The sequence below is a fragment of the Bombus pascuorum genome, chromosome 2 (genome assembly GCF_905332965.1).
Source record: "Bombus pascuorum chromosome 2, iyBomPasc1.1, whole genome shotgun sequence".
In the NCBI taxonomy this organism is placed as follows: domain Eukaryota; kingdom Metazoa; phylum Arthropoda; class Insecta; order Hymenoptera; family Apidae; genus Bombus; species Bombus pascuorum.
In genome coordinates, this window is record NC_083489.1 from 1 (window position 1) to 140337 (window position 140337).

At 42.7% G+C, this 140337-nt stretch overlaps 4 protein-coding genes and 1 long non-coding RNA gene across 8 annotated transcripts; 2 read left to right on the plus strand and 3 right to left on the minus strand.

The window, feature by feature from the left end:
- Positions 1 to 9563: 9563 nt before the first annotated feature.
- On the minus strand, positions 9564 to 15288 carry LOC132904628 (uncharacterized). The gene is made up of 2 exons (XM_060955280.1): positions 12880 to 15288; positions 9564 to 12824 (listed from the first exon to the last, which is right to left on the minus strand). Exons 1-2 carry the CDS (start codon positions 15286 to 15288, stop codon positions 9564 to 9566), a joined length of 5670 nt encoding a protein of 1889 aa, XP_060811263.1.
- Positions 15289 to 15937: 649 nt separating this feature from the next.
- Positions 15938 to 21716, minus strand: LOC132904659 (uncharacterized). The gene is made up of 2 exons (XM_060955347.1): positions 19254 to 21716; positions 15938 to 19198 (listed from the first exon to the last, which is right to left on the minus strand). Exons 1-2 carry the CDS (start codon positions 21714 to 21716, stop codon positions 15938 to 15940), a joined length of 5724 nt encoding a protein of 1907 aa, XP_060811330.1.
- A 15221-nt stretch (positions 21717 to 36937) lies between these two features.
- LOC132916195 (phospholipase B1, membrane-associated-like) lies at positions 36938 to 51227 on the plus strand. The gene is made up of 10 exons (XM_060975981.1): positions 36938 to 37196; positions 37325 to 37465; positions 39613 to 39942; positions 42873 to 42982; positions 44385 to 44589; positions 45329 to 45505; positions 45958 to 46117; positions 47335 to 47494; positions 48583 to 48734; positions 50745 to 51227. The coding sequence occupies exons 3-10, from the start codon at positions 39841 to 39843 to the stop codon at positions 50921 to 50923; spliced, it is 1245 nt and encodes a 414-aa protein (XP_060831964.1). The 5' UTR covers positions 36938 to 37196; positions 37325 to 37465; positions 39613 to 39840; the 3' UTR covers positions 50924 to 51227.
- LOC132916206 (uncharacterized) lies at positions 46002 to 65794 on the minus strand. Of its 2 annotated transcripts, XR_009660038.1 has the most exons (3): positions 65667 to 65794; positions 52868 to 53055; positions 46002 to 46135 (listed from the first exon to the last, which is right to left on the minus strand). It is a non-coding gene; the product is annotated as an uncharacterized LOC132916206 (long non-coding RNA). The 2 variants fall into 2 exon arrangements; XR_009660039.1 differs by lacking the exon at positions 46002 to 46135 and having other exon boundaries at positions 51705 to 53055.
- A 9768-nt stretch (positions 65795 to 75562) lies between these two features.
- On the plus strand, positions 75563 to 88005 carry LOC132916180 (zinc finger protein 184-like). Of its 3 annotated transcripts, XM_060975952.1 has the most exons (4): positions 75656 to 75843; positions 76092 to 76211; positions 83302 to 84615; positions 84904 to 88005. In XM_060975952.1, exons 2-4 carry the CDS (start codon positions 76137 to 76139, stop codon positions 86377 to 86379), a joined length of 2865 nt encoding a protein of 954 aa, XP_060831935.1. In that variant the 5' UTR covers positions 75656 to 75843; positions 76092 to 76136; the 3' UTR covers positions 86380 to 88005. The 3 variants fall into 3 exon arrangements, with proteins under 3 accessions (XP_060831934.1, XP_060831935.1, XP_060831933.1); XM_060975951.1 differs by having other exon boundaries at positions 75563 to 75706; positions 83302 to 88005; XM_060975950.1 differs by having other exon boundaries at positions 83302 to 88005.
- The last annotated feature ends 52332 nt before the right edge of the window (positions 88006 to 140337 follow it).

Sequence of the window (140337 nt, forward strand, 5' to 3'; positions counted from 1 at the left end):
AACATACCCCAACCTAACCCCAACCTAACCCCAACCTAAACCCCAACCTAACCCCACCCAAACCCAACCTAACCCAACCTAACCCATCCTAACCCAACTAACCCCAACCTAACCCCAACCTAACCCCAACCTAACCCAACCTAACCCAACTAACCCCTAAACCCCTAACCCCAACCTAACCCCAACCTAACCCCAACCAACCCAACCTAACCCCAACCTAACCCCAACCTAACCCCAACCTAACCCCAACCTAACCCCAACCTAACCCCAACCTAACCCCAACCTAACCCCAACCTAACCCAACCTAACCCCAACCTACCCAACCTAACCCCAACCTAACCCCAACCTAACCCCAACCTAACCCCAACCTAACCCCAACCTAACCCCAACCTAACCCCAACCTAACCCCCAACCTAACCCCAACCCTAACCCCAACCTAACCCCAACCTAACCCCAACCTAACCCCAACCTAACCCCAACCTAACCCCCAACCTAACCCAACCTAACCCAACCTAACCCCAACCTAACCCCAACCTAACCCCAACCTAACCCCAACCTAACCCCAACCTAACCCCAACCTAACCCCAACCTAACCCAACCTAACCCCAACCTAACCCCAACCTAACCCCAACCTAACCCCAACCTAACCCCAACCTAACCCCAACCTAACCCCAACCTAACCCCAACCTAACCCCAACCTAACCCCAACCTAACCCCAACCTAACCCCAACCTAACCCAACCTAACCCCAACCTAACCCCAACCTAACCCCAACCTAACCCCAACCTAACCCCAACCTAACCCCAACCTAACCCCAACCTAACCCCAACCTAACCCCAACCTAACCCCAACCTAACCCCAACCTAACCCCAACCTAACCCCAACCTAACCCCAACCTAACCCCAACTACCCAACCTAACCCCAACCTAACCCCAACCTAACCCCAACCTAACCCCAACCTAACCCCAACCTAACCCCAACCTAACCCCAACCTAACCCCAACCTAACCCCAACCTAACCCCAACCTAACCCCAACCTAACCCCAACCTAACCCCAACCTAACCCCAACCTAACCCCAACCTAACCCAACCTAACCCCAACCTAACCCCAACCTAACCCCAACCTAACCCAACCTAACCCCAACCTAACCCCAACCTAACCCCAACCTAACCCCAACCTAACCCCAACCTAACCCCAACCTAACCCCAACCTAACCCCAACCTAACCCCAACCTAACCCCAACCTAACCCCAACCTAACCCCAACCTAACCCCAACCTAACCCCAACCTAACCCCAACCTAACCCCAACCTAACCCCAACCTAACCCCAACCTAACCCCACCCTAACCCCAACCTAACCCCAACCTAACCCCAACCTAACCCCAACCTAACCCCAACCTAACCCCAACCTAACCCCAACCTAACCCAACCTAACCCCAACCTAACCCCAACCTAACCCCAACCTAACCCCAACCTAACCCCAACCTAACCCCAACCTACCCAACCTAACCCCAACCTAACCCCAACCTAACCCCAACCTAACCCCAACCTAACCCCAACCTAACCCCAACCTAACCCCAACCTAACCCCAACCTAACCCCAACCTAACCCCAACCTAACCCAACCTAACCCCAACCTAACCCCAACCTAACCCCAACCTAACCCCAACCTAACCCCAACCTAACCCCAACCTAACCCCAACCTAACCCCAACCTAACCCAACCTAACCCCAACCTAACCCCAACCTAACCCCAACCTAACCCCAACCTAACCCCAACCTAACCCCAACCTAACCCCAACCTAACCCCAACCTAACCCCAACCTAACCCCAACCTAACCCCAACCTAACCCCAACCTAACCCCAACCTAACCCCCAACCCTAACCCCAACCTAACCCCAACCTAACCCCAACCTAACCCCAACCTAACCCCAACCTAACCCCAACCTAACCCCAACCTAACCCCAACCTAACCCCAACCTAACCCCAACCTAACCCCAACCTAACCCCAACCTAACCCAACCTAACCCCAACCTAACCCCAACCTAACCCCAACCTAACCCCAACCTAACCCCAACCTAACCCCAACCTAACCCCAACCTAACCCCAACCTAACCCCAACCTAACCCCAACCTAACCCCAACCTAACCCCAACCTAACCCCAACCTAACCCCAACCTAACCCAACCTAACCCCAACCTAACCCCAACCTAACCCCAACCTAACCCCAACCTAACCCCAACCTAACCCCAACCTAACCCCAACCTAACCCCAACCTAACCCCAACCTAACCCAACCTAACCCCAACCTAACCCCAACCTAACCCACCTAACCCCAACCTACCCCAACCTAACCCCAACCTAACCCCAACCTAACCCCAACCTAACCCAACCTAACCCCAACCTAACCCCAACCTAACCCCAACCTAACCCCAACCTAACCCCAACCTAACCCCAACCTAACCCCAACCTAACCCCAACCTAACCCCAACCTAACCCCAACCTAACCCCAACCTAACCCCAACCTAACCCCAACCTAACCCCAACCTAACCCCAACCTAACCCCAACCTAACCCCAACCTAACCCCAACCTAACCCCAACCTAACCCCAACCTAACCCCAACCTAACCCCAACCTAACCCCAACCTAACCCCAACCTAACCCCAACCTAACCCCAACCTAACCCCAACCTAACCCCAACCTAACCCCAACCTAACCCCAACCTAACCCCAACCTAACCCCAACCTAACCCCAACCTAACCCCAACCTAACCCCAACCTAACCCCAACCTAACCCCAACCTAACCCCAACCTAACCCCAACCTAACCCCAACCTAACCCCAACCTAACCCCAACCTAACCCCAACCTAACCCCAACCTAACCCCAACCTAACCCCAACCTAACCCCAACCTAACCCCAACCTAACCCCAACCTAACCCCACCCTAACCCAACCTAACCCCAACCTAACCCCAACCTAACCCCAACCTAACCCCAACCTAACCCCAACCTAACCCCAACCTAACCCCAACCTAACCCCAACCTAACCCCAACCTAACCCCAACCTAACCCCAACCTAACCCCAACCTAACCCCAACCTAACCCCAACCTAACCCCAACCTAACCCCAACCTAACCCCAACCTAACCCCAACCTAACCCCAACCTAACCCCAACCTAACCCCAACCTAACCCCAACCTAACCCCAACCTAACCCCAACCTAACCCCAACCTAACCCCAACCTAACCCCAACCTAACCCCAACCTAACCCCAACCTAACCCCAACCTAACCCCAACCTAACCCCAACCTAACCCCAACCTAACCCAACCTAACCCAACCTAACCCCAACCTAACCCCAACCTAACCCCAACCTAACCCCAACCTAACCCCAACCTAACCCCAACCTAACCCCAACCTAACCCCAACCTAACCCCAACCTAACCCCAACCTAACCCCAACCTAACCCCAACCTAACCCCAACCTAACCCCAACCTAACCCAACCTAACCCCAACCTAACCCCAACCTAACCCCAACCTAACCCCAACCTAACCCCAACCTAACCCCAACCTAACCCCAACCTAACCCAACCTAACCCCAACCTAACCCCAACCTAACCCCAACCTAACCCCAACCTAACCCCAACCTAACCCCAACCTAACCCCAACCTAACCCCAACCTAACCCCAACCTAACCCCAACCTAACCCCAACCTAACCCCAACCTAACCCCAACCTAACCCCAACCCTAACCCCAACCTAACCCCAACCTAACCCCAACCTAACCCCAACCTAACCCCAACCTAACCCCAACCTAACCCCAACCTAACCCCAACCTAACCCCAACCTAACCCCAACCTACCCCAACCTAACCCCAACCTAACCCCAACCTAACCCCAACCTAACCCCCACCCAAACCCCAACCTAACCCCACCCCAACCCCAACCTAACCCACCTAACCCCAACCTAACCCCAACCTAACCCCACCTACCCCAACCTAACCCCAACCTAACCCCAACCTAACCCCAACCTCACCCCAACCTAACCCCAACCTAACCCCAACCTAACCCCAACCTAACCCCAACCTAACCCCAACCTAACCCCAACCTAACCCCAACCTAACCCCAACCTAACCCCAACCTAACCCCAACCTAACCCCAACCTAACCCCAACCTAACCCCAACCTAACCCCAACCTAACCCCAACCTAACCCCAACCTAACCCCAACCTAACCCCAACCTAACCCCAACCTAACCCCAACCTAACCCCAACCTAACCCCAACCTAACCCCAACCTAACCCCAACCTAACCCCAACCTAACCCCAACCTAACCCCAACCTAACCCCAACCTAACCCCAACCTAACCCCAACCTAACCCCAACCTAACCCCAACCTAACCCCAACCTAACCCCAACCTAACCCCAACCTAACCCCAACCTAACCCCAACCTAACCCCAACCTAACCCCAACCTAACCCCAACCTAACCCCAACCTAACCCCAACCTAACCCCAACCTAACCCCAACCTAACCCCAACCTAACCCCAACCTAACCCCAACCTAACCCCAACCTAACCCCAACCTAACCCCAACCTAACCCCAACCTAACCCCAACCTAACCCCAACCTAACCCCAACCTAACCCCAACCTAACCCCAACCTAACCCCAACCTAACCCCAACCTAACCCAACCTAACCCCAACCTAACCCCAACCTAACCCCAACCTAACCCCAACCTAACCCCAACCTAACCCAACCTAACCCCAACCTAACCCCAACCTAACCCCAACCTAACCCCAACCTAACCCCAACCTAACCCCAACCTAACCCCAACCTAACCCCAACCTAACCCCAACCTAACCCCAACCTAACCCCAACCTAACCCCAACCTAACCCCAACCTAACCCCAACCTAACCCCAACCTAACCCCAACCTAACCCCAACCTAACCCCAACCTAACCCCAACCTAACCCCAACCTAACCCCAACCTAACCCCAACCTAACCCCAACCTAACCCCAACCTAACCCCAACCTAACCCCAACCTAACCCCAACCTAACCCCAACCTAACCCCAACCTAACCCCAACCTAACCCCAACCTAACCCCAACCTAACCCCAACCTAACCCCAACCTAACCCCAACCTAACCCCAACCTAACCCCAACCTAACCCCAACCTAACCCCAACCTAACCCCAACCTAACCCCAACCTAACCCCAACCTAACCCCAACCTAACCCCAACCTAACCCCAACCTAACCCCAACCTAACCCCAACCTAACCCCAACCTAACCCCAACCTAACCCCAACCTAACCCCAACCTAACCCCAACCTAACCCCAACCTAACCCCAACCTAACCCCAACCTAACCCCAACCTAACCCCAACCTAACCCCAACCTAACCCCAACCTAACCCCAACCTAACCCAACCTAACCCCAACCTAACCCCAACCTAACCCCAACCTAACCCCAACCTAACCCCAACCTAACCCCAACCTAACCCCAACCTAACCCCAACCTAACCCCAACCTAACCCCAACCTAACCCCAACCTAACCCCAACCTAACCCAACCTAACCCCAACCTAACCCCAACCTAACCCCAACCTAACCCCAACCTAACCCCAACCTAACCCCAACCTAACCCCCAACCTAACCCCAACCTAACCCCAACCTAACCCCAACCTAACCCCAACCTAACCCCAACCTAACCCCAACCTAACCCCAACCTAACCCCAACCTAACCCCAACCTAACCCCAACCCAACCTAACCCCAACCTAACCCCAACCTAACCCCAACCTAACCCCAACCTAACCCCAACCTAACCCCAACCTAACCCCAACCTAACCCCAACCTAACCCCAACCTAACCCCAACCTAACCCCAACCTAACCCCAACCTAACCCCAACCTAACCCCAACCTAACCCCAACCTAACCCCAACCTAACCCCAACCTAACCCCAACCTAACCCCAACCTAACCCCAACCTAACCCCAACCTAACCCCAACCTAACCCCAACCTAACCCCAACCTAACCCCCACCCAACCCCCAACCTAACCCCAACCTAACCCCAACCTAACCCCAACCTAACCCCAACCTAACCCCAACCTAACCCCAACCAAACCCCAACCTAACCCCCCCAACCCCAACCTAACCCCAACCTAACCCCAACCTAACCCCAACCAAACCCAACCAAACCCCAACCTAACCCCAACCTAACCCCAACCAAACCCCAACCTAACCCCAACCTAACCCCAACCTAACCCCAACCTAACCCCCACCCAAACCCCACCCAACCCCCAACCTACCCCAACCTAACCCCAACCTAACCCCAACCTAACCCCAACCTAACCCCAACCTAACCCCAACCTAACCCCAACCTAACCCCAACCTAACCCCAACCTAACCCCAACCTAACCCCACCCTAACCCCAACCTAACCCCAACCTAACCCCAACCTAACCCCAACCTAACCCCAACCTAACCCCAACCTAACCCCAACCTAACCCCAACCTAACCCCAACCTAACCCCAACCTAACCCCAACCTAACCCCAACCTAACCCCAACCTAACCCCAACCTAACCCCAACCTAACCCCACCTAACCCCAACCCCACCCCAACCCCAACCTAACCCCAACCTAACCCCAACCTAACCCCAACCTAACCCCAACCTAACCCCAACCTAACCCCAACCTAACCCCAACCTAACCCAACCTAACCCCAACCTAACCCCAACCTAACCCCAACCAAACCCCAACCTAACCCCAACCTAACCCCCAACCTAACCCCAACCTAACCCCAACCTAACCCCAACCTAACCCCCAACCTAACCCCAACCTAACCCCAACCTAACCCCAACCTAACCCCAACCTAACCCCAACCTAACCCCAACCTAACCCCAACCTAACCCCAACCTAACCCCAACCTAACCCCAACCTAACCCCAACCTAACCCCAACCTAACCCCAACCTAACCCCCAACCTAACCCCAACCTAACCCCAACCTAACCCCAACCTAACCCCAACCTAACCCCAACCTAACCCCAACCTAACCCCAACCTAACCCCAACCTAACCCCAACCTAACCCCAACCTAACCCCAACCTAACCCCAACCTAACCCCAACCTAACCCCAACCTAACCCCAACCTAACCCCAACCTAACCCCAACCTAACCCCAACCTAACCCCAACCTAACCCCAACCTAACCCCAACCTAACCCCAACCTAACCCCAACCTAACCCCAACCTAACCCCAACCTAACCCCAACCTAACCCCAACCTAACCCCAACCTAACCCCAACCTAACCCCAACCTAACCCCAACCTAACCCCAACCTAACCCCAACCTAACCCCAACCTAACCCCAACCTAACCCCAACCTAACCCCAACCTAACCCCAACCTAACCCCAACCTAACCCAACCTAACCCCAACCTAACCCCAACCTAACCCAACCTAACCCCAACCTAACCCCAACCTAACCCCAACCTAACCCCAACCTAACCCAACCTAACCCCAACCTAACCCCAACCTAACCCCAACCTAACCCCAACCTAACCCCAACCTAACCCCAACCTAACCCCAACCTAACCCCAACCTAACCCCAACCTAACCCCAACCTAACCCCAACCTAACCCCAACCTAACCCCAACCTAACCCCAACCTAACCCCAACCTAACCCCAACCTAACCCCAACCTAACCCCAACCTAACCCCAACCTAACCCCAACCTAACCCCAACCTAACCCCAACCTAACCCCAACCTAACCCCAACCTAACCCCAACCTAACCCCAACCTAACCCCAACCTAACCCCAACCTAACCCCAACCTAACCCCAACCTAACCCCAACCTAACCCCAACCTAACCCCAACCTAACCCCAACCTAACCCCAACCTAACCCCAACCTAACCCCAACCTAACCCCAACCTAACCCCAACCTAACCCCAACCTAACCCCAACCTAACCCCAACCTAACCCCAACCTAACCCCAACCTAACCCCAACCTAACCCCAACCTAACCCCAACCTAACCCCAACCTAACCCCAACCTAACCCCAACCTAACCCAACCTAACCCCAACCTAACCCCAACCTAACCCCAACCTAACCCCCACCTAACCCCAACCTAACCCCAACCTAACCCCAACCTAACCCCAACCTAACCCCAACCTAACCCCAACCTAACCCCAACCTAACCCCAACCTAACCCCAACCTAACCCCAACCTAACCCCAACCTAACCCCAACCTAACCCCAACCTAACCCCAACCTAACCCCAACCTAACCCCAACCTAACCCCAACCTAACCCAACCTAACCCCAACCTAACCCCCACCCAACCCCAACCTAACCCCAACCTAACCCCAACCTAACCCCAACCTAACCCCAACCTAACCCCAACCTAACCCCAACCTAACCCCAACCTAACCCCAACCTAACCCCAACCTAACCCCAACCTAACCCCAACCTAACCCCAACCTAACCCCAACCTAACCCCAACCTAACCCCAACCTAACCCCAACCTAACCCCAACCTAACCCCAACCTAACCCCAACCTAACCCCAACCTAACCCCAACCTAACCCCAACCTAACCCCAACCTAACCCCAACCTAACCCCAACCTAACCCCAACCTAACCCCAACCTAACCCCAACCTAACCCCAACCTAACCCCAACCTAACCCCAACCTAACCCCAACCTAACCCCAACCTAACCCCAACCTAACCCCAACCTAACCCCAACCTAACCCCAACCTAACCCCAACCTAACCCCAACCTAACCCCAACCTAACCCCAACCTAACCCCAACCTAACCCCAACCTAACCCCAACCTAACCCCAACCTAACCCCAACCTAACCCCAACCTAACCCCAACCTAACCCCAACCTAACCCCAACCTAACCCCAACCTAACCCCAACCTAACCCCAACCTAACCCCAACCTAACCCCAACCTAACCCCAACCTAACCCCAACCTAACCCCAACCTAACCCCAACCTAACCCCAACCTAACCCCAACCTAACCCCAACCTAACCCCAACCTAACCCCAACCTAACCCCAACCTAACCCCAACCTAACCCCAACCTAACCCCAACCTAACCCCAACCTAACCCCAACCTAACCCCAACCTAACCCCAACCTAACCCCAACCTAACCCCAACCTAACCCCAACCTAACCCCAACCTAACCCCAACCTAACCCCAACCTAACCCCAACCTAACCCCAACCTAACCCCAACCTAACCCCAACCTAACCCCAACCTAACCCCAACCTAACCCCAACCTAACCCAACCTAACCCCAACCTAACCCCAACCTAACCCCAACCTAACCCCAACCTAACCCCAACCTTTTTTTTTTTTTTTTTTTTTACGTGGGGAAATCCTCATGGACACCCTTCCCCCAATGGGGGTCGGGTAGTGTCGGACTCTTACCGACTAAAACCACCACGTGGCTGCTCGTACGCACAGGGAAGAAGAGGGCCCAGGGGTATCACGGTTGAAAATCTCCTGTAAGCCCTCCTCTCATCGTCTTCCCTCCTAGTACGGAGGGGATGCTTCGCTGTGACTCCCGGGGCAGCCAACCCCGGGGTCATCTTCCTCTTGTTGTTTCCGTATCCGTTGGGGGAGATGGCGGCCTCCCCCCGTTGCGCCCACTTCTCTCGCGTCGTATCCTTGCCGGGTGCTCGGCTCGGACCCTGAGCCGCTCCGCCCGCTCCTTCGCGAGCATGATTTGCTCGCAAAAGTCCCTCACTGCCTCGTAGTCCGACCGGCTACGTAGCAGCGCCTCCACGATCCTCCTCGGGGACAGGTCGTCCCCGATCTTCACCGTCAGGGTGTGTCTCTGCATGGCCCACGCGGGGCAGTGCTGCAGAGTGTGCTGGGCGTTGTCCTCCGCCTCCCCGCAGTGGTGACAGATGTTGGTCACCTCCTTCCGAATCTTCTTCAGGAACTCCCCGAACACTCCGTGCCCGGTGAGCACTTGGGTCAGCCTGTAGGTCAGCGGAACGCCCCGCGCTTCCTTCCACCTGTCCCAGACGGGCAGGACCGCGTCTACCGCGCGGTGGGACGTCTTCCTCGCCTCCTTCTCCAGTAGGAGCCGCCACCTCTCCCATGTCTCCTCTTCTATCTCCTTCCTCACCTGCGGAGCGTCTTCGTCTCGATCCCCGTCCCTGACCCTCGTGGCTCCGTACACCTTTTGAAGGGCCAGGGCTTGCAACGCGTATGGAGGGGATGCCGCCAGGACGGTCGCGGACGCGTGCGACACCGTCCTGTACCCTCTCGCTATCCTCAGAGCGGTGGTGCGTTGAACCGCCCGCAGGAGTGTCTGACTTCGCCTGCTCGCGGCCAGATCCCTCGCCCAGATGGGCGCACCGTACATCGCTCGGGCTCTGACCACCCCGTCGTACAGCCTGCGCACCGCTCTCCCGGCGCCTCCGATGTTCGGGAGGATGCCGCATAGGGCGTTGGCCGCTGCCGCCACCTTTGGGGCGAGGCTCTCGAAGTGGGGCTCGAACGACCATTGGTCGTCGATGATGAGGCCCAGGTACCTCAGTTGGCTCCCCACCCGGACCCCTACCCCGTCCACGTCGATCGTCAGTCCATCCGGGGGCGGTCCTCTGCGTCTTCCGTCGTAGAACCCGAGCGCCTCCGTCTTGGCCGGAGCGACCTTCAGCCCCAGTTCTCCGATGGCCCTCGCCGCTCGCCGGGTGGCCTCCGTGGCAGCCTCCGCCGTCTCGTACCACCAGCGCCCTCCTGCCACGACCAGGGTGTCGTCCGCGTAGCATATCAGTCCCGTGCTTCCGGGCATCGGGGTGCGGAGCACGTAGTCGTAGGCGGTTATCCACAGCATCGGTCCCAGGACCGAGCCCTGCGGCACTCCGCGCTCCACCGCTCTTCTCTCCTCTCCCTCCGTGGATCTGTACGTTATCCACCTCTCCCGGAGGTATGCCCCGATTATCCTCCGGAGGTACCCCGGAACCTCGAAGAATCGCAGGGCCTCTCTGATCTTGCTCCACGGGATCGAGTTGAAGGCGTTGGTGATGTCCAGGGAGACCGCTATCGCGATCCCTTCTCGAGCCACCACTCTCTCCACCCCCTCTCTCAATCTGCGGATCGCGTCGATGGTGGACCTCCCGCGACGGAACCCGAACTGGTTGTCGTGCCAGCCTGGTACCCTGGACTCCATGTGCGCCCCCAGACGGGAGGCGATTACTCTCTCGAAGAGCTTGCCCACCTCGTCCAGGAGGCATATCGGTCTGTACGCCGATGGGGACTCCGGCGGTCGACCCTCCTTCCTCAGCAGCACCAGCCTCGCCACCTTCCACGCCCGGGGGTATGCGCCTTCCCTCAGGCACCTGTTGTACAGATGCAGCAGGCGGGGGGCCATGATGTCCATGGTCTCCGCCCACACCCGCCCGGGGATTCCGTCCGGCCCCGGCGCCACGTCCTTGGCAGCCATCTTCTTGGTGGCTGCTTCCAGTTCCTCCCTCGTTATGTGCGCTCCGGGTTGATCCATCGCCGGTCCGCCGCCGCCGCTCCGAGTGCATCCCCTCTCCTCTGGGGGGGCCTGTTCCGTATCCTCGTGGCGCCTCGGGGAGTCTTCCTCCTCTTCGCCTCCTTCTTCTTCCGGTCGTGGGAACAGCGTGTCGATCACCCGTGCTAGTAGTTCCCGATCCATGTTCTCGGTTATCGGGGGAGCCGCCGGCCTGAGTTTCCTCAGCACCGTCTTGTACGGTCTTCCCCATGGATCGGATTCCACGGATTCCAACAGCCGTTTCCACGACGCCTCTTTCGCTTCCTTTATGGCCCTTTGCAGGGCCATTCTGGCTTCTCTGTGGGCCCTGTACCTCTCGAGGATCTCCTCTTCGTTGCGGTTCCGCCCTCTTCTTCTCGCCCTAGCGAGAAGCCTGCGGGCTCTGTGGCAGTCGTCTCGCAGGTCCGCGATCTCCCGCGACCACCAGTAGACGCTGCTGTTGTCGCGCCTAGACCCGGCGCTGGTTCGCGGCATGGAGGCGTCGCAGGCTCTCCTCATCCATTCTCCCAATTCCTGCGCCTCCCCGTCCACGTTGCCTCGGTTCTTGTTCCTCTTCGCGTCCCAGCACCAAGCCGCTACGGTGGCCGTTGCCCGAAGCATGTCCCCGTCCCTCTCCTTCAGTTTCCATCGGCGAGGAGGGGGCAGCCCCGGGCGGCTCGATGTCCTTCCCTCGACGTTGTTGTTGTTGTCGCCGCTCGTGCTTCTCTTGGCGGGTTCGATGTCCATTAGCACGTAGAGGTGGTCCGCTAGCGTTTCCATCTCTACGGCCACCCGCCAGTTCCTTATTCTGGGGTGGAGCCTCTGCGTCGCCCACGTCAGATCTATGACCGACGCTCCTCTCCGCCCCACGTATGTGGACTCCGAGCCTCTGTTGACCAGCACGAGACCGAGACCCGCGGCCCAGTCCGCCAGTTCTCTGCCTCTCGTGGTGGTTCTGTCGTTGCCCCACGTCGTGGAGTGGGCGTTGAAGTCCCCCAGTACGAGCACCTGTCGGGGGAGAAGCCTCCTTACGCACTCTCCCATCTCGTCCAGTAGGTCCTCGAACGCCCGGATGTCGCAGTTGGGAGAGATGTATACCCCCACCACCACGAGGTCCGTCCATTCGACCGCCACGAACCCGTTGCCTCTTTCCGCGATTCGCCCGGAGACTCCCGAGGTACACGGCCAAGTGATGGCCACCCATCCGCTTAGATCTCCCGCCCATTGGGGGGATGCGGGGATGTTGTACGGCTCCGCCACCACCGCCACGTCGGTCCTGCTCTCCCGGATGGACTGGTAGAGCAGGTCCTGGGCCCTTCCGGCTCTGCCCAAGTTACACTGGAGGACCCGGAATTTACTCGGTCACCTCCATGGCCTCCCCCGGGCCACTCACTCCGATGGTGCTATCCTTCCCTCCGACTGGTGGGTTGCCCGACAGGCTGGCCTGCTCCGCGGCTCCGGTGACGCCCTTGCTCGTGGTTGTCGCCGTGGCCTCTGCTGCCTTGGCCATCGCCGTTCTCCGCGCCCTTCTCCTTCCGGATGGTCCTACCTCCGGTGGTTTGCACGCCGCGCTTCCCATCCTGTGTTTTGACGGGGCTCCTTTTGCCTCGCAGATGGAGCACCTCGGCGATGCGGCCGTGCAGTTCCTCGCCCTGTGCCCCTCTTCTCCGCACCGGAAACACAGGTGGGTTCTTCTCACCGGGGAGACGCACATCGCCGCCATGTGGCCCACCTCCAGGCATCGGAAACACTGGAGCGGTCTCCTGGGGAGTGCGATCACCTTTGCCCTGGTCCACCCCAGTGTGACCCTCCCCGCTTGAGCCAGTTTACGGGCTCCGGCCACGGGGCACTTGGCGTAGAATATCCCCATGCCGCTTCTAGATGTTCCCGCGCTCCATGCTCTGACGTCGCGGGGCTGGCAGTCCGCCGCCCTGGACAGCTCCTCCAGCAGTTCCTCCTCGTTCAGGGATATATCGACCCCCACCAATTTGATCTCGGCCGTCGGTACCGGGACTGATACTCTGACGGTGGAGGGGTCCAATACCCCGGCTAATCGCGACGCCAACTGCGTGGCCTTGCTCATGCCGGCGTCGTCCGGGATATTGATCACCATGGCCCCGGTCGCCGCCTTTCTCGTTCGGACGTACTCCAGTCCGCATTTCTGGAGGGTCTTGTCCCGTCTCGCCTCCGCCAGGATCTCCTCGTACGTCTTCGGAGCCCCTTCCCTCAGCGTGAGCGTTACCGCCGATGACGTTGGGGGGGGTCGGAGTGCTGGCCGCACGACCGCCGATCCCGCCCTGCCCGCCACCGTCGCGTACGTCCGTTTCGCCGGTTGGGCTCCTGCCTTCTTCTCTCCGTTTCCTTCTCTCCTCCTTTCCCCTCCACCTAATGCGGCCGGGGTCGTCCTTGGCGGTTGCCCGGCTGGTCCCACCGCCGATCTCGTCCTGTTTGTTTGTGGCGCTATGGGGAGGGGGGCGCCGTGGCCCGCTTCTTTCCTCCTCTGTTCCCTGGCCTTCCGTCTCGCCTTCCGCGAGACCATGGTCCTCCATTCCCCGTCCGTCTCCTGTCCCTGTCCCGCTTGCTGTTGAGAGGGTTGGGAGGATTGCGGGGATTGTTGGGGAGGCTTCGGGCCCGCCGTCCGCGGCATCGTCGTCCGCTCTTTGTCGCCGCTGATATTCCCTCCTGTCGCTTGTCTCGGCAGGCTCGTTCCCCTGAGGGCTTCCCTGAGCTCTTCCCTCAGGGTCCCCAACAGGGATGGGCCGAGGCTGCTTATCGACTTCTTTAGCATCTCTATTTCCGATGCGATGTCGTCCTTGGCCCTCCCGCTGCTCCGGGGAGCCTGCGCCTCCGTCGGGGACGGCGCCGCTGTCTCGGCCGTGCCTTTCAGGAACCTATTTATCCTTTGTTCCAACTCCTCGTTCCTCCTCTTCAGGCTTTCCACCTCTCTTTCCAGCGCCTCCCTCTTCTTCCTTTCTTCCAGGAAGTCTGGCACCCGGGAGGTGGTTGTTTGGTGGGACCATGCCGCGACGGTGTACTCGACCGCGTCCTTGAGGGTTTTGACGTACGTCCCCTTGAGGTTGGAGGACGTCGCCGCCACCTTCAGGACCTCGGCCTGATGTCGCCGTACTTCGGCGTCCACGTCTCTCGGTGAGGACCCTTGGATAACGTTCCTCAATCGGTCCGACACCTCTGGAGTCACTTTCGTTATTTTCCTCTTCTTGCCCCTCGCGGTGACCGAGGCCATTGACTCCTCGTCCTCCGATCTGCCATCCGAGGTCGACTCCTTTCTCATCCGAGACGACTCTATCGAGCCGTCTATGGACCTGTGCCCATCTTGCGCTTTCACTTTGTCCCTGACGTTCTTGGGGATTTTGAACGTTTGGAACACGTTGCCGCTGTGCTCCGCTGCGGTTGGAAGCGGGGTTGACGGGACCGCGAGCGGGGCGAGCGACGGCGTCGGTGTCGGTTTCCCTCCCCGGCTGTTGCTTCTTCTCCTGTCCACGGGTCCCGCCCTCTCCGCTTTTCTCTCCCCGCTTCTTCCGCGGTTCTTTGCCGCTTCGATGTTGTTCGCTTTTGTCCTTGCGGGAGGCCCACCCTCGCGGGTCTCCTCCATCGCGACGTCTTCCATTTCTTCACCGGACGCGTTTACGCGTATGGGGGCCCGGTGGCCCACCCCCACACGGCCACGGTCGCTAGCTAACGACGCAGTGGGGCCCGCTTGACCACCCACTCCTGCGCCGGTACTGGGGTATCCCTCCCCTGCACCGTAAACGTCGATTTCTTGGTTATCCTGCATATCCATATATCCATATTTTTTTCTTTCTTCTTCTTCCTCCTTCCTCCTTCCTTCTTCATCAGGTGCATGGTTGACGAGCCATGCCCTCGTTTGCTTTGCCACTCACTCTTTCGCACCCTACCCCGGTCGGGACCGATGCAGGATGACGGGGAGCCCCACGTGAAGGTGAGGTGAGTGGTCTTGACAGATATGGGCCCACCAACTTCTCCGAAGTTCTCCGCACCGGATCAGCGATCTGACGGGCGCCACAGCGCCGACCAGCCGCCACCCGACTATAGGTGAACATCAGATACATCGGGGTTTCTCAGGGCATGATGCTACGCACTGAGAACCCATACCCGCCTCGTGCTCCCCAACCTAACCCCAACCTAACCCCAACCTAACCCCAACCTTTTTTTTTTTTTTTTTTTTTTTTTTTTTTTTTTTTTTTTTTTTACGTGGGGAAATCCTCATGGACACCCTTCCCCCAATGGGGGTCGGGTAGTGTCGGACTCTTACCGACTAAAACCACCACGTGGCTGCTCGTACGCACAGGGAAGAAGAGGGCCCAGGGGTATCACGGTTGAAAATCTCCTGTAAGCCCTCCTCTCATCGTCTTCCCTCCTAGTGCGGAGGGGATGCTTCGCTGTGACTCCCGGGGCAGCCAACCCCGGGGTCATCTTCCTCTTGTTGTTTCCGTATCCGTTGGGGGAGATGGCGGCCTCCCCCCGTTGCGCCCACTTCTCTCGCGTCGTATCCTTGCCGGGTGCTCGGCTCGGACCCTGAGCCGCTCCGCCCGCTCCTTCGCGAGCATGATTTGCTCGCAAAAGTCCCTCACTGCCTCGTAGTCCGACCGGCTACGTAGCAGCGCCTCCACGATCCTCCTCGGGGACAGGTCGTCCCCGATCTTCACCGTCAGGGTGTGTCTCTGCATGGCCCACGCGGGGCAGTGCTGCAGAGTGTGCTGGGCGTTGTCCTCCGCCTCCCCGCAGTGGTGACAGATGTTGGTCACCTCCTTCCGAATCTTCTTCAGGAACTCCCCGAACACTCCGTGCCCGGTGAGCACCTGGGTCAGCCTGTAGGTCAGCGGAACGCCCCGCGCTTCCTTCCACCTGTCCCAGACGGGCAGGACCGCGTCTACCGCGCGGTGGGACGTCTTCCTCGCCTCCTTCTCCAGTAGGAGCCGCCATCTCTCCCATGTCTCCTCTTCTATCTCCTTCCTCACCTGCAGAGGATCTTCGTCTCGATCCCCGTCCCTGACTCTCGTGGCTCCGTACACCTTTTGAAGGGCCAGGGCTTGCAACGCGTATGGAGGGGATGCCGCCAGGACGGTCGCGGACGCGTGCGACACCGTCCTGTACCCTCTCGCTATCCTCAGAGCGGTGGTGCGTTGAACCGCCCGCAGGAGTGTCTGACTTCGCCTGCTCGCGGCCAGATCCCTCGCCCAGATGGGCGCACCGTACATCGCTCGGGCTCTGACCACCCCGTCGTACAGCCTGCGCACCGCTCTCCCGGCGCCTCCGATGTTCGGGAGGATGCCGCATAGGGCGTTGGCCGCTGCCGCCACCTTTGGGGCGAGGCTCTCGAAGTGGGGCTCGAACGACCATTGGTCGTCGATGATGAGGCCAAGGTACCTCAGTTGGCTCCCCACCCGGACCCCTACCCCGTCCACGTCGATCGTCAGTCCATCCGGGGGCGGTCCTCTGCGTCTTCTGTCGTAGAACCCGAGCGCCTCCGTCTTGGCCGGAGCGACCTTCAGCCCCAGTTCTCCGATGGCCCTCGCCGCTCGCCGGGTGGCCTCCGTGGCAGCCTCCGCCGTCTCGTACCACCAGCGCCCTCCTGCCACGACCAGGGTGTCGTCCGCGTAGCAGATCAGTCCCGTGCTTCCGGGCATCGGGGTGCGGAGCACGTAGTCGTAGGCGGTTATCCACAGCATCGGTCCCAGGACCGAGCCCTGCGGCACTCCGCGCTCCACCGCTCTTCTCTCCTCTCCCTCCGTGGATCTGTACGTTATCCACCTCTCCCGGAGGTATGCCCCGATTATCCTCCGGAGGTACCCCGGAACCTCGAAGAATCGCAGGGCCTCTCTGATCTTGCTCCACGGGATCGAGTTGAAGGCGTTGGTGATGTCCAGGGAGACCGCTATCGCGATCCCTTCTCGAGCCACCACTCTCTCCACCCCCTCTCTCAATCTGCGGATCGCGTCGATGGTGGACCTCCCGCGACGGAACCCGAACTGGTTGTCGTGCCAGCCTGGTACCCTGGACTCCATGTGCGCCCCCAGACGGGAGGCGATTACTCTCTCGAAGAGCTTGCCCACCTCGTCCAGGAGGCATATCGGCCTGTACGCCGATGGGGACTCCGGCGGTCGACCCTCCTTCCTCAGCAGCACCAGCCTCGCCACCTTCCACGCCCGGGGGTATGCGCCTTCCCTCAGGCACCTGTTGTACAGATGCAGCAGGCGGGGGGCCATGATGTCCATGGTCTCCGCCCACACCCGCCCGGGGATTCCGTCCGGCCCCGGCGCCACGTCCTTGGCAGCCATCTTCTTGGTGGCTGCTTCCAGTTCCTCCCTCGTTATGTGCGCTCCGGGTTGATCCGTCGCCGGTCCGCCGCCGCCGCTCCGAGTGCATCCCCTCTCCTCGTGAGGGGCCTGTTCCGTATACTCGCGGCGCCTCGGGGAGTCTTCCTCCTCTTCGCCTCCTTCTTCTTCCGGTCGTGGGAACAGCGTGTCGATCACCCGTGCTAGTAGTTCCCGATCCATGTTCTCGGTTATCGGGGGAGCCGCCGGCCTGAGTTTCCTCAGCACCGTCTTGTACGGTCTTCCCCATGGATCGGATTCCACGGATTCCAACAGCCGTTTCCACGACGCCTCTTTCGCTTCCTTTATGGCCCTTTGCAGGGCCATTCTGGCTTCTCTGTGGGCCCTGTACCTCTCGAGGATCTCCTCTTCGTTGCGGTTCCGCCCTCTTCTTCTCGCCCTGGCGAGCAGCCTGCGGGCTCTGTGGCAGTCGTCTCGCAGGTCCGCGATCTCCCGCGACCACCAGTAGACGCTGCTGTTGTCGCGCCTAGACCCGGCGCTGGTTCGCGGCATGGAGGCGTCGCAGGCTCTCCTCATCCATTCTCCCAATTCCTGCGCCTCCCCGTCCACGTTGCCTCGGTTCTTGTTCCTCTTCGCGTCCCAGCACCAAGCCGCTACGGTGGCCGTTGCCCGAAGCATGTCCCCGTCCCTCTCCTTCAGTTTCCATCGGCGAGGAGGGGGCAGCCCCGGGCGGCTCGATGTCCTTCCCTCGACGTTGTTGTTGTTGTCGCCGCTCGTGCTTCTCTTGGCGGGTTCGATGTCCATTAGCACGTAGAGGTGGTCCGCTAGCGTTTCCATCTCTACGGCCACCCGCCAGTTCCTTATTCTGGGGTGGAGCCTCTGCGTCGCCCACGTCAGATCTATGACCGACGCTCCTCTCCGCCCCACGTATGTGGACTCCGAGCCTCTGTTGACCAGCACGAGACCGAGACCCGCGGCCCAGTCCGCCAGTTCTCTGCCTCTCGTGGTGGTTCTGTCGTTGCCCCACGTCGTGGAGTGGGCGTTGAAGTCCCCCAGTACGAGCACCTGTCGGGGGAGAAGCCTCCTTACGCACTCTCCCATCTCGTCCAGTAGGTCCTCGAACGCCCGGATGTCGCAGTTGGGAGAGATGTATACCCCCACCACCACGAGGTCCGTCCATTCGACCGCCACGAACCCGTTGCCTCTTTCCGCGATTCGCCCGGAGACTCCCGAGGTACACGGCCAAGTGATGGCCACCCATCCGCTTAGATCTCCCGCCCATTGGGGGGATGCGGGGATGTTGTACGGCTCCGCCACCACCGCCACGTCGGTCCCGCTCTCCCGGATGGACTGGTAGAGCAGGTCCTGGGCCCTTCCGGCTCTGCCCAAGTTACACTGGAGGACCCGGAATTTACTCGGTCACCTCCATGGCCTCCCCCGGGCCACTCACTCCGATGGTGCTATCCTTCCCTCCGACTGGTGGGTTGCCCGACAGGCTGGCCTGCTCCGCGGCTCCGGTGACGCCCTTGCTCGTGGTTGTCGCCGTGGCCTCTGCTGCCTTGGCCATCGCCGTTCTCCGCGCCCTTCTCCTTCCGGATGGTCCTACCTCCGGTGGTTTGCACGCCGCGCTTCCCATCCTGTGTTTTGACGGGGCTCCTTTTGCCTCGCAGATGGGGCATCTCGGCGATGCGGCCGTGCAGTTCCTCGCCCTGTGCCCCTCTTCTCCGCACCGGAAACACAGGTGGGTTCTTCTCACCGGGGAGACGCACATCGCCGCCATGTGGCCCACCTCAAGGCATCGGAAACACTGGAGCGGTCTCCTGGGGAGTGCGATCACCTTTGCCCTGGTCCACCCCAGTGTGACCCTCCCCGCTTGAGCCAGTTTACGGGCTCCGGCCACGGGGCACTTGGCGTAGAATATCCCCATGCCGCTTCTAGATGTTCCCGCGCTCCATGCTCTGACGTCGCGGGGCTGGCAGTCCGCCGCCCTGGACAGCTCCTCCAGCAGTTCCTCCTCGTTAAGGGATATGTCGACCCCCACCAATTTGATCTCGGCCGTCGGTACCGGGACTGATACTCTGACGGTGGAGGGGTCCAATACCCCGGCTAGTCGCGACGCCAACTGCGTGGCCTTGCTCATGCCGGCGTCGTCCGGGATATTGATCACCATGGCCCCGGTCGCCGCCTTTCTCGTTCGGACGTACTCCAGTCCGCATTTCTGGAGGGTCTTGTCCCGTCTCGCCTCCGCCAGGATCTCCTCGTACGTCTTCGGAGCCCCGTCCCTCAGCGTGAGCGTTACCGCCGATGACGTTGGGGGGCGTCGGAGTGCTGGCCGCACGACCGCCGATCCCGCCCTGCCCGCCACCGTCGCGTACGTCCGTTTCGCCGGTTGGGCTCCTGTCTTCTTCTCTCCGTTTCTTTCTCTCCTCCTTTCCCCTCCACCTAATGCGGCGGGGGTCGTCCTTGGCGGTTGCCCGGCTGGTCCCACCGCCGATCTCGCCCTGCTAGTTTGTGGCGCGATGGGGAGGGGGGCGCCGTGGCCCGCTTCTTTCCTCCTCTGTTCCCTGGCCTTCCGTCTCGCATTCCGCGAGACCATGGTCCTCCATTCCCCGTCCGTCTCCTGTCCCTGTCCCTCTTGCTGTTGAGAGGGTTGGGAGGATTGCGGGGGTTGTTGGGGAGGCTTCGGGCTCGCCGTCCGCGGCATCGTCGTCCGCTCTTTGTCGCCGCTGTTGTTCCCTCCTGTCGCTTGTCTCGGCAGGCCCGTTCCCCTGAGGGCTTCCCTGAGCTCTTCCCTCAGGGTCCCCAACAGGGATGGGCCGAGGCTGCTTATCGACTTCTTTAGCATCTCTATTTCTGCTCCGATGTCGTCCTTGGCCCTCCCGCTGCTCCGGGGAGCCTGCGCCTCCGTCGGGGACGGCGCCGCTGTCTCGGCCGTGCCTTTCAGGAACCTGTCTATCCTTTGTTCCAACTCCTCGTTCCTCCTCTTCAGGCTTTCCACCTCTCTTTCCAGCGCCTCCCTCTTCTTCCTTTCTTCCAGGAAGTCTGGCACCCGGGAGGTGGTTGTTTGGTGGGACCATGCCGCGACGGTGTACTCGACCGCGTCCTTGAGGGTTTTGACGTACGTCCCCTTGAGGTTGGAGGACGTCGCCGCCACCTTCAGGACCTCGGCCTGATGTCGCCGTACTTCGGCGTCCACGTCTCTCGGTGAGGACCCTTGGATAACGTTCCTCATTCGGTCCGACACCTCTGGAGTCACTTTCGTTATTTTTCTCTTCTTGCCCCTCCAGGTGACCGAGGCCATTGACTCCTCGTCCTCCGATCTGCCTTCCGAGGTCGACTCCTTTCTCATCTGAGACGGCTCTATCGAGCCGTCTATGGACCTGTGCCCATCTTGCGCTTTCACTTTGTCCCTGACGTTCTTGGGGATTTTGAACGTCTGGAACATGTTGCCGTTGTGCTCCGCTGCGGTTGGAAGCGGGGTTGACGGGACCGCGAGCGGGGCGTGCGACGGCGTCGGTGTCGGTTTCCCTCCCCGGCTGTTGCTTCTTCTCCTGTCCTCGGGTCCCGCCCTCTCCGCTTTTCTCTCCCCGCTTCTTCCGCGGTTCTTTGCCGCTTCGATGTTGTTCGCTTTTGTCCTTGCGGGAGGCCCACCCTCGCGGGTCTCCTCCATCGCGACGTCTTCCATTTCTTCACCGGACGCGTTTACGCGTATGGGGGCCCGGTGGCCCACCCCCACACGGCCACGGTCGCTAGCTAACGACGCAGTGGGGCCCGCTTGACCACCCACTCCTGCGCCGGTACTGGGGTATCCCTCCCCTGCACCGTAAACGTCGATTTCTTGGTTATCCTGCATATCCATATTTTTTTCTTTCTTCTTCTTCCTCCTTCCTCCTTCCTTCTTCATCAGGTGCATGGTTGACGAGCCATGCCCTCGTTTGCTTTGCCACTCACTCTTTCGCACCCTACCCCGGTCGGGACCGATGCAGGATGACGGGGAGCCCCACGTGAAGGTGAGGTGAGTGGTCTTGACAGATATGGGCCCACCAACTTCTCCGAAGTTCTCCGCACCGGATCAGCGATCTGACGGGCGCCACAGCGCCGACCAGCCGCCACCCGACTATAGGTGAACATCAGATACATCGGGGTTTCTCAGGGCATGATGCTACGCACTGAGAACCCATACCCGCCTCGTGCTCCCCAACCTAACCCCAACCTAACCCCAACCTAACCCCGTAGAATGGTTTTCCAACCCTCCAGATCGTTGTGGAAGGCTCTCCAACCATTTCCAATCACGTAGAATGGTTTTCCAACCCTCCACATCATTGTGGAAGGCTATCCAACGATTTCCAATCACGTAGAATGGATTTCCATCCCTCCACGTTGTTGTGGAACGTCCTCCCACGTTGTCGAACAACGTCGAATGGTTTTCCAACTCTCCAAAACGTTGTCAAAGTCTCTCCAACGATTTCCAATCACGCAGAATGGTTTTCTAACACTCCACTTCGTTGTGGAACGCTGTCCCACGTCGTCCAACGACGTCCCACGTTGTCCCACGGTGCAGTCCAGTCTAGATCATCCAAAATTCTTTTCCCGGCTTTTGGTGACCCAAACTGGACTGGTGCGTAGTTCTCAGCTTGGTATCGTTTTCCAAAGATTAATCAACTGATTAATTTTTGGAAAACGATGCCAATTACCAGGTCTCACCACGTGGAGGTGACTACGCACGAGACCCGCCCATGATTTCTTTCACATTATGCATCGGTCTCGACGTTCAACCTGTTGGCAGGAATGTCGAGTTCTGACTCTACGTGATCATGGGCCTGCGTAAAGAGATAACTGTTTCGTAGCCTAACTGCGAAACATACGTCTCCAACGCAGCGGTTACACGAATCTCTACAAACGTAAAACAAAGCTTACACGACGCAATATCTATCTCCCACACAACGCAACATGTATCTCACACACAACGATTACATCGATCGGTACAAACATCGTACAATAATTCGCAACCCTATCGGCAACATTCCGTATCAAAGATACATTTGTCTAACTTGGAACGAAAGAAAAGAAATGAGGCTGCTATGGAAAAGGAGCACCAACAATCAGACGATGAAAGAAAAAACCGCGGTTCGCCCGCAACGAACGTAATCGCGATCTCTCGAAAGAACTAACAAACCTACGCGACGTACCCCCGTGCACCAGATAACCCTAAGGTTCAGCCTAACCCAAGCATTGACCTTCGCCCGATTCCTGTCACGCCGTTTGGATCTTATCACGGTCGATGGCACTTGCCGATGATACCAGTGTCCAGCAAATGGGCCTGCGATTTAACACACTCCAACTGAACATGTTGAACTCGGGGAGGGACCGCTGAACAGGATTACGAAGGCAAGGCCCCAACTGAACAGTGGGGTCCACCCCCACGGGTTCGATCAGAATTACGGAGGACGTGAAATGCAGGTCCCTGTCCAAGTACCGAAGTACCAATCGGACAGGATTGCGGACCTGCGACTCGATCGTCAACAGATTCACAGGTATCACCAGCGTGATGACAACGCCCGCGATTCGAGGCAAACGACGAGCAGTCGTCGAGTAGTCACCAAGACAAGAGGTGTCCTTGGGCGACCTATGAATCCAAAGAGTTGTCCAGTGCACGTTGACCCGCACGTACCCGGGATACGCGCGAGCGAGTACGCCACGCCGCAGTTTGAAAGAACTGAGCGATCGCGAACCGATAAATCGCGGGAACAATTTTTCCAATGTGGTAAGCGTGGGGATCAAGACAGACGAGATATATGTTTTTCATTCCAAGATGGATAAGTATCTTTGTACGGAATGAGTTTACAATGCACATAACATAGGTATCTATCTTATGATTAATTAAGACTAAAACACACGCATCCCACGTCGTCCCACGTCGTCCCACGTCGTCCCTCGTCGTCCCGCGTCGTCCCACGTCGTCCCACGTCGTCCCACGTCGTCCCACGTCGTCCCACGTCGTCCCACGTCGTCCCACGTCGTCCCACGTCGTCCCACGTCGTCCCACGTCGTCCCACGTCGTCCCACGTTGTCCCACGTTGTCCCACGTTGTCCCACGTTGTCCCACGTCGTCCCACTTCGTCCCACGTCGTCCCACGTTGTCCCACGTTGCAGTCTAGTCTAGATCATCCAAAATTCTTTTCGCGGCTTTTGGTGACCCACACTGGACCGACGTTGTCCAGCGTTGTCCGCCGCTGTCCAGCATTGTCCAGCGTTGTCCACCGTTGTCCAACGATGTCCAGCGGTGTCCAACGGTGTCTGACGGTGTCCCACGGCGCAGTCGAGATTAGATTATCCAATATTCTCTTCGTAGCTTTTGGTGATCCAAACTGCACTGTATTAGCGTAGTTCTTAGCTTGGCATCGATTTACTGTACAATGTTTTTGCTGATCGATGTAATCGTTCCCCAAAAATTAATCAATTGATTAATCTGCAAAAGTTATTACATCGATCAGTACAAATATTGTACAATAATTCGCAACCATACTGGCAGCATTCGGTAACAAAGATACATTCGTCTAACTTGGATCGAGAAAAGGAAAATGAAAACACCGATACTGCATATACAATTTAGAATCTTGCAAAATGGACATACAACTCGTTGTGCTAAACTTTTGAAGATATCGAAAGTTATAAATTGTGACGATGCCGTAATATACTTCTCTTAATAATGTGATATCAAGAACAATCAGACTATGAAAGAAAAATCATTTGGGCCTCTAGCATATATATTTAATATGCTATGAAACGTTGAAATATGTAACTGAAATGTATTCTCTGTAAATTAATAAATCTGAAACAAACTCATTTACTGAATTTGATACATGTAAAAGAAACAGGCATCTCTCAAACGAGAACATTTTATATATGAAAAAAAAAACTACTAATAATGGTCAATTATAGATCAAATTACTATTGATTAAATTTTAGCAAATATAGAGAATCATTTGTATCTTTTTAAACGAAAGTAGGGTTACGTCGAGAACAAGAATTTTAAGTAATTGAATTTAAACTGAATTAAAACTTGAAAATTTCATATGCAATAACTAAGATGAGAGAAAATCCGATTATTATAAAATCACTTGTTTTGTCTTTTAACTTTCAACGGTATCTGTTATTTCCTACAACAACATAATGACTTGCAACATAGTGAACCGAAAGATATGCGCATAAATCATATTTTGCAGAATTTTTGCTACAAACGTGACGATAATCGCGAATGAACTCTTGTTTCATGCAAATGAAATTCGAATATTTATAAAAATACTGTTACTCTTATGTTACTGTGAAAAGATAGAAAATATCGCGGCCGAAAGGATTCTAACAGCTATGGTTCTAAGAACGAACAATCATCAGCATTAATTCTAATAGCAATGAATTAAATTTTTTAAAATATTTCAAGCCTTCGTAACAATATTAAGATATTTCATTATAATACTTTGTTACGTGTTGAAATCGTTCACAATTTCATACATGTATATATATATTACATTCGTAATAAAGTACTGTATTTTAACAGTCATGGTAACGTTAACGCTGATACAGAAATAAGTGTTTTAGCAGTATTTTCAGTAATAAACGTACTAATAAGGGGCGCTGAAAAAAAACAAAGCAGTAGCCAGAAGGGCTACAAAGATTCGATCGTCTTCCACTCTATATAAACCCGATCAACACGCCGAGAGTGGAACTGAATATTCTTGTTTCGCAACGCTAATTTACCACTAATATTTATGAAGCAGAAAATTCTCAAAGTCAAACGCGAAGAGTGCTTTGTTATATCTGCAATATCAATTAATTTATCATTAAAATAAATAAAAAAGAAAAGTCTGAAAATTCCCGAAACTTGAGACGCAACGCTAATAAATTTAAATCTACGCACTCGTATTTAAACAATACGCAACACTAATAGCGAGGGATCGTACTGCAACCATTTAGGAGGTTGCCGATGAACGATCACACTTGCACAGCTCTTGCAGCTGTATCGTGTGATCCAGGAACAGTGTCCGAAAAATGCAGTCGGAGGGATTGGGCATTTTATAAACGCAACTCTACTTAAGAAAACGCGATCATTCGTTCTCGCAACGCTAACAGGAAAAATTAGTAGAACTCGCGATAGAACAATATCGCAACGCTAACTCTTATAGTGAATTTAATGAAAATAATCATTTACTATATGAATAAGCTATTTTAAATATTCTGGTATTGCTACTTGCAATACTATAAAATAAAGTGAACACTTTTATAATCTAATTTTAAACAATAGAAAATAGGAAAAATTCTAAAAATTGCAAAAGGCAATCGCGATATCGTAATTCGCAACTCTAAAGCAAACGCGATTATCATTTTATCGCAACTCTAATTCAAACCGTAATCATATTCTCGCCACACTAATGCAAAGCCGCGATGTTATTTCGCAACTCTAATACAACCCGCAATTAATTTATCGCAACACTAATAAGAAAAATCACGAGTGGAGGGCTGACATATCGCAGTGCAACCATTTAGGAGGTTGCCGATGAACGATCACACTTGCACAGCTCTTGCAGCTGTATCGTGTGATCCAGGAACAGTGTCCGACAAATGCAGTCGGAGGGTTTGGGCATTTTATAAACGCAACTCTACTTAAGAAAACGCGATCATTCGTTATCGCAACGCTAACAGGAAAAATTAGTAGAACTCGCGATGAAACAATATCGCAACGCTAACTTTTAAACTGAATTTAATAAAAATTACTACTTAAAATATGAAAAATATTCTGGTATTGCTACTTGCAATACTATAAAAATAATTGAAAAATAACATTTTATAATCTCATTCTAAACAATAGAAAACAGGATAAATTCTGATACGTATAGTTCTATAGGAAATTCTAAAAATTCACAATAAAAATTGCAAAAGGCAATCGCGATATCGTAATTCGCAACTCTAAAACAAACGCGATTATCATTTTATCGCAACTCTAATTCAAACCGTAATCATTCTCTCGCGACACTAATAAAAAGCCACGATGTTATTTCGCTACTCTAATACAACCCGTAATTAATCTGTCGCGACACTAATAAGAGAAATCGCGATTTGCCCAATAGGACGATGGACCGATATATACATCGGTCAAAAAAACAAAAACTACTACTACGACTAAAAATACTAAAAGCGAGCATAGTGGCAAAGTAGTAACAATAATGACTTCCCATGCTCTGGATGACCCAAAGGATGGGGAGCCATTAGTAGTTGCCCTCTTGAGTGGCAGTTTGCCGGGCCTCTTCGGCTTATAGCTTCTTCTTTCTTCGGGCGCAATGCCCGCTGAAACTTAAATCTAAGCTCGAGACTTCTAAATCGCAAACAAAAAAAAAAAATTTGAAAATAAAAATATAAACCGCGGAAGCTGATTGAAGTGCACATGGACTGACCAACGATCTCAGCGGTGATCGTTGCTCACTCGCACGTGCGTGCTCGAGCGATAAACGTTCGTTTCGAGCCCACTCGCGACCGCGACCGCGAAATTCGAAAAATCGAAAGGCAAAACCAGAGACGAGAGCATGCTCTACTCGTGCCAGTTTCACCGTCGATTTTTCAAATAAATTTCCAGAAACAGGTTGGTCACACGAAAACGTGCCTACCCGATCAGAGACTGTGCCAACCTGCCCGGCCCTACCTACTTATAATTAACAGACATACCAGAAAGTATACTACCTATCCTACCTAGCGCTATATTTAAAAAATGGCAAAACAGGCACACCAACACACCCGCTCCACGGTTCTCACACAAACGCCCGGGCGCAAAGGTCCTACACTAGAGAGGACGTCCCGGGACGCCTCCGACACCCGAGCTTAACACAACATGCATACTCTAAGGTACGTACCGTTTTCCTGAAATCGACTGACGAAGGCTAGTGACCATTGCGTAAAACGTGATAAACACGTCTGAGTAAATGATATCGTTAAAATAAATGTAAGTAAACTTGGAATTATAATTGTAATTTATGGCAATATTAAAAGCGTGGTTGCAGTTAATCGCGTGCATGATATTATCAGAAATTATGATTGTATCGAGACGTAAATTGAATCGATATATGTCTCGACATTTTTAGTATTTGAGATTGTAACGAATGAGAAAAAACGACGCAATTCCACGGCCTAACAACACATATACATAATGTGGAAAATACGTCGTGCACGATACACTAACGCGTCGTCAGTCGCTGAGAAATTATTACATTACTTAATTCTAGATCATCGTGCCCAATGTCTTTCTCCCATTCAAGTAGCACCTGGGCACGTGAATGAGATCCTGACAATGGGCACGGAAGGGGTTAAACCTGAAAATCCTGATCTAAAAAGATGATTAGTTTGTGTCATTTTTATTTAACGGACTAACGTTCTTTGATTTTATATTTTACTACTTCGTTTCTGATTAAATCTACTTTATTAATTTAATAGTAACTAAGTAACTCTACTTTATTAATTTAACAAATTAGAGCAAAATTTTAATATTGCAAAAAAGGTAGCGTTAATTGAAAAGGATTGAGGCTCGATCAAATGGAATTATTAACTCTAAATATATTATTAAAAAAGAAATAATCTCAGGCGATCTTTTTATCAAAGCATATATTCGAAAGTGCAGAAGCAGTGTTCAAAATTATTGCTTTGATTCAAAAATCTGCCTGTCGCGAAGTGCCTTCTTGCACGTAAAATATTACACATTCTTGTACGGAAAAAATGAATTTTAACTCATTCTAGCCAAAGTGAAATAAACGAACGTGACTTAATATTGTCACGATCGATTCATAGCTAAAAATCAAGTATATTTATGTCATACAGGTATATTCGTGTAGATATTTGCCATTTGCAAATATTCATACGGAATATTAACATGCGTATTTATAAGTAACACGAATATATTTTCAAGTGCATATGTTGAACCTAATTATTGAAAAACTAATTATTATAATCGCGATGTGCAAGAAGACCTATCCTAAACTAATAAATTTGAAAAAGGAGTGTTACTACTCACGGGTATGAAGAATACCCGCGGTCACTATGCTCGCAAAAAATTCTACGTAATACAACCAGTCACTCGTGCCGATTCGGACCTTTCGTCCTACGACATGATTGAGTGACCGGAGGAACAGAAACGCATGCGACTCACCGTTCGAAGCGGAGAAACAGAGGACGAATATCATCGGGAACTGCGTAGGGTCCAGTGGTGGAAATGGAGGTTGCGAAGAATCTGCTACAGAACAAAACACGATGAGTGATTGCTGATTATTTAAAAAGTTGGAGATAATGAAAAATGAAAGTTTATTAACTGTAGTAACTTTAGTAATAATAAAGATTGAAATACTAATAAACTTTGGTAAGTATAAAAACTGAAACTCTAATATGAAAGTAAAAAATCTAGAAATTAAGAATCTAATGATTTCTGAAATACGTTAGTCATTTGTTTCATAATTCGGTACTAAGACTTTAACACTTATTTTATTTTAATGAAAGAATTACCCCAGAAGATTCTAATCTGCCAAATTTTCAATCAAATTGTATTTCTTAATTAATAGTGATCAAAGAAAAATATACAGAATAGACATAATCGAAGTACGATATGTAAAGATACTTACATTCCTGGCTTTTGAGCCACTGTTAAAAGATTCCCAAAGAAGGTAAAGAAGTTGAAGCAGTGGTATGTCTATCACAAAACATAAGATATCGTTAATATCGTTAATACATAATAACAAACTCGAAACATTACCAATAATAAAGAATATACTCTAATAAGTATGTAAATTGGAACTCTAATATAAAGGTTTGAGAACAAAACATTCAATGATTTTTTATGTGTATCAGATAGTTTTATTGTATTTTAATGTTAAGACTTTAAGACATTATTTTAATTAAAAAGGATATTTACAGCTTTCTAAATTATCCATCATTTTTATTTCATAATTAACAGTATTTCGAACAAAATATACTAAATAGAACAAATTGAAATACAATATATAAAACTACTTACATTCTTGAGCTCCTGGAGAGGCTTTATCCTCTTGAGGGAGGCACTGACTCTAATACCGAAAGCGAATATTCAAAAGAATAAATATATAAAAAAAGAAAAATAAAAGACTGCGTTACCGCGACCGCTTAAATTATTATCGGCGAACAAGAACTCTAATATCGCGTACAAATTTGATTGATCAAATTTTATTTCTTTCGCGTGTGATTATTCGATCGAATTTAATCAAAACTATCGTGATTTTTAAATATTGAAAAGAAACTGTTGCGTAGCAAACACTGACTCTACAAACCGCATTGCGCGCGGTCACAAATGTTCCCTGAAAATAAAGCAGTTTTGGGGCGGGGTTGAGGGGGTGGAAAAGAAGCGAAACGTCGTTTCGACAATTTTCTTCTTTTTCCTATCGAACATTTATTTAGAAAATACTGCTATTTCTTTATACTTAAAAATTATTATTAAGAAATTGGAACAAGTATGAAAATGTAAGTTGAAAATTGTGAGATATTTCTCGATAGCGAAGAAATGCTTACGAATATCGTGAATGCAATGGAATCGCTTGCAAGAATTATACTGTTCGCAATTAGAATATATACTGTGAATTTTCGTTATTAGAATACGAAATATACATACCACTAATACACTATACTCGCGAGTTATAAATATTGGAAAATATTTGTAAGAATTCAAAAGTTCGCCACTAAATATACTTAAGGAATACTTGACAAACGCACGCGAAATCTTGTTTCGAAATATTTAAATCTAACTGTTACCAAGTTGCAAGTTTATGACGTTAGAGTAGCAAATTCACATAATACAACAAAAGAAATTGAATTTCATAAGTGATTTATTGAGATATAACTCAATTTGAAATAATAAGACAATTCGTTAAAAATTTGTTTGAAATAAGAGAATGATTTCATAAATCGGAAATAGAACAATAATTTATTTAATCGAAGCTATTGACACAGCATATACAATTTCGCGTCTTGCGAAAGGAACATTTGAGTCATTGCACTAAACTGTTTAATATTCTCCAACATCACCACAATAATCTTCCCTTAAAAATGGGAAAATAAAAAGAAGCTCGGACAAACAGACAATGAAAGACAAATCGCGGCGCGAACTCGTTCGTTCGCGATCTTTCGAAAGAATCAATGGATTCTCGCGACGCACTCCCGTGCACAAAATAATCGCAAGATTCAGTGGCAAAGAAGAATCGAATTATATATTTCATTCCAAGTCAGATAAGTATCATTGTACAGAATGGACTCAGAATGGATTTGAGAGTCAAGACATATCCCACGTTGTCCCACGTTGTCCCACGTTGTCCCACGTTGTCCCACGTTGTCCCACGTTGTCCCACGTTGTCCCACGTTGTCCCACGTTGTCCCACGTTGTCCCACGTTGTCCCACGTTGTCCCACGTTGTCCCACGTTGTCCCACGTTGTCCCACGTTGTCCCACGTTGTCCCACGTTGTCCCACGTTGTCCCACGTTGTCCCACGTTGTCCCACGTTGTCCCACGTTGTCCCACGTTGTCCCACGTTGTCCCACGTTGTCCCACGTTGTCCCACGTTGTCCCACGTTGTCCCACGTTGTCCCACGTTGTCCCACGTTGTCCCACGTTGTCCCACGTTGTCCCACGTTGTCCCACGTTGTCCCACGTTGTCCCACGTTGTCCAACGATGTCCCACGGTGTCCCACGGTGCAGTCCAGTCCAGATTAACATTATGCATCGGTCTCGACGTTCAACCTGTTGGCAGGAATGTCGAGTTCTGACTCTACGTGATCATGGGCCTGCGTAAAGAGATAGCTGTTTCGTAGCCTAACTGCGAAACATATATCTCCAACGCAGCGGTTACACGAATCTCTACAAACGTAAAACAAAGTTTACACGACGCAATATCTATCTCCCACACAACGCAACATGTATCTCACACACAACGATTACATCGATCAGTAGAAACATCATACAATAATTCGCAACCCTATAGGCAACATTCCGTATCAAAGATACATTTGTCTATCTTGGTACGAAAGAAAAGAAATGAGGCTACTATGGAACAGAAGATCCAACAATCAGACTATGAAAGAAAACGCGATCTCTCGAAAGAACTAACAAACCTACGCGACGTACCCCCGTGCACCAAATAACCCTAAGGTTCAGATTAACCGAAGCATTGACCTTCGCCCGATTCCTGTCACGTCGTTTGGATCTTATCACGGTCGATGGTACTTAACGATGATACCAGTGACCAGCAAATGGGTCTGCGATTTAACACACTCCAACGGAACATGATGAACTCTGGGAGGGACCGCTGAACAGGATTACGAAGGCAAGGCCCCAACTGAAGAGTGGGGTCCACCCCCACGGGTTCGATCAGAATTACGGAGGACGTGAAATGCAGGTCCCTGTCCAAGTACCGAAGTACCAATCGGACAGCATTGCGGACCCGCGATTCAATCGTCAACAGATTTACAGGTATCACCAGCGTGATCACGGTCGATGGCACTTAACGATGATACCAGTGACCAGCAAATGGGCCTGCGATTTAACACACTCCAACGGAACATGATGAACTCGGGGAGGGACCGCTGAACCGTATTACAAAAGCAAGGCCCCAACAGCACAGTGGGGTCCACCCCCACGGGTTCGATCAGAATTACGGAGGAGGTGAAATGCAGGTTCCTGTTCAAGTACCGAAGTACCAAGCGGACAGCATTGCGGACCCGCGACTCAATCGTCAACAGATTTACAGGTATCACCAGCGTGATCACGGTCGATGGTACTTAACGATGATACCAGTGACCAGCAAATGGGTCTGCGATTTAACACACTCCAACGGAACATGATGAACTCTGGGAGGGACCGCTGAACAGGATTACGAAGGCAAGGCCCCAACTGAAGAGTGGGGTCCACCCCCACGGGTTCGATCAGAATTACGGAGGACGTGAAATGCAGGTCCCTGTCCAAGTACCGAAGTACCAATCGGACAGGATTGCGGACCTGCGACTCGATCGTCAACAGATTCACAGGTATCACCAGCGTGATGACAACGCCCGCTATTCGAGGCAAACAACGAGCAGTCGTCGAGACAAAAGGTGTGATTGGGCAAGCTGTGAATCCAAAGAGTTGTCCAGTGCACGTTGACCCGCACGTACCCGGGATACGCTCGAGCGAGTACGCCACGCCGCAGTTTGAAAGAACTGAGCGATCGCGAACCGATAAATCGCGGAAACAATTTTTCCAATGTGGTAAGCGAGGGGATCAAGAGAGACGAGATTTATATTTTTCGTTTCAAGATGGATAAGTATCTTTGTACGGAATGAGCTTACAATGCACATAACATAGGTATCTATCTTACGATTAATTAAGGCTAAAACGCACGCATCCCACGATGTCCCATGGTGTTCCTCGATGTCCCACGTTGTCCCACGATGTCCCCCGGTGCCCCCGCGGGGGGGTATTAGTCCAGTCTAGATCACCAAAACTATTTTGGATGATCAAGACCAGACTATATTCAAGTAGTTTTTAGCTTGATATCGTTTTTCAAATAATAATACTAATATTTAAAATAGTAGTTGGTGTATTATTATTTGGAAAACGATACCAATTACCGGGACCCACCACGAGGAGGTAACTACGCTCGGGTCCCATTTACATAAACAGTTTTTAAGCATTGAAAGCAGAGATGTAAAATTATTTTATAACAAAGAAGTAGCGTGTATTGAAATTTATTAATTAGAATAGCTGTAGTACGTGGATCTGCAGAATCATACTTGATTATTGAACATATCATCGAAGAAACGAAACCATGCAAGATAACAATTGTAGTGCGAATGGGTGAATGGTGAGTTGTCGCTGCCTTCGATTAAATTGCACTTGCTTCCTTCGTTCCACGAATACGGGACTGTTTCCTTGGTTTCGAGCAGACATGGAAAATTACATCCCATCCATAGACACTCAATAGGTACACTCTGCGTTACCATTGTTTTTATATGAAATAGTGAAATGAGAAATTAAATACTATATTTAAAATTAAAAAATAATGCTGTATAGAAATAAAATAGCACTTCAGGGACTTGAAAGATTTCGTAAATATTAAATAAAACGAAATAAATCATTAATTTTCTCACAACGAATTGATGGTATTCATTTAAATCAATGAATATAGAGTTGCTTCCAATTAATGGTACAACTGTTATAAATTAAGAGCATCATTACTTTGAATTAATGGGAGGATATGGTTATAAATTATTGGTATAATTGTTAAGAATTAATGGAGTAATTGTTTTAGTTTAAGAGTCATAAATTAATGGATTAAATGTTATAAATTAATTGCTTAAATGTTACAAATTAATAGCTTAAGTGTTGTAAATTAACGATTTAGATGTTATAAATTACCATTTCAATGTTATTGTTAATATTTTTTGTTTATTTACCGTATATTTAAGTTCTTCTTCGATGTTCACTCTCCGACAGTTCAGGCACTAAAGAGCTCGCGCGGCACTTCCGGATTCCCTATATACCTCTACAAAGTATCGAGATGTCAATCAAAGGGTAACGATCTTTTGACAAAGCAAAAGACAGTTTCTCCATTATAACAAAATCAAGTTGACCAATTTCTTAATTTTTATCGTAAATTGGAGTCCTCAACGATTCAATACGATGTCCATTTTTATCGTTTTAATAGTTTCCACAAGCTAAGACTATATTCACACTTCTTTGATACTAGTTTTCGACTATCAATTAGTCTGAACAGAAAGGAAAAGAAAACCTAACGGCAGTCGATGACGTTACTGTGAAATAAGTTAAGGTATTAAATAATAAACGCTCTTGTATTAAATATTCTTTTTCTTGAATAACACCTACATCACTCTAGGTGATATTTAAAATTCTTATTTAATGCTTACTTAAAAGTCAGGTTCCTTTTTAATTCCACTCAAGTTAAACGAGTAAATTTACTGGTTATGGTAGTAAGAAAAAATGGCTCCTTTTTCTTCAGTAACACCGGCATCGATGTACGTGCTACAGATATTAATTATATAGCGAATAATATTCTTCGTTAGATCTATCAAAGGATTTATTAGGCTACTAGCGAGAGAATTATTGATTACTTAAAGAATGGTTTGATTGTTATAAATTAATGCCTCAAATGTTGTTAATTAATGTTTCCATTATTATAAATTAATAGTTTAATTGTTATGAATTAGTTGCTTAAATATTGTTAATTATTGGTTGGATTGTGATAAATTAATTGTTCGAAAGTTGTTACTTATTGGCTTGATTCTTATGAATTAATGGTGTAACTGTTATTAAGTAATGGATTGAATATTACAAATTAATGCTTTAATTGTTCTCAAGGAATGGTTTAAACGTAGTTAATTAACGGTTTGATTGTTATAAATTAATAGCATAAATGACATAAATTAATAGCTTAAATTTTATAAATTGATGGCTGAAATGTTATAAATTAGTAGATTAAAAGTTAGAAATTAATGGCTGCAATTTTATAATTTAATTGTTTAAGAGTTATAAAAATTATTCTAAATAAAATAATTATAAATTAATAGCCTAAATGTAATAAATTAATAGCTAAAATGTAACAAATTAATAGGTTAAACGTTTTAAATTAATACCTTAAACCTTATAAATTAATTACACAACCCTGCACAACATTGTGAAACGCTGTCCAACGATGTCCAACCCCGTAGAATGGATTTCCAATCCTGCTGAATATAGTGGAACGCTCTCCAACGATGTCCAACCCTGAAGAATGGTTTTCCAACCCCGTAGAATGGTTTTCCAACACTCCAGATCATTGTGGAAGGCTCTCCAACGATTTCCAACCCCGTAGAATGGGTTTCCAACCCTCCAGATCGTTGTGGACGGCTCCAAAACGACGTCCAACCCCGTAGAGTGGTTTTCCAATTAATGGCTTAAAAGTTCCAAATAATGGCTTACATGTTATAAATTAATGCCATAAATGTAATAAATTAATAGCTTAAATCTTATTATTTAATGGCTTAACTGTTACAAATTAATGGGTTAGACGTTATAAATTAATGGCATAAATGTAATTAATTAATAGTTTGGACGTTTTAAATTAATACCTTAAACGTTATAAATAAATAGATTAAGGGTTATAAATTAATGGCTTAAATGATATAAATTAATAGCCTAAACGTTATAAAACAATAGATTAAGGGTTAGAAATTGATAGCTTAAATTTAAATATTAATTGTTTAAGAGTTATAAATTGATAGCTTAAATGTTATAAATTATTAGTACTAAATGTTAGAAATGGACGGCTGAAATGTTAGAAATTAATGTCTTAAATGTTATAAATTAATAATTTATATGTTTGCAGTTAATGGCCTAGATGTATACAATATGAATTTAAATGTTGTAAATTAAATGCTTGAATATTTTCAATTAATGGAATAGAGTTTGCAAAGTAATAGCTTAAAAGTTAGAAAATAATGGCTTAAGCGCTATAAATTAATAGCTTAAGTGTTATAAATTAATAGCTTTAATGTTATAAAATAATAGCTTAGATGATGTAAAATAATAGCATAAACGTTATAAATTATTAGCTTAAATGTTAGAAATTGACCGGTGAATTGTTATAAATTAATAGTTTAAATGTTATGAATTAATGGTTTAATTGTTATGAATTACAGGTTTAAATGTTATAAATTAATAGTATAGATGTTAGAAATGGACGCCTGAAATGTTAGAAATTCACGGCTGAAATGTTATAAATTAGCAGCTTGAATGTTATACATTAATGTCTTAGATATTATATATTAATAGCTTAAATGTTATAAAATAAAGGCTTGAATGTTACAAATTAATGGTTTAAAAGTTATAAATTAATAGTAAATTGATACGCAATGGTGACACAATTCGAAAGATTACGTACCTCAAAAACGGGTATGGAGTTTTGACCGTCAAATTGATACGCGTTGTCGATACGATACGAGGGTACGCGATAAATGGATACATAGCTCTCGTACTCACGTACGATTACTACCATGTAAGAATACAAAAGAACGCAGGTGTTTCGCTTAGTTGAAAAGTAGAGGGGTTACCGACGACAAATGCACGTAGTACATATGTACGTTTCTTCCACTGACTTCGTTCATGTCCTGTTCGATCTCTTGCTTGTAGTGGAAATAACGAAGATTAATTTTTCCCTCTATATTTTTGTGATATTTTCTTTGCGGTTTTTTTAATGCGGGCAACATTATAGTTCGTATAAAGAGAATTAAAAACAGTGAGAAAGTGCGCGATTAAAATTTAGTGAAGAAGAAGTGAAAATGATCGATCGTTGCGTTAGAACCGATGGTATTATATATTATTATTGTTATTGTTGTTGTTGTTGTTGTTGTTGTTATTGTTGTTATAGTATAGTAATTATAGTATAGTTATTATAGTATAGTATTATAATTAAAAGGACATGGATGTGAAAACAGTGCAAAGAAGCTTAAGGAATCACGAATGAATTTATCTTGAAAACTCGGGTGTAAATTAAAGTAAAGCATCGTCGGGCCTAGTTTTGGTTGAAACGACTGCAAGATATTGATACACGGAGAAGTTACATTTTTCATTGATGTGTAAGTCACCGTTTGTAGAATTTATGTACGCTAATTTAGGTACGGATGTGGAATGTTTTCTTATCCTTTAAACGAAATTTGCGCGGTCTATCCTATTTTAACTTTTCCTATAAAGTAATATATATACTAAAAATAATATTTATCGACAGCAATGGCTTTGCAATCTTAAATTTAGTACATACATAAATTCTTTTCTCATAATATTTCAACAAATAATATGAAATTGTTTTATAAAAATGATATTTATCTTTAAATTTATATCTCTTATAAGTAAATCTTACTTCTGGCTTAAAATATTATTGCTTACGTTGTATATACATATTAATTTTTTCTTTAAATGAAAAACATGGTCTTTTATATACATATTATAAATATCATACATATACATACGTACGTATGTATGTATATAATTGGATCGAATAAATTTGAAATTGGGAATTTCTACTGTGATGAAGTTACGTTTATGCAAAAACTAAAAGGAAACTAAAAAGGAAATATATTAAACATAGAAAATATTAAAGTGTATCTTATAAACTGAATTAGATAACATGCTAATGCATTATAATACAATTATGATAAGCAAGAAAACTGGAATTTACCATGGACCTACGCAAATGTATCTTTTTTGTGATTTTTTCTTTTTTTTTTTAATATAAACTTTGTAGTTTCTCCATGTGAATACCTTTTTAATCTTTCGTTAGAGCACAGCATAATGTTTTATGAAATAAACAATCAGGAACTCAGAATCTAGTAATCGTTTAATTATTTTGTCTCGAATGTCTACTAATGTCGTGCTTGAGTGCGCATTTATCAAAATATTACAAATATTAATGCCCATTTTAGACACTATTTGTAACTACTGTACACTTTTTTCACAATAACACCACTGTGCAACAAGACTGTATTGAAAGAGCGATTATTTTAAAAATATCGCGTATGTGATAAATCATGGACGTATCGAATTTTTATATCGTATTCATCCTGTTCATTTATGCGAAAAAAAAACATTTCGAGCAATTATTGCTGATACAGGGTGACAGAATAAAGATTTGTAACTTTTAGATTAGGTAGCACTCGCCGAATGATGCCAAAAGATCCTAACAAAGATGGATGGGAAAAGTTAATATTTCCAAACATATAAATAATTTTTTCCTTCGATTAAAACGACCGGTTGTCTCGCTTCGTGACATATTGTGCCATATGGAAACAACGGATTATCTTGTCCATTCTTGTTAAAAAATTATCCGACAAAATTCCAGAGAGATCTGGTTGTCGAAAGAACTATCGCCTGAATTTATAATTTGATAAAGTAATTTGAAAAAGTATTTGACTTTAAGCTTGTACAAGTGGGTAGCAGTTTAAGAAAGCATTTATAGTTAGTTTACTGTATCAGCTACTTCAGTATTTGATACAGAATTTAATAGCTTCTCACCAAATTACCAATAAGGTTTTAGCAACTAAGTACACTTTAAGATGCAACAGCGAATGTGTAAAATGACATCAAGTTTTATATATTCATCCATAAAAACAGAACACTTCGCACTCGTACGGTATCGTAAAACATGTTAAACGTTGGCAAAAAACGTCGTCTTCTATAATTCTCGTTATATATTTATATACGTTATGTAATATCGTTTGAATGTTTGCTGTTCTATTCCTATTCGAGGGTCAGCGCGATTCATCGAATTTCACGGTTGTTCGTTTAGGAATAGTTCAGGAATAATAGAAAGTTTTACGCTGCACGCATGCCAAACTGTTATTAGCTCCGTTTAATCAACTCGCGAATTCGATTAATAAACAATTTATTAGACACGAAATTTTATGTAGATTATTTGTTATTTGCAAAGTTTAACAAAAGAAAAATTAACAAGCACGAGAAGTTCGCATAATTTGATTAATCTTCAGTTTGATAGTTTAAGCACTTTGATCTTAGTTTGACTCTTGCACGATAATTTATTAACTAATAATGTTAGTGAATCGATAAACTACAAATTATAAATTATAAATATCAATTTTGTTTTACTTCGCTTTTTTTTTCTCAAGAGGGATAATCAGATGGCTTGTAACTTGTAAAATTTCATTTCGTTGAAATACTTTCCCTCGTCTGTTGTATATAAAATTCCAGTATACAATAATGCAATTTGCAGTTTTCTTCGAAGACCGTATGTCACGTGAAATAACCAGGACATGTTTGAAGGAAGCTCGAGTTCAAGGTTTCGGCAACGGTAACGACATCGATACGAAAAAAGAAGAGAAAGTTTCATTCGTTGAAATAAATCTCTCGAGCTACTATAAACCTTGAAACCTTAAAAGGAAAGCATTGAAAAAGTAACACGAAATTTTTAGCAAATCCTTTGATTCTCTTGCGCTGCACCATGAGAATCAAAATCAAGTATCAGCCGTTGATCTTAATACTATTGCCAGCAGTCGCGGGTACTTTCGTGGACCTGTTGCGAAACATGCTTCAATCAGGAAGGGTGAGTCCTTTGGCTAAAGCCTACTAAAACGCTTGAACAATCCTCCTCCTACAAAATTAATTTTTTAAATTAATTTTAATTACAAAATTTTAGAAATATCAATTACACTCTCACTTTATAAATCATGGGACACCTGGGTCCTCTTGCGCTTTATCAGCTGTTCATGATAATAGTATATTAATAACGAATGACAAGTCATAAGTTATAAATTTTAATTGCTCAATTTTTGGACTTGATATTGAGTAGAACAATCAGCTGATAATTTATAAAATTGACTCGTACAACTTGTCTATTTCATTCTCAAATTTGTTACTGTTATGTAAAAGAATTAATTGGCACTAGGAACTGATCGAAAGGCGTTGATCAATTAATATTTAGATAGAAATATGCAATGATTAAACTTCGGATGCTCAACACCATAGGTGGTAGTCATATTTCCGATAGGAACATATTTTTGGGCATTACATGCATTCGGTACATTTATACGCTTCTAAATAGTTTGCCTATACAAATATTGTAGATTGTAGATACTTGTAAAGCTGAAATAGATTTCGAATTGTAGCAGTATAATGAAATAAATATAGATGATAATTAGATTGAACCAATACAATATTTGGTTTCACAAACCAAAATTACAATTAATTACAATTATTTACTTCCGTGAACTATTTTTCTCCTCGCAACCAAGTTCAGCAGGTACTATACTAATAATAAGTCCACTCGCTCCATAGATTCGTGTCACGTTCATTCGTCTATTCCATTGATCGATCAATGTTCGGTTAATACAAAAAGTATTATTTATTCAACAAAATATCGGTTGATTTAACTGAATGATATCAACTAGACTGTCAACCATGTTACTGCTGAACTTTTATCGATATCATTGTTTTAGCGCCAGATTGTTGCATGTTAACGCGACATTGCAACCTATGTACATGTTACGTTAAACCGGAAGAACGACTAGACAACCAAAGGAACGAAAGAGTGCTTTGCATGCCGAGTAATTTAGTGAAAGGCCAGTACTTCTCTTTGAAAGAACAAACTAGACCGGATTCCTCGTATTTGTTCGGTTTCATGTTCAGTCAGTCCATTTTCATGCACGGGCACGGGCACGGGCGTCCGTAAATTATTTGCGACCTGTATTTAAGCCACGATACGATAGAATGCAAATGAAGGAAAGCAACCGCCGCGACGTGCATTGTATTTTATATGTGTTAAACCCGTTGTCACTAAAATGACGGTTGGTATAGGATGAAATTCTATCGAAACTGATGGCGTCATGTTTACATCGAACATGATACCGCGAATGGTCGCAAAATGGTACGCATCGGAACTTTTATGCCTCGCTGAAAAACTCGCGTTAGAATAAGAACGAAAATAAAGAATTCGCTAACCGTAAGTAGTAGTGTGACAAACGCGCGCACGTAAATTTCATTTTTGCTATTAATTGAAAATTTTCTATCTTCTATAAGATGCTGCTCGTTGGAAATAAATTATCGGTATACGTATACGGTAGAGTCATTCGAGAAGTTGTTAATTTAAATCAGAAACATTTAGGTAATTACATATTTGAAATGATATAGAATGAAAATCATATGAAGGAAACGTGATAAGTACAGATTTTTTTTTATTTTTGCATTTTAAAATGCGTCTTTAAAATTAAACGCGAGAATTTGAATACGCCGTAGGTGGAAACGAAAACAAACTTGTCAGGTCCAAGGATGTAAGTTTTCTAACAATAACTATGATGATTTGGCCAAGTTTTATAAACGTTCGAGATATAATTATCAAGACAAGCAATATTTTAAAGAGGATGAAATTGCCAAACCAAGTACATATCGAATATATCGAACCCCTGAGAACAATTGTTTCTCCTGTCAAAAAATAAGAAATGTGATTTATTATGTTTCTCGTCTGTAATCTCCAAATACTCACTTTTATCACTAGCAACAGAGTCATTATCTTTCCTTGATTATTAATTATTATTTATTAGTCTTTTATTCGTTCTATAGATTCTATCTGTTATATTCTCGGTCGGTTTTCAATTTATAGATTATAAAGTGTAAAGTAATTCAAGGAAGTTTTCGTTTTAATTCTTTAAAAATAAAATAAGATGCATGTTATTTTCCGTTATACTGCTCTACGTATCTCTCGCGTTATCGTTATAGAGAAACCTAATATGTAACGTAATATGTATACCTAATATGTAAGGAGTAACTAACTCTAACTTTATTTAATTAATTATAATTTAATTCACAAATACTACCAGGCACAAGCAAATTCACATGTTGAATCGATCATTAAACTATACGAATTTCTGGCTGTGCTCAGGTCTAATAATGAATTGTAATTAATTGCAATTAATTATATAAAATTTTATAGTGAAAGAAAACTTATAAATTTAACAGAGAAAAATTTTATATATATTTATATGTTTAAATAGGTGTTCGGTGACAGGTGTCAGGAAATATGGCAAAAAAAAGCAGGCCAAAATACCCCTGCACGCGAGCAGAGCTTCTATCCGATGAACGAAAGTAAGACTGCTTAAGCAGTGGGGTGCATAGAGATCGTCAAATCGAACGATACAATATGGGCAATTCGTGTAAGGAGGTTTGCTCGCACACTCAAGATATTTCGGCTAATGTTTAATTATCTGTATCTTTATACTACGAAAACAAAGCCGAGGATGTAATTCTTTTTATTCTTGACATTCGTCTTATTTCGACTGCAAGAATCACTCCTTAAATTTCCTGACACCTGTCACCGAATATCCTGTATAACGAATGTATATTATACATACGTGTACGTGCATTGCATAAGCATAGACACATTTTATTAAAAATAATTACATTCAAATAATAAAGAAAAGTACAGATAGATGTTCTGAACATAGAATAAATAATTAAATATAAGAAAGATTATCTTTTTAGGATGATGTCGACAAAAATGGAATTGTGTATCCTGTGATATATGGTGGCATAAGAAGTCAACCTCGTGTTCCTGATCATGTGCCATTTCCGTGTAATGTACAATTTGGGAGGTATGTTCGATCAACACCTTTTTAATTAAGATCCTTCACCGAAACATGCCTTATCATAGTACAGCATAACGCACTATATAGTATAATATAATATAATGTTAATGTAGCATCTTATCGCATCAATGCTATTACGATTATTATGAATCGCTTATTTATATGTATGTATAATGTATAACTACGTACATATGTACGTGTAACATAAAACATTCGTAACAGTTTCGTTACTTACTATCGTATCAAGTATTGTAATAGTAAGTAATTTCAAGAATTAATTAATCAATGGAAATCAATGATATACAAGTTTGTATTTTGTTTAAATTACAACGATTGTTGTAAATATAGTTCCTATTTTGAAATTTTTAGATTTTTACCTTTATTTATTTACTTATTTATTTAACAATCTATTTATCTCCTATAATTTTCAAAACAGAAGGTCAAAACTTTGAAAAATTTCCTACGAAAATTTGTAAAATTTGTGTTAGTAAAAAATAATTTTTAATAGATGAATTTCGATAAATCTTTAATAAAACACACCAAATAATGTTGCAATAAATGAACTCCAATGAGTTCGTAATACAGAAATATTTTTTTAATCTTCAACAACTTAGGTATCAGTTTGGTTTATCATTGTTTAAATAATATCGATACATAGTTTTTGCCCCGAAGTAAACAACTGGTTCCTGACTCGAAATAAGCAACTATCTGTTTCCTTTTCTTTATTTGAAGTCGCCTAGAGAAAGTGAGATATCCGAGAACGAGTAAAACGTCCGTAAAAACGAGAGATCACAAATTTTTACGATCGAGTAAACAGAAACGTCGTTTAAAATAGAAAACTGCCCTGCCGATCACTTTATGACTTGCCGCTATCTCGACACTCTGGAGACTTTGTTTTTCTTTGCCTCTTTCGAGAACAAAGTCAATCTGAATAGTATGTCTGCCTGACTCGTAATAAACAGCTGGTCAATGACGAGCGTGTTACTTATTTCGAGGCAAGACTATAATATTTAAGTTTTTTCTTTTTTTTTTTTTAGTCTATTTTGGTTTTTTTACAATTTGTCCTGAAGGACATTTGGTAAAGTATTATATCTCATTGGAAAAAAAAAAAATAAAATAAAAATAAATATAGCATGTGGGTGGCTACCCCAAGCGGGGTGCCATCTTCGTGTTTGCTAGGTTATATCTTTTATGAGGTCTATTGGGTGTTTCCTTTTTAGTCTTCTTGCGATGTTTGTTGTGTTGTTCGTTTCCGCTGCCAGCTGGTTCGGGTGTGTATAATATTTAAGTATACAAGATATTTTGTTGCGACTTACAAATGCACGTAGTACATAGTATGTATAGTAATCGTTATGCGTAATAATGGTAGCAATAATTTTCAATTATCCTTTCTTTTATCAATCATTAGATCGTTATCAGTACCTGACAGTGTGCATCGTTTACGGCCTGGTGATATAGATGTAGTCGGTGGACTGGGCGATTCGTTGGTCGCAGGAAGCGGAGCTCTGGAAGAGTTTGCAGTAGGAACATTTATAGAAGCACGTGGAGTTAGCTGGTGTGTAGGTGGTCAAGGTGATTGGAGACGATTCTTAACCGTTCCTAATTTGCTAAAGGTATTAAACGCATTAAATTTACGTTCTCCTTGAATCCAATTTAGCAAATGGAAGGGAAACGCAATGTACGCATGTTCTTCACAATGCATGCTCATATATTGTTAGTGTTGTACAGTAGACATTTATTCTGATTTAAAGATAATGAAACTCTGATATAATTATTGGTATAGATATTGTTTCGTATACTTTAGGAATATATTTATGTTCCGATCTTTGGTTGCTTTTATAAACTCACTTTTCAAGAAAAATTTTCTTTTTAGTGCGTATGTATGTAATAAAAATATCTATGATTCTCTGTATCCTTACTACACTGTAGTTTTATTGTAATTTCAATGAATAGTACGGTAGCATTAATAAATATCATTAACAGGTGGTTAGGATTTATATTAGAAATTAAATATCTAATGTATGCACCGATCGTCGGCACATTGCGTTGCATGACATTGCCCGACGTTTGATCGCGCTCTATCTATACATCAACGATTTACAAATCTTGGGGAATTTTCTGTATTGTGGATTATTCCAAAGCATTCCAAATACTAATAATTCCAGGCTCAGGCGCAACACAGCACCGCGGGGACGGTTGCTCGCCGTTGCGCCGCGACCCTCTTCTCATTGTCGATATCGTGGCGGATCGACTGATGTGTCGAGAAACTGCCATTTGCAAAAATTCCTTACAAAATCGACAATTACTATATTCTGTAGCATTGCATATAATTGTTCTGTATTATTGTATTAGGTGTACAATCCCAATTTAATAGGATATTCAACGGGCACAGGTGAATTTATCTCAACGAAAGCGAAACTAAATATAGCCTTTCCTGTCGCTGCTACGGAAGATGCGTTACAACAAGCTCGGATTCTTGTTCAAAGGATCAGAAGAGATCGAAGAATAAACATAAGGAAACAGTGGAAGGTATGTGAAATATTACATAGTATTCACGTGATAGGTAGTAATAAAAGAACTTAACCCAAAGCTTTACCTCTTAATAATTTAATGAAACATGGCGAAAAATTTCGAATGAATGATTTAAAAGTTGCGTTTCTGATGTCAACTAAAAAAGGAAAAAAAAAATAAAAAAGATACGTACATGTTTACAACATTTTATAGAAAATAAATATTAATCAATTGGGTGAGCTATTATTACATTTAAGATGCGAAATTTATAGTACTGTACTTGACAAATTGCACGAATCGATCACATTCTTAAATGGTTAACACATAACCTTGAACAGACAAAAGTATATCAGATATTTTGCAGTGTTTACTACAGTGATAAGTAGGCAATATATGTATGCAGAACGAAATAAACTTTACTTGATACGTTTGCTATTAAAATAACAAGTTTGAATATTTCTGTGTTATAGCTGATTACAATCTTCTTCGGCGCAAACGATATTTGCTCCGCCGAATGTTTCAATCGTGTACAGTTTTCGCCGCTTCGCTACGCTCTTCATCTGCGAAGGACGTTGGACTTCTTGAAAATTGTTCTACCTCGTACATTAGTCAATCTTGTGCCAGTCATAGGTAATGTTTACGATAATTCTGATAAAGAATGGTTTGAACGTTTCAAATGGAATCTTCGTCTAATATTGCAACCTAAAACAGGTACAACTTAAAATTTAAAAAAATTATTGCAAGGGTCAGGATACAACACAACTATAAAAATGGTGAATATATAAATAGGGAATGTCATAAAATCACATTAATTTAATTCAAAATTATAATTTGAAATAAATATTCTATAGTTATAGTTCTACGTTTATAATAATAGTCTAAAGTATAAGGAAATTTTTAAATCCTATATTATAAAAAAGGATAGAAATAGAGCTTTCATAATATGTACAATTACGTGAACTTACTATGAAATGGCAGCGTTTTAAGGTGACCTTATAAAGAGAAGTCCTTCTCGATACAACGATCTGTACAACAATCTCTAATGCACATGTTCCCCTGCCATTAATCCACGCCCTGATCTGGCAACTTTTCTTTTCTTCTTTCTTCTTTCTTTTTTTCTTTTTCGTTTATATATATATATAAAATAGTGGACTATAAGCAATCAGCGTATGACTTGCGTAGACAAATCTCAAATGATCACTTAACGTTAGCTTAACTTAGCACAACATAGTTTGGCTTGGTGTATATTGTAGATGGCTGTCCATATTGCATACTAATTATTTATTAAGTGGGCATACATACATACAGCAAATATCTTGTAACTTCTCGTATTTCATCACGGTATCATTAAAATTTTATTATGTTTTATATAACACACACGATGCACGTATAAAGATTTCTACAGTAAGTCCTCAAATATTTTCGTAAGCCACCAGGTATATGTGTGTTAGATCTTTTTATACTGGGTAAATGTCATGCGGCCCCTCTCAGTCAGCTAAGTCTAAGAAAGAACATCAATCAGTTCCTCCTCTAGACAAAATCTCTATTCTTTGGCAATGCGACGTCGGATCGCTTGCCATCCGCAAACTCATCACATGCATCCTCTAAACAGTCATATTCATATCGACACTTTGTTGCTCGGCGACATCGAGCAGCCAGTTATCCACTTTCTGAACATTCACTCAAGATTCATTCTGCCAAGATCCTTACTCAGGTCCAGTCATAAATAACAACGGGCTATCTGCCGTAATATCATTAAGAAAATACGTTGTCGCTAATATGTATGTACATATCTCGTATAGATATCGTTTTAAATATTTCACTAATTAAAATAATTTAACTTATAGATGTTACAGTTTCTATTAGGTTACCACAAAGTACCATGTGCCATATATTACATCCACTTTACTGTGCTTGCATGCACAGAGGTAATCGACCGGACATTGCGGCTTCGAAAATGTCGCATCTTTATCAGCAAGCCGTCGAAGCTTTAATATATTCAGGAAGGTACGCTTGTGATTGAGCAATCAGTAAATATTTCTTATAACTGCTTATAATTATAGAATTATAGAATTATAGAAAACTTGCATAGCATATGAAACTTTGTTTAAGAATATTGGAAATATTATTCATTTACGTTATCATGAAAGATGGATTGGTCGGGGAGGAGAGATTGTTTGGCCCGCGAGTTCGCTAGATCTTAAATCACTGTTAGATTTTTAGATCTGTGAGGAACAGTGAAAGCGATCGTGCATCGTACGAGAGTCAATTCGCGGGAAGAACTAGTACAAAGGATTAACGGTACATTCATTGAATTAAAGCAAGATAAACATAAAATTCGGAAAGTGATAATAAACTCAATTTCCCTACGAGATATCAAGCTTGCATTCGAAAATGAGAATAGTATCTTGAAATGAAAACACAAATTAACGTTTTTCCAATATAATAAAGCGCGGTAGTAAGGCGTTTATGTTTAATAAAACAGAAATAACTTGGCGCTGTGCTGTCCACGTGGATTTATCATTATGCACAAAGCCCATTTCAAGCCCATTTCAAACCTAGCAAACTTCGCAAAGAAATAGTGGCTACCTAATGGTAGCCAATGGCAATTTTGCTCAGATTACAGCGGGCCGTGTTCGCTATTCAACTATTTCTTCGCATTTTGCTGGACAGCGCAACGGCAATGTAGCGGTAGTGCAGCGGCAGCGTAGCGATATGGCGTGCAATGCTGACATTGTCCGGGCAAAATCAACTTTGTTTGTATACACGTACTCTACGAACTTTATCCGTAACACGCATAACTGAATGTATTCGTATAAAGACTCCAGTATAAAATTTAGCGAAGACAATTATTTGTAATATCATTCAAATAATTTTAGAATTAATGTTTGAATAAAGTATTCGAATGAATATATAATAAACAAATGATAGTGAATTACTCGAATAAATAAAAAGAATAATTTTCAACGAATAACGAATAATTAAATTATACGACTGATAGAATATTCCAGCTTACGTGTTTATTCGGATAATTATCTCAGATAAATATTTATTGGAAACAATTCGAATAATGCCCAACTTTCTTTTTATTTTAGATACGACACGTCTCCGAATTTTACGGTGGTATTGCAACCGTTCATTAAATTATTTAATGCTCCGAACTCAAATCCAAAGGGAGCACCACCGATTGACCCTAGTCTGGTGACGTACGATTGCTTTCACTTCAGTCAAAAGGGACATGCATTAGGTAGGAATTAAAAAATAACAAATAATACAATTACGAACATTTATAGTGAAATAAAATTTCTATTTTAATAAATTCACGGTAAGTTGTTCAAAGTTTCCGGCCATAATCTAGTTTTGTAATATAGTGCAAGATAACGAGATTTCGAAAGTAATGCCCTACTTCGTAAATACGTTACAATATCGCTCAAAAGTTTCTGATTGTTGTTTGTATCATAAGAAAGGGAAACTTGGACCTAAGGGTTATTTATTAAAAATATACATCATAATAATCATTGATTCACAATTATTTGAAACTTTTTCTATGGTTTCATTCTTATTACAATCTATTAAAATCGGACAATCAACAAAATATACTTATTATGTCTCTCTTCTATATCTATAATAAATTCTATAAATATTTAATTTTAGTCTATAATAAAATCTAGTATATACTAAGTGAATAGTGCCCTTTAGTATAGGTTTTGTATTATCTGTAACTGGAATTTATTTTCATTTACAAATGTTTGATTAAAGATTTGCAAAAATTCAATATCATAAATGAATTTAATTATGGGCCATGTAGTGGCAATAAACGCTCGTACATTGTAACCATTCAACGTTCAGCTATCTGTATCTCAATTTTACGCCGAAAAAGTAATTGAGTAAATTACATCTTGGAAGCCTACACGACGATTGTGTTTTCTCTACACTCTACGTCATTCATCCTAAACGAAAGTACAAATCGGTTAACGACGACTATACCAAAGTCAAGTACTAGTTAGTCTTTTTATAAGATAAGTTAATCAGAAGTCATGGATGGTCTGACAACGAGGCAGCGCATCTGGTGTCTGTCTCTTGCTTGCTGTACATGTACATATATGCAAAATGAAGTTGGTCATAACTTTGCAACAATCCCATCCACGCAATTAATTGTAAATCGGATAATGTACATAAAAAGATTGTCAATTTAAACGTAATAAATGATATAAAGTAAATGGTTATAATAAACGTAAAAAAAAAAAAAAAATACGTAAAACGTACAAATTACGTAATAAACGTGAAAATATTAATTTATGAAAAATTCGATATCTCTGATGTAAAGTAGAAATGTTTGGCAAGAAATATTCCTTTTATTCTGTATATAGCATCAATCTTTTTGTATATATGTATATATGGCAGCGATAGAGACTTATCGTTAACTTAAATTTTAAGCTTATATAGCAAGCTTTCCTTTGCATTTTTTACGTTTGGATGTTTTACACGGGGTTAAAAGCAATTATGAAATCGGAATCGGTCTTGGTTCAGGAAACAGTTATGAGAACCGAAAGAATATTATAATTGTTGTGGATATAACAACAGTCCTAATAACTGTTATTTTTCTTATATCTGTAATACATATTATATTCTTGTATCAGTTTAGTTTAAGTTCTTACTGGTAGCGATCTTATTGATTTTGGGAAAATATTGATATACGTTATATTTCCGTGCAGATGCGCTTCCATCCAAAGCATCCGTGGAATATCTTATTTAGTTAGTCCGGTTACATAGATTTCGAGTTAGAGTTAAGTCATCGTATCCGGGCACGCCACAAGACAAATAACGCATACGTTGCCACGGATTCACAATTATAGGTAGAATTCGCTGTGGCGGTGAATATCTCTGGGAAACCAGAGCCGAACGGCGGTCGCATCAGTTACATGTATAGAAAAAGATTGTTCAGAATCATGCTTCGACTGATTAAATCGACACTTGAACATTTTCTTTTAACATTATCAAGGTATTCGATGCATTTTCTCATTTTTTGCATGATATTATGTTGTATTATATTACATTATTAGTAAACTATACAAAAATATACAATGACACATTTGAATCGTTACAAACATTTTAATAAAAATCAATCAAGGACTTGACAGAAATTTAATTCAATAACAGCATCATTTCGTAACGCGTGCAATTGTTCTACGATTACGTATATCCCAGTGTTTTAATAATTCGCAGCGAGTGACATTTGTTCGCCGTTTGGTTTTAGGAGCGAATTTACTGTGGAACAACATGCTGGAACCAGTCGGGAATAAAACCGAGCAAGGGCTACCAGAAATATTTGAAAGGCTTTTATGTCCGAACGAGAGAGCGCCGTACATTTTCACGAATGTAAATTCGAGATATTTTCGAATGACAGGACGCCAGGATGGGACCATACCCAGATAACAAACGGAGTATCACTGACAGCGATGTTTTCCCTTGTGATAATTACTGATACGTATGTCAATGGAAAAACCACCGCGTCAACGGAAGAATTTCACGTTTACATGCACGCAGATATTCGTAAATAGACATGAAAAGGTGAAAAAGATGAAAAGCATGATACTTTAGCATCCTGATTATTACCTAAACTAATTAACTATAATACAAAAGCTTTAACTGTCCATTTAAACAGCTAAAGAGTGAAATTATGAGATAATTTATATTTATATACGTTATGTCTTTTACCTTCATTTACAATGACAGATAAGAGAAAGTTTAAAAAATAGACGGAACGAAAAATCACTGTAATTTTACAAAATGGAATCATGTTGAACCACAACAATGAATAATGTAATTAACCGCACTGAAAATAAATTTGAAATGTTATGATTATGACAAAAACGTTAACTTGGACAATATTGTTTGATATTGGATTACTTTAACATATAAAAAACATGGAACAAAATTACACCAAATTTACAAAATCTTCTAGTTTATTTATAATTATTAATAATATAAGAAAAGGATTGTAGATCTACGAGATACTGATACATATAATGTTAAATCTAACTTCTCTACGATTTCCACTTTTGTACACTTTTGTGAAATTGTATTCTATATTTCTATAATCCTTTTTAATATGTGCAATAAATAGTATCGTTTATTGAAATATATATTTAAGTAATTCAAAGCAAGTTAAAGTAATTTAAAATATATATTAAGTAATAAAAGAAATAATAAAATATGGCTATTCACACTGTATATTAATTCTCTACTAAATACATATATGCATTTACAGTAAATATCACGCAACTTTTATATAAAATTTAATATTGAATATTGATCATAAATACCAATATAAATCTGCCAAACCGTGTTTCATTGTAGCGAAAATAACATTTCAAAATATTGTATCCAACACATATAATATACACAAAAGTTTTCTATGTGTTACTACATATAACTATGTAGTAACTATGTGTATTATAGTACATATAACTACGTGGTAACTATATAGTATGTTATTAGTGTATGTGTGCGATATACGTTAATTACTTAAAATTAAAATACTTTTGTGCGTCATACACGATAATAATCGTATAACACACTAATACGGAGTTGACATCTCCGTTAAGCTGCGTCCCCATTGCGTCGGCATTTGCCAGGCGGTAATGCCATCTTGGTTACCATTCTTGGTTGGCGGTGCCAAACAAATGTGGCGAATGCGGTGTGTGTCGATTTTGGCCACGATGGCCTCAAAAGCCAACCAGCATGTCAATACATAATTTGCTGTAACTTTTTGTAACGAATCTCTACCAAGCCAGAGACAGTGTACAATCTCGCTGTGATAATCGTCACATTTATTTTTCATACATCCTGGACATTGATATTGATCGATACATCTAACGAAATCGGAGAGGAAGTAGATTTTCTACAACTTCACCTTCTCTTCTCGTACAACAGCATTTTAAAGGCACAACATTCCTTTGATACAACATGGTATTTTCAACTAAATTTTCGTATTATAAAATGGTTACCTGTGAACATATTGAAGAGAGAGAGAGAGAGAGAGAGAGAGAGAGAGAATCGCACAGATAACTGAAACAGATTGCTATTTTTTGTGCAATTATTAAATTTTTAGCTACGTTTGTAAAGTAGTTCGAGATAAAGTATACTTTCCCATGCGAAAATAATTAATCAATTTCAAATCAAAATTCGATTATCCTATAATACTTATAATGGGATATAAATATGTAAACTTGGAATTACATATGAGTAAAAGTAATTCTCTGAAATATTGTTGAACAGTATGGGAAAAGAACCATCAATGTTGTTTTTAAAATCATTACCTGTTATTCCCAAAACATAGCCTTAAGACAAAACCCACGAAATTAAAAAATCACAAACCTTCGATTGAACGTACTTCCTTTCATTAAATACGTGATAAGTTTATTCGTCAATTATTCGGAATCAGCTGCATCTCACCGATTTTGATGATCCTGAAATATATTGTGAAAGTTATCATTTTGGACAACTTTTCCCCATGCATGTTACCGCCGTTCATTCCGTCTTAGTTTCCGAGATATCTGCAAAAACTCAAACAAGACCTATTTATACATGTAGAAAAAGAATTAATATTACAGCAATCTAATTATCTTGTACAAAACTATTTTTTCTCTTCTTTTTTCTTCTAGTGGAAATTGCGATATGTATTTAAATTTAATAAGCCGTGATTATAATATCCGGTTAAAAGATATCCAGAACGTTCTCGTAGCAAGATTGATTGAACTGCCTTCGTACACGCTATAATGTGTCGAGAAAGTGAACTTTTACGCACGTGTGTTGGATCAATACCATATTTTATCAAAAAATTTCCTTCGTACGTACCATGAAATTTTGTTTTTCAATATTTCGTAACACCTTCTTAAGTAGGACTGATACAATTTTTCTAATATTTAAGCAGAATTTTCTGTTTTTTTAAAAATGATTTCTACCTCTATGTCCAACGGTAGGTGGTATAATATACAGTGACTGCTACGTATGCATATGTATTATGCATGCATAAATGTAATGGGAATTTTAGATTACATATTTCGCTGTATTTTCTGCCAATGTACCATGAATTTATTCCAAATCAAAATTCAATACAACGAAATTAAAATTTTTTATTTAATAGCTATCTTATAATTAGATTGGAAATGTTTATGTATTTGTAGAAAATTCAATGTTACAAAAATGTACATAATGTGCAAAAATATGTATATAAATGAATTTACTGTTATACTGTAATACTTGCGATTAGTAGTGAATTTTTGTTTAAAATTCATTTTTATAATTAAGCCTATAAAAATGTATAATTGCATAAATATGCACAATCTAGTTATAATTATTCTTCCTTTCTCATTATCTTGTATTATCTTCATTGACAAAATGATTAACGATAGGAAAGGAGGCCTGTTTGGAGGTCTGGAGGAGAAATGTTTATTAAAATTTATTAAAAGATGTGTTGGTGATTAATTGGTGATCACAGAAATAATTGCAACCTGTATATCTTAACAGAATCGCTATTTTCATCATTATATTATCAAATCCCATTCACATATCCCATTTAAATTAAAGATAAACATGGTGATATTTATTCTACCATACACGCATATTTAAAAAGTCGAGAAAGATAATATTTTACTTCGGAATAATATTTTATGTAGTAAGACTGATGTAAGTAACTGTAATCCATGATAATCCATGATAAAAATAACAAGGAAATTTACAACGCTGCAGTTGACAATTATCTAATTATCATTCGAATAAAAATTGCTTGCTATTGCTAAAGCACACTTGTAGGTAACTATTGACAATAAATCTTATTGACCTCACTAACGTCTCTCAATCGTCTGCAACGGTTTGAATTCCAATTAAGCAAATAACGTAATATGTAAATATTTCAGCATTGAATTATTATTATTATTATTATTATTACTACGTACGTTTCCAGAGCACTAGCTTATAACTATAGCTGTTTAATTGACTCAACGTATACGCCTCTTCACATAAAATTATTTAATCGAGCATATTTGTTACATTCAACTGAATTTTCCTTGGAAATTTACAATCAACGGTGTAATTCAATATGATAAAAAGATGTATCTGACCATAAGATTTTTATTAATAATAAGTGACTTCAGTTTTAACTATTACATTTATATGTACATGTACGATATAACGTAGACACACGCGCGCGCGTACATATCAAATGTCTCACATGATATTGAGATTTCAGTTTACGTTACCATTATTACCCGCAGCGAAAAATGTTTCATATAGAAGTTGAATGAATTGAAGGCAGGCATATTGTGATGTTAATTATTCTGTAGGTGGGCGTGGGTTATGTGAAGATAAACTTTGCTCTTTTAAAAGGAACCATGTATCTTTTAATACAATAATCGATACAGCACGAGATTTTTTTTATAGAAAAGAAACTATTAGTTTAGTAGTGGCTATTTCAACTTTTATTGTGTAAAATTTATCGTATGAAAGACAAGGAAAAGGAATATGTACCAAATTGTTGCCTTACGTCTTTCCACTCATCACAGTGGAGGAAACCCTTTTAATCTATCTTTCGTGTCAAAAATTAAAGGATTTCAAAATAAAGAGTTTGTTAAGTAACATAGTATAGTTCTACGATATAAAGTTTGATGATTACAGAATATATCGATACATACACACCAGTTTTATTATTATTGGATATTGCCTTACAAAAGTTAATTTATCCATAATTTTCTATATAAATACCTATATAGTAAATAGTAAAATATATATATATATATATATATATATACTTACCAAATTTGGTAAAATTTACTTACCGCTATTGCAAGTCAATCAAAACGTTCAGACACATGTACGCTTATCAACGCCAGTGTATATACATATATGGGGATAGAGGAGGATGATATATAATTACATTTTCCATCTTTTATATGTTATAGGGTAGCAATTTTGAAATTTCAATACGTTGTCAAGTAAATTTTTTACCAGAATACGTAAAAGAAGATATTAAAATATCGTTTATCTTAAGAATTTCTTTTTAAAAATTTTTTCGATTGGACTTGACAAGATTCTTCCTATTTTTATCTATTCTATATTGAAATATATTTCAGTATTCCCTTGTATAGCTACAAAGTGACATTACAATCAAGAAATTAACAAATATGTATGTAGTTATCATGATTTTTCCTATGGTTTTCATACGTTTCAAATAGTATGTAATTTGCGAAAGTTTGAAGAAAAGAAAATGCTTTCTCAAATAGTTTAACTTGTAATGATATAGTAATGGGTAAAATATTAAATTTATAGATGGAAGATATTTCTCCAACGGTTTAACATACAATTATTGACTGTAATGTGAGTACATATATCGTGTGAAAAATTTTATATTAAAATGTAAAAGAATGAAAGGGATGTTATCTAATGCAAAAGAATGAGAAAAGAGTTGAGGGAGGACGAAACAACTAATTTTTCAATAAATATCTTTTATTTGGTTTGAATATCATGCGAAACAAATAAATTAGAAATAACATACTATCGTCGATTTACAGATTCATGTAACATGTTCATATTTTTCATGTACAGATTCAGCGACTAATACTGACTTTTGACTAGTAACATAAAACTAACAGCCAACTGAAAAGCGTTTGCAAATTTTAACGATTATGGCACATGGTGGTCTTAACAATGCTATAGACGTGTATATGTATAATTGAATTTCGTCTAGGAAATAAATAATGTGATATGCAATAAATATAGCGCTTGTATGCGTGCGTAATATGTATATCCAAGATGAATTTACAGTTCGATATATGGTTGTTATATGTATTTCGATACGATATTCGGTAACATTTGAATGGATTTGACAATATTCAACGATCAACTCAATATATTTTGATCGTAATGAATATCATTTAGATTTCTTTTAAACAAAAATGACGTTTATATCGCAGTTGTGATATTTACCGTACATTCGAGTAGCCGTGACTCGTGCGATATCCTTTGATCATCGATCCGAGCAAATAGCCACGATCGATCTTCACGACGCGACGGCGCGGCGCGGCGCGGCGCGGCGCGGCGCGGCGTAATAACACCTGGTCTCGCTGGTGGATATATGGCTTCGTATTTTCACCAAGTCGCATCGCAACTTCCCGCGCTGATTCAAAACGCGTCTCCTCCGCGGCGACGGGGTTGTAGCAAGTCAGCCTTTTATGCCGTCCAATGGTATTTTCCACGGCATACTTTACTGATACTGTCTGCAAACTCGATCGAAATCTCTCGCACTGTTAATGACTTCTCTTATCGGCTTGCTACCCACGGGGATATGCAAAGAGGATGAAACAAAAGAGCAAAATCGGAGAGAAAGAAGAGAATCACAGCATTTCACTGGTCATCTTCCTCGGAGGTTCACTTCCTGCCCCAGTGTAAAACCCCCCTGTGGCTGTGCGTGCATCTGGTCAGTGAACTATTGCTACCCTTGGAACTGCCACTGTCGGAACTCGACACACTTTCCGATCTTCTGATGGATCTTTTCGTCGGATCGAGTAACTTGTCCAACATTTGTCGTATAGTACTGTGTTTGCGGTTAAACGGGTTGGTGTACATGTTTGATTTCTCTTTGGGCTTATACTCTCAAACACGAAACGAATCTCTTTCGATACGCGTTCCTCTTCAATTGGTTTTACCAAGAGAAAACGTTTTCTCGGTCGCGTGATTGACGCGCTGCGTATCACTTTTTATAATTCGAGTGTACGTTTCACGGTGAAAACTAGCTGAACAGCTGCACCAGACTGAAATTACTTTAACCTCGGTCGCTCTTCGAATGGTCGCCAAGCGTCACTCGCTGTATTTATGTAGCCACGGCGCTCGGTAACCTTCGACCGAGCTCGGATGAGATCGGCTTGCCGCGCCGTTTCGCGATCATCTTTCGTTACGCGCAAACAACTGAAATGATGAAACGACAAACGGCCGATCTACAGGTGCATCAGATTCAGGAGATACGTACACACACGCTATGACAAGTGGCAAGTGCAGTCGCCTCTGGTTCCGCCAGAGAAGGTACACTGGTGAAAGTCAAGGGTAATAGGTTTTTGCCCACGTGCCGCAACATGCATATTCAATGCTTACTGTTTACGAGTGTCGCGTCGTTCACGTTTGACGCACACGCACCGGTAGAAAAGGGGAAAAAAGAAGGCAAGAAATACATTTGTGTTTCTTTGTGGTTAGCCATCTGAGTGGTTTTATGTTGTTCGTTCTCGCACGAAGAGCCAACGGATCTTGTAAACATAGGAAAGAAGATGAAAAAGGGAAAAGAACTTTGCTTCGAAAAGATGACCTATGAATGCAATGTAGATAATCTGATAAAGATTCATAGAATTAGCAAATTTAGTATCCAATAACGATTTTTAGTTTAACTTATGTATTTACCGTTAGGGAAAGTTATGCATATGTTCTACTGGTCAATGTGAAGAACCTTATATGTAATAGTCAGGATTGATAAAAGAAGACGAAATAAAAACCTGTGTAATTATGAAACTATTTTAATCCTGCTGCTCCCTTTTGGTCATTTTCAATCCAATAATACTTTTCTAACGCTAAAAATATTTCAAGTTTGAACGAAATGTTATTATAAAAGAAATCCTTGTGCGTTTCCCCTTTCAATTTTACATTTGCTACAATGAGAGCGAGGTTGAAATATAAAAGTTCCAGGATTAGTACATATAGGATTAATACATCATAAAGAGGTAATTCACTTTCTGCGGTATTTATTATTTTTGGTTAAATAAAATTAAATATAAGATTACACATGTACCGTACCAAAGCTCGGGTCAAATAAATATTATAATATAAGATATTTAATCAAAGTATTTTAAATAAATATAATTAACCTTCATACGAATCTTTAATTTAACACGTGTTATATAAAAGATCCGTTATTTACTCGAACCTGTATTTCCTTGTTCAAAAGTCTAAATTCCTTTCTCATCAAGGAATTTTCGTTACTTTCGAACGATAATATGTTAGTGAAGTTCTTAATTTCTATATTTATTACGGTTATTAACATTTGTGGTTATTACTTATATGTATATCTACATTACTATACAAAGAATTGGTTATTATAATATAAATAATATAATACAAAAATATATAAATAACGTTGGTAATCGTTCATAGTGTAGGAATATTTGTCAAAAGATTCATTACAATTGCTTTTCAATAAGCCCTATCGCTACTCAGAAAATGTAGATTTTCTCAATATACATGTATACGTACGTATCAGGCTTGGTAATTGCCTATATAAAATATTTGAAAAACGTTTATCCAAATAATATATCATCTTATGTAAATCGATATTATTTTGAGATGATTATCTGTTAGTTTATTTGAATAACAATAACGAGAAACGATTGGAGACGAGAAGAAAATTATTTTTGTCTATCTATCAAATGTGGTAATTTTTTTATTTTATCTGATGAATTATTTTTGTACAAATGTTTCTTGAAATAATATTTAACATTTTTATATTTGGAATAATATTTCAAGCAATTTCCGATTGTATGGTGGCAACGGATTTTATGGAATAATTAACGTTAAAACGATTCTGAGAACAACTGCTAATTTATATTGTAGCATAATAGTTGATACAATGGAAATGCATCAGCCGATTAAAGAAGTAGTTAGGTATACTGTTTATATATTATATTATATATATATATATATATATATGCAAAATACAATATTTCAAATTTCAATTATCATTAAAATCTGCGTTATTTTATTTGAAAGAGCTGAAACAAAAATGGGAAATTAGTTGATAACAATTTGTTTGATACTAACACGAAATAGGGTTACTTTGTCTATGTTACTTTTACAATAAAAACAGGAAAACAGTGAAGATAATTTATTACTTCAAATCGTTATTTCTTACCTTTATCACAAGTGAAATTCTTCAGGAACAAACCTGATACTTATTATAAAATAAGAAGATACAATTAGTACAACCACACCTGCCATAATTGGTTATATGTTTAGGAGTGAGGTGTACGATAGGATGCTTCCTTCCTTAAATTTTAAGAAACCGCATAATTAACATAGTATAAGAAGAAACCGTAATTGATACGTTCGTTAATTTTTGATCGTATCAATTCCGTATATATAATGTACAATTTAAATTGTACATGTTGCCACGTAATCCGTTAACCGGTGAAACCTTTTGTGATATTGGTTTTCTTGTTGCGATGTATAGCTTCTTCTCAAGAATAACCTTAATCCCATAACGCTCGACGGAAACTGGTCATTTCTTTTCCCAAAAAAAAAAAAAAAAGGGAAAAGAAAAGAAAAGTATCGCGTTGAATCGACCGTGACTGCTATGAAAATCATACGATCGATTGCTACCGCATACATTAATATCCCGCATATACGAAGTGACGTGACGCGACGCGACACCACACGACGTCTCGGCCAAGTCTTTCGTAATGGAAATTTTCCAACCAAGTTTTAACATACGTCATAGTTATTCGCAAAGTGTGAGAAATTTCTCGAAACCACATTAATTTTCTGTTATCCATGTCAGTATATTCACTGTATCCGGATTTCTTTCTTTTGGAAATATGGTAATTTAACTTTTGCGATAAGCTACACGACGAAAGCAGACTCAAAATTCTTTGGAGAAGCTGCCAAGATTTACGCATTTGTTAAACCTCGTTATTCATTATGAGTTAATTTTTGTACGTTAATCGTACTTCATTTACGCACTATTTTTTATTAGTGGGCAGATACTGATGTGTACTGAGATATTTGATATCGTTGTATATGAATCAGCTCGGAAGTAGCGTAATCTAATGTTACGCAGTTATCGTATGATTTCAAACTTCGATTCGTAATTGAAATATTTTCAAATATCCATCTCTCTTTTAGAAAAGAAGACAATTTTACTAGAATTGACAAATTTTAATCAAACCTAATAACAGTGCAACTGTTAAAATTTCTGAGAGAAATCAATCATTTCCAAAATTGAGAAAACTCAATGTATGATTTCAACTGGCAATCATTTGCTAATAAATTATTATAACGGTGGATACGACTGTAGATACTCGATCTAAGGAACACGAGGCAGGTAAAACGAGATTGCAGGAAGATAGTCGATTTAAGAGGTGACATTTCCTTCGTATATTATATGTTCTATATTAATGGCAAATAATTAAGAACAATTATTCAATTATCTGACACTATCCTTTTCGCTGTTATTTTTATTAAAAATTTGGATAATTCATCACTACGAAACAAAGATACGCGATATAAGACAAAATTATAGCCCATTCAATATTTTCATTTATCATGTATATGTTATTTATCATGTATATATTTCGCCTACTCTCTATACTGTAATCTGTAATCATACTGAAAGTCGTTTTCGTGGAACGTGGCTTATCAAACCGTGTGAAAAGAAATGCAAACAGAAGCTAAAATCGACTGGGAATAAATAAAAATGTTGGCTGAGCCATCATTTTATCCTATACTGTACCTCCAATAAATTCTCTTGCAAAATCTTCTCTTTGTATCATATTATATGTATGTATCTACTAACTTCGTGCATCCGCGCCTTTCGTTTCTTAGCTTGTGATTTATTGTTAGCGAATTTTTTTGCACTCCGAAGTTTCTACAAATTTTTTCACGCTCAAAAAAAAAAAAAAAAAAAAAAGAGAGAGAGAGAAAAGAAAAAGAAAAGAAAAGAAAACAAAGAAAAACAAAAGACAAATGCACAGCTCCAGCAAAAGCAGCTCCAGGAAATAGTGGGAATGACTCTACATCTAGCATCGAGGCAAACTACATATCGAGGCGCTATTCTCATATCGAGCACGGTAACGAGATAAACACATTACCGAAACACGAACGGCATATGCGTTAGTGTTAGAGTGATGAGATACGAATTCGATGCTTCAGTTTTCCTTCGTAATGTATTTTCAGATAGCCAATAATTCTGGCTAACTCATTGAACAAATATGCACATACAATGTCTCTATGCCGTTTGTGTATTTATTATTGCATACTTGTAGCACTTTGAAACGAGAAACAGAAAAACGAATACCGTTTGGTCAAAATGACCCTGGGTCCGTCATCCGGCGGTTTATAAGTTCGGTGTATATGGAATTAAAGAAATGCGTGGGTAAATTGTAAGGTATTGAAAGTATATATATTGTGAATAATAAAGTACAAAATGTGAAATACAATGTAAACTGATCCAGATCCTTTCGCTAGCAATAGCTTACCCTGAGACTAAAACAACTGCCGAAACCAACGTCGCACGTGTAGCGCTTATGGTCTGTCATCGACGCATTCTTTTGTCTACACGCTACTATCGATGACCTTAGCGCTTGAGAAACCGAAGACCAGATGTAGAGTTTTCTCAGAAGCGACGATCACTTCAACAATAAGTATTAACATGATTAAAAAAACCTAAGTAAATCTGAAAAATTGTAAGGAAATTACCAAAACTTTTAAACATTATACCACATTTCGGTTGAAGAGATAAATTAAAAGGAGTCAACATTCAATATTACAATAACAATTTTATCAATTTGATAACATGAAATATCGCATCTTTCGATTACTATTTTGATCGATTTTGACATTCGTGTTATTATTGCATTTGCTGTTATTCAGTATCATACATATCTACTCTCTACTACAAATGGTTTTACAATGCAAATTTAAATCTTGAACAGATTTCTTGGAGTTTCATATTTAATCACATTTAATTTAGCTACACTTTTTTCAATAGGATTAGAATGGAAAAATTGAGAGGGTCAGCATATAATTATTATAATTTATCATGAAATTGAGAATGACGTCTTTAAAACGTCAGGGGTCGTTCCAAGTCCGATAGTAGACACGTTTATTTATGTTCACAGGCCTTACGAATTTCACGATCGAGTTCCTCGGATGTTCTTATCGTTGGTGCGATAGAAAATATTTTCTCGTAAGAAAAATATCCTTGCAGCATATTGATCCCTTGATATCATTAAATAAAACCGATAAATCAAATGATTTTCACATCATCCCAATTGAATGAGGTATCTTGAAGGAGGTATACATGTACGTATAACGCGAAGAGATCACAAATATCTTTAAACAGCCAATTGTCCATTATACGTGTAGATTTAATACGCCTGTACTAACCACTTATTATACATATCTTTAAGACATATGTTCATATTGTACATTAATTTTTTTACGAAACATACATTTGTAAGAAATATCTCGTAACCCCTATATACATTTTTTCAAATTATTTTTCAATTTTACCAATATAATCATACAGTTAATGAAATCCAAAATTGTCTTATATAACACATCCAATATGTATACATAATAAAAATTGTCTATCTCAACTATCTCTATTCTATCTTGAAATAATTTCGCGAGCAACTGTATATTAAGAAGCAATTTGTTTGTGAAACTTACCATATGTATGTATCTATCTTGTCCGTGCGGTCTTCGTTTGTAAATGGCGAATGATTTCACATTACAAGAAACATGCGATAATTGCAGAAAAAGATCCTGTGCATAATTGCAAAGTCGTTATCCCCACTATACCGTCAATACACCAATAAGCTCGACGGTTCACCGCGATCAAACCGTGTAACATGATCCAATATCAGATATCGCTGAAACTATGTATCCAGGTGTTAATCAAAAAATAAAACATTTCTGCTTTTGACTCTTTTTTAATTAAACCTTTGCTAATGTATTTGTGAGATCTTCCTGGTTGAAATGAGACAAAGCACGATATAATTTGAATTATATTTACTTATCGATATGTATTTAATTATCATGTATTAAAATCATGGCATCATCTTCAATCAGAGAAATGTAACAAACGTGTTGGTAAAAGTTTCATACATCGCAGACCAAACAAATCGCATAACGAATTTTGATTTTTGAGTTGAAGGTTTCAGGTTTTCATTAATGCTTGCTTCTTGCTCTTTCATTCGCGTTCCCTTTTTCTACGCCCGGCACGTCTAAAATCTCAGTTTCGAGGAATAGAAGAATCGTTTCTACCTCTGCGTAATTACAATAATTGGGTCCCGATATTTGTGCGATGATCCAACGTTTCCTGTATATGTATATATACACTACAGCGTAGATTTGACATAGCTTGTTGATATTATTACACGTAGATTATGTATATATTTATATCGTCGTGTAAGTTTCGCTTAGTTGGTCAATATCGTTAACCGTTAGCGCGCAACAAATTAATAAAATCTTGTTGGATTTCTCTGCTGTGCACTGACTGCTGCTTATTGGTGTTAAAATCTTCATCGTTCGTAGTACGCTGGTGTAACGAGAAATCATAAATGAAAGACGTACAATCGCTTTCTTATGCATGCATCGTTATTGAATGATTGATATATTATGATATACAAGCCGTTTCCTTATGCGTAGTCAGATTCATGAATAAGTCGGGCGAGTGACGCTCAAAATAGGCACGACACTTCTTTTACGTGCGTGGAGATAAAAAGCGGTGAGCAAGAAATAAAAATTGATATAGTTGATCGGTCTTGAGATTGTCTAGATTCCAGGATTTTAGAATGTATATTTAAATAGTGCGTCATTAGTGACAGTATCGAGACTAAAACGCGTTTGAATTTATGAATATTTCCTTATGTTGTTTACGATTTTTAAAGTACTATGCGCTTGTTATGTAAGAAGGTACAAATAGTAATATCTATATATACCTATATATACTTATATGATTATAATTATACTTATATATATACATAGTACATGTGTACGCATAATATTGTATATTATATGTAGACTGTGAAGGTTTATGTAAATTCATATTCGTATGTTCGTTGTTGTGAACACAATTAATGAAATAGAAACTGAGAAAGGATTTGTTTTATATCTAGCGAATACTATAACGAGCTGTATACTTTTGATATTTTATATATCTTTAGGTATTATGCGCATTCGATTCATATTTGCATGTTTACATTTTCAATAAATGCATAAACGTAAACAGTCAATTCATATCTGTAGCACAAGTAGGAAGCTAGTAGTTACGCAGAGTAAAGTATGATCGAACTAATTGTAGCATATTTTTAACACTTCTCACAACCTTATTTAATCTTATTGGCTAGTCATAGTTAGGCATAAGAACCCATACAGTTACAGTACTTTATTCCAAAGAATATAATTTCATGCAAAAGAAAATCCACTTCGTTCTAAACCGTAAACCGTAGCCTAATACTTGTGAGTTTTCGAATGCATCACAAGTTATAAAAAAAATTTTCCTATATTTCTATATACATAATTTTGATTATATTACACATTATATAATATTGTATTAATAGAGATATGTATTGACAAGAGAAAGGATATGTGCGTTTCATTTTCTAATAAGATAATTTTATTTTCTAAATCGAAATATTATTAGAGATTGTCTCTAATCTAATTATTTTCCCATTTCTCTATGTGTAAAACAGTAACATAGACATCAGTTTCTTTAATATTCTGTCACATATATTAAAAAAATTAAATCTTATATCAGGTTGTTGCATAATAAATATCATAAAATTTGCTCGAACCTTTTTTATTTATTTATCTTTCTTATTTCTTATTTTTTTATCTCTACCACACTTTACACAAATTAGAATTTATATACGATTACGTTAACCTTCTTGAAAAGCATGTACCTACAGATATAAGTATGATATTTATATGTATAATATTTCAAGAAAAGTACGACAAGTTGATAAATATACTTAGCTAAGAATAAATCAAAATAATCGAGAGAGAAAGCAAGAACAGTTAATCTAACATGATCACATTCACTATTGATTATTATCCAAGATTCAAGTGTTATAAATGTATATTCTGTATACATTTCTCCACTTAAGATTCCACATATGTAAATGCATAAATATCCGGAATCGTTGAACAATTATAACGTAGTATTTCACGATTTTAGTATTTCAGAAAATTTTCACGCGGCTATATTCAATTTCGATGGAATAGAAAAACTATATTTTCAAGACCATCTTAAGAAAATGCAAAGACAATTTTTCTGCTAATACGAAAATATCCTCTTTACGTTATAGAACAGTGTTGATATAAAATATTCATTTTACTTGTAAGAAGCAAAACACGTTACCTGATATCGGTTTACTGAGTTGCGATAATATACCGGAGTAAAGTAAGCATTCCTTTTCCTTGCTTACTTGTCTCCTCCTGTGCCTACTATTGTATCATTCGTATTCAAACACGACTGCGAATGAAATGATTATCTTGGTAGCAATATCGAACGTACCTATAGTATATATTATGCGCAAGCATATAGCATATATAGTATACATAAACTCGTGTTTGAGAAGCAACTGATAATGAGTATGTCCTTATTACGATGGCCTCCATACTCATAGAGGGGCCGAAGAATTTATATGACTTCCATTACGAATACCGAACAAACTTTACAAACTTTCTTCCTATCTAGGCTACTTACAATTCTAGTGAAAGCAAACCTGCTGAAACTTTCGGAAGAAAGTTTTCATTAAAATATCGAATATTAGTCGAGAGTAAAATATATTAGACCATAACTTTTCATTTATCTCTAAATAATTACGATTTTAATAATAATTTTTAGATAATAAACAGTGATTTAATACATGATTCAGTGTGTCACAATACCATGTTAACTTGTTCTGTACATTTGAGATCATTAATTTTAAACAAAATAAAGTGTTTACATCTAAAAGATTATCTAACGAAGTTGGAAAACAATGTAAAATTCTTCGCTGACAAGATCGAAATTAAAAGAAAATTGCTTGACTGAAAGCATATCTATACGTGACATACATAAATGCATAAATACATAATATGTACTATGATTCCTTTCATCGTTCACGAGTAATTTCAAGAACTAGTAAGGTTGGTGACGCCTTTAGAACTCCAGTAAACCTGTTTTAGCACTCGAGAAGTGCACACCAAATAAATGAAAGGCTAAATAAGTATTTTCTAAAATATTTTTTATCAACACGGTAACATTTTGCAAGAATTGCTCTGAATATTGCTCTGTCATATATTAGTCTATTATTGAAATAGAGAGAACTAGAAAAATTTGAACGAGTCAACCATTAAAAGTTATGAATTTCATATCGTAAAATCACATTGTGAGAATTATGCTATAGTTACAAGTTAAACGTATGATTCTCATTGAAAAATTGAAAAATGGAATAAATGAATAAATACTCGTCTGTTACGAGTTACGAATTACGTAGGTAAATAACGGTTCCCGGAAGAACGCAAAAGAAATATTTAGAAAAAAAGGATGCCAATTCATGACAGGCATGGCCATGCGTGTGATCTTGAAATTTGTTCGACTACGTTAGTGCACACAATTTGTTTAATTACCATTGAGATATAGAAATGTATAGGAAAGTCTTCAAAGTGAAAGTGCATCCCTGACTTGTTAGTATATTTGGTGCGTCCATGTTAGTGGAGAGATTCAATGAATAACTCTGAATTCAAGGACGCCCTAGGTCACTGCTTATCGTCAAATATCTCGTAGTCAATGACCAAGTAGCTACATATGTATGCATATAAAAATCGTACTATTAACGGATGAGATTATCTTTACCACATTTATTTGAAATTTGTTTGAAATGTCCAATTAAAGAAAGTTACAAGCTGAGTTTTATGGGATGAAGATTAGGTATATTCGAAATATTCCCTCATACATATTGTATGTAAATGTGTAGTATAGAAATGAACTATTATTAAAATACAGAGTGTATCGGTGATAATCGTGATCTGAGCTGAAAGAGGGTGATATCCTATGCAAAAGTAAATGGCACCAAAAGAACTCGAGCTAAAATTTCTCATACAATTTTACTCGATTCACACCATTTTCTTGTATGTCACCTCTTCTCAAAAAGTATCTCGATTTATTTGTACACGTATGTAATTATTATACGTGCATGCAAGTATTTCATTATAATTTTATTTTCATAATATATATCAGCAAATATAATGCAGATAAAAGAATACGTAATTATCTTCTCGATTTATTTTGTTCCCATTCGCTGAATGATTTCATACTTTATAATTGATTATATTCATTCTTACGAATGAATTACGAATTACGAAAAATTAAAACGATAGAATCGTATTTGTTGATGGGATATTCAAATACATCAACGGAAACTTTTGTTCTTTTTTTTTTTTTTTTTTTTCTTTTTCATAGATACTTTAATATTTGAGGATTCTATAACAATTATCTGATCAACAATGAAATATGTATATTTGCTTTTTAATGCGCTGACAAAAGTAAACGTTCTCTGTTAGTAGACGTATCAATCGTATTCGTTGTTATTCGAATTCAACTGGTATTACGTACGTCACTAGAGCAAATGAAGCAATTGACCTTTTCATTCGAAATAGTCACCAATGACGATTAATTCTTTGATATTGTTCGAAGGAATCGTGTGAAATTCTTCTGTGATCGTTTATAGAGTTTATACGAAGTGTATTCTTTGCTTTTTCCGAATTAATACAGGAATAAAGCACTCGTGAGCATCCAAGGCAAATATAATTCAGATGATTTAGATAAATTGATTGTACTTGCATAATATTACTTAAATTCTAAATATATCGCAAAACATACTTCCAGTACTCGTGATATACGAATTTCATATACATATTACGCTACATCATACATTATACGCTACATTATTTTATAATTTATGAAATTAATTTATTAAATCAGGTTAAATTATTAAATATAGAAAGAAAAAATTATATGATTTTATAAATAGAAGCTATTTTTGTCAAGACTGAAAGAATTCAATTCATTCGGATATTCTTCGTTAATGTCGTATTAATGTAGGTATTTGAAGGTATTTTTAGACAACTGTTTGATAAATTATCGCAGTCATGCTGATGGCCTTTCGTATCAAAGACTTTATATTGAAGCGAAATTGAAAAACTGAAACCATAAACACTTTATTAAATCAAGTGTTCTATTTAATAATTTGATACCTCAAAGGATTACATAAAGGAGCTTTTAATTTTTCGCTCTAAGCTGGACAATGTATGTCTGTACAAAGACCGCGCACAGTAAATTCTGCCTCGATATATGTATCTTAAAATTAATCAAGACTAAAACGCACACATATCTCACTATAATTTCCAATCTATAATTACAGAGGTCTCGGGATTTTTTTACTAGATTTGCGACTTTTACGATTTCTACGATCCATCATAATATTTCATTACAAGTTGTAAATTACCTTAATTTTCTTAAACTTAATTCTAAGCGTATACCGTTGTTCAATAGTTAATCGTTAAATATATAAAATAAATCTAATATGTCTTCGCGTGCACACACACACAAACTCTGTCTTAATATAAGATTATGTTAGAGTATCGTTTTATTTTAATTATTAATTTAATTACTTACGTTATTTATTCTATAACGTCTGTAATTTGTATTTAATATAGATAGAAGTCCGTTTAATTGAACCTGCCGTGGTCTTATAGTCTTTACTACGTACTTACGATTTCTCGTTCATATAATAGATTTTACATTCGGATAAATGAATTCAATGACCAGAAAGTTATTTAATCCAGCGTCAACTAAAATTTTGCTATGATTCAAGCGGACTTATGATTGAAATCGTCCCGACGAGGTGGTATAAATCGTAAAAGGCGTGAGAAGCATTCCGATTTTTCTCGAAGTCGATATTTCAGAATATGAGATACGAAGTCCCGTTTAATGTCACGCCTATCCTATCCCGAATCAGTGTTACTGCTATACTGAATCGATAACGTCGCGTGCGATACGAAAATGGAATGGCGGGATGGGGGAGGGGGTTGTGTGTGGCTAAATGACCACCAAAATGTGGAACACGAATAAGCATTCGATATCATGTTTATTCTATATCTCGGTGTAAACAGCATAGATAATAATGAGAATAAACTGTGATATAAACAACGGTCGGTATTGTAGGGAAACGCATTAGCGTATGCACACATACCATATTTATTCGACAATCTTAGTCAACTTCATACTTCTAACCATCTAGGCATTATAAAATCAGTAGTCATCAAAGTGCCTTTTACTAGAACCTGTTATTACATTATCTTCATTATACAGCATATATTTTGCCACTGAATACTGTTATTGAAAGACAGGCCTCAATCTAGTTAGACTCATAGGACTTGAATCAATCTTAGTGACATTTTGTGACATACAGCTTTGCCATGACATAAAGCTGTGACATAACTACCCTACCTAAACTGTTATCACTCTCCATCCATCTTATTTCATCAACGTATTATATTAATCAATCTTTTAGTAATACCGGAACGCTATGCTGTCACATTGTCATTTCACATACATTACTGTAATCGAACGAATGGAGTTGAATGGAGAAGTTTGTACAAAGATAATCCGCGATAAATTTATTTCAAATTCTTAATTAATGTATGTAGATATAGCCTATACGTGTTGTAAATTTACCGTGCAAAGTGCAAAAGATAAAATGTTCGAAACAATTTCGACCTTTTTATGCATGTTAAAACGTAATTATCGTTATTCGATCAAAGTGCGCAGGAGATAACTTTCTGTTAATATCTGATTTACAGCTGTATGTGATTATCTTATCTATATCATACTTCCAACAATCGATTCAAGTAGTCATGCAGTGCCAGTTAACATTGTGCCCGGAGGTCTGAGATAATAGGATTTACAGTAGGTAAGCACACCAAGGATTAAATCAAATCCTAGAGTAGTCTCTAGAGATTGGTGTAGTATCGAGATTTAACTGTACGTTGTACGATATTAGGCGATGCAGTGAAAGGCACAAACAGAATTTAATTTTGGTATTTAGGTCTTGTTTCTACAAAAAGCTTTTTATAATTAACAATTATCAGAAATAGTAGCCACTAATTATGTTTAAGATAAAAAAAAAGGATTATCTACTTAATGACATCTTAAAAATTAGCATAACGTAGATGTACGGGTATATAAATGATCCCTCAAACAAAAGAATGCTAGATGCGCAGAAAAGAATGAGATTTCGCGGAAGTGAGAGGTTGCCTTGTAAGAAATTCATAGCCTAATATAACTGACAAAGAATATTTCAAGGGCGTAACTGAAAATTGTCAGGAATCATAATTGCGTCGTAATTGCAGCATTTTTGTTAATGGAACAATTTTAAACTGATTTCTCCCTGCGATATCAGGAAGTTAGATGAAATCGTGTTAAGTGGTTTTAACTACTTACAAAACTTGGATATCTTCGGGAAGTTTTCACGTCGTTCAATGACGGAATGGATGCGCCTGAGAATGCAATCGTTGTTCCATCTCTTATCGTTTTCTTTTCAGTGAAAGGATTTACTAGCAGCACGGATAGTAGCCTTTCGCTATATCAACGGCCCTATCATTGAGGCAACCAATTATTCGCCCATTTAATCAACTAAAATGGTTTTCGCAATTAAACAACTTCCTGCATATAATTCAATCTACATTATTTCTACATTTCTGAATAAAATGTTCACTACCAGAAACCGATTAAACATTTTGCTTGTACACCTTGATCGGTTTATAATAGGATCAACGTATAAGCAAAAACGAGAATTTTACAATCGTGGTCATATTACTTAATTATTTATTATACATATTTGAATTTCTACACGATTAATAATGCAATAAGTACGGTGGTAATCAATTTTATATCGAGAACGAAACGGCTAGCAAACGATCATTTTAACTGCTCTTGGAGATACAGTCACGATGACGGATGCGAAGACTCGTTGTATTTATATTGCTTTACGTACGATATGTACGGTCATTTGTAAAATTCAGGCAAGTTAATATCAACTCGGGTAACCGGTAACACCACGGATACTAATTTTCTAGGAAGGTAAGAGAATTTCTATATTTGATTGGAATAAAATGAATTTGTCGCAATTATTTGTCGCAATTATTAGAACAACGTTAATGAATGAAGATAGGTGGAGGAAGCCTCCTACCAACGTGGATCGTGGATGACATTGCTCATGGAGAAAATCCCGCTTTCTCCGTGCTTTTTAAGAACGAACAATAAGCCTAAGGAATGTTTTAAGGACCATCCATAAACCAAAGACTCTTACGGGATTTTCGAGTCTTGATTGTTAGAAATAAGATTTATGGTGGATCCTTAGGTTTATCGAGAGTCTAAGTAAGAGTATATATCGGGTTGTCATCTTGCCTGCAGCGTGGGGCCTGGTTTAGGTGAAGAATCACCGGACGTAACACTCAATATGGCAAAACTTTAAGAGAAGCGTCAGGCTCTGTTTACAACGAAACGAAGGACATATCGAACATGTGTCGTAATTCGTTGTATTTTTTTGTGGACACTCGCGGTAGGGACAATCACGGTGCGTGTGCAAGCACACTTTTATGAACATTGATAATACGCTTTTTTATTTATGAATTATGGAGGCAACGGTTCAGAGGAAACATTAATTCTCTCCACTAGTAAATTTCATAGTGCGGTCTTCGATGTGCTCTTGTGGATTTCCATGAGTAAGTGGGTTTAATGTTCAATCCAACATTTCTTTGTACAACGTCGCGCGGGATCGTTTACGTTTCTGAATCTTCTTCTCTACGAATTGTACGTGGTGTATAAGGAACTCCGACTCGCGCGGAAGCTCATTTTCCCTCGATCTGCCGTATCGTGTTGATCGAAATAGAACTTTCACTCACATATTAATAATATAATTATTAATTTGTAACAATTAAACTACTAATAATATAACATTTAAGCCATTAATTTATAACGTTCGATCTATTAATTCCTCACAGTTCAACTATTAATTTATAACAATATATTATTAATCTGAAATAATTACGCCATTAATTTTTGACAATTACACCAATAATTTTTAACGATATCCTCCCATTAATTTAAAATAATTATGCTCTTAATTTATAATAGTCATACCATTAATCGGAAGCAATTCTACTATTCATTTAAATTAATACCACCAACTCATAGCGATTAAATTAATGATTTATTTTGCTTTATATAGTATTAACGAAGTCTTTCGAGTCTTTGAAATGGTATTTCGTTTTCATTTGGTTTTTTTCCTTAATTATAAACACAGTATTTAATTTTTCACTTAACTATTTCATATAAAATCAGTGCCAATGCAAATTGTAACTGTAGAGCGTTTATGGATGAAAGGTAATTCTTCGTGCTCGCTCAAAGCCAAGGGATCAAACCGCATTCATGGAATTGAAGAAGCAAATGCAATTTAATCGATGGCAACGAGACTTCATCACCCATTCATGAGAGCTACAATTGGTAAGTCGCATGGTTTGGTTTTTTCGATGGTAAGTTAAACGTTCAAATATGATTATGTGGATCCACATACTATACCTATTCTAATTAATAAATTTCAATACACGCTACTTCTTTGCTATCAAATAATTTTACATCATCTGCCTTCGATGCTTAAAAACTCTTTACGTAAATAGAACCCGAGCGTAGTTACCTGCCCGTGATGCCCGGGCAGGGTAATTGGTATCGTTTCCCAAATAATGATACATTAAGTACTATTCTGAAAGTGTAACGTTAATTTTAATATCAGGATTAGATTGTTATTGGTAAACAACGTATATTAATAATTCCGAGATATATCAAGCTAAAAACTACTTTAATAGTTTAGTCTAGTCTAGATCATCCAAAACTGTTTGATGAACTAGACTGGACTAATAACCCCCTACGGGGCACCGTGAGACATTGTGGAACATCGTAGGACGTCGTGGGATGTCGTGGAATGTCGTTGGACGTCGTGAAACGTCGTGGGACGTCGTGACATAAGGCCTACTGCTTGTTATCTCATCTGGCAGAAGAAGCCTAGTTAGGTACTATAAATCCCCACCTTCGCTAATTTATTTATGTGGTTGTGCAAGGTAAGCCGCGCTAGACTGTCACGACAACCCTACATCGGCTCAGATTTCGCTGCCATTACCATGTTCTGAAGAAGTCGAAATGTAACAAGGCTGTTTTAAGTTATTATTTTAAATATTTGATGAAACGCCGATTCAGAGCCGCCTTTTCTCCATCCAGTATAGATTCTCCGTGGTACTCCCTACCGGTTGGAGAAATGTAACGTGGCTTTGTCTATCTTTTAAATGAGACGCGTAGTTTCAGCAGGCCCACATCTTCGTCATCAGAAAAACACCCTATTGTCAGTCTAAACATTATCGAGAAAACACCAGTTTTGGTTTTCCTTAGCAGAGAAAACCTGTTGCACTTTCAATAGAGTATTGTTGTGTGTTCCAATCCATCCTTTTGTAGCTTCGCTAGGTAGTAATCATTTGGTTACCAGGATGATTTTTGAGTAGTACTTCTTTAGAACTGCACAGCACTCCATGACATAAATTGAGATGGATTTAAAGATAGAGCACCACCTTTTAGAGAGTCCCATATTTCCCTCTATTTTTATTACTATTGGGGCAACAAGACTCTGGGAACGCCGGCTGGCCGGTCAAGGGTTCGGCTCGATTGACCTCAGATATTTAACAATGCGCTGAACTGGATGATGTGCTAGACTGGATAATGTGCTGAAGGGAAGAGAAAATATTATCGAGACACTGAGTCGGTAACATTTGGCATAATACTAAAATGGTAAAGACTCTTGAAGCCTCGAGACATGCGACAAACGTGTTTATTCTACGTCACGTCTATACTGATATACTGATATAAATGTTTATTCTGTACTTCGTTCCGTCTGTGCCATTGTATCTCAGATGATATTACATATAAATATGTTGTCGGTAATTTACCGACCGCAAATGTTGACGGTCCATCGGATTCAGATAATCATTTCTTTAACTACATTTTAATTTCTTAAGCAATAAGATTCTTATCCTTAACGCTAGAGTATAAAGCAGATATTTTGACAGATATGTTAACAACCAGTGGTATTTCATAAGCCTTTGACAGAGCCAACAGTAAGTACACGCGCGCGTGCGTGTGTGTGCAGGAGCTCACATGTTATGTATGCACATATTAGTCATGTTCGTATACACAAATCTAAGAATTCCATTAGAGTGGGTAAGTCTCCTACGGACTAGAAAATATTTCTCAAGTAAGGCACGTCAATCGATTTGTTGGACTTCGCCGTGCAGCGCTTTATTGTGTCAGCAGCACGATCGTGTTTATAACTAAACCCTATTGCATTATGTACAACTATATTTATTTAAACAACATTCTCCTGTATCATATGAAATACTGTATGTTTACTTTAAGTATATTGACGAAAATTATGAAAAGCAGTTTAATTTATTATATCCTTTACCTTCAGTGATAAGGCAGACAAGGGTGTTAACAAATCGATGCCAGCGCTATAACTAACGGCCGATTTGTAAAACACACTTAGGAATATTAAAAGCATTACCCCTTCTACTGGAGTTTCCAAACCTGTGTATACGAACACGATGCTTACAATGCTTACGATGCAGGAATAATCAGATATTCATTGACGTGTGTCGATGTTGCTTCTTAGATGCACAGATATACATACATATATAACGTGAGTTTGTATAGAAACGTTTTTTGTTTTCTTTTTTTTTAGTTTATTTTGGTTTTTACAATTTGTCCTGAAGGACATTTGGTAAAGTATTATATCTTATTGGTAAAAAAAAAAAAAAAAATAAAAATAAAATATAGCATGTGGGTGGCTACCCCCAGCGGTGTGCCATCATCTTCGTGTTTGCTAGGTTATATCTTTTGTGTATAGAAACGTGAACAAGAAAATTGTATCGGACATAATGTGAAGTTAGTCAGAAAATCTATTTACTAACACGCATGCGCTGTAGCTCTACGGATCAATTTTTTATTTACCGTTACGTGTAAATGTATCGTATGGTATTGTTTCGTAATTAAAATGTAATTTATAAAATGGATTAAGTAAAATTCGATGAAACTAATATTAAACCGTTGAAGAATGATGTATTATAAATAATATAAGATTCTTTATTGTACACTTTCCCTTCACAAATATATTTTCAAGGTTACTTCCTTACCGATAATAATATGAACCTGTCTGAACCGAGCGAAGTGTTCGTTACTAGTGGAGGATGCCATTTTGATGCCATTTTGATGCCCATAGTACTGCTTATGGTGGTTTTTGTGTTTGAACGGTATTTTCTCTCTCTGCGCATGTTTATATGTGTATAAAAATAATTTACATTCTATTTTGACGCGAGCTATTAACAAAGGAAAACATGTTCTGGATGCAAGTGAATAATAAGAAAGTATAAACAAATTTTAAAGTGATGTATGACACGTTAACCTGAAATATTTTCCATTGTCTTGTGCTTTTCATTGATTTCACGACTTTTTATCAAATAATTACAGTTCTGTTAAATATATTTGATAACTGTATTTCATACGATTTCTATATTCATTTACATGTTGCTACTGTTATTGTGCAGTTATGACATATTTTAAGGAAAATGTGAATTGTTCTTTGAGGATATTATTAAAGTCTACTACTCACTAATCATAGATTTTCTTTGTGCACAGGTAAGCAGTTTGTCTAGTGATAATAATAATAATTTCATAAAGCAAATGGCTCGAGTGTTAGTTTACGCACGCTCTGTTGATGCAGTCTTCATGGATATACAACTGGGCAGAAAAATGGATGTAAGTACCTTTTCAAACATCATTCGATAAGAAAACTTTGACCGTACTGAATAACATATTTTGTTTCTATGTCTTGGTTAATATAACATATTAAGCTAATGTTTACGTACCACTTTTCTTAAATATTTCAATATGACAAAATAAGATTTACTTCTTTGGCAGTTGTGACGCAAACTTGTGATTTGTAATAGAAATGAAATTTAATTGTTGAATTAGAAGGAATTTCCCACCATGGTACATAAAATTTTGTATAATGTATCTGTCTATTTTAAGATTACTTTGGTCAACGCGCTATGATCTGTTGCGTCTATGGTTTATATATTATGGCTCAATAATAATACATGGATTAAAAATGCTAAAGTGATGCCGAAATATTCTTATATTCTAATAATCTTATTATTATTATCAATGTAATATTTAATTGCTCCGTTTATATAGCAATGAGTTTATACGAATGTCATTATTTTACAATTAAATTTCATTTACATATTTTATTTTATAAAAATAGAAATATTGAATTACAGAATTAATTAATTCATTAGTATGTTAATATTTAGTATACTGATTATGTTTACCATTTGTGTTCTTATTATTAGTTATTAATTAATGTAAATCACTGATGTATCGTGAAATGTTATCTATTTATTCGTATGACAACAAGTGAATTGATAAAAAAGATGCATGTTACAGATAAGATTTTTATCATATTAATGCGTTGAAGTATACGAGCGTTGAAACAACGTATGTTGTAGAAAATATATTGCCGTATAATAGATTAAAAGTCATACATGTACCAGGAACGTTCGTCACTGGTGTCACGTAAAAAAAACTTTTCGTGATGATAGAAACACCAAAATTATTACAATATTCAAGTATCGGCTCGCACTTCAGACTAACTCGGTCATCAATACTCGGTGTTTATATGCTAAGTAAGAACCATGGAAATGACGGTGGGGATATTATTCTTGGAAGGTCTTTAACAGGGTAGCGATGCGTTATCTTCCTGGAAGAGATCTAGAGGTGGTCGCCTGAAGTTACGTCAGGGTAGAAGAATTTGAGGTTACACTCCCCCCTCCTTAGAATGTACTTGGTCCTCGAAGTTTTTTCTTCTCTTTAAGATGGATAGGCGGAATTTTTCCTTGGGTATCTCCATGTCGAAGGTTACGTGTGAATCGTTGCTGGTGCTGGGCACAGGTAGCATAGGAGTGTATATGTTGATAGGTGCCGAGCTGATTGGCATCGGAGCGTTGGCTTGTGGATTGTTATTTGTCGTATTTCGCTTGAGTTTACAGCAGAATAAATGGAAGTAATTTTGTATCCGTAATTGTCGTTAATAAGTTTCGGAGTTTTCTCTAATTCATTTAGTAAAATAGTCCAATCTGAATTATTAGTTACATTGACCGTTTTTATTTCAATCTCGTAAGAAATTTCTTTGCTACTTCCACTGATTCTCATATGTTTATTCTTGTACAATATGTCTACAATTTTATTGGTTTGTAATAAAGATGGTTTCTCTAGTCTAACAATTCGATTTGTCTTTCCTTCGAAAATGCTCAGGTCTATTGGTTTTTCTGGTATAGCTATAAAGTGATTTTCAGCATTTAATGGAATGAAAGTTATATCTTCAATGTTATAAACTACTACTTTACAGAATTTGACAGTGTTTTCTGTGCTTAAGATTTCAGAGTTACAATCGTGTTTTACTCGGCGGTCGTGAATCGGCTGAGTTTGTTTGCAAATGTAAAAACTAGATATAGAACGGCATTGCTTATCCAAATAGTTTTGATCGGCACTGATGTAATTTAGTCCTGACGTTAACAATATCGGATTAACTACTAATGGTGCTAAAAATTACAGGTTGTTGTTCCTTGGGTCTGATTCTAACTAGCTTTTGTCGTTGACAAGCTCCACAATTTTTTATAAAATCTTCTACCTTTTCCATGAGGTGTGGTCTTTGATTTTACTATATGTCTTTTGAATACCTAAGTGTCCACTAATATCGTTATGGTTTTCGCCTATAATGTCTAGTGCTTGTTCGTCAGTTATGGTTTGTATCGGTTCGTATGCAAATGTTATTTCTTCAATTTGATCGTTGATAAACATGAGTGTTACTTTGATTCTAGCTTTTTCGGTTTCGGTAAAACTATTGTCTCCTATTCCGATTTTCTTGTGTTTCTTGGTTAGTTCGACAGTTTTTCGAATCCAAGTGTCCTTGTCGAATGGATCTAATGTTTCTCTATTCAATTGATAGAATGTATGGTCGTTTGGCGTGATTTTAAATCGTCTCGGTGGTGTCGCGTCTTCTGTCCATGCGTCAAACCGTTCTACAATATCTTTAGAATTTGCAGGTGTGTCTGGGACTGGTTTGTCGGTAATTTGGTAAACTTTTCTGAAAAGTGCGTCGGCTGCTGTGTTCTCTTTACCTTTGTAGTACTGAATCTCGTATTTGTATTCTTCGAGTTTAAGTCTCCATCTAATTAAACGCGAAGAAGGGTCTTTGCAATTTTTGAGCCAAGTGAGTGCTTGGTGGTCGGTTCGAATAATACATCGTATTCCTAACAGGTATTGCCCGAGTCTTTTAACTGCCCATGCGATAGCTAATAATTCCTTTTCTGTGGTAGAATAATTTTTCTCTGGTGGGTTGAGTGTTCGTGATATGTAACAGCAAGGATGTCCGTCTTGTGATAGGATTGCGCCTATTCCTTCATTGGAAGCGTCTGTGGCGAGTGTGAAGGTTTTCGTGTAGTCTGGGTATGCTAAAACTGGAGCTGAGCATAACTTTTCTTTTAGTGTGTCAAAGCTTGTTTGTTGCGTTTCTGTCCATCTAAAAGGATTGTCTTTCTTTGTGAGATCTGTTAATGACTTGACGAGTTTGGAAAAGTTTTAATTTTCTGTAGTATCCTGCTAATCCGAGAAATGATTTTACGTCTGCTGGTGTTTTGGGAATTTTGAAGTCTTTAACTGCGGAGATCTTTTTAGGATTTGGTTTTATGCCCTCGTGCGTTATGACGTGTCCTAAGTATTCTAATTCAGGTTTTAGAAATTGGCATTTGTCGGGTTCGATTTTTAGTCCTAACTCTTTTAATCTTTGTAATACTATAGCAAGGTGTTCGTTATGTTGTTGAATTGTACTACCGTATATTATTATATCGTCAAGGTATACAAAGCAGTATTTATTCAATAACCCTCGTAACGCGGTATCCGTCATGCGTTGGAAGGTGGCTGGGGCGTTTTTTAAACCGAATAGCATACGAGCATACGATAGGCGTCTTGGTCGGTAAGTTCATTTAGCTTTCGAAAGTCAATAACTGTACGCCATTTTTGTTTGCCTGATGCGTCTGGTTTCTTGGGTATTACCCATACTGGACTGTTGTAAGGAGAATCTGATTCTTCAATAATATTTTTATCTAACATTTCTTTCATTTGTTTTTCGATTTCTGCTTTATGGGCTTCGGCAGGTCGGTATGATTTAGTATTGACGGTTTTGTTTTCGCGTAGGGTGATAGTGTGTTTTGTTAAGTTGGTACAAGGTAGGGTATCAGGTTCTAGATTAAATACGTCTATATAATGTAGGAGGATCTTTTCAATAGGAATACGAAGTTTGTCTTCAATATGGTCTAGTCTAATTATTTGTTTCATTTTGGCTGGCCGGTTGAAAATTTCGGCAGTAATTCGCGGTATGTCCTATTTGGTTGCACTTGAAACATTTAAATCTGTTTCCAGAGGTAGCCTTATCGTTGTTTATCTGCGGACAGCTAGGCTGCTCCTAAGTGGGGAGTTGCGCTGTGATGCTACATCCCTTCGGGTGAATGACTGAGCTCTTATTTGCTGGCTACGCTGGTTTCCGCGGTTTCGTTCAATTTCTCCGATTAATAGTTCTGCTTCGAACGCGGCATCTTGCGCTTCTTGTAAGGTGCGCGAGGTTTTGTACTTGATGTTCTGATTTCTATCTCGGGTTTTAAATTTAGCATGAATGTTTTAGTTGCACGCTCATTTTCTAAGTCCATCGCGACTGCTCGTCGAATCGGATCGCGGATTTCGTGCTGCAAGGCGTATATAACTTCGTTGAGACTGTGTCGGAATCTTTTGACGTATTTGTGTACTGATTCGTGAAAATTTTGACGGGTTGTTTGTAGTTTATCGCGTGCACCGTTTGTAGTTATATTAATTGATATATGAATTTTCTCAGGTTTTCGAATAAGTCGCCGTATGTCTCGATAACTGTCTGAATGTCTAATGCTTCTTTCAGCTTCACCGACGATACATTTGGTTAGAATTAATCGTAATAGATCGCGTTTTTCTTTACATTCTGATCTGGCTTCTCTTACTCGTTTGATGAATCCCTCTACTCGAATGTCATCTTAACCGTTGAGAACTGGGATAAACTCGATGCTGGTTTTCGCGTCAAACATGGGTCACTCGTACGAGCCTGGTTCTTCTTCTTCTTCGTCCTCGGAGTTCGTTGGGTCGCAGGCTGCTGGAGTTTCTTCGTTCCGTACGCGTTTTACTGGAGGTTTCGTTATACGGGTGTTCTTGATAGTACTTCTGCTGACAGAATTAGTATCGTCTGTTATGATTGAGTTGAATTCGGAAGTTTCACCTAGCTTGAGTTCGGCCATAGTTTCTCCTATTAATTCTATTCCTTTAATGCGTTGAGCGCTTTCATCGTGGATTAGTTTATATAAATTATTTACAACTGCTTTATGCTCTTCGTTCTGGCCATGCATCATATGCAAAATTACCCGTAGGTTTGGATCTACGCTAGTCGAAGCGACAGGTGTAATTTTCTTATCGTCTCTCTTGTCCATTTCTGAGTAATAGATTATCGGAGTCTGACGTTACCGAATACAGTCGACCGATCTTTTTTAAGGAAATGGTTCTACTCATTAGCAAAATCGTCGTTCGTAGTGCAGGTTGCTTGATACACCTTTGGTCGGATGTCCCGTAGGCCAAAACCGTAGTCTTGTTTTATCCAACGTTGATGTATCCTGGCAGGATCGCCAAAAATCTCACGTAAAAAAAACTTTACGTGATGACAGAAACACCAAAATTACTACAATATTCAAGTATCGGCTCGCACTTCAGACTAACTCGGTCATCAATACTCGGTGTTTATATGCTAAGTAAGAACCATGGAAATGACGGTGGGAATATTATTCTTGGAAGGTCTTTATCAGGATAGCGATGCGTTATCTTCCTGAAAGAGATCCAGAGGTGGTCGCCTGAAGTTACGTCAGGGTAGAAGAATTTGAGGTTACACTGGCAACGTGCATTACCTTTTCACTGATGTATTTATGTTAGTACGGGCATTGGATTCAGCCGAGGCATGTTCTGTATTGTATAACCTTAAATAGAGCAGGTCACACGAACGTATCGTTAGTTATTCGTTATCAGTTCGATGAGTACGTATTTTTTATTTATGTCCAGCGATTATTCTTATAGCGAATGGTTGGATCGAAATGGAAACTTTTCTATTTTGCGCAAAGATTTTTAGATTTGTTTATTATAAATCATTTGTTATTGCAAAAAAGTTCCTTTGTTGTATATTTGTATAAATAAAATTATTTACAGTTTTTAACGCATGTCGGTTCGATGTCGGTTCAGATTAAAAAGAGATATTTTTTGAGTTTTACAACACAATGTCCCGAAGGTTCTGTTAGGCATTCTGTTGACGCCACAGTCAAGAAAAATCGCTATTTTTGAGAAATAGAATTTTAGCGCTTCGACCATGCCAACGCTCTGATAGTGCGTGAGTAATTCTTCTGCCAACTCTGCAAAACAGGCAACGCTCGTATGCTGTGATTTCTATATACGTACGAAATGACTGTGAAACGTATGTCCGTTTTAACGCTCGTGTATCCTTATGTCTAGGTTTAAATTTGCGCATGCGTTATGAAAAATATTTCTGCTATGAGTTCATATACAAAATTTTTCCGCACAGAGTTATAAAGAGGCACAGATACACGTTTGCATTCGTGTGCGTGTTCGTTTGCGTGCGCGTGTGCTCGCGTGTATATATATTCTTATAGAAATCGGCAATACAGTGAAAGGGAGGAATTTTGCATATGTCCTTTACTGTCCGAACAGCATTGGGACAGTAGTTCTAGTATAGTCTAGCGTAGAAAGTTCGTTGAGCGGCATGTACAAACTGAAACGTATTGTAATGACGCTACGCATCGATTCCAAAGTTTCATGAAATGATATCAGTATATCAATATATACTCGCTATATACCCAATAATATTTGCTTATCAATTAAGAAAATATATTACTTTCTGCATCGATGCAAGCCAACATACATCATAAAATTTTTCCTTCTGTTTGACCAGATACTACCATTAACTCTTTCTCACGCCGGTTACTGATCGCAATTGATTCTACAATATTTTCCACCGAATCGGATACGAATATTTCTATTTTAAACAATTCATGGTGATTTTCGTAAACATTTTGAGTTGTTTCTTTATATTTTCAAATGATATGGAATTTTTAGAGTTTTGAATGGTGTTTGTTACTCTGTTGTACATTTTATTTCTCATTTATAATATACAATTTGCTAAACATCTACATGAGGACCGCTCGTTGCTTTGTACTAATTTCTTACCTGGAAGAATACATTCATGAAATAATGTAAAACAACCATGCTAAAAGAATTGTTTGCGAATCTGATTTTTCTTACGTTTGAATATAGTTGAGAGTTGAATATAGTCGACTTCACTATATACTAGGTTGAAAATATCGATCGGCCCTGTCCCATGGTAAATGTTAGGAGTTGAGGAAAAGTTTCTTGGTAATTCTAATGGAACCGCGAATTTGCACAAAATTTACACCTCTCTTGTTACGTATGTAGTATTCTGGATTTGCGCAGTTATGTATTTCATGTTTTTAATGGTAGAACCTGGCTGACTCATAAACATGGCGTCATAAACCGTTCATTCTAGTATCTAGTTCAGGTATTCAAGCTCTATACGTAGCTTTCCATTCTACTCTTGATATTTATGGTACGATTGACTTCCACTATTAGACTAGGACTGTTTCATAGATTTTTCGTTTCTTAGGATGTTACATCAGGTTTGTATATTTTTTTTCAGCCTTCTGAATATGCAATAAGAATAAAGGAAGAGCCAATCGATCCAGAGATATGCGATGATTTCTCGCCAGTTGATACGAATACAGGGAATGAAAATGAAACAACGACGTTTAATGGTGAATCTTCGGATGGCGTTTATCGTAGAAATCGAGAATCCGCGTTTCCTCAAGAAAGTACATATTTAGAAAATAACAAATCGGATCCTGATAGACGAAAAAGTAAACATAAAATACGTTCAAACAACAGAATAAGTTGTAATGTTTGTTTGTTAACTTTTCAAACTAAACAGTTATTGGAACTGCATAATAAATTATACAGCTGTAATATATTCAAGTGTAATAAGTGCACTGCGATCTTTAGTATGCATATTTCGTTGGTACGTCATTCAAAGATGCGATCTTGTACGAAACAAATGCATGGATATAGATGTAATTTTTGTAACCGAAGGTTTTCCTATAAAAGACATGTCCAATCTCATTTATTCCATATACATGGGAACGCAATATTTTCTGGTGAAAGCAAAATTACGAAAACATCTCCTGAATCGTTAGGAAAGTCGAATCATTCGGATGGCATAGTCATGGCAGAATCAAATACTTTGCACAGTCTTTCTACAAAAAACGAAAATAGCCCAATAAATATATCTTTGAAACCATCTAATAGTTCAAACAATACACCCACCAAGGGTTCGAGCAGCAAGATCAAGTCTACGCATTTAAAACGGTTAAGCGATTCGTATGGTACACATTCGAAAAGGATGAAGCAGACCATCCTTACAGACTTCATATCGCTGTATAAAGACAAATCGAATGACAAGTGGGTTAGCCCGGAAGAAGTTATCGATACGGGGAATATTCCTGTTACTGCGACTATTATTCCAACTTCAACGCTCGAGACATTTAGTAAGAAGACATCAACGGCTTCAGAAGTTATTCAGACGTCTACTTCTGCTAAGCGAATCGAATCTCCTGTTAGGAAAAGACCATTTGTTCAAATTCATGTGAATTCCAAAACAATGATATCTTTATTAAGGAACGAAATAGAAGCTGAATCTGAAAGCTCTAATACCTCGCACAATATGTCTTACAACCTTAGGCCAATAAAAAGATGTTCTTCTTCTTTATATGATTTTTACGATTTATTGAAGTTTGAGACCTTTGAAAGATCAAGACAATCCGTTAAAAGAAACAAGTCCCCCTATATGTTTAACCAAAGTGAAAGATCTGCACCTGAAGCTAAGTGTAAAGAATGTGTAGTCCGTTTGGAGAAATGCGACAAGTTCTTGGAGCCTACTAGTTTTGTGTCAAACGAAGACGTAGGCGAGGGCGAAGGCGAAGGCGAAGGCGAAGGCGAAGGCGAAGGCGAAGGCGAAGGCGAAGGCGAAGGCGAAGGCGAAGGCGAAGGCGAAGGCGAAGGCGAAGGCGAAGGCGAAGGCGAAGGCGAAGGCGAAGGCGAAGGCGAAGGCGAAGGCGAAGGCGAAGGCGAAGGCGAAGGCGAAGGCGAAGGCGAAGGCGAAGGCGAAGGCGAAGGCGAAGGCGAAGGCGAAGGCGAAGGCGAAGGCGAAGACGAAGACGAAGACGAAGACGAAGACGAAAAGGAAAAGGAAAAGGAAAACGAAGACGCTTTCAAACAAGCAGTATCGGAAAATGTGGAAGAGGAACTTGAAGGTTTTCGTGAGACAAGCTCGGCAGGTAGATCAATCGTACGTCAACGAGAGTCGGTTGAGTTTAAGAAGAACTTTAAGGTTAATAAGCAGAAAATATTTAAATGCCATGTTTGTAAAGCATCGTTTTCTTTGAAAATAAACTTGCGCGAACACATGAAATTGTTCCATCCGATTTACATGTCGTGCATATGCAACGCGCGTTACACGTCCATACATAAGTTAGTAGATCACTATCTACGTCAGCATATTGTGTTTAATCGAAGGGAATGTTGCGCGTGTTATGAGAAGTTTGGCACGTCGGCAATGTTGAAACAGCACATGGTTTCGCATTGTTTGAAGACCATAAGATCAGAAAACGACTCTCTACTGGTTGATGTTGAAATAAATTGCAACGCATTCCAGAAACCACACAAATGCAAAGGTTGTTGGAAACGATTTTGGCTATACTCGTGTTTGAAACAACATGAGAATGTATGTCGTCGAATGAAAGTGTTAATAGATGAACAACGTGCATCTCGTATAAACCATTTGTCTCGGTTCTTGAAAGAACCAAGTGAAATGGAAGTCAGCATAGTACAGTCGCCTGATTTGGAACAAATGTTGGATGTTCCGGGTGGGACGACAGGATCTTTGGAAAATTATTTGGCTCTGAGTACGCTTATTACCGATGATACTTTCTCTTCGTCGTTCGATACAGCTGCAAAGAAGAAAAGGCTACTTAATGGGATTGCATGCGTAAAGGGTTACCAAGTGAACCAAATGAACAGAACAAGGTTTCCTTGCACTGTTTGTGAGACACAATTCCGAACATTTCAAAGTTTGTGCATACACGAGCGCACCTATTGCCAAACAGCCACCGAAAAGTGTAACGTTTGTAAAACAATGTTTTCCACTAAACGATTATTACAGCTTCACGTGCTTGCTACTCATATGCCTTTGTGCTCGGTGAGCTGCAATTTCTTTTGTAAGTTCTGTAATCAAGGATTTGTTAAGAAATCGAGTCTTCAAATTCACGAACGACACTTCCATATTCGGCAGAATCCTAAACCGGTGCTGAATTCCGATTGCCTTTCGAAAGATAAACAAATCTGTGATACATGCAATTTGTTATTCGAATCCTACGAACATTTTGTCGAGCATAACATGTATTATTACAAGGGCGAAGATTTTTTATGCGCAGTATGTGGTAAGTTGTTTCAAGGAATGTACAAGTTTCATAATCACAACAAATTGGAGCATTATCCGGACAAATTACGGGAATTGTACTCTTACAAATGCGATACTTGTAACGAAGGCTTCAGCTACGAATCACATTTCCACGCTCATAAGCTACACGTTCATTCGCAGGATACGCCCGCTGACGAGACGCGCGACCGCGATACATCGGATCAAACTTTTCGCATGTGTTCATGATTCTTTGGATAAATTAAGATAATCATAGAATAAAAGCATAGAGAATATTCAATTATTTGATTTATAGATCGTTTCAAAATCAATTTTCGCGGTAATATACAGAAGAATCGGCCTAGATTGAGACGTACAATAATACATGCCAAGTACACACACACATACGAAGCAAATGATTTCTAAAGCGTTTTTTAAGCCATGTATTCGCATTTTCCATAATACGCATGAAATGTATCGATATTTGTTGAAATATACTTTACAAGTCAAATCAACGCTTCTGACCTAGTACAAACTACGCTCGACTCAAACATCGAGCACTGAGTGAAGTTTGGGTGTCAGCCTTAGGCGCTGCCTGTTCATTGTTTGCGATGGTCTCAGTTTGTTGAACCAGAAGATGTCAAGCATTCTAGGCTAGACGAACAGCCAGAAAACGGGTGAACTAGATATTCTCATACTGTCTCTAACTTTATTTAATATACATCGTTTTGTTCACTTGAGAGATAAAGCGAAGATCTAATCGTCGGCGTTATCGTATCGTTTACTAAGTGCCGCTTGAAACAGCTTAATGAAAATTACGATAGATCGAGTAATAAATTTGTCTGCTTTTCTTTGAACGCGTTATATTTGTGTGCTTTTATATACGTACATGTTTCTCTCTGTGCGTGTACGTGCGCGCGCGCGCTCGTGTATATTTTATCAATTACGTTGATCATTATCCTATTTCATTGCGTAAAATTTTTTGTTAGATGGAGTTTCTCGTTCGGCGTGCGCGTTTGCTGATTTTCACATTTTGTAAATTGTTTTTGGTCAACGTAAAGGTTTGAGAAAGTTAGAAAATAAATGAAGCGAGGCTAAGTAAATGTTGCAATTTCTTTTTTTAAATGCTGATATTGGTCATTTTCATTCCATTGAAATGTTTATTCGTTATAATTATTCGTTTAAACGTCCGCTCGATATAATATAACATTCGTTGAAAAATGAACAAACCTATTAATTAATATCTGATATTGCGATTAAAAATAAATTCATTTCGTTTATCACACGTGAAATGATTATATGATAAGTTTCATATTTGACAGATGACTAATTTAAATATGGATCGTAATTACAATTTTCATTATGAGATGATTTATTTATTTACTTACCCAGCTATCGATTAATGACGTCGAATGATAATTGTACGGGAACGATAATGCTTTGTAATGTGCGATTAAACTATTTCGTTAAATATTCAGTAAATTAATATTTCAATTTCCATCACAGCGCCGGTTCATTCGATTCGATAATCGAGAGGAATATGAGATCAAGAACGATATGTATCGCTATGAAAGCGTGAATTAAAATTGTCGTACTAGAATTTCTATAAAGAAATAAGAATTGATGTTTATATCGAAGAATAGTTATAGCGCGTAATCAAATAAATTTGTTGTTTCACGAGCTCTCACCGGTTCTGCCGTACAACGAAACGAACAGTTGTACGATTATAAAAGCTAACATTTGTATTTTTCTAAAAATTAGAAAGCTGGCAAACTTGATAGATTTCTCGGGAAATTTGTAGATTTTAATAGTATGATATGTACTGTTTTTAAAAGTGTAGATATTCTTTAATAAACTACATTTTCTAGAAAATAACGTAAATTCTTTCCCCTATTGTGTAAACCACGATATTCGTACAACCTTTGTTGCTGTACGAACCAACACTCTCGCATCCGAAACGTTGTGTATGACTCGCGTTAATTAAAAGACGCGACATGAAGTTAAAATTATGTCTTTGTATACTCGGCACTTGAAATAGGGTGTACCGGTACCATTGTATACAGCACTTTGATTCGAAACGTTTTGCACAAGCAACGTTAATTAGAAGATTGAAGCTACGTTTTTGTTGAACCATCAACTAGAAAATAACGACGTATTTGTCGGATTATGCTTTTCCATCCTGTTTTCATCGCGATAATCAATCAGCAGTGACTGTGTTAAAACAAATCCTCTTTATGGAAACGTGAAGCGTCTTTGTGACAGAAGAAATACAATTTCACAAATTCTGCCAATAACCTGGACTTTGAAATTTAAACCGAAGCTCCTATCGAATTTAATTTGAAGTATGTTAAGATGGATCGTTCGAGTGAAAAAGAAGAAAAGAAAAGTACATCGAATTAGAGGGAACTTCACCAGTTACAATCTCGAGTAAAGTTTCATCGGTATGGTAACTTATGCAAAGTTGTTCAACTGTTGCCGAAGATCACCTAAAGTGAAACACGAACGAAAAGTAGAGAAAACGTTTTACTACATACGCTCTAAAGAAAAATGGATGTCTGCCCAATACGTATCCTATGGTAAAGGAAATTTTGATAAAATCCAGAGGTGTCTGATCAAAATTGGGGTGAGAGAGAGAGAGAGAGAGAGAGAGGCTAAGGCTAGCCATATTTATCAGGTCGACGGTTGTATTGCGTTTCAATTGCTGCACGGTAAGTTAACGAGAATTGAATTTCAACGGAGGAGATCCGGAGTATGGATGCCGGCCCATTCCATGCATTACAAATCCCGCTCGGCCTTTGAACGCGTCTCTGTGCCGTGAAATGATGCGATATCAATATTGCGGTGTACAGTTACCCATACAACACTCGACAAAGCATTCTAACCTGGCCGACATTATTACGATAACATGTACGTACCCTGATAACGTGACACACGACACGGCTATAATATCAACGGCGTGCTCTAACGTGCCTCTGTTATCCTGTCGTCCTTCAGTCACGCTATTTTCACCTCGGCCCCGAATGAAATTTGTGTGCCGTATTTCCCGTTTGGCATTCCTTCTTCGCTGCGGCCACCTGATTCAAAAATCTAACCCAAACGTAAACCCAACGTATCGATGATATTCACTTTTCATTGACGGTTATAAGTTATGATCGTGCACGGGGCCATCAATATCGCGCGCTTGTCGTTTAGAAGCGAAACATAAGCGACCGACAACCAATACCGATGCGTGCGTTGTCATAGACGCCGCACAATTATACGCAGAATTTAAAACAATGTGTGCTGTCGACAGTTTCTTGCGAATATCGCGGTATTTAAGCGATACCGCTTAATCGGTTATATGTATTTAGGAAAAGGAGCAAGTTGTTCAGAATCGTGCTTTCTCTCCCTCCATAACATATTTAAAAATCACCGTAATTGCGGAGATCGAGTACTATATCTGTACATTTACCAGTGTTGGCAAGTATTATGCCTTACTGGAAAGAGGACTAACAGGACGACTCGGAGGCAAGGGAAGTACTGCTCTATATTGCTTACGGATACCTTATATACGTACAGCTACTTAGAAATTTGCTAAATCCTGAAATTTTCATTCCCGTGAGAATTACTTTTCCCCCAGGCGTAATGCCTGCATATACAGCCAACGATCGGATCTGTGCGTGACCATATATCCGAGGAGGAGACTGTTTAAGAATTGAACGAAATTACCCGACTCTTATTCACTCTGTCATGCTCTACGGTACGTTAGCATGCGCGTATCAAAGGTAAGAGCTAATAAGATACTATATAAGATAGGGTCCCAGTCACGTATTACGCATTTCTTTAATTTAGTTAAAAACTGTTGGCTAAATATAGCCATGTTTTAATATCATTTTGATCGCAGGAATCTCAATAATCTGACTAGGGCCATTTCGTAATATGTCGAGGATGAAAGGACATTCCTTTTGGAATGTTTGGGAAGATCCCCGATACTTTAGTCTAGACCTTTTATTATAGCTGTACTTAGATAATGAAACTTAGAAGTAGTTGTATATGATTCAATCCGATTATGTTCGTCCGAGATTTGTGACAGTGGGCTTGGGCTCGAGATGATACAATTGGCCGCTAAACGTAGCCACGGTCACGGGATGGACAACATTTCGGATACTCGGATACTCTGATCGAGTCAGCAATTCTTTCGATCGGCTGCAGATTCTAACAAGTTTGAAAAATCGATCACGGATAGTGCATAATACGTGATATGTAGTGCGAAAATTAAAATCAGAGTGCATCGGATACAGTTTCTTTTTTGTGGACACTGTTCGGGATTTGGAATGGCCGTCGGTTTATGACTCGGGCAGCACGTCTCCATTTTGTCTGCCTTCCCGAGCTGTAAATATTTTGAAGGATATGCATCCTCGAGAGTACAGGTAAACCAGGGCAAACCCAGGGACGGAAAGTCACGATGTATGGACGAGACGCAGCTGCTGGTGGAGGAACAACAACATCCGGGGGCAGTCTTCATCAGAGCGTCGTACCGTTCGTATAAAACTACATCGTGTTCAATCTCAACAAGATCGTACAACCGTCATGATCAGAACGTCAAACTCTTCTTGTACACTAAAAGTGCAAATAAAGTGCCAAACTATACCAACACTCGATATATTCGGTTTACCTGCGCCTCGAATGTTAATTCATTCAAGGTTCGCGATATCAACCGATCGGTTGGACCTGGCCGATCGCCATTTAGTTGAGAATTCGCAACGGACACTTCCAACGGTCATATTCAACAAATTTTATCCCGATATACGGTTCTCAAAATTTCAAAAAACCCGACTCTGATAACGAACAACTCGAACCTGATAAGAGTATCGGGTACCCGCAATTTTCGAGTTCTCGTACGTCTCTACTGGCCATATGTACGGGCACTACTGTACTTTTAATTCTCGTTATCGTCGTATAGTGAATTAGAGACAAGGTGATTGATAAATTAGAGCAGAAGTGTTGTAACGTCAACGTGCAGATTTGAGACCTGTGTGTCGTATAATTTTGTGCGAACACGACCAACGTGTCGCTCGATAGACGATCGACGACAGCGCGACATTACCACGTTCTCTGCTACACGCAATTCTGACGTCAAAGTTTCAGCTCGTCGGGTCTGGTTCTTCGCTTGTACTCTATGAAAACATTCCATATATGTATGTACACGTTGAAAGTATATTCCGAGTGGCTTGTATTCGAACTTTCCAACTGTTAATTCGAAGCGGAAAGTCAAAGACAATCACGGTCTTGATTTGACTTCCTGGTCTTGTCGCTAACATTATCCGAGAAGAATTTTAGTAGTTTTGCAATTCGTATGTCTACGTCAATTTGTTTTTCCGCAGTTTCCTAACCGTAACGATTAGCGCAGTGATAGCTTCGAGAAGACAAAAAGATTGCAAGAACGAAATTATATGTTAAAGATACACAAACAAAAAATCGCGTTAAATAACGTAGTGCAGAAACGGCGCGGATGACTACGAAAAATGATGGTAACGAGTGAGAAGAAACGAGGTGTTAAAAGTGAGACTCGTTCGTACGTTTCCCATGCATGCTCTTACATTCATTTCACTTGCAAATTTTACGATTGATCTTCGGTGTGTCGCGGGGCGCTACGTGCTCGTCCCAGTTCCATCCTTGAAATTGGGTTTGCGCGTCACGACGGGTGTCACACGATTGTAAAATCTAAATGATGCACCGGATTAGCGAGAATCAGCTTGCCTTGTCCGTAGACGGGCAACCAGATGAGAAATATTAATTGGATGGAGCTGTCTCGCGGGTATATTTTAACCGTGCTTTACAATCGGGCAAACCGAGCAATGGTCGACGTGTTTGCGCCGTTTTGCAAGTAACGCGGCTGTCGACGAGTCCGCCTTGACTTAAAATCCACTTCCGCCAACTAGTTCACCTTAGAAAAAAGAGAAAAAAAAAAAAAAAAAAGAAAAGAAAAGAAAGAAAAGGAGAAAGGAAGAAGGAGGAGTAGAATTATCTTAAATTCCCTGCGATAATTGGGTTAAGCGCCGCTTAACCGGCCGCTTCTCCCGGATTCACCACGCTGAAGATGCACTTCTTCTTCGGTTGCATTCCTCTGAAATCCAATTTTATCCCGTCGATTCGAAAATGGAGCGCGCAATGGACCTTGTCTGGACAACCCGAGCCACGATGATTTCGCAGAAAAAGGAGTCGAATGCGGTTTTCGACTCCGGTCTGGCAACGATCGAGGCGAGGTCTAATAGAAAATTGAATGCGGTTCGATTATCCTCGGTCGGTAAGCTTCTTATCTATATAGCGAATGGGGCGGAGTGGCCCGATTCCGGAACCACCGAGAAGAAGAATGGTAGGACAAAGCGAAACCTAGCACGACCTCGATGAGAAAACCTGGGGACGAAGGTAAGTTCGTTTTTTCGTCGCAAGACCGGTATTAGGAACTTAATTTCAATCCTTGGACGTGAATTTATTGTTCGAAATGGCAAGTGGCCTACCCAGTGAGCCGATACAAGCGATGTCTCTGCTAAACGACGTCTTAATTACTTTCCTTCGCACCCTTCTATGATACGATGGCGATCAAAATGAAAAAGTGGCCGGGTGACATACAGTGACTGTAATGGTAAACTGATCCGCAAATTGGTGGCATATTTCTTTCGAATTCAGTCTGCGGCCATTGGAGGGATAAAATGCTTCTCTTTATTAAGCAGTATGCCACGAGTTCGTAAGTTTTGCACAATCCTTAGGAAAGATCGGTATTTTTCGAGTGGGCCGGCTGCTTGGAATTCACGGCCGTTTTATACAGAAGATAAAAGGGTCTGATCCGACGAAGGATCACGTCGTATTTTACCAAGATGTCTCACGCGTTTCACTCCCGTGGCTTGATCAAAGAAGATCAACTGCCGGATATCCGGGATCTCCGGGATCTTTTATAAGATCGCTGTTGTTAACTTAACGAGTTGCCTTATTTTTAATTAAATCGTCGGCGGGAGTCTCAATACCGTTGGGAGCGCGAACATTTCCGTGCTCGGAAGAAGGATCGTCGTTCTTTCTATGACGGTTCAATGTCTTTCTTTCTTTCTTTCTTCTTCTTCTTCTTCTTCTTCTTCTTCTTCTTCTTCTTTTTCCTTTCCTCCCTGTTCGTTCTGTTTAGTTGCGTCGAGTCTGACATAGGCGGTCTTATCTCATCTCATCCATCTTGCCTCCGAGCCCCTTAATCAAACGGCACTCGTACTATACGTACATAGAATAGCCTAGGTTGCCACCAGTCGTCTTCGAATCCACCACGGTCCAGATCTTACGAACATTAATGATCTTCCATCGAGCTGTCTGAAAGGGTTGTGGAAAAGCGCGGGTAAGAGCAAAGAACAAAGCGGCAAAGTAGCAAACGAGCATATAGTTATGTTTATGGGGAAGAAGAATGTATCAGTAGAAGCAAGAAACAAGACTTTAAAGCGTGTACTTATGTCGGCAAAAAAGAAAGTTTTTCTATTCCGCCTCTTTACCATGCACGGATGTTGCTTGTAGTTCTGCTCGCTACCGACTATGAAATTTCCATGAAATGGCAGGTTTATCGATACGTCGCCGATATGGATCGCGACATGAACGGCATCGTTTACGCTCGTGAAACTTTAAAACTCGGATACGTACGGAGCATCAGCGCGCGACGACTCCTAATAATCCGGCCTGGATCCTTGAGAACCAAGTAGTTGCAACTTTCTCAAGAAGATAAATATTGAATGTGTTACAGGAATCGAGTGGAAAAGTTAGGTGGTAATTGAATACAAGTATCTGGCGTGCATTACCGTGCCCGGCAATAAATCTGCAAGTTTAAACGTTGAAAATGCAGGTTTCTCGCGAACGCTGATATTTTTCCGGACTTTTTACGTTCATAGGGAAAACGCGATTGAAATTAGAAATTAGAATAAATATATCAGGCGGAACATTAATTTTTCATCATTAGCTGATCGATACCACGATATCATTCATTATGCTTTATTCTTCGGTTGAATGTAATTATTTGCTGTCAACAAAAAGCAGCCAGTTAACGAGCATTTTTATCTCTGCACGTTTTACGCGTGAAATTGAACGTTTCCGTAAAATTCTCGATACGCTCTACCGATGGAAACGGCGCACGTAATATTTGTAACGATCGCAGAGAGGCCGAGTATCCCGAGAACCTTAACGACGTGACGAGACGAGACGAGACGAGACGAGACTCTCAATTCTTCCTGTTGATAGATTGCGCCAAGTTTACCGCCTTAGCTGGCTAGTAATAAGCGCGATCATAAAATGTAACAGGCACTAAAGCGGACCGGAAGTCGTTGATCGATCGCGCTGCATCGAATCGTGGAGTTTCGCGCGACGATATCGCGTGCTGGCCCGCGATAGGCGATAGGCGATAGGCGATACACGATACGCGATACGCGATACGCGATACGCAATGAAAATTCTGGGATAGGCGTTCTCTCTGTTTGTCGGTTGTGCAATAATCAACGGTGATATATCGTGCCGCTTCGTAGCTCACATTCACCTTTGCTAGACTTTATGACGGTTTAATGAAAAATCGCGGCGATCCTTCACAAACCGCCATTGCGCGAAATTTCGCTGAAATGATTTATCAAAAACGGCCCGAAGGGATTTCTGCCACCGAAACAGGTTTTCGATCGCGAATATTTCCAAGCTTATCCAGAAAAATTTCGTCGCACGCCTACGTTCGTCGATGTTGGCGCTTTATGCCGGAACTTGTACTTGGAAAGGGCGTTCGCTGTAAGAGGTGCACGGCTTTTTTAAGTGGATTATTAAAAGAATAATTTCTTTGTTGACGAAGGCATCATAATAAAGTCGCTTTGTGTCCTTTCAAGCGGAACATCATATTCTTTTCTGTCACTACACGATGCCGGACTTTATGAGGCCGCGCTTTTCAGAGCTCGTGAACAGCTTTCCGCTTTGAAGCAATAAAAGCTGCCGTAAAAACTTTTAAATACGTTTTATTCGACCGGCCATACAGGCCATTGTTATCCTTACGCCCGTGTAGACTGGAGAACAGACAGATTCTTGAGAAACGTGTTTTTCCATTTCCTTTATGAAACTCGCCTAATTAGTCGAAGATTACGAGAACACGGACAATCGTGCTCCAATGAATCGTAATTCCCTTTCTGTTTTGTTCCGTTCGTATTTCTGTCGTTCGAAAGTTTCCTAGATGTCATTCAAAGGGATAATATCGACGGGAATTTCGTGGCGGCCGTTCGACGAAAGACAAAACGAACATAGAACGTAGAGGATTGAACGCGAGAAAAATGGCTGCTCGCAATAAGAGAATACTTCTTTGCCGTCGGTGCAAGAAAGTTTGAGAAGAAACCCGACAGAATTACGCGCTATAAATCGTTGACTATTTATTGTTTCTCGAGTAACTGCTTTGAAAGTTGGTGACGCGGCCGTGTATTCGATCGAACGCGCAACTTACATGCACCTTTTAGAACGCGGCGTTCCTTTTTCTGTTCTTTTTCTTTTTTCTCCGATGAACGATATTCAAGAGGTTTTGCACGAGAAATTTGCCGCCAAGATTAATCGCCATCGAGCGCAATCGATGAGTTATCATGTGCTTAATTCGTCCAAAATGTGCTTGCGCCACGCCGAACGACGTCCGATCCTTGCTCGTGAAATCGTGTTTATGGTTTTAATTGTCAGCTACGTACTTTGCAATGTACACGCACGAATGGAAAACATCCCAGCTCTACGTCTCTTCCCGTTTATGTTACATTTTTTTTTCCATTTTTCAGTTTCAACGCACGCGTAGTCCAAAAGGATTTTTAAATTGCTCCCAGCGAAGGGAAAATATAACTGGCAGTTTTAATGCGTATACGGGCATTTTTAATAAAGTTTCCAGCATTTCGAATCGTTTTACGAATTTCAAAATCGACGATGATTCCACTTTTTTCATCGATATCGTCACGCTTATCGAAACGCGTATCGCGTTGATGTTACAAATAGGTATTCTTTTCGCGTGAAATTTCCAATCGAAATCCGAAAGTTAATTGAAAGCAAACATTATTCCTGACAGTTTGGATGTATAAGAAGAAGTAGGTCATTACGTTTACGAAAGAACGGAAAGCATAGAGGAAACGATGGATAATTAATTGCGTGACATTGCGATTATGCGCGTGATATGTGCGATATATGTGACTCGAAGGATTCACGTTCCTCTCGACATAGATTCGAAGGATATTAACGTAGGCAAATATTATACACGTTAGACTGGCTCGTTCAAAGCGGTTCCGTTAGTTTCGGTCGAAGGGCGATTCGAAATGTTCGGAACGTCCTGTGAATTCATCCATGGCTTGGTCAAATCAACGAGTTACGTGAAAAACTCGATAACCTGCACGCCGAACGTTATGGAATCGTAGCTGGAACCTGAAATCGACGTTTCACGTTGAACAAAGGTAATGAGAATGCATTCCGTCGAGTAATCTCTCAGGGTTTTACGGGGCGAAATGAATTTCTTTAGCAGCAGACTTTGTGGTGAGCAGTCCGCTCGATCTGAAACAGACGGCAACACCTGAAACAGTGACTTCCGAAGGAAGAACATTGTCCCCTGGCGAAAAGAAAGCCGGAGTGATAGAAAGATGGCCGCGACGAACGAATTAACGTGGGTATATATTCGAGCTGGCAAGGTGGATTGATGGGCCGAAAGAAACGGTGTCGACGCGAGGCAATCGGTCGACGACGGTGAGGGGGGGGGGTGGGCAGGGGAGGGTAATACGCTCGTAAGTAGACAATGGGATTCCATTATCTCGGGCCAGGCTGCCTCGATAAATATCGTACGAAGTTAACGAGCTCGCTAACGATTTACGCGCTGCGAACAGGAAAAACGAGGCGAGACAACAGAGGCAAAAAAGCGACGCTGGAAAATAGACGCTGCTAACGAAACGTTTTCACTTGTAATTTCCTATAGGAGTGCATTAAACGAGACAACGTGAAAGGAACGAGCGAAAAAGAGAAGAGGGGAGGGATGGAGCGGCGAAGACGAAGAGACGGAAACTACGAACGGACAGAAACTGAAGCAAGCAGGGAGAAAGAGAGAACACGATTCCGTAAATAGGATCGTCGTTCGAAATAGACACCGAGGTTCGACGCAGCAAGAAATAGGGGAAAGGGGAAAGAGAGTCGGAGAACGCCGGAACAAAGGGAAGCGATGGAAAGGGATAGAGGAGAAAGGGTGAGAACGGAAAAGGACAATAAAGGAAAGGAAGAGAAACAGGGAGGGGGAGGGAGAGAAACAATCGAGAAATAAGATAAAGATGAGCTTTTGTCTTCCGTAGGAGAACAAATCTAACTTGTCCCGATGTCGAGCGGAGTTGGTGGTGGGCTTGGCCGAGCTCAGCCCTGTCCGCTCGTCGCCTTCGACTCCGTCAGCCACGGAATTTCCAACGGCTTCGGCATTGATTGCACCCCGGAGCGAATCGCATCCGCAGGCTGGGCACTGATCCCCGACGAGGCAACGGAACATCGAGGCGCAACGGTGCAATTGATGACGATGAGCATAGGCGTGCTCGTTGGCACAAGCGGAACGCGAAACGAGCCAGTTGCTGGCCGCCTACTACTACTTTCCACCGGTTTCAGATAAATTCTTGCAAATCAATTCGCCTGCCATAATTTTAATCAAGACACGCGACGCCTGCGACAAGCATAAATTGCTGCAGTCGTCGTTCTGTATATCAGTTTCTTTCGCGATGAGAAGGCGCGCGAGTACGCCAAATGGCAGGATCGTGTGTAAATTGAAGCCGCTTCTCGCCCGTGATACTTATTGTTAGTATTAATACCGTAGTAACTTAATCGATAAACGATATTGCAGTGGTCGTTGGTTTCCAGCCCGCAGAAATTCACCGTTGGCCACGGCCGTTCGAATGCCGACAATAACGATATTAACGCGACCACGGAAACCTGAAATCAATAATATTATCATAATTAATTACGGCGAATTCGCGTTGATCAACGATTCCGCTAAGAATTAATTGGAAACACCGCGAACTAGCGCTCGATCGCAGCATAAATTTCCGGTTGTGCTTTAAACGGAGCAAAATATGCTCTGTTCCGTGATCACGTATTCGCTAGTGATAATGAACAGTTGGTGAACTACAAACTATTAAACGAATCGAATAAGGTGGATAGAAGATTAAATCGATCGATTTCAAAGGAAATGGCATATACGTGGTCGTATTTTCTACCACTTTGTTTTTAAGAAGGGGGACGAAGACGACGGCGTCTTCTTTGTTCTAATTGTAAGTTTGAGGAAAGCTTCTGGGCGCCGCCATTTCGCTGTACGTACATGGAAACCGCCATTTTATGTAAACAATTCTTGTGCCTACCTTATCGATACAGGTCCGAACAACACGATAATGCCATCTTACAGTGAAATGAAAAGATCACACTTCAGGCTAGTGCTACCATCTGGTGTTAAAGGCCTCGACCGTTCCAGAGGTTCAAACGCAAACTTGTCGCACGAAGGTTCAGAAATTATCGAACTTTCGGTTTTGCTCGCGTAACACGAACCAACTCGTTTTCTACGTTTTTTCACCCGTTGGTATCACGAGACATTCCCTTTGCTGGAACAATTTTCGATCGAATATCTCGAGATTTAAAGATGCTCACTCTGAAGAATTTATACTACGTCGAAGTTTAGAGCAACTTTGTCGGTAAAGCGGCGAATAAACGATACAGACCGCCAGCTTGTACGTTTTAATTGCTTTTCCAATAAAGCGAATTAAATTCCTCGAGCATAGCGTACGGTGTACAAATAACGAAACTTGGATGTCTTTCTCCGAATCTACGTATATAGTGCAACCTGGTATGAAGTAACCGTAGCAAAACCAAACGTCCCAGTTTATCCGAGTCGCGACTCGGTTGGACCGGAACGGTCGTAACGAACGCGTGTCTCTTCAGCGTGGCGTTTGTTTCTGTTCGTTTCTCGATCGTCTGACTCGTTAAAAATACTTGCGGCGTACAGACGTATATAAATATTTCACAACGTTGAAACCAGTCAAGCACTACAAAATGATCGGCAAAGAAGCTACTTGAACGGATATTCTAGGTATAGTGTACTCGAGAGTTACCGTACAAATGTCAAAACCAGAGATCCAATAATAACGTCGGAGCCTACTTTACAAGACTCAGACCGGTTTCAGCCGACTCCGAGCGGCAACGAAGCCCTAACTCTGACCTCGAACGGTAATAGGACTCCCATTATCGAGGTCTTCCACTAGATCCAGACTTGTTCCCACTCCAGGAGCAAACATTGAAATAATGGTGTCCGCTGAAGTTTGACGTTATCGCGTCATCGACGGGACGGTAATCTAGGAAACTCGAATCGTCCTACTGAATCAAGGCGGAAAGGGAAAAAGGAACGGAAGATCCACTTCGGCTACTTCGTAATTTTTCTTGCTTGTAAAGTTACTACTGCGGAATGGTGGGTAGGGTGGGTAGCAGCCGTTAGCGTTGGCTCGGCTGCGAGCAAACACGAATAATGGACCGTCTCGGGCGAGCTGGTAAAAATGTATCCGACGCGATCGCGAGAAAAACTTTGAAAAACGAAGACTTATCCATGGCGCGAAGGTGAATCAGCCCGTAGGCGTGGAAGCGTATTCGCGCATACCGTTAAGAAGCAAGGATTTAGGAGGCTGCTTGGTCGCGTCCGCGTTCTTGAAAGCTCGAACTTTGTCAAATATATTAAAAGCTGTCTGCCAACTGGCAAGCTCGACAAAGATGTTTTCCCCCTTTTTCCTGCCTCTCTTCGTGTCGCGCCGCACATTTCACGCCTTTGTATACACGGCACCGTGGTGCTTCCATAGGCGTAAACTGTCGGCAATGCCCGCGGCAGTTTCTTTTCTTAGTCAACGAAACGATCCGCGAACGACTTTCGAAAAACTTGGAAGAACCTACACACGGCAGCTCACGTTTTCGCAATAACGTTCATTTAATGGAGAACCACCGTGATAATTAATAATCGTATGTCGTACATTCTTTCCTTTTGTTTATTAGGTATCGTGTCGTACGTCGATAGAAACCTGTTATCGCGGTGAGACCTGCTTTCGCCCTTTTCGCCTATTACCACTCGCTACTCCGTTATTCCTCGTATTTCACCGTCCCATACTCTTTCCATACTTTCTCCGCGACTGCATTGAACTCGCCTTTCTAAACGTCGACCTTTCACCGAGTCCGACCGCTCGCTCTTTTCCATCGCCGTTATTCGTGATGTACGATTCAGCCGGGCTCGTCGGGACACTCGATCCCCGTAGAGTTACTCGAATAACTCTACTTCGGGCAATTATCAGAGGCTAGCCGCTTCTCTCGCGCGATCGCGATCGCGATCGCTATCGCGTGGAAGTAGTGACTATCGCGAATTCAGAGCGAATTTCCCGTTCACGGAACCGTGCAACCAAGCGAGCGAACATCGTAACCCGCGTTAGCGTTCGAGCAAACGTGAACGGCAACTTCTCGTTTACAGATGTTGCAAAGTAGAAGCGTCCAAGTTGATGCAGTTAGCCGACGCCCTTGCCGCGTACGTGCACGAGTGAAAGCAGGTGAAAGAAGAGAGGTCGAGGACGTCGTTGGAATAGCAATGTCGGCCGTTTTTACCGATCCGTCCACGCAATGTGCTCGCTTTCTCCCTTGCAACGCGGTATCTTCGGACGCGATTCGGCCCGGTGAGTTTATATCGCGAATAGCACGGTGGCCGCTTCGAAGACATTCACCGAAGGAAATCAGCATTTCCGAGACACGTTCTTTGTCTATGGTTCGGCGCGTGATATCGCGATGTACGATAAAGGGACAACGTTAGCGAGGTGATTCGTAATAGAAACTCGTGAGAAATTATTTCGTTAACAAACGAGATTAAAGATTAAAGTTGAAATTACAGGTTGAACGTGTTGCAAGGAGGCTGTTCATTCGTGACACTTGGAACTCATTTACAGGCTGTGCAAGACGCGATAAGGCATTTTGGCGAATGTACGTTGAAGTTGCAAGGGCGACGGAGAACGCATTTAGCAGACATGCTAAACATATTCTCGTGTTTGCCGAGTATACTCGACTGAAACGCTGCTGAAACGTATAATTCCTGCTAATTAGCAATTAAAGCATCGGAACTGTAATAATCCGGGGAACGTGGAGACCGACGAACGAACAGATCGATCACCATCTAGTCGCGTCGCAACTCCCAACAGATGGCTTTCTTTCCGTCGACTTCTCCGACAATAACCGTGCCAACCGGTATACCGAGATTACCCGGCCAGCTAGTCCGTTTATCTCGTCGCAGCGACGTCGTTAGTCCTCTCGCGAGAAGCGAAGATTGATGAAGCGTGTAAGGGCGTCGGCTCGCACTCCGCTAGCTCTTTCTCGCTTGCTCGTTCCACTTCTTTCTGCCGTTCTCTCCCCTTTCTTCGATGCTGGTTTTTCTACCGATTCGTTTTACTAGCTAGCGACATTACTATCCCGAACCTCTCGTTCGACTCGCCCTCCGCCAGCTTTCCACGTCGTCGACCGGGCTCGTGGTCGTTCTTTACTTGCCACCTGTAATTTGTGGTTACTCGAGTTTGATTCCTCTCGGATCGCTTTTATCCCGGCGAACGCCATCGCGTTCATCCCCTGCCGATCGATACCGTACTTCCATGCGAAATCTATCTTTCGGCTGAAACGCGGCTTGTGAATTTTTTACGGCTCTTTCCCTCTATCACGACCCTTCACGCGCTCCCTTCATTCCGACGGCGATTACTTGGTAATCACGGGGCGACGCCTGATGGATATCTCGCGATAATTAGTCGCGTCGATTTCCAATCGCCGATCTGTCTGGACGAGCGCCATTTCGATGAAATGACATCGCAGGCAAACGAATTCTGCCGTTACTTTTTTTTTTATGAACCAGGTAGGTATATCCGATGGGAAACAGATAGGATACGTTCACGCTGTTTCACGAGCCCAGGTATTTTATCTCGATCGGATTATACCGCTTTAAAATAACTTAGCCCTGACGGCTGTTGGATGGTCGATAATCGCGGTAATCGTTAATAAAGTTGTAACCTCGTTGTCTCTGTTCTCCAGTGTTCATAACTCTGTTTGAAATTCTTTCGTTTGAAAAATTCTGCTGCGCATTTCCGGATGAACGGATGCCGAATTTCGATCGTCTGCCAATCGAATGATAATCGCGTGCGTGGTGTTGCTAAAAGGAGTTGTAAAAGGAGTTGCACGGCTTTCGTAACGCTGAATATAAGGTTGCGGCTACCCAAGCCAAAGCCCCCTATGAAATGTCCAACATGTATATACGGTGAAGGAAAATTACGTTACACGGAGCTATCGCGTACTTATCTGTCCCGATGACAGCATATAAGACATCCTATTTACTCGAAAGCCGACAATTGTGTCGCGATGTCGGGGCAAAAATATATTCAAAATGGCTGGCAATCGAATTCGGATCAAGAGGATTAGGGTTAGAGCTAGGGTTAGGGTTAGGGTTAGGGTTAGGGTTAGAGTTAGGGTTAGGGTTAGGGTTTGGTTTGGGTTTGGTTCGCGCGACATTGGCTAACGGGACAATAGACGAGCCGAAAGCTATTCCGCGATCGACCAATTGGTAATCGCGTCCAACCAAGGAGCTACGAGTCCAGATGGAGGAGAATAGGCTAGTAGGTAAACAGTATAGGTTACAAGAACGTTGCCGGAAGGGCGTTCATGTATCGAGGATAAATCGAAGATCACGTCACGACGCGACGACCATCGCGCGTCTCGTAATGGCACGGCCGGCATGTAACGCACGTATTATAATAAATTCCAGGCTACCTGATTATACGTGACTACGTCAAGCGGGCGGCGGTAGCGTTACCGCCAGCACCAAGTAAATTTGAAATCTGTCACGTGGTTGAATAACCGTAATCAGGTCGGCTGAAAATCGTTCGCCACGTGACCGTATTATACGAATCGATTTTGCGCCCGTTTGCACACATTTACCTTGACTTGCACGTATACCAGGGATTCGCGTACCGCTCGTTTCTGTACATCTACTACTAAACGGAGTTTAGACGACGAAACGAGAAGCTTATCGGCGGAAAAGCGTTATCCGCGTCGGTCCAGAGCTTGAGGATCCGCTGCTTCTCGACGGTCCTTGAGGCAAACCGTTCTCTTCGGGATCCTCCGACCAAATTCCAGCACGTTGCCAACTGCGTCCGTTCGACCACGTTTACCAACGGGCAACGGTCGACGGTCGACGATAGCGTTCTACTTTAGCGAGTAGAAACCAAAGGACGCGTACTTGTCCGTCTCCTCGTCCACGACCGGCCAGCGTGTCCGTTCTTTCCTATCGTCGATTTGAAATCGCGGCAACGTAGTACAAATCGCGGGTACGTAGGGACAAATCCGCGTAACTCGGTCGAAAGCTGTGTTGTGCGTTACTTTCACTGTTATTTCCCCACGAAAAACATCTTCCTTTCCGTTTGCTTACTCGCTTTACTTCGATACTTATACGCCACCATTTCCCTCTCTGGCTCGTCGAGTCCACGATTTACCGGATTCCAGAGGGTCGATCGAACGAGAAAAGGAGATTTCTTTTCTTCGACCATTTGACGGCGAAAGTGTTATCGAGGCCTTCCGACCTACATAACAGATTTTTATTATTGCCGCTCGGTTACCGAGCAACTTTGGTCGATCGTAAACGAGGCATTCTGGAAGAACTGGCGATCTCGAAATTTTTACAACGCAGCGTGCAAGTTTTCCTCGGTCGCGTGTAAAAACTTGCGTTTTACAACCGCAAAGGAAGAAAGAAACCGGATCTAGGAAAGTTTGGCACTCGGCCGTACGTGTAGTAAGATATTTTTATTCCTTTTTATTTTTGGGATTAGGTATTACGCGGGGCCATTTCGAGCGTTCCGTTTTGAACGAGTCGGGATGCGTTCGACGATTCGTTAGTCGAGCCCCGCGTCGGAAGCGATTCCTTTTTGTTCTTCTTCTCTGCTTTTTCTTTTCTCGCAGTCGCTTCGTTAGTAGGCGAAACTAGGACGCACGGTCGTATTTGCCACGAACAGAGGCAACGAGACGTTCCGTTGCGACGCGAAAGCTGGCCCGACACAAGGCGAACAGAATTAGTAATTGCAAGCTTCGTCTGGCAAATTCTACGTGTTTGCGAGGAACACTATCTACAACAGATTTTCCGGTGTCAAGAAAGAAAGAAAAGAAGAAAGTTTCGCGCTCCACGGATGATCGATAAACCTATGAAAACGATACGTTACTTGACTTTCCTCTCGCGGCATCTAAGCAACGTTGTGCCGTTCTTGACGTCGAGCCGATAAAAGTGGTCGCGTTCCTGTTTCGCTCAAGAAATCGAAACGCGAGCTTTTCCAGCCTTAACGAGGACGAGCATTTCGATAACGGAAATCTGGTACTCCGAAACCAGAGGAACAACGAAAATCAGCAGATTTTGGGGTAATGCTTCCGCTCGGAGGACGTCTTGCTCGAAATCATTAAAACTTGTACGAGACGTCTTCTAGTCTAGGCAGCGTATTCATCTTTGAATAATTTCAACCGTCTTTGACGCGCACACAGCTGAAGGTAACGCGGTAAATCGGAAAGCTACGGAAACGGATCAAAGCTGGCGCTGACGATATCCGACGCGAGCCACCGAAGCCGGGTTGTTAAATGTACGAATATTCGACTGTAAATAGTGTAAATAGTGAAATCTACAGCGGAACGATTACAATCTTTTGGATACGTTGCGATTCTTCGAATTATTTAATACGAGAAATAGTTTGTATATTTAAAGAAGACTATACGCGACGATCGGATCCGCAAATGATTAGAAAACGTGGCGATGATGGGTGTAAAAGGTAGCGGTTCGTGTAGGTGTTACTCGATTGGGAACGTTTCGCGCGGTTGCTTGCTGGTCGGCGAATCCGTTATCACGCAGATCTGAAGAATAAAATGTATATAGCGCAGACGGAATCATTGTCGTTTGAATTGCACCCACTCGCGTCGCCTCCATCCGTCCCGAGCGCATTACTCCGGTGCGAAATTCCGGCGGATGTATCTGGTAGGGTTCACGAGGAACAAAGTTGTTGGTAGAACTTGGCAAGTCCCCATGGGCGATACCACGGTTTCAAACTGTCAGGATGGGGAGGTTCGTCACGAAACTGCTGGTTACATTTCGTTCGTCCTGCGCGACGCCCTCGGAATGCCGTTCGTTGCTCCTTTCGAAGCTCGCATCGCCGCTTTTCATGCTCGCGGAGTTTCCAACCTGCCTTCCATAATGCACCGTTTCCATCTTCTACCGGTGTGTATTAATTATTCTTGACATCGACTCGATCCCGCTCTCTTTCCCTCTCTCCGATGCTTCGTTAAGCTTCCGCGCAAACGAACCTGCCGCGAATCCCTTCGTTCGTTCTTCCGATCGCTTCGATTCATGGATTCGCGCGACACGCTCCAGCTGCGGCAACCCCGAAATTCTTGAACAAAGAGGTAGCCTTCGCCAAACAACGGATCAACGACGACACCATCTCGGTTCTAGTAAGAGGACATAATTACACAGTGACGTATACAAGAGCGCCAAAAGAAGAGATCATTAGCCATCCGTCGTAAACTCACTCTCTGCGGAACAAGCTAATGACATTCGACGAAATATAGCCAATAACTTGCGACAGGACAAGAGACATATGCTCAATTTGACGAAACAGGAACTACATTCCCTTCGACGGATGAACGAAAACGAGGACGTAATTGTGTCATCAGCTGACAGAGGCAATACTATATAATCGTTGCACCAGCCTCTTAAACGACGGCTCGTACAAACGACTGAAAACGGACCTGTCACCGCAAAAATACAAAATCTGATTAAGAATTGCTCTCTGCCGGAATACATCGAGAACAGGATTACACCCAGAAATCCCTTACATGATACAAGAATGTATCTTTCAAAGATACATTAGAATTATATTCCTCTCAGATCTATCGTCAGTGCCATAATTACTCACATCCAAAAATATTCTCGCAAGCTTCGATGTCATCGTGTCACTGTTCCCAGGAGTGCCCATTCTCGATACCTTCGAGCCATCGTGAAATCCCTCCCACACTTTCCATCCGACCTAGCGGACACTGCCTCGCCAGTCCATATTTCTCGGTAAACGATAAATTTTACGCAGAAACATCAGCAACCGCTATAATCGCCAATATCCTGATGGAACATTTTGAAACACAGACCCTCGGAGAGACCTACCTGCAAGAGGCCAACAATATAGTACAGATATGCAGATGATAGTTTTGTTATCTGGCCACATGCACGTGACGAACTATACCTATCCTTAGACTAACTAAATAACTAACTAAACGCACAACATGCAAATATCAAATTCATGCAAGTCGAATAAAACGGGAAGCTACCTTTTCTCGATATCCTCGTTTGCAAGAAACCCAACAACATACTGGGACGCGAAGTCTATAGAAAACTGACCTGTACCAACAGATACCATCGCACATCCCAGAAACAATCTGTCATCCACTCGTTAACATACAGAACTATCGAAATTTCGGACAAAACGTATCCATAAAAAGAACCGAATGCCTTACTGCCTTGCTGCAGAACGGATAAACTGGCAGATAAATTAACCGTACCCATCAGAAACGCGATACCCATCACAAGAACAAGACCCGACTTGCATTGCCGCGCTATCGTACCTACATTCAAGGAGTCGCAGAACAAATAGAAAGAATCCTCAACGAACATAATGTCAGAACCGTTTTCAAACCACTCGGATCGGACCATTCCAGGAACTTACAAGATTCCTTGCTCCTGCGAAAAAGTATACATTATACGTAGGGAAAGCCGGGAGAATAGTCAGTCAAGGAACGAAGGGACAGCAGACAAAAATTTGCTTGAAACGTTTCAGTTAACCAACTCTGGCAGAATATCACATCGAAGCAGGTCGTTCGATATGTTTAGGGAAAGCAACTGTCATTGCAGAAACATTCGCGTACTTGCACAGGAATCACCGCGAAGTAATCAAAATTTTCAAACGTTTGAACAATTTGTGCGCAAAGACAGCGAGTATAACATCGACTCGATTTCCCAGCCCACTCTTCTGGTTTTTAATTCAATTGGGCAATCGAATTAAACGACTTTCGGTTAAATCTTTCGAGTGGAGCATTCGGTCCGATCTTCCGAGTTGAGTCATGAATTTGATCAGCCAATCGAAATGTCGCTCATCGAGATTATATGGTGTAAATGGAGACAGTGGGGCTTGAAACTGGCCTGAAACTGGCCTGAAACTGGCCTAAAACTGGCCTGAAACTGGCCTAAAACTGGCCTGAAATTGACCTGAAACTGGCCCGAAACTGGTCCGAACAAGCAGGCCGCTATATCGACGAAAAGTTGATATGTTGGCGCAAAGTACAGGTACAAAATGCTGGCGAGAAACCAACATCGTGACAAGCACGTAATTGTCGAAAGGGTGCGAAGGAACGTTTTCAATCAAGAACCTGATGTTTTTAAGTTTAGGAACCTGATGTAGCATGGTTTCGATTGTAATTCGCAGCGTAACGACACATCCAACGAGGATCTGGAATCTGTTGACTGATGCGTCTCCCGCAATATGATTGAACTAACAACGTTATTAGCAGGTGTTCTTCAAACACACACACACACACATACACAGAGGCGTATACGCAATAAACGGATAAAGATGTAAGTTTGTCCGAGCAATATCGATCCTGGGATAGCCTCTTGTTAGACAGCCCCCGCCCGCCCAAAGCAGGAGGAATAAAAGGAACCATGTCACACGAATTTCAATTGGAACTCTTCCAAATATCCCGTAGCTAATTAGGAAGCAAAGCAAACGAGTGTTGCATCATCGTTACAAACATAGCACGGGACGTTACAAGATCCCAGAAAGTTTGATTATGCGGAACTCTCGTATTCTCGAACGCGACATCAAAAAACACGGACAAAACGAAAGCTCGTGGTAACTGGGTGATTTCTATTTGTTACCCAACTTGCTCTTGACTTTTAACTTGACAACTTAAGCTGTTATTTTGGATCGTGGTTGGCCACGAGCCAACGTTCTTACGAATCGGAGAATTATGCTATTCGGTTTCGTGTCGTAATCTTCTTGGTTGCTTAAACACGGATGGTTTTTATCAATTCACGGATGGTAGATGGGTTTCCTCGATTTGGACGGCATTTTTCCATTCGAGTGATGCATCAGTTGCTCGGAGGTTGCTCGGGTTCCGCAGTGAGGCGTTCGACCGCATTGAAAAAGATCTTATTTCCGATGGGAACGCGGCTGGGATGGCTGCTATCGCGAGCGAATGTTTACACCGGTCTGATAGATTGCCGTGGTTGCGTATCGGAAAGGGGACCAGTCAAGCTGCCGATACGTTGCGCCGTACGGCTTCCTCGTCCAACCAGATCCTCTAAGCCGTCAATTTCCAACCCGCGATCGCTAGTAGAGAGCACCACGAAAGGCGTCATCAGAAACTCGTTTAGCACCAGCCGATGATTTCTGCCGCTCTTCATGTCCGTGCCGCTTAGATTTATCTGACGTTTATCAACATGCTGAATCGGTACCTGGTGTTCTTCAGCGGCGTTCGGCACTGCCGTTCTCCGCGAAAACTAACTGAAAACTATTCGAAAGATCGGGCAGCGAATATCTTCTGGCCCGCCACAGTGACGCGTACGACTTTTGTTCGTGGTTTCTCGAACTGTAGTAAATAGCCGAGCGCCCGATGGAAAGTGTAGCGCGTCAAAGGTCACAACAAGAGTTGGTTAGAGAGCGCGTTCGTTAAATCTTTATGGATGAAAGTTTGGAAGTTTAACGAGTGTTTGGATAAGAAGTCGAGAGCCTGGGAATGAAATAGCGAAAAGCTTCGATGGCGACGATTGGACTGCGTTATGTATTATTCAACATCGCTTTGAAGATGCTATTAAGAAGAATTGCCGAAGTACACAAATCACAAACGAAGGACAGATTCTCGATTCGCCGTTCGCGATTGGGAATACGCGTATAGAAGAGGAAGCCGTCGAGCGCAATATTAAATATCGACGAACCGTCTATTCTTCCATCTCTTAGCAACTCATTATACTGTTAGAAGCTCGATTCCATTGTAACGTTCCTCAGAAATCGCTGGGATTACGGCGCAAACCTTCTCTACTCGCTAAAAGTCTCTCGTTCGAGTCTAGGGTCGTTTCTCGAGAACTGGCATTATTCGTGCTCGTTATTTCGTCCTTAACGTCTTTATTTTTTCTTTTACGGGCGAGATTGAAAGTAAACGAAATTATGGCGCGCCAAGAGAAATGCGTCAGCGCGGTGCGATGCGATGCGATGCGACGCGACGCGATGCGATGCGATACGATGCGAATGGATGCGATGCGATGCGATGCGATGCGATGCGATGCGATGCGATGCGATGGGATGCGATGCGATGCGATACGATGCGATGTGGCAAATGCGTGACGCGTCTAACTCCGGACAAAAACTACATCGAAACGTACGGAATAGAAAAAGAAGAGGCCGACAGGGAATAACAGTAGAGCCGGGAAACTGACGAAGATGGCCGACAGATAAATCGATGGTTTTTCGTCGGCGCAATTTCTCGATTCTCCGCAGTCTCGATACAGAACCGGATGGCCGACTGGCTCTCTACCGCGTGATTTTTAAAGCCAAGGCTTCGTTGGACGGCGAAAGAGAAAAAAAGGAACACAGGTGGAATTCCATAGAGAACCATTTGGAGATTACCAGAGACTGGCCCAGACCATACTCGACCGAATCGTACCGTTTCGATGATACGCGAACAAAAACGTTTTCGGATTGATCCGATCGACGCGACGCCGAGAGAGAGAGAGAGAGAGAGAGAGAGAGAGAGAACGGAGAATAAAAGTCGCTTGAAATTGTATATATAAGAGGGAACGACAGGTTTCGGAGTGCTCGAAAGTTCACGCTTTGTCGCTGTTTCTTACGTCCGCTGTATTTTCCCTTGACGAAAGACCGAGACGCTACCGAAATAAATGCACCCTCGTTGAGAGCGTTTAGCTGGAAAGAAGAACCGAAGAAAGAATTCAAGTTTCGTTTTAAGCTGAATCGCGCGGCCTCCTCGCGAAGCAACACGTTCTCATCAGGCTGTTGTTTGAAAGTTTGCCGAGTAGAGTCTGGTCGTAAACCAAGCTGCAGACGTAAGAGAACGTAAGAGAACAAAAGACCGAGTCTTTGGAGGGTCGTTGCGAATTATTCATTCGCTGCTTCTAACGTACGAGTTTCTTCGTGGAGTAATTTCGTCTATTTATAAAGGACAACACGGTTGTCCGATCGTCGAGCACCTACGATACATCCCCTTTGGCTACGGAACGTTCTGTGCACAGAACCTCTGCCGCTGTTTCAAGAAAGATCAGAGGAAACGATCGACGAGCTGCTATCGGTGGAACTGAAACAATATAAAAAATAATATTGTCAGCAATTTGTTAGGCGGCGCGGAATAAAAGGAGTTGAAAGAAAAAAAAAAAAAGAACAGATTCTTCAAACATTCTGGCCAAAGCCTTCTTTTGTTCCTGCATGGATAGAACTTGACGATAAACGTCGGTCTCGCGTTACCAGTTTTACATGTCAGCTTACAGAAACGAAGACTGGTTCGCTTATATCATTACGATGTCAAAGTGTCTCGTACAGGAACGAGTTTGACGTAGTTGCTGCGACGCGGCAATATCCCCTCGTTGGTGTTCCCTCGACGTCAAAGTCCATAACCGAGGCGCGTCTTCCTCTCTCCTTCCTCTCAGCCTTCTGGTCTTTTATTGGCAAACATTTCAAGGAAAAGGGGTTTGCAGCAAGACGAAACTTGATCGTGCTAAGAAAAATTTTGCATTTTGTAAACACTGCGAGCCGATGGCTAATATTTAATTATTATTTCGATGAAAATGACGGTCGTTTTAAATGCAACTCTCAATCCGTGGCGGTGTATCCATTTGAAATCGCGGGGTATTTGAAAATTGATTGGAACGAGTGTGACGTGATGAATCGATTTTCTGGGAATCACGTACTCGTAGACCGCTATTGTACACACACTTTCGAACGCGTATTCTGTTTAGAAGAGGAGGGACCCAGACCTTTAACGACGGATGTGACTTCACTACAAAAGGGCGAGGCTGACACGCGTTGCGCCGAAGATCGAGTACGCGTTTTCACCAGTGGTGCAACCTGCAGTCTACGAAAACTCTGCATGAACGTTTCGTAGAGAGAATTCGTGTTTATTTAAATAAACACAGATGACATATTTATTTAAATAAATACAGTAGCATTTCGTATCGCAGATCGTAATTGCTTTATCTTCGTTGAAAATAAAAGTATCGCACGTAGATATCGTCTTTTAAGAGAAAGCGGTATTTTCGTTGAAAATGAAATGGATGTTACTCGTCCGAACATTCGTACTTGGAAACAACGCGCGCGATCGTAACAATCCGGAAGCCCTTGGCGACTTAATATTTCCAGGACAACGCTCTAAAATTTCGATTCCGTCGTAAACGAAACTACCGCACGCGCACTCCCGTAAAAGCCCCACGGAAATTTTCATATCGTCCACGCGTGTTTACCGAGCATAAAACAAAGTAGCCAAGCAAAGTCTAGTTTGCATCCATACGTTGTTAACCTGCTTGTAAAATGATCCCGCCAACATTGAACGTCACATCAAACGTTGCGTTGCAACCGATCACAGTGTTCCCTGTTTTTTATCATTTAGTTTTCGATCGTCGTCGTACCATAAATATTGAAAACGTCCGATCGAATATATCCTATCGATTAAATTGAACGCTCGAGTTCGCTCGAACTCTGTGGCTCGCGAGGAGTTTGGCACTGAAATGTACGAAAAAAGCGAAAGACAAAAAAAAAAAAAAAAAAAGAAAAAAAGGAAGAAAGGAATTACGTTTCAAAGAAACGGTTATATCAGTCTATCTACGAAATTGTATTTGGTACGTTGAGGTCGACACATGGACGCTGGATAAAAGCAATTACATTTTGATTAACGACGAAGCGGACCGCGATATGGATGCGAGTGTAAACGGTTACGGTGGTAAAAGTTTCTTAAAAACGTTTTCATCTTTTCATCTGGCCGTATCACCATTAATTCGCACTTGCACGCGAAGGCTTTTAATTAAAATTTTCATTACTCTCGCCACCGAATCCTAGCTTCCAGTATTAAACGAGTAACTCATAGACCGCATTACAATGCGTCAATCGCAAATAACGTGCGATGCGAATCCAATTAAAGAAATCGTAGCGTTTTTATCCGGCCCGCGTCTGAATTGCCGCTTTGAGCGCCGGTAACGTAAATCTCATTACCCGTGCTCGACAGTTCGCGCTACTTAATCGCAATAATGAAAATCCAATTGTACGCACAGCTTCCGAGTGCGTAGCGAATCGAACGGCACCGTTTTCAGTTTCTAGCGCGTATCTCTTTGTTCGCCCGACAATCTCGAAGATGCGGCGAACGTGTGATTATATAATTAGGTTGAAACGATATTTGCCGGAACGCGGAAAATTTCGTGATTTCATCGTCGACGAATGGAATTTCGGCAACGTTGGACGGCTTGGAATTTTTACGCTCGATTGGCCATTCCTGCTGAAAACTTTCGTTTCATCCGTTTTTAATCCGGTAATTCGGTTTACCCGATAATCTGATCCGGCCCGGATAACGTTTCATTTCGCTTCGGTTTATTTCCTACTATCCGAAACTACTTGCCGTTGGTCCGAACGGAGTTTGGTTCGGCGAATCCGAAGCAATCTCCTAAGCACAAACGCAGGTTGGAGAGAAGAAGCTCGGACGGCTCGATTGGCCGTAAGGTTTTGCGGCAGCTGGGCAAGATTCGCGAACGCTTGCCGTGCAAATGTTCCACTCCAAGTTGTTAACCTCCGTGACCCTCTCATCGGGCATAATTTCGCGGCTGCGCTTCGTCTTCGCTGTCTGCTTTTTAAATTTCGCCTTGCTTGTCCAAACATCGAAACAACGTCTCCCTCGATAGCTGACCGAGCGGATTTAAGCCCGGATCGATTCCTCGCGGTCCTCTCGTCGGGACAGTCTAACACACGATTGAAATGGACGACGCAGTGTTGGTGGAAATTCTCAGACGGAGGACAGAACGGGTTGGTAGAATTATAGCGCGACCATAAAGCTCGACAAAGGGATATTTGCGGTCTCACGATCCATCGCGTCCGACATGAGCGTCCGCGACAAGCTGCACTTGCGGAAGGGCGTAGACGCGATCGTGTTTGTTTCTCGGTCTAGTGGCGCGCGGCTGAAATACTTGTCCCGCAGGGGTGCAATGCACCGTGCTGCTGGCTGCTAGGGGAGTGTATTTACTCGGTTTTCGGTCGATATTGCCGGCCGGGCGGCAAGCTTCCCTCTCGTGTCGCAGCGTCGGAATTACGCGTCGACGGAGGCCGCCAGAAAGAAATCGTACTCGTTCGTCTCCGTCTCTGATCGCATCAGCACGGCTAGACGTCGCTCCTGGGACAGGAAAACGCCTGGAGGGCGAGGGGACGCTGGGAAATCAGATGCCGCGAGATATCGAGACGCCTCGATTGGAAAATCTTTATTGGCCTGTCTGGCTGGCGGTGTGCTGGCTAAGGCTTGGTCCAACAAAACTATGTTGTCCCAACACCTGCGGCAATTATCGAACGGAGACTCGATGACGGGAAACGAGTCGTGGTCATCTAGAATGCTACCTATCGTTGCCAAGTATGCTTCGAGTACGCATGTGTAGTTGAAAAGTATGTAAAACGGTTTCGTAAGCGTTTTCGTTGTTTCGCGTTTGTTTGCTGACAATTGCGTTGAATATACAAAGGATTACGATTTTCAGAACCGCAGTTTCACAGGCACCGCGTATTGTAAGAGAGTCCGAATGTTAAGACAGTCTTTGAAAATAGAGAGGAAGAAAGATGGAATTTTCGTTAGCTGTTAATGACATTATCGGACCCGATAAAACTTAGAACTGTAGAGAAAATAGTAAATGCGGATTGAAAATCGATTTACTTAAGGTTATATCAACGATCCGTAAGTTGGACTCTGGCGGATTATATTTTCCAGGAATTTTCCTCCGTTCTCTGGCTCCGTGATCGATAATGGAAAAATATTAATCCCGATGGGACGGCCGATGACAGCATACAGACAGACGAGCACGTCCGCTTTAAAGGAGCAGAAGCGGCGTTTGCACGATGACATAATCACCGAAATCTCGAACGCGATACGGGGTTGTTAATTAAGACGAGGCGATACGACGATAACGATTGCCTGGCGATCGGTGGGCAAAGTGCAAGGCGACTCGCTTAATGAGATTAATCACTACTCGGCTTGCCGCGTCCACTCGAAAAATTCATTAAGGGCGAATAAAATTAGCGGCGGCCCTCTCGTCGCGTTAATTAAGCCGTCGAAACGCTGCAATAATTATCGTCTCCGTCGATAAAGATAATCGCACTGTCGAAAAAAGCTGACCACGCCGAGCTGCCAATTAAAGCTAAAAGGAAGTTTCAAGCGAGATAAATCGCAGTTCGTGCGGCATCCGATCTCTCTGAAAAACGAACAGCGTTTCCCGAGTCCCTTCACGGATGCGGCCAACAGTAAAAATACTAACAAGTTTTAACGTCCGATACTTGTTTGTTCCGTATAACGTTAAACTAATTTTTTGTATTACGTACTACGCGAGACTGTACGCGAGACTGTACGCGTGACTGTACACGTGACTGTACAGGTACTACGAGAGAACATCGAAGTAAGCTTTGGCACGAGTTATCGTATTGCTACCACTCGGAATTCTCGTTTTCATAGACCCCACGGAAAATTGTGAAATTATTTCCTCCACCACGGTATAGAAACTCGTGATCGACACAGTTTTTGCCAGAATTTGGAATGTTTATAATACGATGTGTTACGTCCGGTGACTCCCTACGACCGAGGCGACCATCAGCTGTGCACATTATATTTAAGTTCGCCAATTGGCATAAAACAACTTTGACCAGGGAGTTCCGTATGGTTATTGCTCCATCGGGAAAAAATAGGGGAAACGTGGGTTTTCCCATGTTTCCCAGGGTCCATCCGCAAGCGGCCAGTGGTGGGGCGATCGCTATCGAACAAGAGCTTTCCTTTGCAACAACATCGTCACCGGACTTTACTGGATCTACAACTACCGATCAGTCAACACCTCTGGACTCGATCTCCGTCTATAGATCGGTCAGCATCTCTACACTGATTCTCCAATCTGAGAATAGTCAACGTCTGTTCACCGGGTTCTCAGCCGTCAATCATTCGTCTATTTCACTTATACTTTACGTAATGGCGTAACTCTCTTCTGTACAAAGTTGTTGGAAATATATAGATATATTATAACCTGTTAACCGCAGTGTTATACCAACTCAACCACCCTTATTATCCTAACAGAAATAAGGGGGTCGATCTGTTCGTGGCGTCGATTATTCTAATCGTAACGGGAATTTACGACTCCCGTTGACGCGCTTCCTTGCGATCGCGTCTCTCCGCGACTGGTCGAATAAACACGATGTGCTTACGAATAACACCTCGAGGAAATGGCGTAAGTCGCTCGTTATCACCACGATATTTTCCTTCCGGTTTCGTAACAACGACCGTTGCAGTCGTTTCGCCTTTGCCGACGTGATGTTTGATTTTCCTGGCACCATCCTGTCTTTCACTCCTTATATCCATCGTGTTTGCTCTAAAAGGATAGAGTAGAGATCATCGCGTTGTCGTAATTTCGATGCGGTGACACGCGGCGGTTTATCCCGTTCCATCTTTGAACGGTGTCGATGACGGAAGCAGGAAACCCGAGGATACCGTCACGTGCCACAGGAAAGGCGAGAACATCTTTCCTACGAATTACGCGACGAAGTTTTCCCAACGTAACCGTACTCTCGCCGTATGGAAATTATCTTTTTTAACTTTATCGAATTTTCTCCTTGCTCGCTGCACGGGATTATGGAAATAAAGGACAACGTGGTACGATTTGCAAACCATTGGCCGATATAGTCTCTTATATTCTGGAGTCTGTAAAAACTGCTGCCGAAAGCGCGGTATTTTCAAATGGAATACAACGCCTTGATAATGTCGAAACGTCGTGGCACGCTAATCGATATTAAAAATCAAAGAAAAATGATCCCTATGTACTCTATTTGCAAAACAATCTCGATTCTCAAATTTTCCGCGGCAAATCTAAATGCGATCTGCAAATTTCTTCTTCAGCTAGTAGTTTCGTATTTTCGCTTTTCGTCCGAAGCTATTGGTACAGAGGTATCCCTTCACGGAGACTGAAACAGCGAAGGAAGGGCACGCGAGCGAAGAAACGAATCAACGGGGAACGGACGTAGTTATCTACGATCGATAGTTAAATTTAAGCTTGACTGGTTCGCTTGATCTTAATCGCGAATAGCTCCGCACTATTAATCGTATCCGGTTCCATCGAAAACCGTTTAAGTTGAAACGAAATTGCCGTTTCTACGAGTGAATATTCGCTCGTCTAAGAAAGCCGATGATTTGAACACGGCAGGAATTAGATCGAAGGCAATCCATAATAGGATTAAAGGGAAACGTGCTCTCCTGTTCGGAGGATCCGAGACGAAACGAGACGAGACGAAACGAGACGAGACGAGACGAGACGAGACGAGACGAGACGAGACGAGACGAGACGAGACGAGACGAGATCACGTTAATGTTTGAAATATCTCGTGCTAATAAGAAACGTCGATCTACTCAAAGTTGCTGTTCGAGGATAATCGTAATCGCGACAAACGCTGTCGGTCGAATCTAATCGTAGGCGACGAAAAGCAGGCCACGTCGTTTCGGAAATTCACTCGAGACCGCGAACGAAATGCTGGAAAATGCTGTTCGGAAACATATGTCGTCGAAAAGACAGGCGCGTGACAATGACAGTGTCTGGTGTCGCAGTGGCGCGAATTCATCGGGCTAGGGTGGCGAAGTTAACTCGTGGTATATATGTATATTCGCTGTAGAAAACTGACTCGATCGAAACGATTGAATTTTCCAGGTCGTTGCCGCAGATATTTCTCAAAGTTCTCGCATTTGTTGGAGAAGGGGCTTCCGATCGGAACAAAGACTGGGACAAAGGCGGCTTTGCTGGCTTCTGGAACTTCAGTCCCGAAGTGCTTCGACGTGCCGGCACGCTGCGCGCCGCCGAAAATCATTGTTAACCGAACGTCTTAAATTTCAAGTCTAGAACTTTGCGAGCATTAAAAGCCGTCATCTTCGAGATTCCCTCTGTGCGCCTCGCAATCGGGAGTCGGGAACGGAGCGTCTGGCTCTCTTTTTCGGTGGTCTATTGTATCTCGGGTCTGTTACACTTTTGCCAACTCGGGGACGGTGTAAAATACACGGAAGGAAGATTGTAAATTTCGATCGCCTCTGGCGAGATAGAACGCTCTGTAATTCCTCCACTCGCATCCTTGATCTTGAGTACGATATCGACAGGAAGCCGAGGATCTCGGAAATTTGATCAAAGAGAGATTTCTACGATGCATCAGGCCAGTGGAAATCCGCGAAGCGTCTCGCATATCGTGGAGGAAAGGAGCATGGAAGCGTAGCCCGGTTCGGTACACGCAGCATTTTACATTTAAAGCGGCTCTGGCCCGGTATGTCGATGGAAGGGAAGTAATATCGAGCGGTGGAACGCGTTTCCCGGCGACGTGCAAATTGAGAGTTATGCATTTGCGCGCGTTGAGGGCGCGCTACGCCGAGCGCAGGTGTGCCCGTTGAAGACGTAACGCGCGGCCACGAGCGCAATACGCGTCGTTTGATCCGCGAGGCCGTACGTCTTGCGAACAACGAGCGAGATATTGCGTTTCAAGGCGATTTAGCTACGATGGATCGCGATTCGCACACTTTAAACTGCCAACGCCATCGAGAAAACGTTTTTCATCTTTAAAGTGAACCACCGTACGTACGCGTTTCCCCCAAAATATATAGGGGCCGAGCATCTGACATTTTCGTTAAATATCGGCTTTTCCCGTTCGAAAATCGACCAACCATCAAAGATATTGTCACCGATAAAGATGATTGCGAAATGGATCGTTTCGGTGGTGGGTAATTTTCTGGATGCTTTCGGGTCGAACGACGACCGATCTTCATCGATGCTCGTTCGACGAATCGAGATGCTTCGCGTCTGGACGTATCATGAACGCTGGCAGTCCGGAAGAACGAAAGGAAGAAAGAAACGGTCGCTTATTCGAAATAAAGAATTTTCAAGTATAAAAAAGGTGAGGACGAAACGCGAAATACGTGTTTCTAGATTTTTCCAATTGGACTTTATCTTTATCAGAAATCAGTTTATCGGCGTTGAAAGCGAGGTACGTTGAGTGCAGTGACACTCGCAACGTGACGATTTTTGGCTTGCAATCAAACGTTCAGGATCTTCGGAAGGACAACGCCAGAGCGCGAATCTGTAAGAAAGACTTGTTTCATTTGGCGCCTCTGAATTTAAAACTCTGATTGCATGAAAATCACCGACCCGTCTAGGATAACGTCTAAAAATTGTGAAAACATTCTGGTCTTCGGCTTCGGTCTTCGCTAGGAAAGTGACAGATCTTAGAAGGTATGTGATTCGTGAAAAAAGAAAAGAAAAAAGGAAAGAAAAAGAAGAAAGAAAGAAAGAGGAAGGAAAGGAAAAACGTACGTATCAGCGTATCTATAATTTGATATCTTCCGGTAGTATCAGATTTGTGAACCTGCGTGTCGTGCCCGGAGAAACTTTAAATTCGTTTCGCGAACAAGTTCGCGTAACTCGCGACGAGAATACGTTTTAAATTGTTAGAAGGGTTCGCGTAGAGGCCAGCAAGAAGGGAGAGACGGCTATACGCCGTACGTCGAGGCATCCGCGTCCAATTTTGAGACAGGATCGAACTTCGAGGGTCTTCTTCCTAACAGAAATCCAGATGCGCTATACCGGTCGAAATGTTTCCCATTTTTCGACGGAAAAGAACTTTAAAATCACTTGGAAGGGATTCATTCAATAGCGGTACTACCGTGCTCGTTCCGATATTACCGACAAAGCAGTCGAGCCAACGATTGTTCCCCTTCATCACGGTACGTCCTCTTGATATGTCCACTTTTTCTATAAAATAAACAAGCAAACGACAAACACGCTGGTTAAAGAAAAAATTGAACTTGTCAAGAGGGAGCAAGAATGTATTCGAATGCTGGCCTCTTGCGAATTCATCAAGAAAATCATGTCTACTTTGCATCGTCCACTGTACGGTCGAAGATCGCAGTACGGCACGATACGGTGGAATATTTGTTTGGTGCCGATCTGGTGTCGTTTTCAAAAATCCCACAGCCCATAAACCAGAGAAAGGGAACGAAGTGAAAGATAGGGGACTATTCGCAAGGTGGGTTTAGAGCAGAAGAATATTCATCCACGTAATATCGGGCTGATACCGAAGAATAACTTTCTCCAGACATGCCGGATAATCGCGTTGTCGTGGGGAACGAGAGGCGTAGATATCGTCGCAGGGACTCTTATCGGAGGTAACACGAACAATGCTTCCCTCCTTCCTTCGACAACGACGAACAGCCGTTTACCTTCGGTTCGAATTGCTCGAGAAGTGGAGGATTTAGATAACCGTGCCGAAGAGACTTACCGCTCGGTAATTCTTTTTGCATGGATATTGAAAGATACCGGGGCGAGGAGCAATCCTTCATGTCCATTGTTCCTTCTTTATAAGCGATTCTTTAAACGTTCCATTGCAAATATACGTTTGATCGACGTTTACGACAATCGAGGAATCGAAATATTATTCGAACGAGCAGAAACGAGGCACGGGCGGGGCAGCGGTCGTGTTATTATCTCGAATGCTTGTGTAGGATTAATATTTAGACGGTTGCGATGTTACGAAAGTGGATTTGAACGCACCTTTCGCGGAACGGTTAGTGGCAGGATCGTGCGCGGAACGCGTCATTTAGCAGCGAGGCGTAATTTCGTACTAATGCGCGCACTGGGATTAAAATGGTCCGGCCTGTTCCATACCGCTTCGTCTCCGCCGAGTGCTCGCAAACAGCTATAGCGACGCATTCGCCGGATACAACGAACGTGTGTATTCGTTCGGTCCTCGAGGACGGTAGTAATACCAATGTCGAGCAGCTACGAGTGGCCGTTCGTTGTATTCGCTGAACGGTCGTCCACGATCACGGTATTCAAAGCCTTAAACACTTAGACGCTTTTAAACTTTAAAGTGTAAGGGAAGTTGAAATTTCTGACATTGGCGGAGGGTTTAGTTGTGGAAAGTAGGGCTGCCATTGGTTCGCGGGCATCAGAAGTTTCAAATGTTCTTCTATTCGACCGACTATTTCACGTTATATAAATAATTTATCGTTAGTCGCGCGTTCGTTGTGACGCGTTGTGTTCTCCGGGTCCTGCTCGCGTGTCGGAGCGAAAAACAAATTTGCCGTAAATCCATGGAAGTACGGAAGGATGAAGAAAGAAAACAACTGCCGGCTGAAGTGGTACGAGTCAGCGATAAGGCGGACAGGCTTCAGGTTGGCGTACAAGTTAAATCCACGGTGAGCTCGGTACGTCGAGTTTCCGGGTCGGATAAAAGCGTCTGTTGTCGAGATGCTGCGATCCTGAGGTTGCACACGCATACTCGCGTTAGACGCACATCCGTCCGACAAGGTGTAACGGAAATACGGGGGAGGGGGGAAGGGTGTGTGGCGGCAGCGAGAATCGTATTCCCGTTGCCAAAAAAGGCGGAGGGAAAGAGAATGTTTTTTGGCCCGCACCGTGTAACGCGATACAGGCGAAAATAAGAAGAGGCTTAAGCATGCACATCGCGCGCGAACGCGACATCGAGACGGAAGCAAGCGGCGAGACGACGGAAGAGGAACGGAAGGACGAGGGGTAAGCAGAAAAACCGATCGTTGTCAGGGAAACGAAGGAAATCTACATTTTGTCAAACTGTCGCTGAAAAGTTGGTGGCTGCGCTTGGAAAGGAGTCCCCGACGAGGGTGAAGTAAAAGGGACGAGAGAGAAAACGCCACGGCCTGTCTCCAAGAAAGAAGCGAGAAAGTTTGGAGTAACTCTCGGTCGCGCCGTTATCTAAACCCTTCGCGTACCTCTCGAGTAGTTCGGGGATGAAAGGGTACGCTTTCTTTTTCACGCTGCGACGAGGATATCCGTCGAATTATTTTCGATAACGATCCCTATGTCGGTATCTTTTACCCATCGCGTTCGACGACGACAACAACTTTTAAAAGATGACGGACTCGCTCGTGCCACGGCCCACGCAACTGTCCGTCACGATGTCTTCGCACGTTTCAGGCGCGCTGCAGTCCTAGGGATTGTCACGTCCACGCGTGTACAACTACTTTTACTTCGATTACTCGCAACGGTTATGAGATCGTGCGATACTTTTATCATTTCGACGAAACCCAAAGTTATCGAATTACGGAATCGCGAACTCGAAAGCTGCCTGATAAATCTTTATATTGGGATAGACGTAACGGTGCCCGACAAGCGCATCGCGAAATAACGCGACTCTTGGGTCCTTGTTCTTGCCGTAGAAAACGCGGAGGAGGAGGAAGTTTAGTTTAAGCTCGGACTGATGGTTTTAGAGCCGGGCTCTAAAAAAAGCTGCCTCCGTGAAGTATCTCCCTTTCACGCTGGATAAATCTCGCACGCGCGACAACCTCTCTGAAAAGAGATAAGCGTCCGCGAAAAGGAGATCTTCTTTTTTCTTCCGCTGATGCGCGGCCTCGTCGTCGTCGTCGTCGTCGTCGTCGTCGTCGTCGTCGTCGTCGTCGTCGTCGTCGTCGTCGTCGTCGTCGTCGTCGTCGTTGTCATCGGACAGTGCAATTTCCCACCTCGTTCTTTGCTTCTTGCCCTTCTTCCCTTCCTCCGTAGCCGTGCCTCATAAATAATAAATAGCTATATGGAGATCCCACAGACGACCAATACATTTAGCGTCACTTCGATCGGCCGGTTGTAAAGCATTTCCAGCTTTCGTGAAACTAGACTGTTTTAAATTCGGTAGAAGAAGATATCGTTGACTGCGTCGAGAATGCGAAAATACGTACCGGTATAAACGTTTGTCAAAGGCAGATGTCAGAGAGATCAATTTCATTGAATCGCGCGCCACGTCGACCTGTTTATATAATTTCAAGTTTATAAGACGAGCATCGCAGAACCACGTGATTACCGCGATTCCAGGAAAACTTGCGTTTGCGATGAAAAACGGGATACTTGGGAGAAATCGATTCGATGTTCAAACGATGTTCCCCCGTCCTTCTTTTTTAATTCGACCATCGGGTTCGTCGATGAATCGCAAGTAATCGTGATTCCATCGAGTGGCTGTTAAAAAGTCGGCTTCACCCGTTATCTCGATATCTGTTTAAATTCGATTTCACGAGACTGTAATTCGCTGAAATCGGTATTCTTCTCGATCTCGAGTTTACAGCAACGTATTCTAAAATGGGTAACGCGAGAAGCGTGTTGTGTTAGCGAACTTGTATCCTGGCGGATGCGCAGCAACGGCAGAGATAGGAAAACACGACGACCACAGGGTAATAAATCAGCTCGATCGCGCTGAGTAACGAGTCGTTGAAAAATAAGCCGATTACGTCACCGTAAGACACTACGAAGGAGGTTCAGCTCCGATCACCTTCTTGCGTCCTCCGCACTTTCTCTCGTTAATATGTTAATCCGATAAAAATATCCGTCAGCTGGTAGACGATGACGGAAATACGGTGTCGGATCTCCGATTATCCGATTTAAATGGAAGGCCAGTTTGACCAAGGAACAATCGACCAAGTCTCGCCTGCGAATTTCCAGGTATATTCGAATACCCGATGCTGCTTTTGCTTTCGCGACGTTTGCGAAAACGCGACGTTATTCACGACGTTCTGAAGAAAAAATGCGAGCCACAGGTACTTAGGTTTCCTCTTGGAAACTGGCGATTCTGGTAATATCGGCCGAATCGAAACGTTTTATTGCAAAAACTTTTCTATTTCTCGTCTCTCGAGTTGCTGTACGATATTGTAATATAGTATGTATACACGTCGTTGGATCAAAAGCGCGGTGAAACGAATGAAAAATCCGGCAAAGACAACAAAGATGTCCGCAAAATGGTCCCCGATGAATAATACGTAACTTGCGGTTTCGAATCCTGGTCCTCGATCGAATTGCCTGGTGGAATTTCCAGGGGCGTGTGAACGATATTTAAACGCGACTGAACCGAGCCGTTTATCAGCAAAACGACGTTTGTGGACGCGTCATACCTGCTAATACGAGCGATCGATCAGGATCCGTAAGTCGATGGAAAATTTCCAGTCCAAAAGTTTCATGGCCAACTATTCGGAGATTCGTCGATGGGTATGGTCGCGTCGCTCGTTCTCATTTCGCTGTCGATATTCTCGTTGTTGGTCGGTCGATGTAGATGTCGATATTCCGGATGATCGAGATAGAGACTCGTGTAACGACATTCGCCTGTGGATTATCCGTTTATTAACGTCCAGCTACGGGAAAGAATTAGTCTGCGCTTCTGTTTCGCGTACGCACGCATGCCGTCCGATAATCACGACCGAGTAATAAACGCTGGCGTCCCAACCATCGCATCCACGTCAAACCAGAAACACTAGTTTCAACTTGGCTGGACGAATTTCTCGGGTGGGGTGAGGCAGTTGAATTACTTGCGATTTACTGTGGCAAGTCACGTGATCTAAAAGTTACTAACTTGATGATCGAATGCCTATCGAGTCGGCCAAGTACATCATCGTCTCCGTCCAACTCTAACAAAACTTGCGCAGCTATACACGATCAGAGTAGTGACTGTATAGAGTCGGCCCTGTCAGGCTGAGCACACCGTACAGAGGCCGACGTTCGCTCGACTTACGATTCTTGTCAAAATTTCCAATCGGATCGACCAAGTCGCCAAGTTGTGTCTTTTACTCGACCTTGAACGATCCGACGACCATCTTCCAACGTGCTCGAATGTGCCGACGACTCGAGGAATCTCCAAAGTGATCTTGAAACGTCGAAGAATGTCTTTTAAACGAGCTTGCGGTCCTTCTTACCGGCTGATAGGTAGAGAGAGAACGCTTTCCAAACTTGAGACGGTTGATGGACGATTGGTCGGCCGGTTCCGCGATGCGCTATTTCCTTGGCGATTCGAAGGAAAATGGGCTGGCGAACCGGATACCCGTCGATCAGAGAAAGTTCAATGGATGATCGATGAACGACGAGACAATATCGCGACTAATTCGAACGGCGTTCGGTTAAATTGCGACGAAATGACGAAGGTCCGGTCGTTTCGTACAGTTTTCTATCCGCTGGCGGCTCGGATTTCCGTGGCTTAATGCCTCGATCGATTCCATTGGTGCGTTATGATGCGCGCGCGGCAACGCATCCGTTGGATTAAATTCTGCTGTGTATTCGAGAATCGTTTTTCGGCTTACTTCCCTAATTGGATCTTCGTATTTTGCATGCAGCATAGTTTTTCGATGGACGGGGATGGCTACATTGATGTAACGCAATACCAGCTTTATCGCGTTTATAAAATTTTGATGTTCTTTTGATGCCGCGCGTTATCGACGAATAACAAAATTTCGATCTAAACATTTTAAACAAAGAAGATTCGCACAGCACGTGTGCTGGCAGTGTTTGCAGCAAACATTTTGCTTGAATTCCGCGTTGCTTACCCTTATTGAAACATTTTAAATAGTTGAAACTTATAGCGTAGTTTCATTTTTGCGATAGTTTCCGATCAATTGGAAATCTAATCGGGACGTTCGTTACTGTTAGAAGTAACGGGTGGGGGGGGGGAAGAGAGACCAGGCCAAGTAACGCAACGAACGTGCGAAAGAAACAAATTTATGCGTCGGAATGCCGTGTTATTTGCAGGGGACTAAATCTGCGTTAAACAACGTCGCTTCCGGCCGAGTGCTATTCGTCCAGAGAATACGGTTCGTTTATCAACGTTGTTTCACCGCTAGTTTCACGTAGTCCCGTGTCGTGGGAAATTTTTCAAGAAGCACGAATAACTAGCAAGATGCTCGCCGAGAGTCACTTTGCGGAGTCGTGGACATAAAATTAAATGGATCCGCGGTACTACGGAGAATATTACGCCGCGACACGCCGCTTCTTCCAGCAAACAGTTTCCACGGACTTTGCTGGAATTCCGTTTCCAAGTTCCGTTGGGCTATGAATTTTGATGAATCTTTTTATCGGCAAATAATTAACGAGCTTCGCGTTTCTACGATAATTTTTCATCGTTTTAGCCGCTCGCGCATTCCGTTTCTTCTACATGTTTTTTTGCCAACGAAGGAACGCAAGCTCTAAAATATTTCGATTATGCTTGACGCGTAACGTTCGCTCGCGTACTAGTTTTTCCTTATCAGCAATGCCAACTTTTTCATAAACGAGTAATTCCTTTTTCCCAATGCCATTAAACATTAGCGGCGTTCTTATCGCGCGCGCCACTCAGAAAAATCGCTGCCCTCGCAAGATGACCTGAAACCGTAATATCCGGCGAGGTGGTTGTGTGCAATTAGGTGTGGCCGGTATCTCGGTACTTAGCCGAATTCGGTGGCTTATGCGAGGTTGGCCCAAACGAGCGGTGATTCTGACGCCGCTCCAGACGCTATAACTGGACTCTCTGCGACCACTCGCTCCCCCATTTATCTCTCGCGTTTCTTGCAAATGTTCGACTTGGCCGATCGCTAGTCGATGAAATGTTTCTAAAATCGTTTTCCGCGATTCAAATAGAAAGACGCGCTGCAACGACGACCGATTCGAGTGGACCGGCCGATCGGCAGTTGGCGAAAAACAATCCGCTTGCGTCGGCACGTCCGCCAGGTTTACATCCGCGACGGTGACGAGGAGAAAGTCGACGAACCAGCACACCGGGGAAATCAGACGAATTATTTTCGAATGATACGGCCGCGGCGCTGCGGAAAAATGCGTCGGAATTCGGTTATGGAAATGCGGCGCGCAGCGTCAACGAATGGCCCCCGTTCGACGGAGATTTTTATTATTCGCGTTCCGACACCGCGCGATCACCGCGCCATCTCGTTTTTCAACCGGTGGAAAATTTCTATAATTCAGCAAACGAGCGAGCGGGAGAAATTTTAATTCATTCTCGACGGCGAGAATTTCAACGACGATTACAGCACGATGTTTCGTTGCTCGACGCCGGCGACTGGCTGAAACGTTTAATAAGAAAGACTGGTTGGCTGCCACGTTTTATGCAAATACACACCGGTATAAATAAAACTCTCGAGAAGTCGTAGCGCTTTTTTCTCTCCTTCTCCTCGCAACGTTTAAAGCGGTCCTCTCTTAATTTCGCGAAATTACGGGGTCACCGCGAAATCGTTAAGCTCGCTTTAAAGTTGGTGAATAAAGTTTAAGCGAATGCACAACTTCCGAACTGCTCCCGTTCGTCCTTCCTTCTCGACGTCTGCTCCTTGTAAAACTGGATACCACGAAATCAGAAAACGTTGCGTCTTTAATTTGCTCGATACCGCGACAAAGCAGCAAACACGATTTTCTACGACAACGAGGTTCTACGATGAACTCTCTAGTGGCTATACCGGGCTATAACACACACACACACACACACACACACACACACACACACACGTGGAACGTGGTTTAAAAGAACGACCTTTCTTTCGCGAAACTTTATCGTTTTACGTTTCGATTCAAATGGAAAATAGATTTTCTTCTTTGAAAATTGCAATAAGCATCTGGATCCTATAATCTCCAAGTGACGCTTATTGACACTTTAGCGAGACTCGAGTCTAGTCCATCCGGTCGACAAAGTCCCTGGATCTAATACTCACGATTGTGTCGCGTGGAAAAGATGCGAAGAATGTTGGGAAAAATGCCACTTTCGAGTCATAGAATCTTGTGCAGTCGACGCGATCCGTCGTCTAACAAAGGATCGCTGGAGAATGCTGGATACCGGAAGCGCGGAAATTCTGCGATTCATCGACCCGAAGCCGATAGTCGTCGAAACTTGCTGAAAGCGATCGAACTGTCGCGCGACGTGCATTAGCCGAAGCTCGGCTAACCGGATTTCGATTGCTGAATATTCAAATCTTCTATTATTCGACGATTCGAACGGAGGTCTGCCGCGGACATGACGCCTTGGCCAAACAAATGAATAATCTAAATAAATAATCGGCCGCGCCAACCTGAAATTGAATAGCAAATCGTATTTGTGCGTGAAAATAGGGTTCGTCGATCGGGAAAATTGGGCGAATCTGGTTTTTTAACATTTAATGGACTGGCCGCCGATGCGTCAATTAACGGGACGTATGGACGCCGACTTGTCCTGGCTAATGAATCGATCGGTCTGCTGGTTGCGCTTTTCCTTCCTCCTCCACTTCTCCGTTCTTCGACCGTGTCAATTTTTATACGCGTCTAACGCCTGCCTCTCAATATGCGAAACATATTTCGAATTCGGTTTCGAAAAACGACCGCTAAGAAGCGACGAAAACAATCGTAGCGCGGAGCTTGCTGTAAGAGCATTTCACCTTTTATCTTCTTTCCTGCTGGAACACCGTGTAACACGGTAATCCTATTCCATTGTTATTTATTATGTCATCGCGGCGTTACCTTCGGCAGAGTCAACACGAATGAGATCTCTCGCGTGTTTACTCGCGTATTTGTCGCCTTTCCATACCATAAACCGTGCAATCTTTTACATGGATTACCCTTTCAATTCGCGTGAGAAACAACGTCGACGTGTTATCGGCCACGTACGAAAATCCAGTAATCCACCGTTGCTTCTTGCATTCTCTGCACGGTCGACGCGTTACCGAATAGGTCTGCAACGAATAGGAACGTCTGCTTTGAAAGTACACCGGCGAAAGCGACAACGAGTATTCCCGTTCCAATACCAAAGAAGCTTACCTGGACTTTTGACGGCAAGATAGCGGACGACCGAACGAAAGGCAAAACTCACGACTAGACAAGATCGTGTGCGAGTTGACGTTAGGCCGATGGCGTAACAAAGTGCCACGTCCCGAGCCGCTTGATCTTTCGATTCGAAAAAGTCGACCAACACGCACGCACACTGCTATGATTTCATTGCGAAAGATGTGCCAGCCGCCGCGCACCTCTATTTTCCCTTTTACCATTCAAATTTCCAGGCCGGTCAGGCTTTGTTAAATTTCTCGAATTCCCCTCTTCTTCCTCTTTTTGTCCGGCTGTCGCGCGCGTTTCCACCAGCGTACCCTTTGTTCAGCGAGTCTGAGTCGCTCCAACGAACTCAGCTTTTTCTGGAAATTCACTGGATAATTATCATCGAACTTTTGTTCTTTGACGCAGCCCTGGAAAGGTTTCGCTCGGCCGAATTCCAGAGGAGAGGGCCACCTCTTGTTCGAATTTCCGCGGTAAACGACAGATATCGGGCGACTAAAATTTTCCGCGTCGTCGACGAACGCACAGGATAAACTCGTCTTCGAAAAGCGAAGCATTACTGACCTGGATGCTTGACGATTGTTATTCGACGCCTCTTCAAACGGCAATCGTACAACGGACTCGACGGTAAACACGAATTTGCATCGAGTACCATAGAGAGAGAGAGAGAGAGAGAGAGAGAGAGAGAGAGAGAGAGAGAAAGGAAGAAAAGGGAAAATAAAGGTAAAGGATTTGTCCAGTGTTTCGCGTTTTATAGATCTGGCGAGGATTTCAAATTACAAGCGATTGTCTGGATTTCATCGGTTTCCCTTCGTGTCACCGGTCGACCGATTAATCCGTCGAGGACGATAGCGTTAATTCGTTGCGAACGACCCGACGAAAAATCGATGTCGTCGGTCGTCGCGAAACGACGCGAAACGACGCGAAACGACGCGATGCAACACGTCGATGACTCGTGACCCGGCAAATTAGCGGCAGATTGTCGCATCGTTTGGGAAGAAAATCAGACGAGCACCGCGCGGTTCGTTTCGTTCGTAACTGTGAAATCAAGGCGCGACGTTCTACGGCTGACAAACTCGCGCGTTCAAGGCGATGACGCCTCTTCGCGGTTACGGGTATTAGTATGCAGGAACGGGGCTGGCTCACTTGCCTCGCGGGCTTGTTATTGATGATGAACGTGCCGGCGGAAACGGAAACGCCCGGCTAGGATACGTTTATTCCGCGCCACGGACTCGAATTCACTGTTCTATTCGAAACTTAGACGCGCTATTGGTGCTAACTTTGCTTAGGGTTTCGCGAGCCCGCGACCATGAATACGTTAATCAGAGTTGCGATCTTATTAGAAATCTTATTAGAATTCCGCGAAAAATCTACAGCGTTTACTTCAAAAGCTACTTGTTAATCGCCTGCCTCGGCGTGTTTAGAATTAACGAGTGTTATAGGAGAGCCGAGTATAAAAGGGGTAGGGGCGAGCTTGACGAGTTTGAAGCGATTATCGCTATCGATCGAAAGAAAAAACGGCGAGTAATTTACGAGGTTATTAATTTTCGCTGACCATGTGGTGGTTAAATCGAGGCCGAAGTTGTTTAAGCGGATTAAACTGTCTTCCACTGGAACTCGACGCAAGTTCCCGTGCCGTGTATTCTGTCGTGCGTGTATGGACGTGTTGGCGGACGGTTTCGCTGGCTTCGCAGTAGATAAATTGAACGGAAGACCGCTGATGACGAGCAGAACGCGTATACGGATTCACCGAAAAATCCGCAAAATAATAAGAAAACGTGAACGTAACGGGTACGCGAGTATAATTACGTCGTACGTGAAAGTGGAAATATTCTTGCCGCGAACAGGATATCGAAAATTGTTGCCGACATTATTCGACGATTCGTGGTCGAAACGAATTGAATTTTCTTCTATTATCGACGACGATATTATCGATTACACATTGCCCATGTGTTATTATCATAAGCTAGTACGGGAAATTTATTATCGTTATCGAATAACGAACCGGAGCCGTGTCTCGTTCCAACACGAACCAATTTTGCTTCTGGACGATTTGCAATTCGAATAACTGGCGAATTCTTTTCCATTTTTCCCCCGTACCCCATATAAACTGGCTGCTCTTCCTAATTTGAAATTCCTAACGGCAAAGTTATAAGTTTCCACGATCGCAAACATAGCCGCGTAAGTCGTAAATCATTCCGAGCTTGCTTCGGACATAGACTACTCGGCTGTACATTCGGAGACAACGTGCTCGTTAATAGCGCGTAATAACTTGATATGAAACTTCTGATAAAAACGTAAATATATTCCGGCGGTGTTGATTTCCGACCAAATAAGTGTAATTTCCATTACGGCTCTCTTCACGCTTACGTGATTACGTATAACGAGGAAGAAAGGTAATATATGGGAAAACGCGTTCGCATTTACCTTGCAATTTCATAAAATTCATCTCCGTATAATCGTATTTACGAATTTCCATAATTTATTCGTACCAATCTTTTTCGTACGAACGACGGTACCGATGATGCGGTTTCGCAAGCCCGTTTCGCGCTTTACGTGTTAATTGTTCAACAAGGAGGGACGATACGAGATCATCGAGGTCGTCTTACCGTTTACTGTTTCGGAGGTGATTAGAGTTTAGTCATCGGTACGAGGAAATTGAGGGATGCCGCGAGTAATAACTACAGTCGGTGATAACTGGAAAGCAAATATACGCGTCAGTCGGTTAAATTAAAATTATCGCGTTCGCGAATCTCGATCGTTGCATCTATGCCAGGCAAATTACATTTTATCTCGGATGGCTTTATGCTGGGATGCGAACAATTTTAAGCGGCAGAAACGTTAGCGTATCGGAATTTTTAAATCGGCTACAGTCATCGGCTCTCTTGAAACGTCCGATGCTGCCAGCACGGAGGAAACTCGATTATCGGCGGCTATAATTACACGAATAAATGATTCGCGTCGATCAAACGTCGTTCGAGTTTTATCGCGTTAGAGGACCTTTTAATTATTCATTTCCTAGCGAGATGATTTTCGCTAGGAGAATCAAACATCGCGTACGCTTGCCGTACAGACAGCCGTCGCTTAAATAGATAGCAAGTCAAATCGATTCGTTGTATCCGTTGTAGTTGCGGCAAGTTTATACCGCACGTAAAACGGGCATAAATCGAAAATCGATTTTATTTTCATACGCTCGGCTACCTCGGCCCTATTTTACGTACTATGATTCCGCCAAATTGTTTATTTACTGACCGGGCCAATAAACGTACAAAGGACTGCGGAAATTCGAAAGGAGCGCAAATATGCGGAATTAACGATCGTTGAAACTACATTTTGTCCGGTAAATAACTGATTTGCCTTGTCTAATGTCTAGCCAGTCGTTATTACAGTGGGAAATTTCGTTGCTCTCGTTCGACGGTTCTATGAAAAGGGATCAATTTTTCGATCGATTCCCTGTTATCCGTGCCGATATGGTTACGTATGCGCGATATGATTATACGCGTACGTGTGCAATCGTAGATTTTATGTCGTACGACTGGATCCGTTCGTCGATCAGAAGCGTCCATTGTATCTCGGTTCATTGACACGAGCCTCGAAATGCATCTCGACTATCGATTCTCTTTCATAAGAAGGCCGTAAAGTCGTTCGAAATCGTGATATTCGGGAAAAATGGTGGATCGGCGTGGAAATCGATTACTTTAATGAAAATATTTGAATGGGCGCGATGGGAATGGTGGGAAGAGCGGTGAGCGGAGGCCGAATTAGGAGATAGAAATTTAAACGGTAACGTTCTTCTCGATGACTGTGCGCTTTAGATCGGGCATATCGTTAATGGAAACGGGATATTAATAACGCGTGCTGCGAGCCAGCGGTAATTTTTACGAGCAAGCAATTAACTTATCGAGTATAACCGACGATTTATCTGAATTCGTCTGTTGGCGTTTAAACGTTGCGCCAAAACGTTGGAGATCCGACGGAACACGGTTCGCGATAAACGCGCTTTGATTTGTCGAGCCACGGTAGATACACGGGAGGAACTCGATTTGTTGGTAACGGCCGCGTGTCGAATAACAGATATCGAAACTGGCATTCCTCGCGTCGATACGGTCAATTTTGAGAACGTTTCAAAGACTTACGCTGTCCTATCCTTATCCACACGGTGTTGCGTTAATTCGATAACTCGTCACGCTTGACGATCGATCACGCTTTCCGCAAAATGCGCAAACAAGAAAAAATTCAGCAACAACGTGCTTCGCGTTCGCGGAGTATCGAACGAACAGAGAAAGGAAACAGAGGAAGCGCGAATGGAAAATAAAGGTAAAAAAAGGTGAGAAAGGTTGTAACGTTTCATTTCGCAGCGCGTATCAGCGAGAGGACAGTAATTCAGGTCGCGACGCTTTTTTTTCCCCTCTGTGCGAGATCAAAATTTGCTGGTCGTGGTCGGCGCTTCGCGCGATTCACGGTAATTCGAGCTCCAATATTTGTCAGACCGAATTCAAAGCGGCGTTGGTGGCGCTAGCGGCGGCGCTAGCGACGTAACAGGGAAAATTTTCTGCTAGACGCGAGAACCACGTTCATCGCGCTAAATTGACAGTGTCGCGCCAACTCGTCGTGCCAGTCGTGGACAACGTTTAATATATTCGAATTCGAATTTCGACGTTCCACGCCGAGCAAACGAAAGAGATTTGGCTAAATTATAGCCAGAGTCAAGCCAGCCGGTCGTTGCTCGCGTTTTTCTCTCGGGATCGCCACCGTTAGAATATCTCACGCTTGGCTCGTTTGACGTTTCAATTTTTTATTAGAATTGTCGATCCCTCGTTCCCTCTTGCCCTCTCCCCCAATTTGCCGAAATACAAAGAAATCGTTGATTCCATTGTTCGTTTTATCCCCATGATGCATCTGTGCCCCGATAGTTACGTCAAGCAGACGAAGTCGGAGCGCGCGTTTTAAAAGATTTCCAAGGGAATATATAAACTCAAAAGAGAGAGAGAGAGAGAGAGAGAGAGAGAGAGAGAGAGAGAGAGAAATCGATAAGTAGAAACGGCAGTTTCAAAACATTTGGAGAAGTATGGAGGACAGAGTATAATGGGTAAATCTTTTACTATCGCGATCCGCAGATATCCGGCATAAAGGATACGTATAGAGACCTATCGCAACCAGTGGAGAACAAACAATCGACGATTTCGATTTGGAATCCGCGCGCAATTGCTTCTCTCGAGAGTTCTTTTCGCGAAATTCTCCGAAACAGATCCTCGGAGGAAGGTAAGGAAACATCTTCGCGAACGTTACGATACTCTTATACACACCATGTATCGTTGCAACGACGCGACCGGTATGGTACTTGGAAAATTTTATTTCCGCCGGCTTAAACGGCTTCTATCTTTGTTTCGCGAGACATTCACCGTAAAGTGGAATTACCATTGAAAGTTTCCAATATCGAAATGTCGATACTTATTTAATTACCTTCCATACCGAGCCCTTTAAACTAGTCCAATCGACATCGAGTCCATTAATTTTGAAATTTCCTGTTCTAGGAATGGGAACATCGAGCTTTTTCGCGCCAGGGCAATGCGAGGGCAGTGAATATCGATTCACGCCAAAGATCGCTTCTTGAGGAAAAATTTCTCGCCTGTTACTTATTCTTTCTTTTTTCGTCGCCGCGTGTTAATAAATTTGATGGATCGAATCGCGTGTCAATTTCTGCAACCAACAACCGACGAACGTCCCGAACGTTTATTTATAATTTATAAACGACGTTAATACAGCGAAAACAGCGTTAATGTCGCGATCGTCTCACTTTCTTGCCACGCTTTAAGTACGAAACGAAATGAGACAGGGATCCTTTTTATGCTGCTAATTCTCTGACTGAAATGGGATACGCGTGGTATACGTCCCGGCCAAGACTAGGGACAGTCGCGAAACGGTGGAAAAGTGGCGAGAATATAGACGTATAGAGAGATTCGTGCAAATAAAATCCAATCGGTTGGCCGCGAGCAAAGAGGCTGCAATCGTCGGCACATGTTTGAGCGTACGTTCAAAGCGATCGATATAACTCGTTTAGCGTGATTGTTCGGCAAACGGTCGACACGGAGGTGGCGGGACGTCGACCTCGGGAATAATGAAATACTATGGGGAATAACAGGATGACCGAGTCACGAGTTAACGACAGAAACAATATATGTAGCAACTTTTTACTATAGCTCGACAGGGATTTTAGGGAATTCTGCTTCAGGAGAAGACGGGAGAAAGGGTGGACAGATGATACGCGCGGAGACACGTAAAACAAGTCGCGCACAAAAATTTCTTTCATAAGACGTAGCGCGTGTTAGGATCAAGCATATGACAGAAGCAGCTGCTATGTTATGCTCGTGATTCGTCACATATAAAGACGCCAAGCGGAAACTACTTATAGAGACAGACACGAAGCGGAGAAACACCTTTTCCCGTCAACAGCGTCGTAGCTATAGGGAAAAATAAACGACGGAATACAGGGCCGCTGTTACAAGAAGCGCAACGAGTTTCTTTGGTAAGGTCATCGATGTACAACAGCGGTGCGAGGTAAAAGTTTGCGCTGCCACGTAGAACGCGTGTTCGGCGATGAAGATACTTTCTTTACTTTGGGGATGGAAAGCACGTATTCACAGCGAACCAACTAACAGAGAACTCTTCGCGCACGGCCATAGAGGATGTATGTTTGTCAAAGTGTTGCGAGTGGGTCGCGAAAAATAATAATAATGATGATGATGATGATAATAATAATAATAATAATAATAATAAAGAAAACGCGAACCGATAGGTGATACGACGGCTACGTATAAAAGGTAAGCATTTCTCGCGAGCAGCGATAAGAAACGGACTATTTATGTCACATCGAAGCGGAGAAGCAGCAATAAAACGATCCAAATTTTTTCCCCCGCGAGAAAAATATCTTCGTTGAATATTCATTGCGCGTTCGAATTAATTTGATTCCGTTCCAGTTGCTTGTCCTTGATGCGAAACGAAGATCGAGTGGACGCATATTCGGAAGATCGATTCACCCGGCAAAGGAATCGCTTGGCCCGAAGCAAGCGAAGATTGCCGATACTCGGAGTACCTATCGTCGTACTCGCAACTCGATTCCATCCGGCACTGTTGCCAATGAACAAACGGACCGCCACCCCGACTTCCTCACTTTCACGGACCACGGTTTCGAAAAAGTTCTCTCGATTGTCTGCGTTTAACTAACCTCTTTTTTTTTTCTTCTTCTTCTTTTTTCTATCGTTCCCTCGTTCGTAGACCCTGGAATATTACCGAAGTCCGTTCCGGCTGCAAGAGATGTTCACAGGTTTGCGTGTTACTCCGGCTTGCTTCGCGATCGTTTGGATTCGTCGTAAATACTCTTCGAACTGTGAACGATCGATTCTCACCCTTGAAACTGTCCATTTCCCTTCCGGTCGGCACTGCTAAATAGAAACTGTTGAATTCCCTTGTTTCATTCTCTTGCGGCGCATCGACCGCGCGTTAAGGGTAGTTGAAAGTCGATTCCCTTTGTTAAACGTTCGTGTACGGGAAGCGAATAAAATTGTTTCGGGCATTTCGAAACGATTGAAAGCGTTGCCCGCGCTCCAAGTTTACTCGATCTATGGCTGGTTAAACGTCGGGCGCTTATAAAAGTAGTTGGCGGATAGATTTAAGGTAACCCTTCGCCGAAATGTTTTTACAACCGCTTTAAAGTCCCAGATCTCGATACATCGAATCCCGCATCGTTTTTCATTACTTTTTCGTTCGATGATATCTAAACAGTGGAATTAGATCGAAACGGACACCGCCGTTATCCTCGGCGACGTTGCGGTAAGGTTTATTCGGAAGAACAAAATGACAAACCAACCGACGTCAAATTCGATCCGACTTCGGACAGCTGCAGGAACAAAGCGCCATCAAAATACGAGTAACGTGTCTCTCGGTACAAAACCGATCTCCGATTCTGTCTGTCTATGAGAAATTCATTCGCTCGGTTCGTTTCCATCGTCCTTGACGCGTATAACAATTCCGTTGGCGCTAACGTGATGGGCGCGAAGCTACGTATAGACACGGTCGATCATCCTGACGCGCGAACGACCCGATAAGCGATAATGACAACGCGTGGATCGCGGCCGGTTGTCTTCGGGGTGTTAATGTGCCGGCAGGATCCCGTCGGTTCGACCCAATTCGTTTGATCGGAAGTCGGAGGAGAGGGGGCCGGTCCCGACTGGAAAACCGATGAAACAAATTGCACCGGCTAGACTGGTCGCTGTATCCAATTAACAGTAGTCAAAGGAATTTTGTTCGTCGAGCTTGCGGCGATGTCACGATTTGCTTAAAAAAATCGAGGTTCTTTTAACGAGCCATGGTTTACACGACGTTCCAGCTACATCGTCGCGTCGGCTGTCTGTACGACCGGTACCGCGTGCTTTTCCGATCGTCTAGTCGTTAACTGGCTGATGGAATTTTTTCATCAAGAAGTAGAGCTTTGTTTCGACGAACGAACGTCATGAGCACTTTGTTCGTGTTATCGGCTGGGAAATTGAAAGCAGGCCAGAGAAGAAACGCGTGGCGTGTAATGTAAACGAGCGGATGAAAGTCAGCGATAGGTAACGAAATGGTAGGAATCATACAACGAGACCATACAACCAAACAACGGGAATGGACCGATATCTTGTCACAATGACAGAGCCGATGGAGAAACCGAGCATGTAAATAGGTATAATCCATCATCGGCTGGTCGGAATACGCATTACGCCGCGCTGATTGACGATAGGCATAATTTATCGACCTTAATCGTTGCTTTCGTCGCGTCCTAGCGGCCTTGTTGATTTTATTAGCCGGGCATCGACGTAGAATATCGCGCAATGTACAGGTTTGCGAATTCACCGCGAAGATACAGCCGTTAACTACGACGAGACGCGACCGTGTTTCGTTCTGCCTAATTGGCCTCGCCGCTCCACTCCCGGATAATTAGGATCGTTTCTTTTCACGCGCCTCGTCGAAACGCGCTGCCCCTTGTTAGCGGTACTAGGTATATTTTGTCGTGCACGAGACGAGTCTGGCGAAACGTTATCAACGGGAGCCTTTCAAAAGATTGAAAATTTCAATTTTTATCTTACCGTTGGAACAAAATGTCTATTTTGTCTTTTAAAGGTAGTACGGCGTAATTACGATCACCGTAATTTAGTAAACGTGTTTAGAAAGCGCGTGGAAAGTCACTGGATACATTATTAGAAATGTTTGAAATATTCGCGCCGGAGTGGTCCCGGAGGAGAAGCACCAAGCTAACGATCTAACCAAGTTTCTTCCACCATCGCGAATGAAAGAAGCGAAACGCGCCGCGGATATTCAAATTCGGCGAGTTCTTATTTCCGTATCCTGTCTGCTCGCGCGGCGCATACATCTTTAATTGTTTGACTTGCTTCGTTTAGTAAATTTCAGCGCGTTAGCCGGGGATAAGAGAACTCGAAGCTCGTCCGGCTTAAAAAACGAAACAGAAAATGCGATGATTTCGAGAACACGAGCTTAACGAGCTTGACTGTTTCAATATCCCGAATACGTCCTGCTTACGAATAATTAATTTACATTTTTCATGTATGATGATTACATTATTGATTATCGGACGCTCTCTTTTCCTTCTCTCGTTCTATACACTTTCAGCGGGATCCTCGTTAATAAACAGTCGTTTGCGAAAACATAATCGGAATCTAGCGGTTCGCGCTTGCGTCGTAACGATCGATCTTTAAAGTTGGCGATTTTCCGAAATGTTTGTACGACAACGAGGAGCCTTTCGATCGCGCGATAAAGCAAGAACGTTTTTGCGGTATCGCTGTGTGCGGAATTTATAGACAAAAATCGCCATATTTCGTTGTATTCCTTGGTATTTCTTGGTATTTCTTGGTCGCGTCCACGCAAGCTCCTGCAACGAAAGATATGTAGCACGGTTTATAGGAACGCGCGATTCACGTTTCACGGCCGTGACGAAGCGTAGTTTAATGGACGGAAGAAACGCAAACGTTCGAAACGCGAGAAGACGTTCGAACGATGTAAGACGATCATCGATCTGGTGAAACACCGCGGAAACGAGATCGATGGCCGGTCATTTGTTAGATAAACGTGGCTTGTCGAGAGCTCGTCAGACTGTTGCACCGGTTTGATATCGGTCAGCCGATAAATCACGCTACCTTGTGTCACAGTGGAAGAATCCCGTTTCCGTGGGATATTAATATGTCGCGAACAACTATGTATACGGCTTCTTGATATTTCTTCCGATCGGACGAGATCGTCACAGCGATCGAATCGCTCGACCGTTCGAAACAGAATCTACACAGAAATGAACGGTTCGTTAGAACTGGTCGGATTTTAAGTTTCAGCTGCTTGAGGCACGCGGCTTTACTTCTCTTGCCGAAGCGAGTTATCGGTTCGACGTAAAATGCTGGAGGGAACTGAGTCAATGGACCTCGTTCGGGGACTCGAACACCTTCTGCGCCCATATATTCCACGTGTCTTATTGTTTTTCGGCCGAGCGGCCACGTCCACCTTCAAAATGCATATACTCCTTATTGTTCAGCATCGCTTGATAACGGAAGCATTTACTACTCGCCAATGTCGTAGCCTTTTAAAGGATCAGACGACCTTTCGAAAGCGCGTCCCGATTTACTGGACGCCCGTGGCACCAGCGCATCTTCGTTCTATGGTATTCCTCCGTCCTTAATGCAGATGGGTAAGCAGTAAAAAGATCATTATTGTTATTAACGGAGATTAACGCGGATCGCGGGATCGGAGGTTTAAAGAGCGAGGTATTAGTTTGTTCTCGGTGGACGGTGATTCGGTATTCTCGCTTCACGGTTATAACGGGGAAAAGTCGGAGTTGGTCGACTGCGGTACTCTCGACGAAGCGTCGGGAATGTAGCTGGCGCGGCGCGGCGGTCTGTAGAGGCGCGTGGCCGGATATTATTATAATTAACGCGGTATAACAAGTATGTTAACGAGGGCGTTGTTCTGCGAATGAACGAACGAAAGAGATGGAGGCTTCGTTACTCGCGTCTGATTTGCTCTTCGCTCCTTTCGTTTGCTCGTTTCCACGGGTTTTCTCTTATTTTCACGAACGCTCGTACGAAACCACGACTACCTCCTCCAATGCAATTTCCTTCGGACCGTCTTGGAATGGCTCGGTCACGCAATTAAACGATCAAGATTTCGCCAGTACGCCGAGCCAAAGATTATACGAAAAAAGTGGACCGTTGCGATTTAAAGAGATTAGTAATCGGATAACTGGCGAATCGATAAACTGGTTACTCTCGTAAATTGGTTCCATTGGAAAGTTTCGCCGTGCCGCGTTTATCGGCGATCAAACGCCGAGAATGATATTTTTAATCGGCAAGATACGGAAATCGCTTAAACTGATATCGTACGAGCAAACATGTAACAATGCGTACGTGTAACGCGTAGTAAAATAACGTGTAATGACAATAAACAACGTTTCGATAAAGTCGTTTGATTCGAGGTGCGATCGAAGAAAGATCCTTTGCGCCGTGGCTGGTGTTGTTGTCGATTTGTAAGGAAAAATTTGTACGGAATCGAACGAGATTCGTCGCGTGCGAAGCAGATGCGGAAGAAAGGAGAACGAGAACGAGGACGGGGACGAGACAGAGGGGGTTTGGTTGCGGGCCGGAGAACAGGCGGTGCCGTTTCGTCGTCCCGTTTCGTCGTCCGCTTCCGTTAAGGATAATGGCTAAAGTGCCCAACTTTCTATATCTATAGAAGAGAAGCTTACATAATGAAATTACGGTTATCGGCGTTCATATTGGCACTTATACCGGATCTAAACGGATTCTCGGACGAAATTAGAGTGCGCTGTTGATCAGCGTACAATTGACCGTCGCCGCTGGAAAACAATGTTGGGAATCTGGCCGCGCCTCGTAACCGCGAGAATCCTCCAATTTGCTTAAGTCGATGGATAGATTTCTCGCGAAGAAAAAAGGACCACCGGTACCGTATTCTCCTTTGGCTAGTGGAAAACGAACGAAAAGTTTTAGCTTTGAGGAAGGAACCGTGTCTGAAATTGAGATGGAAGGCGGAAGCGAACGGCAAGGAAAGTCGATCTGCTATATTTAAACGCGAAGAGATGTCCCGAGTTGAAGAAGCGGAGGGACCGAGTTCTTACGTCGATTTCGTTTCTTCCACTCAAGTCGTTGGTCGGGTACGAAACTCGCGGATTCCAGAGCCGTTGGTCGAGTATGACCCGAGGGAAACTTTATTCGAGATAC

What these genes read in the sequence shown, in the direction of transcription:
- LOC132916195 (XM_060975981.1), top strand. Translation starts at nt 39,841, where the DNA reads ATGAGAATCAAAATCAAGTATCAGCCGTTGATCTTAATACTATTGCCA. An exon ending in ACATGCTTCAATCAGGAAGG is followed by an intron (nt 39,943 to 42,872) that starts GTGAGTCCTTTG and finishes TTATCTTTTTAG; the next exon opens with GATGATGTCGACAAAAATGG. An exon ending in TCAAAAGGGACATGCATTAG is followed by an intron (nt 48,735 to 50,744) that starts GTAGGAATTAAA and finishes GTTTGGTTTTAG; the next exon opens with GAGCGAATTTACTGTGGAAC.
- LOC132916180 (XM_060975951.1), top strand. Translation starts at nt 76,137, where the DNA reads ATGGCTCGAGTGTTAGTTTACGCACGCTCTGTTGATGCAGTCTTCATG. An exon ending in AACTGGGCAGAAAAATGGAT is followed by an intron (nt 76,212 to 83,301) that starts GTAAGTACCTTT and finishes ATTTTTTTTCAG; the next exon opens with CCTTCTGAATATGCAATAAG.
- LOC132904659 (XM_060955347.1), bottom strand. Translation starts at nt 21,716, where the DNA reads ATGCACCTGATGAAGAAGGAAGGAGGAAGGAGGAAGAAGAAGAAAGAA. An exon ending in GGAAGGATAGCACCATCGGA is followed by an intron (nt 19,199 to 19,253) that starts GTGAGTGGCCCG and finishes CGGGTCCTCCAG; the next exon opens with TGTAACTTGGGCAGAGCCGG.
- LOC132904628 (XM_060955280.1), bottom strand. Translation starts at nt 15,288, where the DNA reads ATGGATATGCAGGATAACCAAGAAATCGACGTTTACGGTGCAGGGGAG. An exon ending in GGAAGGATAGCACCATCGGA is followed by an intron (nt 12,825 to 12,879) that starts GTGAGTGGCCCG and finishes CGGGTCCTCCAG; the next exon opens with TGTAACTTGGGCAGAGCCGG.